Source organism: Pan troglodytes, chromosome 2, assembly GCF_028858775.2.
Source record: "Pan troglodytes isolate AG18354 chromosome 2, NHGRI_mPanTro3-v2.0_pri, whole genome shotgun sequence".
NCBI lineage: Eukaryota > Metazoa > Chordata > Mammalia > Primates > Hominidae > Pan > Pan troglodytes.
The window spans coordinates 149,753,952-149,898,130 of NC_086015.1; the positions used below are offsets into that span (position 1 = coordinate 149,753,952).

A 144,179-nucleotide genomic window follows, 5' to 3' on the forward strand; every position below is an offset into this window, starting at 1 on the left:
GAAGACAAAGGAAGAGCAAAGATACATTTTACATGGTGGTAGGCAAGATACCTTGTGCAGGGGAACTTTTGTTTATAAAACCATCAGATCTCATGAGACTTATTCACTACTATGAGAACAATATGGGGGAAACCACCCTTGTGATTCAATTATCTCCACCTGGCCCCACCCTTGACACCTGGAGATTAGTACAATTCAAGATGAGATTTGGGTGGGAATACAGCCAAACCATATCATTCCACCCCCGCCCTTCCAACATCTCATGTTCTCACATTTCAAAACCAATCATGCTTCCCAACAGTCACCCAACTTCTTGACTCATTACAGCATTAACTCAAAAGTCCACAGTCCAGAGTCTCATCTGAGACAAGGCAGATGTCTCAGAGCCTGCCCTCTGCCTATGAGCCTGTAAAATCAAAAGCAAATTAGCTACTTCCTAGATACAATGGGGGTACAGGCATTGGGTAAATACATGCATTTCAAATGGCAGAAATTGGCCAAAATGAAGAGGTTACAGGCCCCACACAAATCTGAAATCCAGTGAGGCAGTAAAATCTGAAAGCTCTAAAATGATCCCCTTTGACTCCATGTCTCACATCCAGGTTATAGTGATGCAAGAGGTGGGTTCCTACGGTCTTGGGAACTCTGCCCTTGTGGTTTTGCAGGGTAAAGCCCGCCTCCCAGCTGCTTTCCTGGGCTGGCTTTGACTGACTGCAACTTTTCCAGGTGTATGGTGCAATGTGTCAGTGGATCTACCGTTCTGGGGTCTGGAGGACAGTGGCCCTCTTCTCACAGCTCCACTAGGCAGTGCCCCAGTGGGGATGCTGTGTGGGGCTCCCACCCCACATTTCCCTTCCACATTGCCCTAGCAGTGAGGGCTCCACTCTCGCAGCTAACTTCCACCTCAACACCCAGGCATTTATATACATCCTCTGAAATCTAAATGGAGGTTCCCAAACCTCAATTCTTGATTTCCATGTACCTGCAGGCCCAACACTGCGTGTAAGCCACCAAGACTTGGGGCTTGCACCCTTTGAAGCAACGGCCTGAGCTGTACGTTGGCCCCTTTTAGCCACAGCTGGGATGCAGGGAACCAAGTCCTGAGACTGCATAAAGCAGCAAGGCCCTGGCCCGGCCTATGGAAACCATTTCTTCATCCTAGGTCTCCCAGTTTGTAATGGGAAGGGCTGCCGTGAAGGCCTTTGTACTGCCCTGTAGACATTTTTCCCATTGTCTTGGTGATTAACATTTGGCTGCTTGTTATGTATGAGAATTTCTGCAGCTGGCTTGAATTTCTCCTCAGAAAATGGGTTTTCTATCACATTGTCAGGCTGCAAATGTTCTGAACTTTCATGATCTGCTTCTTTTTTAAACATAAGTTTCAATTCCAAACCGTATCTTTGTGAGTGCATAAAACCAAACGCTTTTAACAGTACGCAAGTCACCTCTTTAACACTTTGCTGCTTATAAATTTCTTCTACCAGATGGCCTAAATCATTTCTCTCAAGTTCAAAGTTCCACAGATCTCTAGGGCGGGGGCAAGATGCCACCTGTCTCTTTGCTAAAACATAGAGAGTCACCTTTGCTCCAGTTCCAACAAGTTTCTCATTTCCTTCTGAGGCCACATCAGCCTGGACCTTATTGCCCATATCACTATCATCATTTTGGTCAAAGCCATTCAACAAGTCTCTAGGAGGTTCCAAACTTTCCCACATTTTCGTGTCTTCTTTGGAGTCCTCCAAACTGTTCCAATCCTTGCCTGTTAACCAGTTCCAAAGTCACTTCCACATTTTTGGGTATTTTTACAGCAGCACCCCACTACCCTGTACCAATTTACTTATCAGTCTATTCTGATGCTGCTAATAAAGACATACCTTAGACTGGTATAAAGGAAATTTATAAAGGAAAGAGGTTTAATGGACTCACTGTTCCACATGACTGGGGAGGCCTCACAATCATGGCAGAAGATTAAAGAAGAGCAAAGGGACGTCTTACATGGTGGCAAGAAAGAGAGCTTGTGCAGGGGTACTTCTATTTATAAAATCATCAAATTTCATGAGACTTATTCACTACCAGAAGAACAGTATGAGGGAAACTGACCCCATTTTTCAATTATCTCCACCTGGCCCCACCCTTGACACATGAAAATTATTACAATTCAAGGTAAAATTTGGGTGGGGATACAGCCAAACCATTTCAATTATTGACACATGCAGTGCCATAGCTACCCCTATGTTATGGACATACACTTCTGTCAATTTATCTCGGTAAATGTTTGGCTTTCTAGGCAGTTGCCTGAGCTTGTAGTTACATAAAACTCCTGTTTGTTTGTGTGTTCATTTTACATGGAAGGTTGTAATGGATGATTGACATACTCTCCATTTTGAAATTTCAATGATGAATATTAGTCAAGTCTTAGATATTACAAGTATCTGCTTAAATTTTTCATCTGGTATACAATAAGACAATTGATGTTTATGGAAATTAATTATATCCAAAGCACAGTGTTCTTGACACCATGGGGAACAGACACAAAAACGGTTCTGAGTCAAATCCTGCCCAGAACGAGCTCACAGTCTAATAAAGAAAGTGCATCAGAGACAGAAAGTAAATAGCTGTAATACACAGTAGAATATGGTAATTTCATAATAAACTTACCATTACTTTTTTTTTTTTGCATGAAGTGAATGGAGAAAGTAACACACATTGGACAAAAATTAGAGAACAATTTTGAGGCAGAAACTGTGTTGACATTAAAAGATAAAGTAAATCAGGCATGGTGGCTCATGCCTGTTCAGCACTTTGCGAGGCTTTCTGAGAATCGGTTGAGGACAGGAGTTTGAGACCAGCCTGAGCAAGATACTGAGATCCCATTTCTACAAAAAAAAAAAAAAAAAAAAAAAAAAAAAAAAATTAGCAGGGTATACTGGCATGTGTCTATGGTCTCAGCTATTCAAGGAGGATGAGGTGGGAAGATTTCTTAAGCCCAGAATTCAGGGCTGCAATAAGCTGTAATCACACAACTGCCCTCCAGCATGGGTGACAGTGAGACCCTGCCTCAAAAATAAAAACAAAAACTAAATATGAAGAGCATTTGGACAGGTAGAAAAATAGAAAAAAAATGTACTAAGGGAGAGGGAAAAGCATAAATGAATGCAGGAAAATCAGAGTGCCTCAAGCATAGTTAAATTTGAATAAAGTTAGTCAGGCTAAGATTTAAAATTAAGATGTAATTCTTTTTGCTTCAGAATTGAATTTGAAAGGTGTTATACTCATATTTCAACTTTTCAACATTGAGGTTTCACTGCCTCCCTCTCTTGTAGGCTAATACATGTGCAGGTTTGTTTTTGTTTTCTTGTTCTTGTAATTGTGCATAAATGTGTGAAGGGCAGGAATTAAAATCTGCATGCTGTGTGGTGATTTTTGATAATTCCTCAGCCCTCACAGCTGTTCAATTTGCAGTTTGAATAACCGAAACATTCCATCTTGCAAAGATATTTACATTTTGGTATTCTGTGGAAGCCACAACCAGGCATAAATACAGTGAGTGATGTGCCTATATAAATGTCTGTTGCATCCATAAATGCACATGGTGGACCCTATTTTGTGAGAACAAAGGGATAGAATTAAAAGTTGAATATCAAAGGTTGAAATATGTTTTACCTCCTACAATGAAAAAGAATCATAAGTCATAGCAAAGAGTTTACTTTAAGAGTGAGTCACTGTAAATCTTTTTATAATTATTGAATGCATGTTTTAAAAAAACCATTCTACTTTACTTATGGAATTTATTTTTGCAAAATCCATGTTATTTATAATACAAAGCAATACAATAATGTTTTTGTACATTCATCTCATGGAAAAGTTGAATAGTTCATTCATAGTGGTTATTAAAGACTGTGGGTAAGAAGGAGATAACATTAATTTCCTATAGCTGGAAATGTTTTATAATATATATATATTTGATAGAATTTTTATTTGTTTCAGAAAAGTAATACTAATATCTAGGAAAACAGCTAGCAGTTTGTCAATTACTTGTGACAGTTTGTGAATCATTCATGTGGATTATACATTTACAATTTTTCTTTTCTTTCTTTTATAGTGTTATGAAATCAAACAAAAAATTAAGCTTCTGTTTTATTTTATTTTACCAATATACAAATCTGGCTCCTAATTCTTGTGCCAAAGTGCACAGTGACTGGTGCATTTATTAAGTATATGTAAGCAAAACAGCAACTGATTACACATTTGTTTATGTGAAATCTACATGTTTTGACTACTTTTTTTTGTTTTGGTTAGTGATGTCTTCATTGCTGATATTTACCTTCTTTTGAGAATTAAAAGACATAATATTTAAAATGTGTGGATTATGCTTCTTATTAGAACTTATGTTAAAATATTTCCTGGAAAGGGAGTGAAAACTCTTAATTCAAATAGAAAATGAAAATTTTCTTTGGATTATTATACTAAATCATAGACGTTCCAGGAACGTAGTAATGTGTTTATATTGCACGTGTAATTTACATTTCCTTTTATTTATTTTTCAGACCCTCTTGTTCTTCCTTAATGGATATACTAATTTTTCAAATTCCTCAAAGTACAGTAGAATTTTGTTTTTAAAGTTTTTTTTATGTTTTTTGATTTACATTTGTTTCTTCATTGGTCAGCTATTTTTTGGTTGTCTTGGTTTTCTATGCTTCATATATGTAGTGGTTCTTAGTTCACTTATATTTAAGAATGGAAGACCGGTGACTCTTGTTATTTTTCTCTGTCGTATATGTCCATTTTTCTACTAGGTCTCTCCCACTAGTAGGACTAGGATTGGGAACCAAGGTAGAGACAGTGCTTATCACAATTAGGGTGAGCAGATGAGGAGATCACTCTTTGGATGCTAAAATGAGGAGAGTGCCATCCTTTGGCATGGGAAGCCATTCCAGAAACTTCAAAACCTTAGTTCTCCCTGTGCAATTAATTAAGATTCAATAAGAGTACTAATTTGGATTCCTGAAAGTATAATGCTGGGATGCTTAGGCTTAGTGTTCATTGAGATAAGGAAGAGACTAGCAGTGAGGTTCGTGTGGGACACCTGACTAGCATATTTCATTAGACAGACTTTCAATTAACTCTGTTTTGAGTTGTTCTTCGTACTCCCACCTTGCCTGGTATTGCTGTCTTTGAGCCAGGTAGCTCCCTGGGATAAGGACTTTTCTCCATCATAGACTGTTCACATGTGCACATTTAATCTGAATGATAGGCTCACATATTCCTCCATCTATCAGTGTTGCAATATGACTTGGAACTTCAGCCTAGAATTTATGAATATCTTTTTAAAAATATTCTGTGCTTGCTTTGGCAGCACATATACCAAAATTGGAACGATACAGAGAAGATTAGCATGACCCCTGCACAAGGATGACATGCAAATTTGTGAGGTAAGTTTGAGAGGTTGTTTTTTCTATCAGCATTTGCATTTGCTATAATTGTATTGTGGACTTAGGAGAGAGGAGAGACAAGTTATTTTCAGTGCGCCATTTTGAACTTTAAAAGGCACTTTCAGACACTTGGTTTTAAAAGATCAATCCAGGCCGGGGGCGGTGGCTTACGCCTGTAATCCTAGCACTTTGGGAGGCCTAGGAGGTCGGGAGATGGAGACCATCCTGGCCAACATGGTGAAACCCCATCTCTACTAAAATACAAAAAAAAAAAAAAAAAAAAAAAAAACCCACAAAACAACAACAACAACAACAACAAAAAAAACAAAACTGTAGTCCCAGCAACTTGGGAGGCTGAGGCAGGAGAATCACTTGAACCCAGGAGGTGGAGGTTGCAGTGAGCTGAAATCACACCACTGCACTCCAGCCTGGCGACTCAGGAGACTCCATCTCAAAAAAAAAAAGAAAAAAAAAAGATTAATCTAGCAATTATATGGAGAATGGACTGTAAGATGGAGAGGCTAGTGTCAGGGAGAATAAACAGGCTTAGGAATAAGATAGTGACAGTTGTGAACACTCAAGAAGAAATAATTTCTTCCCTTAGAATGACAGATACAATTTTAATGTAAATACAATATGTCAATATCCAGACTACATTCTGTTCAAAATTATTTTCTAATTCTATAATTAGGTTCTACATAATTAAAATTTTAACTGCCAACTTTAATAGATAAATTATATTTTCTAAAATCTAATATGGAACCATGACATCTGGCTTTGCATGCAACCCATATAGAAGAATTTACTGAAAGTTAGAAGCTCTAATTCTTTATCTAATTCTTCATTTTTCTTTGTGTTTTTTCTATAACTCCAGAAAAATTATATCTGAGCTTAATCTTTTAACTCATGATCAGCATAATGTTCAGGCTTTTGATTCTGGAATAAGTACCTCACTCTTACCAGAATAACAGGTTTATTAAGCTGTTTTTATATTATTATTCTCTGGGCTTTGCTTATATTTCCAGTAATTCCTCTGCAGCAAAATAAAATAGTCCCTGCTTCATTAGGACCTGGCAGTGCTACCCTCTGCCAGATCATCGTGGTTGTTACTACCTTTTTATGTTAATTCCAAGTTATTTTTGTTACATTTTTAAAAGTCAGCCATTTTATCTGCTTTCTTGCTTTTCATTTTGCCCAGATGCATTAAATTAGGACCCTCAACAAAATAAATTTAAAATGCCTTCTCCAAGGCCTAACATTCTAAGATCTAAATCCAAAGAAAATAACTAAATCCTATCTTTTTGTTAACTCGCTGTAGCATTTAGCCTGGTTAATCACTGCCCACTTTATAGAAATCTCTCCTCTCTTAATTTCTAAAGCATCAGACTTTTGTTTTTCCTGCTCTTCTCCAGGCAATTTTGCTCTGTCCCTTGTGGACTCTTCTATTCTTTAAAGTATGGTGTCCCAAGGCTTTCTTCGACTTTTGACACTTATCTTTTCCTGCTATATAGCTTCAAGGTTTTATGTCATGCACTCACAGTTTAACTTTCTAAGTTCAAAACTTTAAGCTAGAGCATTCTCCTGGCACGTACTTGCAAGTTTTCTGGACTTTGATGTTCCACAAGCACCTCAAGACCAATACATTAAGAAATGAATTCCACCTTCTCAACTTCTCTTCTTACTGCACTTATGTGCTGTAAAATGAAATAGTAATGAAAGTATTATAGTATGCATTGATGGTAAATTAGGTACCAAGTAATTTCAGAGTATATATTTTGATGAAAGGACACATACATCCTTATAAATTACACACCTACAACGTACCCATAAAAAATAACAATTTAAAAAACTTTTAAAAAAGGATGAATATATCTTTCTCACCTTGAGTACTCATGTTGGATTGATGCCGTATCAAATCAAGTCACCACTGAATTTTGTGAAATAAAATACTAACAGTTGAGATTCAAATATGTTGGGTAGTGTGATAAATCCCAGGAAAAGTTATACATCTTTATGAGTTAGACATTCTGACAAATACATCAATGAAAAAATGAAATAGATATGTATCAGAGATGGGTTCATTTAGAAACAGGTGAAAAGAAAGGTTGACAGTAGTCATGTAGAAAAGAAAGACATTATTTTAACAAATTTTATTCTTAACTTTTTTCCTATGAATTCAAATGTTACAAGTTTTTCCTTATGAGGAAAATCTGGATAATTGTTTTTAAAAATAGTTGTACTTTAACAATTGTGTGTGTATGAGCCGTGTGTGCTTATATGTATTTTTATAGCTATATATTAAATGGGTTTATTGTTCAAAAAATTAAAAACACAGAATTATTTAAAGTAGTATTTAATTCCCCCTGTTATGCCTGACCCTACATTGAAATAATTACTGTCAATATTTTGGTATGTATTCTAGATTTTTAAATTTTAGAATGCCCTATTTAGTGTACATGTAATTATTTTTGTTTATTAACATTTTAAATGAATTATTTCATTTCATTCAATTTCATTTCAGAGTTCACGTGCTATGAAAAGGGTTTGTTTTTCCTTTACCAACAATATTACAGATACTTTTTATCCCTGCTTCCTTCCCTTCCACCCCCATCTGCTTGGCTACCAATCTATCTCATTTTTAAGAAGAGATAATTCCATTCTATGTTTGAACAATAATTTATTAGCTAAGTCACCATTGGTGAACATTAGTATGTCTTCATTTATTTTACTGAGAATGTTAAAACAATGTTGCAGCAAGCACCCTGACACATCTTTGGAAGCTTTTGTGATTACTTAGCAAATCTATAGGCAAAGTTGCTTACTCGACTAAAATATACATTTAAAATAAATGCACTTGAAGCAAACTTTCTCTCCTGATTAGTTATATCAATTTACCTTACTGCCAAGAGTGTATACTTTCTTGAATCTTTGATAACAATGGATAATTCAGATTTTTGAATCTTCTATTCTGATTCATTTCTTTAATAGAGAATTTGAACATAATTTTATTTTTACTGGCTGTTAATACTTTCTTTTAGTGATTTTTATGTTCCTGTGCTTTTCCTGTTTTCTTTCAGTGTATTTGTCTCATATATTTGCAGAAGCTCTTTCCTCATTATGGATAAACACTGTGTCTTCTTTTATATTGTAAGCTTTTTTTCAATTGTCTTAGTTTTCATTTGCCTTAGTTGTTTTCTAATTTATTGCATAAGAAGAAAATGTTGAATTTTATTTCTCTATTTTTATATCTAGATTTATATTTGTGTGTGGCCTAAAATCATATTTTAATTTTTCTAAATGGTCATATTAGATAACAATATTTTCAGCTTCATGTTACAGTGTACCTGAACACTTGTGACTTAAGCAATAACACCTTTAATGGTCTCAGCTAAGAATTTTGGAGGTAGGTAGTCCAGGACAGGGAAAACAATCTCATCGTATCTTCAAAGACCTGTGTTCCTTCTGTGTTTTTTAGTTTACACTTTTAGAGTATTGGCTTGTTGACTTATTCACACAAGATCAATGCTCTATATTCAGGTATCACATTGTGTTCCCTGGAGGAAGAAGTAATCAGAAAAATAGAGCCAGCAACATCTTCCTCTTTTTACAGAAAAGTAAACGCTTTACTGAAAGTCCTAATAGAGTTATGGTTATGTTTCATTGACAATACCTGACTACATGGGGCCCCTAGATACAAGGAAGCTGAGAAAGTAATAGTTGTAGGGCAGTAGAGTAGACCTATAATCTGGCTATCATGCTTTTAAACATATATCAAAAACATCTTACATGGCTTTTAGATGATTGCGTACCTATGCTTCTGCTGTAGCAAATAAGGAACATAACATTTTCATATTCCTTTCTCTCTTTCTTTCTCTCTCTATCACACACACAGACTGCCCATTTAGCCTCTGAGATTGATATGGACAAAAGGGAGTTTGGAAATGCACTAGCTAAACAAAAGTGGCTCCATATTGGCTAAGGTTTTCCTTACCAGAGTTTATTGAATGATTATTCAATGAATAAATAGTCATTTATTTATTGACTTATTCCTTTGAAAAACATCCTTTTATCATAAATTAATTTTCCATATAGAGTAAGCATCATTATATTTCTGGACTATGTACGCCTTTTTTTTTTTTTTTTTAATTTATACTAAGAACCAAACTGTCTTAGTTCCTGTAGTTCTTATTTATACTGAGACGCTGTGAGAGCCAGTAACTGTGTTTCTGGGACTTGGCTGCCAAAAATCAGGAAGACACATATTCCTATTGATGATTGCATGTCTATTTCTCCCAGCTGTGTTTTGTAGGCCAGAATAACCTCGCTCATTAAGGTTGTCTGACTAAGTCAAATTTATGAACAGCCCTTGGGAAGAACTTATTTTCCACAAAAAATATGCGTTGTTCTGAATTTGATCACAATCATACGGGTTTCCCAGAGTTAGATCTAGGAGCTTAATACTTCTCTCAAATCTTTACAATATTTCTGTTGATCAAAAAAGTTATCTCATGGTTTTGAGAGGTGAGCTACTAATTTGAAATACCTTAGAGTAGATCTATATCCTGGCTGGCATTCTTTTAAATGTATATCTTAAAAAAATCAATATGGCTTTTAGGTGATTTGCATACCTGTGCTTCTGCTGTAGCAATTAGGAAATTTAACCTTTTCCACTTCTCTCTCTCTCTCTCTTTCTCTCTCCCTCTCTCACACACACGCACATTATATGTACTTATTTTTTAATTTTACAAGAATTGAATCATAGTTCTGCACACATGCAAAGTAAATGCTTTTCCTTTACCAACTACATAATAATTTCCATCCTGTCTATCTCTCTATGTATTTTATCATCTAAAAATCTCATTCTAAGAAAACAGAACCCCATTCTATATGTGAACCCTAATTTATTAAACAATTTACCATGTTGAGCATTTTATATATTTATGTATAGTCTTTTTGCATATACTCTTGTATAGTAAAAAGACTTGTGGGCACAAAGTAAAACAAAGTAATTTAATTTTTATATTTCTCATTTTGTAAGTCTTCAATATATGGAGGTTGCACCTGGTCATCTCTGATGTTATGTACGGTTGAAACCCTCTGTTTTCTTGTGAGGTCCAGTGCAGGCCACTCATATGTGTGGAAGTGCTTTGAAATACTCTAAATAATTCTAAAAAATAAGATGATATCATTATTAGTATTGCTTAAAGATAATAGGCTAGAGATCTATAATGGGATTCCAGAGGGACATTACAGTACTATAATATAAAGGCTCAGGTTAAAATAAAGTCTATATAAGTAAGCCAGACACTGATTACTGTAGCTTTTGAAAGCCAAATTTTGGATCCGGACTTAAAAATAAAAGTTATACTATTTTGTCAGCATTAGAAAGGAAGTTGTTTATGACGCTGGTTGTACATTAGAATTACTAGTCTGTTTTTTAAAAAAAGAATTAAGTGACTTAAAAGATACTCTTAGGGATTTTGACTTAATTGGTACAGAATGAGGTCTGGGTATGGATATTTTTTAAAAATAGCTATGTTATTTAAACATTTAGCCTGGGTTAAAAGTCAACATAGGATAAGTTGATTTTTCTACATTTATATTGCTTTTTCCTGCTTCTGACCCCTGACCTTAACTCTAGATAGAATATTATGGTTTTATGTTCTTATCATCTTGTTATCTTAAAAGCCTATTTAAAATGGTGGGGCATTTGTATCCATTCTTAGACCTACTCACACTTGCTCAATGACCTTGAGTCACCAAACCGGGACTTGACTCCATGGATGTGTCTTGGTTTGGCCTATAAATTTCCTCTGAAGGCGATCAGGATGCAACCTACAAATGACCAAAAATGAGTGGATTTTCTGTATAACTTTAAATAATTTTAGATTTTGTGTACTGATGGTTTAGCTCTTAAATGACAAATAGAAAATCAGAGTTGGGACTCTACTTTCAATTATATGCTTGATTTTATGGTGCTTTTATTTAACTGTTTGATAAGCCAGTGTTACTCAGTTTCCTTAGAAAAATAGGAATATATGCATTCACTAAATTGATGGAAACTGTCCATCAATTCAGTCTGCTCATTAAAAATAGTAATTACTAAACTTTCATCATGTGCATAATACATTAACAAATATAGTGTTTCTCAGTTTATTAAAAACATAACATCAAATTTTACCCTTCTACACACAAAATTGATGTGTTTTATTTCCCAGATTACAGAAAGAACAAAATGAATACTCAATAGAAATTTGCATTTTCAAGATTCTGCTGGTGTAGCTAAGCAATGCCATCATAATGTGAAGTGTTGCTGCCATCTGCAGCATGAAAGACTTATTAAACATATATATTACCTAGGCATATGTAACTGGATTTTATAAAGTAACAACTGTTTAATTCTCTATTAGTCTTTCTATGTATTTTCTACAGCTAGCTTTCAATGTAATTAAAAATATGGTATAGTTTAAAACATTCAATGTACTTAAGAATATAATATAGGTGCCAAAATGAATACTGATATTTTATTTTATTTTATTATTTGGTTAAGCTAAAATTAATATTGAAGAGGCAATGAAATGGTAGACCAAAACTGCTTTTATGATTTATTGATATTGGAAAATATTTTCCAAATCTTTTATGTTTAATAAAGTTTTTTTATTAATTACTCCAATATAATGTAAACTTTTTCTCGAAGGTATTTTTTCAGGCTTACATATTGGCTACTTTATCTATTATGTGGAATAATAACCACAAAGATATCCACAGAATAACACCACAGATATACTATCAGTGGATGAAAGATTTAAAGGTGTTTATATGTTACCTTTCTAAATAGAAAGAGCACATAATATTGATGAGAATATTATTAATTCGGGTCTTAAAGGAATAAAAGCATCTCTCCCCTAGTTTTTTGGCTTCCCATTTTATTTTATTTTAAAAGTTATTTCATTGTGCCATTTTCTGCCCACTCATATCCTTCATTCTGGAAGGTCGACAAAAAGCTAACAGTTTTGTAAAATCTGTCAAGTTGCTTAACCTTCCTGAGCATTGATTTTTTTCATCTGTACCTTTGGGCTTATAATGTGTGGCACTGGAATCAGATGAGAAATGTATGTAAGAAGTCTAGCCCAGTGTCTCATAATGCTCATTAATGCTAGGCTTTATATATTTGTGAAACAAATAGTCTTATCGTGTTTTAATTTTTTGGGGGCAAAATATCAAATTTTAATATTTGAAATCTCTTATAGTTCCATTGTAATTGTTTTTTTAAAAACAATATATTTATAATTAAATCAAAAATGCCTTGAAATGCATTTTCAATAATGCTGATAATAATACTTGGCAGACAGTCATAAAATAGAGGCTCAGTCAGCAAAAGCTACTATGGTTTTTTCCATTTCTTTAACAAGATTTTTAATGAAAATTTTTTTCTTTTTAAAATATATTATAGATCCCTTAAATTATTCAATTCAAATTATTTAAATATGTGATGCCTAAATTTAACACCTAGACAGTTAGAATGAACCACAATACATGTCACTAAGTACAATTCCCACCTATTTTTAATGGCAAAAATTTCACAGCATAAGAAATAGACAAAATCCATTTACACTTATTTAGAGAAATTTTATTAAAAAGAATTTTTTCTTCTAAGGTGAGCAAAACACAATGTAAGGAGAAATGATAAAAATCAAAGTGTATAGAAAGGAAAAAATGCTTAATTTGAAAAGTCAAAATATGATAAACAATAATTTCATTTCCCCTTATTTTAGCAATTAAAGAAACAATAATAAAACTTACAAAACAGGAGTAAGAGTAAATTATGAAGTAGTAAACGTTTATGTTATTTCCTCAGTTTGTTTTCATTTCAAAAATAAAATACAACAAATCTAAAAATAATATGTCCATAAACCTCTAATTAAGGCTCAAATGAATTAGAATTTCAGTGTGCAACCTGTCTGGGCTATAACCTGAATTCTTCAGATCATCTATCCAAACCTCTCTTTTGTAGGGAAGTCTGATTTATCTAACAAGTTTTAGCTTCCTTCCTTCCAGATATTATGGCTTCAGAAAGATATTGTTTTGTTCCTCCTTAATACTTGTCAATTCGCTCAGATTCAGTTTCCGAGTTTCAATACAGTTTCTAAACAATTTCGAAAGCCCCTAGAAGATGCTTTGGCCAAATACAGACAAAGTACGTAAATTCAGAAGAAAATATTAGTTGAATCATCATCTAGCACCATCACTTGGAGGATACGTGGGGCACAGCTGCGTGGGACAATGTGGCCTAGCCTAAGAGAGTCTGACCTCATTAAGCACATTCTGATCTTATGCAGCCTCTTCATTCTTCATTCTGTCTACTATATTTCTATTTCTTCCGTGCCTTTGTTTGTGCTGTGCTCTTGGCTTGGAATGTTCTCCCAGCCAAACACTTCCTAGCTTTGACCCCACCTAGCATGGAATACACATATTCAACTCATGGGTTATTTGTTAGCTACTCTCTAGGGGTACTAACTTTCCACCTTAAATGGTATTGAATGCTTCCTTTTTTTGTGCCTTTGTGGTACATTCTTTTTATTGTAGCACTTGTAACACTGAATTGAACCTGTTCTTATGAGTGTCATGGCCATACCTTCAGTTTCTAATGACAAAAATTGGAATGAACTGATTTTATATACTAGAGTTCTTAAAATCCTTTACATTCCATATCTAACGAAATGCCAAGTTTTGTCAATTTCTCTTCCTAACCTTGCCTTGCAAGACTATGTGATTTAGCCCCTGGCTACTTTTCCTACAGCAGTTCATTTCTCCCTCTCTCTTGTTTACTGTACTCCATACTGGCTTCCTGTGCTTCTCAAATTTGCCCAGTTGCTCTTGACTCAGAGCCTTTGAATTTGCTTCTTTTTTTTTTTTTTTTTTTTTTTTTTGAGACGGAGTCTTGCTCTGTCGCCCAGGCTGGAGTGAAGTGGTACGATTTCGGCTCACTGCAATCTCGGCCTCCCGGGTCAAGCAATTCTTCTACCTCAGCCTCCCGAGTAGCTGGGACTACAGGCCACGCTGCCATGCCCAGTTAATTTTTTGTATTTTAGCAGAGATGGAGTTTCACTCTGTTGCCCAGCTGTTCGAGAACTCCTGAGTTCAGGCAAGCCGCCCGCCTTGGCCTCTCAAAGTGCTGAGGTTACAGGCGTGAGCCACAGCGCCTGCCCTGCATTTACTTTTATATCTGCCTGGTACACTCTTTTCCTAAATATTCTTAAGTCATGCTTTCTTCTTTCTGGTCTACGCTAAAATGTAACAGCAGTTCTATTTCTATTTTGTTACCCTGAATTACTTTTTCACGGGTTTGAGGGTGTAAAATTCTCATCCTTCTAGGAAAGAATTGATTGTTCACTCCTTGCATTAACAATCAAACGAGTAACAATCAAAACCAGTATTAAACCTGCTTAATCAATCAATGATTGATTACAAAAGTACACACACTCTGAAAGACAATTGGAAACATCTTCTTTACATGATTTCTGAAAATCAGATAATCAGCAATAGCTTTAGTCCAGTGAATAGATTCCTAAGGGTCAGCCAGTCAGTGAACATATTTACATAGCTAAAGTCAATACTCCAGCATTTAAACTCCACACTTTCCCAAAACCTTATATAATTTACCTTCTTTGCTTATAAATTGTGTCTTGCAAAACCAGTTCTCCCTTGCCTGAACAAGTAATAAGTTCAGCTTATTGTTTTAGATATTGAGTGGTAGATTCCTTGTCAATATTTGTGGTTATCTATGGTAACCTTAACGTGTTGTTATCTGTTGGTTTATTATCAACTCTATTCTATGTAAGCTCCACAAAGGCAGGAACCTTGTTGCTTTTGTTTACTGCTATAACTTAATGCTGACATTGATGCCTAGTGCAGTGTATGCATTCCAGAAATATTTGTTGAAGAGAGTTTAGAGCAGGGACAATGTACCATTGAATATAATATCCCCAGTGCCTAATATGGAGCCTAGTACATAGAAGTGGTTTCAAAAATATTAGCTAAATAAGTGAATGAATAAGAAAAAGTTCAAGAGTGACTATAGTTAATAACAATGTTTTGTATTCTTGAAGATTGCTAGTAGTAGATTTTAAGTGTTCTCAGCACAAAACAAAGTGAGATAATGCCTATGTTAATTAGCTCAAGTTAGCCATTCTACAATGTATAGATATATTTCAGTACATCATGTTGTACATGATAAATATTACACTTTTATTGGTCAATTATACAATAAATAAAAATGAAAAAATGATTAATTGTCCATGTATTATTTAACACATTTTTAGGAACATCCTTGAAGTAAACCAGAAATTATTCAGATCTTAATGGGTCGATCTAGTTCTCTTAAACTCACTTCTCTTTTTAGAAATATTCTAGTTGAAAAGATACCCACTTTCCTTTTTTGACATCTCTTTTTGAAAGACTTAAAGGCATTGCAATTTCAATGACTAAAACTGAACCTATGCTCTTCCCCTAAACCAGATCCTCTTTTAATATTTCCTCTGTCAGTAAATGGCATAGGCCAGAAATCCTTTCTCCCTCACAGAGAGTAGGTAGGAAGAAACTAGTCAGGTAGTCAGTTAGGGTGGGTCCTGGGTTGAATTCTTTCAAACAAAAGAACAGCCTGCAGGCATAAATAAGGGAACTTGCATAGGAGGGCTTGCCTAAGACATGGCCTCACTGCATAGATAAGACAGGCCACACAGCTGACTTGCCCAGACATGTCTGCAATGGAAAATTCCATCCCCTGACACATGTGCAGTAAGGGGAACAAAGCAATATGGAGTAACTCAAGGTAAGGGCCTGCATGCACACTAGGAGGACAGAGTGGAGCTACCAGAAATTTGTACTTTATGCAAATTAGATGCCCAGCCCTCATTGGTTTCTTAAAAAAGCCTCTGTATTCAACTGTAAAATGGCAACCCATTTCTGGGACCCCTCTCTGTGGCAGAGAGCTTTCTCTCTTTCTTTTGCTTATTAAACTGCTGCTCTAACCTCACCCTTGGCATATCGCCTTCTTGATTTTCTCAGCTGTGAGACAAAGAACTTTGGAAAAATTTAGTTTGTAGTTTAAAAGAGAATAGCCCTTACCAGAACAAAACTGTCTCTATAAATCTAATGAAAGGCCACCAGGTTAAAAGGATGAAAGGGGCCTGAACTCTGCTAAGATGTAGGTGTAATTAAATGATTACCAGCCATTATACTGCAGGTCACAAGATTTACAACTTTCCCAATTACTCCTGTAAATACCATTACGATTGTAGAAACTAAGATTGGCTTTTTGAGATGTCTTTTCAGGCTTTTGCATTTCAAATAACCAAATGGTCCTGCCTAGACCAGCAACTCCTCTGTGGCTTCCACCCAGAAGTGGACTCAGTGCATGAAGACCATTTTCCACACCCCTACGTTTGTATCCCCAACCAATCAGCAGCACCCATTCCCTAGCCCCCTGCTTGCCAAATGATTCTTGAAAAACCCTAGCCTTCAAATGTTCAGGGAGGCTGATTTGAGTGCTAATTAAATCCAGCATCACTCCCTCCTTCTCTGACCAAGTCAAATTGCCATATCTTAGCATCTTGTCCCTCTCCATTAAACACTTCTCATATCTGAAACGTAATCTGTGTTCTTGTCATTATTGGATTAGAAGCTATCTCTTCAACTAAACTGTTACCACTGTAAGAGAAGGGTCTACTTATTGGCATGTAAGAGCAAGTAAATAAATATTTATTTAAATGAATGAATGAATGAGAGTTGTGTGAATCTGGTCAAGTTTTTCCCAGTAAACACAGTAAACAGAGTTGGAGTAAACAGAGTTGGAGCCTGTATTCTGGGGTTGTCCTGGGGACAAGAAGCAGTAGTGCACTAGGAAACACTGTTGTACAAGTATCAGTCCTGGTCTAGAGCTGCATGCTTTTCACTAAAAATCATAAGGTCTGGCTAGTCTCTCATGGACTTATGTTTGGTGGAAAAGGGAAAAGTAGAGCATGAAAGAGATAAGAAGATCAATTTTACCTTTAATAAGAAAGGAGAGACAGAATGGGTCTCAGTTTATTGTACTATGCCAACTTGGAAGCAAAGCGCTACATCAGGTTTTTATTTAAATGCAGCCAATTTTTAAATGAGTGATATATTCTAAGAAGGATTTTAATCTTTAGTGAGTCTCCCTTTGGTGTAAGTGTTGAATAGCTCTGTCCAATATTTTAGGGTTCATTTAATATTAAAAAAAGTCTCCAAAGCAGTTTATCATGGTAAAATGCAGCACTTACAAATGATAATTTCTTTTTCCCATTTTTGCCCCATGGTGAAAATCTCAGCTGTTGCTGCTGTGACATCAGTTATAAAAATCTTATATTTTAGAAACCAAAAGTAAAGGACAAGAGAAGATAGGAAAGCAAGATTATCTTTAGGAAGAAAATTTGGGACATGAAGCAGGAGTGCTGGGTGGGAAGGGGGGAAGACAATTTCCCAGGCAGTCATCCTCATACTGACTGATTTTCCTTTGTTATCATTTTGTTACCCTACCAGAAATTTATATAAAGCATGGTGCCTGGCATGTTATTTGTCCTCCATTTTATTAGTTAATGAGCATCAGCTTTAAAAGTGTAATTTACTTTAGCTGATTATAAGAAAACCGTAAATCCCATATATTTGAAATGCAATAGATTGAGAGGAAAGGGAAGGAATGCTAAGCTCTTCTTCATCATCACCAGAGTTCTTCAAGGTAATATGAGAATCTCAAGGAGATCCCCAAAGATCACAGTTTAAGGTTGCAGCACTGGCAAACAGCAAAATTAGATTCCAGGTTATGTCTATTGCATACAAGGTTTTTGTTCCCTTCTATGACTGCATTGCTTCCAGAATGAAGGTGATACCAGTTACACTGAAAAAATAAATGGTATGACTGGGAGAAAGGTCGCATGTGATTTTAAAATATAGTTATTTTTTGGTAGTTAATTCCTAAACTACTCTGCCTCAGGTACAAGATATGTTATGGTCAATTGAGGCAATGTATATTCTTTGCATGCCAAAGGAGGGGGTTATCAGAAAATGTTAAGGTGTAAATAAGGAAAAAGAAACCGAAGAATACTGAACCAGAGTATGGGGGAGAGAAGCTTTTCATTTTTATGTTATACAGCATAAAGCCCTTACTCCAGAGCCTAGAACTAAATTGATATTTGTGTGTTCTCTGGGGAACTTACTACCACCCATAATATTATTTCTAGGAAATGATCATCTCCTAATTTCAAATGACTCTAACTTGACTAACTTAGTAACAGATGTTTAGCATACATTCTCTTTTTCTAAGTGAAGAATCGCCTGGAATTTCTTGAAACACCCTTATACATGCATAAAACTGTAGGTGGTATTTGTGTAAGTCTAAAATAGAGCCTACATGGCTTCATGGTACCTTGCTTAAAAGAAATCTGTTCCATTTGGAAGAAGGAGAGAATAATTATTGTCATTCATAACAAATTTTCCTTTTGTGTAGGTTTTGGAGATATGTTGATAACTAGTGGATAGTAATCAGGAAAACTCCATAAATGTTGAAGTGAAATATATTAATTTAATTGAATGTACTGGACTCTTTTACTTCTGCATTTGACTCATGGATTAAGATTTTATTTATTTGGTTTCCTTTGCTTGTTTTTAAGTCCTTGAGTTGTCTATTTTTCAGAGCCTTAGATCCCTTAATTGATTGAATTTTCACTGCAAATAGATAAAATTCCTGCTAGACAACACTGCAGGTCTTAGAGGTCTATTTATATGCTTATTTAAATCTCTGGCATGAGTAGGTATTTAAAGCATGCTTTGGTTTGTAAATACTAGTTTCTTTATGGAATGTAACTGTGCCTCTTACCACTAGAATGAATTGATACCATCTATCTTCCTCTTCATCTTTAGATATATTATTCACCCAACTTTTAACTTTTCCAGTGTAAAGTAATAATATCTCACTACAATAAGAAAATTAATAAACAAAGTATAAAGGGACTACTTTCGAAAAAATGTTTTAGAAACTCAGTCCTTTTGATTAGTAACCAGCCTTAGTACCAGAAAAACTTCAAAGTGTTCTCTAAACATTGAATTTTCATCAGTGATGCTGTAAGCCTTAGTTCTCATCTTTCATGCTTACCATTGCAATAACTTCAAAAGGATAAAAAGAAAGAATGGTAATCTCTCAAAGCAACCTTGTGCTCAGGCCAGTAATCACGTATTTAGCTATCATGCATTCACAACTAGATAATTGCCTCATTAAACTGTTTTAATAAATATAATAATTAACATTTTTTTTAACAAAAAAGCAAACATTCAAACCATTCAGAAATGAAATCCAGAGCCCAAGGGATTTCTAGAAGAAAATAAAAAAGAATTAGATAGCGTCAAATATAGACATCTTCAAAGGGAAAGAGATCATTTAAACTTGCTTGTTACTTACTGAAATATGTTCTGCATATTTTATTGTTTTCATTATCTTGGTTATTATAATCCAGCCAGTGAATGTTCAAAGAACATAAAATCCTACAAATAAGTAAACTGAATATAAGTGAATTTACAAAAAGACAACAATTAAGATCAAAAGTTTGACATGCAAGCTTTGATTATGTAAAGCAATTATATTTCCAGTGGTGTTCCAGTATTATGATTTATCAGAAGAAGAAAAATTTAAGTCTTAAGCTTTACAACATTTTATTTTCATGTTGAATTTTCAGAGTATAAGTAACTTAGAAACCCTATCTGAATCTGCATGGTATTGTCAAAGTGTTCCAGTATTATATGATTTATCTGGAGAAGAAAAATTTTGAAATTTTAAGCTTCGTGACTTTTTATTTTCATGTTGAGTTTTCAGAGTATAAGTAACTTGGAAACTTTATCTAAATCTGCATAGTATTGTCAAAGTTTTGGGTGATAAACCCTTTGCAGAATTAGACTGTATGCATTCTGGGTCAGTGTAGGAAGTTATAATGGATACAAATATTTGAACAAAAATTAGATATATTACCAGAGATAATGTGGTCAGCAATAGGTGGTTATTTGAGGGAGTACTGAAAACTACACCAGAGAGAACTCAAAGAGTGAGTGGTGAGTTGGAGGAGTGGTGGGTTGTGAAGTCGTATCTTGGAACCAGAAGAGACCAAAAATTAGATTTCATTTGTGAATTTAGATTTGTATTTAAATCAGGAAATAACCTTATACCAGCAGCTTTCTAAAGCTTTCACCTGAATAAAATAGAAACAGCAATTAAAAATTAAAAACATAATTCTTTCTATAAAATTATGTATAAGGAAAGTAATTTATCTTGGTAATACATGTAAGAAATAGTTTTATAAGCTATATTGGCTGGCAAAAAAAGGCAAATGTTTTACAATATGATGGTAAAAAGAAAAAAAGAGAAATGAAGGGGAGTCATTAACTATTCTCAGTGAACATTTCTCCCTTAAATGCTGGAGTTTAAAAGTTATCCTTTTAGATGATTAGGGTATTATCTAGATCAGTGCTTCTTAAATTTATAGTGCATAGAGGAAGCACCTGAGCATCTTGTTCAAGTGCAGGTCCTGATGCATCTGGGGTGGGATCTGAGATTCTTTGCTTTGAGCAAGCTTCTAGGTGGTGCAGATGCTTGCACTTTGCCCCACACTTTGAGTATGACCTAGATCAACCTTTATGGAACCTACATCTCATCAATCTCTCAAAGCATATGGACTAAGAAATACATGCTTTTTCAAGAAGAACATATGTTTAGAGGGTTTCTGAAACAATAAGAAAAACTGATAAGGTTTAAAATACAGAGAACTGTAGTTCCAATTTTGGCAGTACATTTTAACTATCAGCTTGTTATGTAAAATAGGTGAGTAGGGCAGATTAAAAAGGATCTATTTCTAAATATTAACGTTAAGTGTGGGGCTTAATCAGAAAGGCCTAATGAAGATCTTGGGGAAAGGGTGTGTATGTGGAGGGGTTGGTGTTGAAGTCAGAATGATCAAAGATGGGAACAGTAAGCAAAGGAAGGGTGACAAGTTAAAAGCACTGTCCAGTGGATAGAGGAGAATAGGGAAGAGATGACATTAGGCAACAGGCAAGGTGGACTAAGCTGGTTAGATTTGCAGATGAAAATGGGAGTTGAGAGTAAGTGACAACTTAGTAAGTTTAAAAACCTAGCACTCTATAGATATTACTTCCATCTTCTACCAATAATAGGAGACTGGTAAGTTAAAATAATTCCTCTGAAATCCTGGAGAAATAATCCTAATATACATACTTGTATATGTATATGTATATGTATATATGCATATATATATACATATATATCTATGTATTAAATTCTGAGTTTCAGTGAAGTCATCAGGGAATAATTTTTAGTTCATATATTTTCCAAATATCATTAGAAGAGACTCAGTAAATAGGGCATTAATGTAAACCATCAGATTTAGCATTCTGAAACCCCACAAAACAATAAAACATGAGAAGGAATTTAAGCTTTATAAAAATTTCATGATTACCAAAAGAGCATAACCTGAATCTAACCATGACACAAACTGAAATTAGGCCACAGTTTACAAAATAATTGGCTTATGCACTTAAAAAATGCCAATGTCGGCTGGGCAAGGTGGCTCACACCTGTAATCCCAGCACTTTGGGAGGCCAAGGCGGGTGGATCACGAGGTCAGAAGATCGAGACCATCCTGGCTAACACAGTGAAACCCCATCTCTACTAAAAATACAAAAAAATTAGCCGGGTATGGTGGCACATGCCTGTAATCCCAGCTACTCGGGAGGCTGAGGCAGGAGAATCGCTTGAACCTGGGAGGCAGAGGTTGTGGTGAGCCAAGATTGAGCCACTGCACTCCAGCCTGGGTGACAGAGTGAGACTCTATCTCAAAAAATAAAACAAAAAATAAAACAAAAACAAAAATGCCAATGTCATGAGACTCAGGAAAATGCACATGCGTGTGCACATGTTCATGCACACACATATACACACACACACACCCCTTAGGAACTGTTCCAGGTGAAAGGAAACAAATGAGATGTGACAAAATGGACATACTTCATGATCTTGGATTTTCTATTGTTAGAAAGGACATCATTATGCAAATCAGTGCAAAGCGAATAAAGTCTGTAGATTAGATAATAGCATTGAATCAGTGTTTAGTGCCTGACTTTGACAATAGTACTGTGATGTGTAAAAAAATTCCTTGTTTTTAGGAAATGCACACTAATATAATTAGGGGAAAAGGCATCATGTCTGCAACCTACTCTCAACTCTTATGCTGTTTGTTTTAATCACTTATGTGTGTGCCTGTGTATACACATCTTTTTCATGTATTTATAGAAAATACATGTGTTTATATATCAACAAATAAAAACTCCATAAGTTTTTATGGCTGCATTGAAAATGGTAGGAAATTAGGTAAATATTAGAGGGAAAACTAAGAACAGGATATAGGTCAAGCATTTTGATACAGGTATTATTTGACTTCTGTTCTTCTATCACCAATCTCCATATACCAAAGAAGAAAAGGTTTTCAATATAATTGTAAGTTGGAAAGTAATAACAAGAACATAGTATCTTAGAAATAATGGCAACTGGTACCTATTAACTCATCAAATCATTTCATGTGTCTATGTTCATACTGAGAAGGCAACATTCTTAATATCATCTAGCTCACTATTATGCAATGAACCAGTCTGGAACTTTATCCAGGATAAATCATGTGATATTTATGTTTGCATATTTTTTAGTTCAAGTGAAAATAAGCCAAAAATCTAAATTGAATGTAAAAGCAAGGGGAAACTAGGTTTTAAGGAAATGATGAATAGGATGTGATAATACTTCAATCTTTGAGAAAGGGGATATGAGATCACTGAAGAGGGGCTGCTAACAGAAATGCAGGGTTCTAAATTCTAATTTTTGAAGAACGTTGGTCCTAAGCTATCCTTCTATGAATAAAATATACTCTTTGGGGGTAAAAACTGTGTAAATGGGTTAGGCTATATTGTAATTAACAAGCAAGAGGGAGAATAATAAATCACTCATGCTCTCAAAGCCCATACTTACAAAGAGAAAACAGGCACCGATCATTGCTGCTTTGACTGTTACATCTAGATCTGCAGGAACATGAATTCCGAAATTGTCAGCATTTGTGAAGACATCATTTACAAATCCTGACCAGTACTTTGAAATCTTCCCAATTGTAAGCTTTTCATTAATGGTTTTCACCTTTAGAAAGAAAATAAGGAGTATTAAATTTGAAAGTGAAAAAAGTTGGTTTTATACTTCTGAGGGTGTTTACTTCATGAGAGATTTGAATTATTTTATTTGTCATCTTCAAAATGACAATTCCATGTTACTCATTCCATCATATAAGCATAGGTTTGTAAATTTAGCTTTTCAGTTTACTTTTTAGAAACTTTGCTTTTTTGACAGTTTTCTAGTCCATCATAATTCTTTTTCTTTTTTGTATGCAGATGGAGAATATCAGGATAAATAATTAAGGCTCAGCCACCACAAGATGGCAGCAGGTACATAGTTCAATTGTATGATCTAAGCATGAAGGCGATTTCTTTACTTGAGGTCCAGATTTTAAACCTGAATTCTCCATCTTAAAAATGTAAAAGAAGATATGTTTGAAAAAATATTTTAGAAGGAATTAAATTAATTTCTAGGCATAATTTGTAAACTTTCAAATTTCAGTTGCTAAAATTTTATAATTATTAAAACATTTAAATATTATTGGCCATTGTTAAATCACATTTTTATATTATACTCAGACATTTATTAGGTCAATACTTTCTAACAAATCCTAAATCCTATTTTTACATTAAAAAAATCCTCCTGGTTAATGTACCATATAGGAAGTTAAGACCAACTAGACATCAATCAGTCCTTCTCAGCTAGAAGGAGTTCACAAATCAACTTTATCAGCTATTTGTTTGTTTATTCTGCTTCCCATCCTGATGCTGAAAGTAATTCAAGAGAAACTATCACTTTTTTCAGGGTAGTAAAAGATAGAGAATAGAAAGGGTTACTTAGGACATTTCTATAGCATGAATGCTAAAACTCTTATGTTTAAAATCCTCCTCAATCGTATTACTCGTAGGAAAGTCATGCCAAATCCTTTGGGGATAGGGTGAAGTTGGAACAGCTCAGTTTGCAAAATTTGCATTGTATTCTATGTGCATAGTGTTTCCTGAAGTCCTGAGAACTAAATGCCCTTGCTGAGATATATATGTATGAATGGATGAAAAATAAATATACGCTTTCAATTAGGCTGTCTCCTCTACCTAAGATGTATGTCCAGGACAACCTGTTAAGATATTTATATTGCTACAGATCAAATTTACAACTTTCTATTTTTTAAAGATTCAATTTATACAAATACGAGAATAAGTTTTTATTTTTTATTTTTTATTTTTATTTTTTTTACAAAACTAACTTAGCAAGTCTTAGAAACACAGCTTTTGAGTTAATGCTGTTTTAATGTAACGTGCTGCTGAAATGAGATCTAAACTGGATATGTGATCTCAAGGGCCATAGGAAAGAAGGTACATAATTTAGGTGATTCTAAACTATATATATTGGCTTTATGCCATGTGTCCTGTGATTCTACATAAATAAAACATACTGAAACAAGAATGAAGTGCTAATTTTCAAAATCAGGAAATATTGGTTATCTTAAAAAGGCAAAGCTATGTGTCCAAAAATTTTTGATGTTCAAAGTCTTGGACACATTAAAATAGCAACACATTTACTATTCTAATCAAAGAGATATAGTAGCTTTGTCCATGAAACACATAGAATTATATTTAGCTAAACATGCTTTTATTATAGTAAAATTTATTAAAATTATTTTGGATAATACTTACACTGGTCTATGACAGATATGATGGCCAAGGTGATAAATTTTGTAATATTATTTTAAAAAAATCCTTGGACTTTATATCTCTGGATTTACATATTCCTATTCTTAGCATGTACAATATGGGCTGATTACATTATATTACAAATATGTCATTTTCTGAACTTATTTTAAATGAAATTAATTTGAACATAAAAAAAATTGAATTATGTTGCAAAAAAAATCAGGACCTAAATGAAAACTTCTTTCATTTTGTCAATTGTACCTCAAAATCCACATCGCCAAAACAGCCACATGTCACACAAGGACCAACAATTTTCAAAATATCTTCTTTGTTTGCATTTTGGATTGTGAATTTAGGCAGAAAGGGGTCCCACTTCTGCGTAACGTAACCAACTATAGTACCAGGAGGGGCTTGGATTTCTAACTGTAAGAAGAGATAATGATAAAATAAGATTTTCTTAGGTTATCATATTTTAATTTTACTATAATGTCAATTTACCTGTAAACAATATACTGTTATAAAATTATTTCGATATTCTACAAATCATTCTAAATACCTGCTTCTAAGGATACAGATTTTATAAAATATTTTACAGACAACAAAGAAATTCACTGTATAAACATACGTTTAGCACTGTGCACTAAAAGTCTATGTCTTATTTCCCTAAAGAGAATCTACCCCACGACTATCTTCTGACCCTAGGACAGTGGCTTCTTTGCCATGTTATCCCAAGTACAACCATTGGTCAACCACTGAAGCTGTTCCTATGTGGTTACTCATATCTACTCCTTTTAATTGTAGCCACAACACACATCTATTTTAAGTCTCCTTTATCAATTATTGAGTATTCATATTTTTTTCTCTCAGATTATAAGCTCCCAGATTATCTATATTTAATTAAAAACAAATGCTTCTTGCAGAGTTATAGTCATTAAACACCAGTCTGATTGCTGGTTCGTGGCTTCCAAAGTGTTCGAGACTAGTAGTTGGATTTTTGCATTATCCGGCATTACTTTAGCATTTGACTCCATTACCTTTACATATTTATGTAACCCAATCAAATATTTTGTAAAATAAATTGGGGGTGGGTACAAATTTTTTAAATGTTTGCTTTTAAACCAAGACATCGCCATCATCTGATCTCATTTTGACTTTTCTTATTAAGTTCATAGTCTTATGCATATGTCTATAATGTTCTTGGATAGATAAAAGTGATTTCAACTAGACTGCTTAGAATTAATATAGATTTGCTCTGGGATCACTTTTAAAGTTATTAATTTGCTATTGATCAAAATTTTTTAAAAGTTACTAATAGGTATCAAGATATATATTATGTTTAATTTATGACCCTGGACTACCATTAAAGAAAAAGTTAATTATCAAAAATTTTTAAATGAGCATATTTCTGTGATCATAATGACTACACTCTCTTGGGGCATATTAATATTAAATATCCTCAGTAGACGGATGGAAATTCTTGGGCTCCATGCACGAGCACTTCAATCATTTTATCACTTAGTCAGATGCTTACCTAAAAATAGTTGGAGAATTAGCTTTGATATATGTTATTAGAAACTTCCCTAAATAACCATCTTCCATATTAATATTTTCCCATCACCCTAAGGCCAGTACTTATCCACAGGTTCTAACAGAGAAGGTTGGGCTTAAATTAGGACACCTGGCTCAAGTCCCATCTATAATATTTCCTGATTTCTTGAATGTATAGTCATAGGTAGCCACCTCCACTCTCCTTCCTTGACTGCCAAATGTAGAGAGTAATTATTTCTAGCTCCTAGAGATCTCATGATTCTATTCTTGCTCATGAGTAGAATATCATGGTATCAAAGCTAGTAAAGTAAGTAAAAGTTCTGTGTCAATTTAACTGCATAAGTCAATGAAAGTTATTATTACAGGTGTACTAAATAATAATGTAAATCTATTATATATTAAAATAAAATAATTGAATTATTCCCTGTAGAACAATAACATTGTCTTGCCAAACCTTGGGCTTTGTCATAAATGGGTAAATGCATTGTGAGATTCCATACTAAATAATAATACCTATCCAAGAGGATACCTTAGAGGAGTTTAATATCACTTAGCATTTCCTGGACTTTGCTCCAGTTGGAGAAGACAAAGGGTGTATATGCCCAATGGTGGAACCTGTAGACATTACGATTACATGACTACTATAGAGATTCCAGAGGTCTATCTTATTTACATGATGCATGAGCTGTCTTCAACAGTTTATATCATGAAAGCCACCATAAGAAAAAAGTTTAGTGAATTACCAAGTCCTGAAGCTGATCTGATCCTAAAGGAGCAACATACTATTAATAATTAAAACAACTGGCAGGTTAATTGCCTCATTGCTCCAGATGAATTCCTTTTAAAGAAACAAATGCTAATCTTAAAAATCAAAAAAGACAACCAGAGCCAGTAACTAACCTCTTGTAGGTAGCAAGGGCACCAGCAGCTGTTACATCTCAAGGGCCTGTTCACTGTAATGACCTCTCGACCTGAGTTATCTGTGATCCTCAGGGTGCAAGATCGCAGAGAGGAACAGAAAGTACGATTGAAGCAGATGCTTTCCTCCACTGCAAAGTAAATTCTTTGTCCCAAACTGTTTTTAATCTCATATTTGTTGGAGGTCTCAGTACCAAGTATCACTAATGGAACAACAACAAAAAATTATAAAAACATTTTTTTCCTTAGTATTGATAACTTTAAATAAAGGGGAGATGTTATTAAAAGAATACAGTGTCTGATCAATTATTAAATATATGGTATCTTCTTCACACAAATTTATTTCTATGCTCTAAATTTTTAGGACTTAGCCATGGAAATAAAAGTAAATGGTGAGAATAAAGCTATATAATTAATTAATGTTTATTCCAGATATATGACCTACTTGAGAACATGTAGTGTACCTTTTCACTAAAGGACAAATGCTTTAAAGAATAATTTATAGCTCAAAAATAATTATATTATTGTTATAGAACTATTGGGACAACTCATGGTGATAATAGTGATTTTGTCTAAAATATTTGTCTGGTAATATATCTAAAGGTGTATGCTATCCTGCTATTTCAATTTTTATATATATTTAGGCATAATATAGAGCACTAAACCCAGAAAATACTCAAGTAATTTGAATCCAGTTAGTCATGCTTGTAAATTTGTAGATTCTTAAATAATTTGCCTATTTGGTAAATCACTCATTTAGTCAAAACCTTGACTTCCATTTTTGAAATTATTAGGAAACTTAAATGATTAGCATCCACGGAAATGATCAAATACCTTTTACTATTTTAAAGTATATGTAATGTCAGAATTTGAATGGCAATATCACCAAAGATTCAGAGTTTTATGCTTCTATTTTATCTAAATAAGACTAATAATTTTACTTTCAGCTTTTAATTGAAAAAAGACCTAGTCCTCTTTTTGATCTAATTCTATTCTACACATTTAACTTTCTCATTTATAACATATTTAGATGCAAAGAAACTTCTGAAAACTAAAATGTTTTCAATAGTTTTAATAAATATGTAATATATATAATGCACTTACTTCCAAGCAGCTCCACCTGCTGGTGTATAATTATCAGGTCTAACTGTAAAGGATGACATAAAAGGAAATAAAAAGTATTAACATCACACCGAAAACCTTTGGAGATACTACTATTATCCTATTTACTATATTACATAAAATTAGTGATTTTCATGCTTTCTATTAGGAAAACAGTTGAAAATATCTCACATTTTACAATGCAAAAGAACGTAATTTTTTTTTTAATTTAAAGAAAAATTTAGAAGAACCGTGAAAATTCCAAGGCAGCATTGAGCAAGAATAAGAATAGCAACGGGGCTGGGCGCAGTGGCTCATGCCTATAAATCCAGTACTTCTGGAGGTCAAGGTAGGCAGATTGCTTGAGCCCAGGAGTTCGAGACCAGTCTGTGCAAAATGGCAAACCCCTGTCTTTACAAAAATTAGCTGGCTGTAGTGGCGTGCGCCTCTAGTCCCAGCTACACAGGAGAGAGGTGGAGGTGGGAGGATAGCTTGATCCTGGGAGGTCGAGGTTGTGGTGCACAGTACACTCCAGCCTAGTCCCCAGAGGGAGACTCTGTCTCAATTAAAAAAAAGAAAAAGAAAGAAAAAGGAGGCTGAGACAGAACTAACTCTGTGTTAACTCCGCAATAATGAGAAAATTAGAGTAGATCTTGAAAACAAGAGTTTGTGAAGATTTTTAAACAATCTCTGAATTATAATGTTTAAGATGTTTTACAACTCAATTTTTTTAGAAGACATGAAACAACACAATAATGATTTGAATGCCTGGCCTCTCCTCTTAACCTCTGCCTACATCTACTATCACTCTGTCAAACTGCAACTCATATCTTTCAGTGATGGAATATATTTGTTAAACCTGAAAGGTTATTGTATACATTTTTCTCTCATTCACACTTTCCTTTGGACTAAAAATAAAAATGAGTTCCTGTGGATGCCAACAAAATACCAATTTAAGTCAAATAAATGTTATGGCACTAAATACATTACAAGATTTGACTTATATAATTAAAAATAAAGTTAATTTACAGAGATAAAGTATCCACAGATAATTGAGAAATGATGATTAAATTAAAAAATCTGTAATGCAAATTGCTTTTTAAAGGAAATATGAAAGTTATGTTCTTATAAAGAAATTTATTTGTGTTTATTTTATTTTTATTTTTTGAGACAGAGTTCAGCTTTGTGGCCCAGGCTGGAGTGCAGTGGCACCATCTTGGCTCACTGCAACCTCCACCTCCTAGGTTCAAGCAATTCTCGTGCCTCAGCCACCTGAGCAGTTGGGATTACAGGTGCACGCCACCATGCTCGGCTAATTTTCGTATTTTTAGTAGACACACAGGGTTTTGCCATGTTGGCCATGCTGGTCTCAAATTCCTGGCCTCAAGTGATCCACCCACCTCAGCCTCCCAAAATGCTGGCATTACAGGTATGAGCCACTGTGCCTGGCCTATTTGTGTTTATTTTCAATCTGATATTCAGTACTTGAAGATCCAGTAATGCAAAAGCATGAACACTAAATATGCTGCTGATCATTGTATTTTCTAACGCTTCATTTTTCCTTTCACCTTAAAATTTTCTTCACCATATTCTCCCTTCGCATTAATAAACTCACCAGTAACTATTAAACTAACTAGTCATTACTAAAATTTGGTATTGATTGGACATCACAATCTCAGAACATTTGAAGCTACATGATTTCCCTCATTCTCCTTGTATGTCCTAAGGTGAAGGTAAAACTAATATCATTTTCTCTATTTAAACCTTATTATTGATAAAATAACATGTGTGCCCTCTTTTTTAAGATTCACAAAAATATTTTTCCAAAAATAATTTATGATCTAAGATATTCTAAAACCTAAATTAACAATAATGAGAAAGCTTTTATTAGAAAAAAAATACTAGACCAAGTCTTTAGTAGTGTACTGCATTAGTTCTGTTATCTTCTGAGGAAAACGGAGTGGTAAGCCTCAACAAGGATATACGTTATTATTTAGTAGTTGATCTAAGCAAAAGTAGCTTAGAAATGGAGATCTGTGTGATCAAGAATAAAGTGGGAGTTTAGGTACTTTGAATACTGTTGTCATGAATCAAGTTCTAGTATTGAAATTTAGAAACTATTAATTGAAGTCCACCTGACAATGAAAAAGTAGTACCTCTCTAATATCCAACAATAACAGTTTTTTTTAATTGAATAACTACCATAAGGTAGTCACTGTGCTAGATGTTTAGACAGCATCTGATTTAATCCTCACAAAAACTCAGAGAGATAAATATCATTAATTTTAAATGTGAGGAAACAAGCCCACAGAGATTAAGTAATTTGCCCACCATCACAGAACTCGTAAATGGACATCAATTCTGACATGCATTCTATTCTGTTTCTTTACTGACATCACTACGCTAAATTTAAGGGAAATAAGTCTTAAGTGACGATATGAAACTTGAGTACCTTTCCTATTTTCTTTACTCTTATACCCTCCCCATCCTCTGTAATAACATTTGATTTGCTCTCTCTGTGAAAAAATCTCCTGGATTTAAGGGAGTTGTTTGTTTTAGGTTGTTCTTGTAGTTTTCCTTAAATAGCACATAGCCACTTACAAACTATGGCCCAAAGGGGCATTTTCCATTCTTTTTCTATTCATTGATAGACTAGCAATTTTGGAAACTTTAAACAGATTGAATTATACATTTAGGTGTCATGGCAAGTAAAACTTAACTCCTTAAGTATGAAAGCTGTAGAAATGAAAATACAATGAGAGGATTAGATGTATGGCTTAATAATTAATTAAAAAAAAATCAAGTTGACAGGTATCAGTGATTCCATTTGATATATGTATTTCAAAATAAATTGGATATTTACATGTTTTGTAGACTTTAACTCATTACTCTTATGTATAGGTGACTAAATTATAATAATTATTCTTTGACACTATACAGTAAAATGTTATTGACTGTATGAACATGTAAATCTAATTTGGAAAGAATTTATTGATTTTACTCTTAGATTTAATGTACATTATATAGCTAAACACTCATATATGTATACTTTCAAATTGTTCATGGAAACAAGATTCTCAATAGTAATTGGATGGACTTGATTAAAAGAGAATAGATGTTAAAATATTTTATTTAAATTTTTAAATTTAGAACATATTAATTGTATATTTCCTGTTTATTCATTGATTAATGTACTATTTCCAAATGTTCATTATTTTGTTTGATTTTTGTGGCTTTTAGGGAAAAGTTGGCGTCTAAAAATTCATTTTATATTGTGTCTCTTCCAGACTCATGGCATAACAGTTTGGAAGTGCTCATTCATCCTTTTATATGTGCACTGCTTTAAAGTAAAGTAAATAAATGTTCTTTTAGTATAAAGTGAGGAAATTACCTTTCCCTTTAGAAGTAGAATATTCAACAATTGGTGGCATATTTTTCTTTTCTTGGAACGATTAACAAAGGTATATTTTTGGAAAATTTATTCCATTTTAGAACCAAAGCCAATGGGCTCATATCTCTACTTATTGAACACAACAAAAATGTATTCATGTCAAGCATCTGGCTCCGGGTGTGTCATCATTCATGAATGGAAGAAGAATATGTGATGACCATATGTGATCATCAAACCTCAGCCCTCTGGCACTGGTATATCACTTTTATACTTGGCAAAACCTTGTCTGACAACATTCCCAAACAGCTTGCAGCAGTTAATCAACTCTAGTCAGCTATTACAGCTGATCCTTTCTGCAGATGGAAGATGGTAGGTTTGCGTTTCCAGCTCTTTTACATATCTCCCTGAGCTCTCCAGTCTCTAAAGTACATTTGTCTGCCAGTGGGTTTCTGGAGAAGGCATCTGCAATTATAAACATTTTCCCAGGAACATATGCTGCATGCAGCTTAAACCCTATCAGGCATAACAGAAATCTCTTGTACCTTAAGGGAATTAACACAGAGATTTGATTTTGATAAAGGAGATAGACTTTATAGTTTGAAAGAATGCCAAACAAGCTGAAAATTGCAGCAGATGTGCTGACATCTCAATATTAGTGTAATTGTACTTCTAATCCTTTTTAGGATAAAATACAAAAGCAACAATAATATACATACATGAATAGCAATAGCTGAATTTTATATGCCATAAAATTCAGATAGTGATATTTTGATTGATTTATTATAAGGCTTGAATCCTGCCTACTCTACAATGACTAGAACAGTGACTATACCCAATAGCAATATGCTCTTTTAAGCAAATTGGCCTGGAGATGCAGTGGTATCAGCAGACAATGTTCACTTTATAACCGCTTTCTCTTGGATTTGTGTCCTCCTTTTGAGATTCAGTTGAAGACATTGAACTCAGCTCATTGTTGAAGTCTCTCTAGTACTTTGATCCTTAACAACCTCTCTCTCCTCTATACACCTGCACAAATTACAATAGTGTGTTTATCAGTCATTTGTACACAGGCTTGCACATTGCATTAACTTTTTTTTTTTTTGTCTTGCCAATTAGGTTGCAGAACTTTTGGGTAAGAGGGGCTAGGTTTCGTGCTTTTTATATGTCTCTAGTATAGCAAGCACTCGACAAATATTCTTTAAATAAATAGCTGTAGATGACTAGGTATGTTAGAAAATTTCTTTTCTTTTCTTTTTTTTTTTTTTCCAAGGCAAGTCTCACTCTGTCACCCAGTCTGGAGTGCAATGGTGAGATCACAGCTCATTGTAGCCTTGACCTTCCTGGGCTCAGGTGATCCTCCCACCTCAGCATCCCGAGTAGCTAGGACCACAGGCAAATGTCACCATGCCCTGATAATTTTTATAGAGACAGGGTTTTATCATGTTGCGCAGCCTGGTCTGGAACTCCTGGCTTATCCACATGCCATGGGCTCCCAAAATGCTGGGATTACAGGCGTGAGCCACCGTGCCTGGCATATTAGACAATTTCTTGAGCAAAAATTTACTGACACCTTGAACAATGAACAAGTGGATAAATATGCTAAACAGCTCCATCAAAAATATTTAGTCTCATCATTCTGTCAAATAAATAAGGAAGATAAAAGTAGTAATAAGATACACTTTTAAAAATAGTAGAAATAAATAAAGTTAATATTTTATAATTTTATGATTTATAATGCTTTTTTCATTTCAATAAATTATTGGTTAAATTCTTTCAACCTTGATTGAAAAGCCAGAAAGAAAGTTTGTATTAATTTTAAGGGTAGAACATATCTGTAGTAATAGAAAGATAAAAACACCTGGCTTAAATATTCTAGACCGGGAGGGAGACTGACTGTTGGCAGGAAACTGCTTGGCAGAGGGAGACTCAGCTGCCATGCTTGGTTCCCTGGATTGGAAGAGGCAGGAAGGCTTTGGTCTGGGTCTGGAGCTCCAGGAAGAAAACCAGTCAGATCTCTTCTTTGGTTCTGGGCATCTGCAAGAGAATGGAAATCCCAATCCATATTTAAATTTAGGCCATTTTATTCAGTCCTTCTTAAAGTATTTGTTACTTCTTGATTGATAGGATAGTTTATCTCCTGCCTCTCATTTTAATGCCCTTTTCCTTCTTTTCACTACTCACTGCCATTATTACTTGTCCCCTAAGTTAGAAAAAAAGAAACGCAGAAGACTGCTGGTAGTAGTTGTGAGAAAAAGTTGAATTTAGCCAAAATAAAAGACTTTAGAAAAAAATATGCATATGTGTATATGTATCTGTATATATATAATTACTTGCATATATATACTTACTGCATATATATTTATATGCATACATAAATTATATATTATATACATATATGAACCAAAATGTGGAGAGTAATTATCGGTTACTTTATACGTATATAAATTATATATTATATAACTATATATAGGTATATACATATAAATCGATGTTACTTGAATAGATATGCAGTAATATATGTCTATATATTTATAGATATACTTATTTTTATATATTTATATTTGTATAAGTCTATATTTATATAACCAATAATAGTTTGAAGCTATGCATCCTTTTGTAGCTCACCCAATATTACAAAATATAAAAGATATCATTATCAAAGAATTCTATAAAGTTTGACTAAAATTTTTAGAGAAGACATCTGTTTTCTATATTATTGCCAGGTAAATATGTTACCATTTTAATCATCTTTTATTTTGAAATTTGGGGGTTTGTTATTTACTTTGCATTACTCTGTGTAATTTTATGTATAACCCCTAATAAGGTGATATATGCAAAAGTTGTTTTGTTTAAAAATATAAATGATAGCCTTTCTACTATTTTTTTCTTCTCACATAACTACCACTTGGATAGCTCTCTCATTAGATATCATTTTTTTTTCAAAGAATATCAGTGTTTTTACTTCTCATGTTTAGTAATCGACAAAGTGTTAGAGCTTTCACAAGTGCATTCAGTTAGTTTATCCACATTATGCTGTTTTAGATTGGGTATAGATGTGAAGCAAGGTTTGTGGCAGGTATTTTCAAAGATGAGAAGGGCCATTATGAAGACAAGTAAATCAGATTGTCCTAAAGACATATAAAAGAGAAGGGCAAGGAAATTGCTTCTGCATTGACAACAAGTAGGAAATTTATAACAGCTACACAAAGATTTGAATAAGTATTCTCATTACTCATATACCAAAATTGAAGCGGAATCCATATGATTAGCAGCAAATTACAATGTTCTCACTTCAGCAATGACTCTCAAATTCGTGAATGTTTGTGTGTGGGGCTGGGGGGGAGGTGAAGAAATATCTTTATCTTTTAAATCTGTGAAAAATAAATTCTAAAAATGAATTGGGTTTCCTTTGGTGATAGTAAATTTCTCATCATTAAGAAAACTCAAGCATATTCTGCATTCATTCATTCATTTATTTATTCATGAAGTAAATTCATTCATTTATTTATTTAACCTTAAGGTTGTAAGAATAAACTGAGTTTATTATTATTAGTGTAGGGCTATTAAGTTTGTACTGGTCTGTGATATTTAGAATGTAGACATGCTTTATGGTTAGGACCAAATGGAATAACTTGTCAAATGGCCCCACTAAAATACAGCTTCCTACTGATAATACTATAGCAGTTTGGTTTCCGCAAGTACCCCCATCCTGAACTTCTCACACATCTGGGTCAGATACAAAGGATATAGGCTTTAGACCTCCCCCTGCTCTTGAGAATGGCTTCTCAATAAGATCCTAGGAAGTAAACCCAGAGAAAGGCTATGTAACACTATGTCAGATTTGGGAGAAGAGCTAATGGCCATTAATATAACAATAACGATGCAAAAATATTAAAAGGCAATAAACATTATTTCTTTAGCATTAGTGCAAAATGTACCATTGTCACTTTCAGAAAAACATAGAGGCAAAATTATGATCTAGGGAAAACTAGTTCACAATGATAAAATCCAGAATAGTGGTCCATCTTGGGAAAGGGAGGATGCATGGCTATTGGCTAGAAAGAGAACATTATAGAATCTAGAAATGTCTATATCTTGATCTTGGTGGTTGTCATGAATGGGTCCTTATTTTAAAAATCATGGAGCCTAGGTTTTGTGCTCTCTGTACTTCACTGCACATATTATCTCTCAATTAAAAACCATGTGTAGGGATTAATTTCCAACAATAGCTGGTATAAGATTTTTAGATTCTCTCTCATTGTAAACTTAATTGTTAAAGGGATTCACAAATTACCCCAATTTTATCTTGTAAATTATGTTTGCTGTAACAAAATGCAGTAGGTTATGGAGGGTTTGGCAAGTAGCTGTACATTCTTACCGAGGCCTAGAGGGCCTTAGACTTCACAGCAGGTCCAGAAGCATTAATGTACTTGGAGCTCAGAGGATATTGTGTCCAAAGTCTTTATTTAGGAGTAGAGTGTGAATGAGTCTCTGCCTGAGACTGTTGAGAGACATCACTATTCTGAGATCACTAGCTGCTTCTTCTGGGATTTTAGTTCACATTGAAGCAACCTTTGGAGACAGCTCTTGCTCAGTTTAGATCACCCTGTTTGAGAGCAACTTGCTCTTAAATTGTGTTAATTTCTACTAACCCAGGATGCTCCAGATCACACAAATGTCTCTTCAGTTCTAATGGCACCCGGTATTTAGACTGTCTTTTGCTTTAGTAGTGCTGATTGATCTGCCTATGAAATGTGTGAAATGTACAATTAGTCTGCATTCCCTGGGAAAATGCTAATTGCCAATATAGTTACTGGACAAGAAAACATGATGTTATAAATAATGTCTTTATATACAGTTGAAGAAAACTATCCACAAAAATGTTTTACTTAGATAATGGTGATAATTTGACTTGCCCTCTTAAACAAGATATCTAATTCACAAGAAAGCTTCGTTATCACTTATATTCTCCTAGGTAGTATGAAGTCTCTAATAGGTGTTTTATCCTTCCATGCATTAAATATTTTGAGCCAGTTGCAGAAGGAGGGTCAGTTTTCCACCCGAAGTTTTGCTTCTAAGTTTAGACTTGGGTCTTTATCATTATGGAATATCACTGCTTCCTGTTAGATTAATCATATTTTGACATAATATTACTTTCCAGTCACAAGTTTCTTCAAAGACTCAGACAACCAGATGAAGAAGGAACTCCTTTGAATTTCGTACTGGCTTTGAATTTCTATCTACTCTTTTAAAAATGTATAACTAGCTTATAAATATTTTATACACTCTGCAACTCTTTACCTTACAGTCTACAGTATTGCTGTAACTCTTATTTTATAAAGTGATGAAGTATTTTGGACTAAATGGTAGTATCAGCCTTAAATGAAAGGAAATATTTGTCAAGGTTTTTTGTTTATTTGTCTTCAGATAGAAAAAAATGACACATACATTAAATTCATGATTTTGCGATATCACATCTATGTTTTACAATTTGTGTGAGCTTTCTCAGTGATTCTGAGGGACTGAGGGACTGGTCTACATTAAAGATTGATAAAAAATGGAAAGATTATCTCATTTGTTCCATATTAAATAGTGACCAAAAGTGTGTTTTGATAAACGAAGCAAGTAAGCATACACATTTGTTTGAATGGATCACTAATTTAGGATATTACAAATTGATGGGCCCTATTATCCTATTTGTAATTAATTTAAAAGGTTTTCACCAATTATACTAATTATAATTCTTCATGCTAAAACTTTTCATTATAGCCTAGGCTTTAATGGTTCATTCTGACAATGAAATGAAAGCACATTATAATTTTATTTCTTACACAGTTTCACAGGTGTTTTTAGTGAGATTGCAACTTACTTTAAAAACAACTACATCTCTTGTCTTTTTAGACCTTCTTTAAAGTAAGATAATGTAATTATATTTTTGCAGTTTTAGGAATTTGAGAAAAAACTCATCAGTCCTACTCCCCAAAAGTCTGCTAAGTGATCTGTGTGCTTAAAGTAGATATTTTCTGTTTGTTTTCTATCTTTAATTTACCATAAGGAAATTTCAAGATATTTTTGCTTTATAATTCAGAAATGCTTATTTCTAGCCCATCACATTTAAGAATCAATAATAACACGTCAGATTCTTTATAATAAATGGCTATATCACATAATTTGAATAACAAATGGGAAATTAAAACTCAGAGAGTGTAACTGGATTGTCTGTAACTCAAAGGCTGAATGCTTGATGGGATGGATATCCCATTCCCCTTTATGTCCTTAATTCACATTGCCTGCTTGTATGAAGACATCTCATGTATCCCATAAGTATATATACCTACTATGTACCCACATAAATTTTTAAAATTTTAATTAAAAAAATTATTAAATTGCACTTTAACACTTTCTAACTTATGTGTGAAAAGTTTTCTTCAAATCCTTTTAAACTTAAAATATCACCCTGTCCTTGTGTTTAACATTGAAGATTCCCATTCTAAACTTTGCTATGCAGCTTTTCTTATTAATTCACTATGTTTGTATTCATGATAACTAAAACATCGTTTACATCTGAACTTTTACAGTCTGTCAGATAAAGTGTTTTTACATGTAACTCAACATGCTCCTGGGAGTTAAGATTTTAAAATCACAATGTTCAAAAGTGACAAATGACAGCTTTTAAAGTACCAATCTAACTGGTTGTAACACATCCACAATTGTATATTTTTAGTCTTAATATAAGAAAAAATTCTTAGTTGGTTATATTTACTCTTACCTTTAGAGGCCATGAAGATGTCTGAGTCACTTCTTCAAAGGTTGCCAGGTTGGAAAACAAAGGCTTTTCTTGTTGCAGCAAGGAGAGAAAACGCAGCATGCACAAAACTTCAGAACGTGTTTGTCTGCCTCTTGTCAGCTTACATATAACAGAGGAAGGGAGTCCCTTGCTGTTTCTAGACTTCTGGACTTTATCAGTTTGGACAACAGAGTGAGATGAAACTGTCACAAAAGTAAACGCTGTTCAGAAACCATCATATAACTTTGGTGGCTGAAGGAACAATTTAAAAATAATAAAAACCAGAAAGGAAAGCACACAACACTCATTTTAAGAGTCTTTTTTTTTTTAACCAAGTTGTTTTTGTATTTCTTAGAATATACACATTTGCATTCAGTCTTATATCAGAAATATCCTGTATTTCTCAATTTCTAGAAGTCTCCTTTCCAGATTCTGTGATAAAACATCCTATTGTATAAATTTTTGACAGTTCTAAATACAATTCTTTACACGTTGAAAATGTTTGAACATTATTATTGTTATTTTTCTGTTGGATTTATCTCCATCTCTTCAACTCAAAACAAATAAGAAGAGGATATATTCCCTACTATTATATAAATAAATCTTAATTTTCATTTTTAATTGAATTTGATTAATCAGAGGCATTGGAATATACAAACCTTCAATAGCCTTGCAAAGCTAATCAAAATTTACAGGTGATATTTAACTGCATTGAATTCTAAGGAAAGAAAACAAGTGCTGTAACCTTGACTGGACAGCTCCTATTTCTAAATGCAGCTGCCCAGGTGACCATGGAGATTTTGCTCACCAAGTCAATTGCCCTACATGGTATGATTCACAAAGGTTGAACGTGCAGGATATATTGCATTATCAGCAACACTGTCTTTTTCTAAAAATAGTTAAGAGGCTTCAGGAGGTATACCTGGTGATGAAAAATTATAAAGTCAACCTAACAGTTTGCAGACTGCCAAAAGTTTGAGTTTTCCTTATTTGACAAAGAGGAGTGGTTTTGTTGTTGTAGTTTTCTTAGTGTTTGGAGTTGAAAAAAGCTACCATTATTTAAGTTGTTGTTTTGCAGAAAAGATGTGTGAATATGATTAATATTTTTAACTTAAACTGTATGTTTCCTAAGTTTTTTTCTAATGTTTGTCATGAGCATTTAGAAAAACTTTAATACAAAAAATTAAGTTATTAACACTATCAAATAAGATTAAAAAAATTTTTTTTATTATACTCTAAGTTCTAGGGTACATATGCACAACATGTAGGTTTGTTACATATGTATACATCTGCCATGTTGGTGTGCTGCACCTATTAACTCATCATTTACATTAGGTATATCTCCTAATGCTATCCCTCCCCTCTCCCCCAACCCCACAACAGGCCCCGGTGTGTGATGTTCCCCCTCCTGTGTCCATGTGTTCTCATTGTTCAATTCCCACCTGTGAGTGAGAACATGCAATGTTTGGTTTTTTGTCCTTGCGATAGTTTGCTGAGAATGATGGTTTCCAGCTTCATCCATGTCCCTACAAAGGACATGAACTCATCATTTTTTATGGCTGCATAGTATTCCATGGTGTATATGTGCCACATTTTCTTAATCCAGTCTATCATTGTTGGACATTTGGGTTGGTTCCAAGTCTTTGTATTGTGAGTAGTGCACAATAAACATACGTGTGCATGTGTCTTTGCTCAGCAAAAGAAACTACCAACAGAGTGAACAGGCAACCTACAGAATGGGAGAAAATTTTTGCACTCTACTCATCTGACAAAGGGCTAATGTCCAGAATCTACGAAGAACTCAAACAAATTTACAAGAAAAAAACAAACAACCCCATCAAAAAGTGGGCAAAGGATATGAACAGACACTTCTCAAAAGAAGACATTTACGCAGCCAACAGACACATGAAAAAATGCTCATCATCACTGGTCATCAGAGAAATGCAAATCAAAACCACAATGAGATATCATCTCACACCAGTTAGAATGGCGATCATTAAAAAGTCAGGAAACAACAGGTGCTGGAGAGGATGTGGAGAAATAGGAACACTTTTACACTGTTGGTGGGACTGTAAACTAGTTCAACCATTGTGGAAGACACTGTGGCAATTCCTCAGGGATCTAGAACTAGAAATACCATTTGACCCAGCCATCCCATTACTGGGTATATACCCAAAGGAATATAAATCATGCTGCTATCAAACAAGATGTTTTGAAATGGGGTCAGAATTCACCAGTTAATTTTGACTGCCCTACACAGCACAAATTTTGGAATAAAAATAAAAATCTTAGTGAATTAAACATATTTGTGAACTCTCCAAGGACAACCATATATGACTTGGGCTTATGATGACATGGGCATATGACTGACTGATGGGATCTTTTAATATTTAATCTGCAGTGGAGGCTTTTCAGATCATCGAACCTGGTAATGCTACTGGTGAGGTATGGTCAATGCCTTTTTCTTCCCTTATGCACTCTCCCTGTCTTGCCAAAGACAATACCAATATTTTTTTTCTTTTTAAAGGCTCAGTGTTTGCCAACCTGAGATCTCCCTTTCCTTCATTCCTTTGTTTTTCTCAGCTTTTCTCAAGGAGAGGCTCACAAACTCTGTTTAATAGGACTCTCACATGTTTCAAGTGTCCTAACACTGTGTGTTCACGCAGCTGGGAGATGCTGCTCCACAAGCTGGCCTCTCTCCTGTTGCTATTGCTGCTGCCATTCAACTTCACCTTCATAGTACTCAGTGCTCTTCTCCTAACACCTGCTGCCTTCCCAGAAGAACCAGGGCAACCATTTATTACTCAAGATGGTCACACCATCCTCTTGGCTCTGTGCCATGAAGCCCTTGACCTTTTCAAGAAGCATCAGTTTCACTTTGCCACCAGCCTGCAGTTTTTATGGCCCCCTCACTTGATTCCAACCCAAGGTGGGCATGTCTAACACAGTACTCAAGGTTTGAGATCACATCGAGGGCATTGCTGTAAGAAACAGGAAACTTGAACATGAATATCAGAAACCATAGGGTGAATGGGCTTTGCCTCTTCCCAGGAAACTCTCTATTCGTCATCCCTCTCTCCTGAGCCACTGGTCTGCTGCTCTGCTGCATGGGCTTGCTCATTTACTCAGGATGATCTGCCTTTCTGGTCCTGTCCCTCCTGAAACAAGAGGAGCCTCATATATCCCCCCTTTTCTTCCGTTCCAGCCAAAAGGAAATGGAAACAAACTGCACCATAATTGCTGCACAATTACCTTCTGCCCATAGACTATTTTCAGGACATATCACAGGTGTTTCTAAAGAGTTGTCCATTCAATATTACAGTGATGTTCATAACTTTACTCTTTATTTAGTGGCTAGTATTTGACTTACATTTTAATGTCTGAAAGACGCATCAAAATGCTTTCTCTCAGTACAAGGTGAGAGAAATGTCAATTAAATCTATATAGTGACAGAACAGAAATGTCACCTGTTATAAATCAAAGCAAAGACTAATATTCTCTAGAATGGAAAATGGAATAAGACATAATCTTACAGTTCTGGGGCAAAACCAAGGACTGGGATGAACTGGCTTCAGAAATACTTTACTGGACTTATGGTTATTCTTCCTCTGGCTTTACTATAAAATGTATGTATCTTAAAAATTATATACATACATACATACATATACAAACATATACATACATACATATATATGCAAATATATGGAGTGAGAGATAATTACTTGTTTTTTGAGTTATATAAATATTATTTTAGGTATAATTCTAAAACAAATTTTATTCTCTTAAGATTATATTTTTTAAAAATTCATGATAATACATAAAATTACATTTATTTTAAATCACTGCATATGTTATTTCATTTTATAAATATAATGAACATAATTTGTGGCCATTGCCCTTTTAATGGACATTTAAATTGTTTCTATTATGTAAAGCAATTTTCCTTATGCACACTTGTAGCAGTCTTTTGAAGGCATATATTCAGAAATAAAATTTCTGGTTTATGGGGTAGGAAGATCTTCATTTTTACCAGCTAGCACTGAATTGATCTTAAAGTACTTGTGCCAATTTACATTCCAAACATTAGTGGATAAGAGTTCCTACTGCCACATATCCTTTCCAATACTGGGTTGGTCAGTGTAGTAGAGGATTAACTAGGGATCTTTCATTTACAAGAAGGCAGCATTCAGAGGTCTTGATTACATTATAATCTGGGTAACAAACACTTTTAAAAAAAATCTTTTCTTATATTGCATCGTATAAGAATAATAGCACATTTTGTGAATAATTGGTTATAAAAGTGACCATAGAGGTGGGGAATGGTGTGTAAATGGTTTATACGTTAGTGATAAATAGCTCCTTTCATTCAGTGATGCTGCTGGCATGATCTGCTAAAATATGAATCCACATAAGAATTCAACCGTGCAGCACCTAAGGCATGCATTTCTACACTTAAGTCTTATTGTCCCTGGATTTATAATTTTCCATAGTAAAAAATTCACCGTGGAGCAAGACACTGTATGTGTAAATAAAAAATAATAGAAATAAAACAAATATGGGAATAAATATTATAAATAGTTTTTCCAGAGTCATGTGATTTAAAACTACCATCTTAAATATGAAACACCCAGTTTCTTAATGCAAACTGGCTGTTTCTTTTCTGGGAATGTGTTTTTCTATTAGCCAGTTATTCACCTTTTGTAAACCTCCTATCAATGTGCAATTTTTAGTATCTGATTTAAACCTGCCCTTTTTATGGAGTGCCTCATTCATTTATTCATTCAGCAAACATTTACTAACTTTTTACTATGTACATGACATTGTGGAGCATACCGATGTTTAATGATGTGAACTCCACTCTGGGGAATATGTAGTTTAGTGGAGTATCATAATACAAGCATGCAATATTGCAATTTTTTAATTTTTTTAAATTGTAAGTTAATTACTACCTCCAGAAAATAAAATGATATAACTCATCCTCTCTTAAAAGCAAATGAAATTAGTATGAATAATGTATCATTCACATGAGAAATTCATTATTTCACACATACATGTCAGATTTTTCCTTAATCTGTTACTTTAAAACAGGAAAGTAATAACTATTAAGATATTCTTTCTTACATAATGAGGATAATAAACTGGATCACCCTTCTTAGCTTCTAATAAGAGATAATTTTTTAATCCCCTCTTTTTCTGCCTACCTAAAATTATATTGATCTAATATCCATTCTTTAGAATGAAAGAAAAAGAATCCTGGATACATGGTAGAATCTGTCCGAAACTAAGAAGAAAAAGATAATTCTGGAGCAGATATATCTAGGTCTCCATGTACCAAGATGACATGGAAAAAAACTAATTTGGAGTCCTGTGCACAGACACAACATGGGACAAATGGTATTTCATTATCAGTAGATTGTAAAGCCCAAGGTAGAAGCAAAAGTTTCATCTATAGAAGTTCTTTTTAAATGTTCAGCCTTATACATTTTCTTTGAGCAAGACTCGTGTCTTTGTCTTCTGGCATTTGCATGATTTGTTATGTACAATATGAACTTTTAATAGTTCATAATGGTACTTTCCTCTAAAGAGTCTAAAAACAACAGCAAGTATTCTGAGAGGTTCTTGCATGTAAACATTCTAGGCTATATTACAAGAAAACGAGATGGAAATTGCAAGCAGAAAATGGCCCTCTACAGAGATATGAAATAGCAACGACTATTTATCTAGATATTGTTCAGAGTATACGTTTATGTATGTGTCTGAGAGAGAGAGATGAAGGGAGGGAGGAAGGGGAGAAGAGAAGAATTTGGAGCTATACTAAGTAGATGGAGGGAAGAATTAAGAAGACATTAACAATTTTCAGAGACCCCAATTCTTTCCACCAAGAATTGCTTTACTATTTTTAAAACCTCTTTATTTCTACCATTATTTAAATGATATTTACCTTTGCCTTCGTTCTTGTGCTTTGCTCAATGTGGTCACTTTGTCTTCCCAACATCTGTCTGCATCTTCAGATATCACCAATATACTGCAACATGCCCTTTGGTAGCTGCAGCCGACAGCCCAGCAGTGCTCTGCATACAACTGCCTTCATTGACAGCAGCCATATCATGCACGGCCAGTGCAGCTGCAATTCAGTGCCAGCAAGGGTGTATAAATTGTTTCTGCAGCACATTTTCTTTGCATTTCCAGCAATGAAAATAAGCTTCTCTGAGCTTGGGTCCCCCAAGAGCAAAGTTTTCTAGAAATCGAGATAATTATTATGTTAAATATACATTAAATATATAGGCAAAACACATTAGAGTTAATTTATGCTTAATAGTGTATGTTTAGTGTTTACTTCTGGTGTTATTTATAGGCTAAATCACTGAGAAAATGTTCCTGCATTTGAAAGCATGCTTTGCTAAGCAGTGGCTAGAAGTGTGGGATGTGTCCTATATACCACGTAGAACCTTGCCTCCCTGAATGAAAGGTTAAAGTTTGGTGGAAAAAGGTCTGTTTGTGCTATTTGTGAATTTTTTTCCCCTTGTTATTGCCTAATGGAGAGAAGCTGCTAATGCAGGTCTTGGCCCATTATCTGCTTTCCTGAAATGCTCATTGAAAGAATGATGGAATAAATGTCACTCTAAGCATCTGACTTGAGTCTTCCTCCTTAACAATTCTGATACAAATATATATATATGTGTGTATATATATGTGTGTGTGTATATATATATATATATTTTTTATATACATATATTCATATATATATATATATTTTGAGACAGGGTCTCACTCTGTCACTTAGGCTTGAGTGCAGTGGTATGATCAAAACTCACTGCAACCTCACCTTCCTGGAGTGACTCTCCCACCTCAGCCTTCTGAGTAGCTGGAACTGCGAGTGCACACCACCACTCCCAGGTAATTTTTTTTTTTGAGATGGGGTTTCACTATATTTCTCAGGCTGGTCTCAAACTCTTGGGCTCAAGTAATCCTCCAGCCTCAGCCTCCCAATGTGCTGGGATTACAGCATGAGTCACCATGCCCTGACCTTGAACTTTGAAAAATAGATAAAAACTATGGTCTTGCTCCTGACTTCAAATTATAGTCATGATTTTATATATATATATTTTATATGTATGCACTACTGCATTTTTGGTATGACTAAAAATATAGACTGCTATAAATTTTGGAAAACATGTTATTAAGATATTCTTTGCAGAATTAAATAATGATCAAATGGACATGGCAAAAATTTAGGCTTTGAGATTTTTAGCTTACCTCAGATTCATATTCCTACTTACCTTATTTATACACATGATTTATATGAAATTTTTGACCAGGCACTTTGACCCATAGCTCTTAAGAGGTATCCATCAAATGTCAATTCAAAAATATTTATTGAGTCTTTTGGAAGTACCACCTACTGTACTATGTTTTGAGGCTAAGAAGATCAAATAAAAAATGCAATGAGTAGTCCAGTGAGAAGCAGCTATACAAACAAATTATGATACAAAGCAGAACATGTAAAAAGTCCTATAATTAAATTATGTATGATATAAAGAAGAGGATAACACTCTCTCTGGTATTGGGGCTTTCAAGACTTCTTACGGGACAAGATATCTTACCTCGATTCTGAATAGTACGAGTATTGTGCCAAGTAGAGTAATAAAACACGAGCACTCCAGGCTGAATGAATGGCATCGATAATAAATATAGACATGAAACTGCAGTGGGTTTATTGTACAAATTAAGCAAATTCTTAAAAAGATGCATGTAAAAAGATGCATGTAAATCAATTAAAAATATATTAAATACTCAACTAAATTACTGTTGCCTACCTTATTTGTAAAATAATTCATAAATTCCTATTTCACTTTCTGTGAACACTGTTCAAATTCTGTTTTGTTTCAAGTGAAGTACATTCTTGTATAGTTTTTTTTAACTGCTTTCATGATGCCTTTCTCAATTTACTAAATAGATTCCAGTGAATTGCTGTCAGTAGAAATATACTGTAAGCAATGTAGGCAATTTAATATTTTCTAGAAATCACATTGAAAATAAAAAGAAATAGGTTAAATTAATTTAAATAATATATTTTATTTAACCAACTATTTAAAAAATACTTTTATTTCATCATGTGGCCATCAGCACATTTGAAGTGTTCAGTAGCCACATGTGACTATTGGCTACTGTATTGAACACGAAAATCCTGGTGTATTGATCCAGCAGCAAAAGACTTGGCTGGTGACAGATTACATGTTGTTTAGTAACCTTATGAGTTTGTTTAAATATAAGTGTTTGAAAATAATTTTGAACTTCAATTTTTAATTTATATTTTAAAAATAAAAGTAACACATTGATATGAAAAACTAACTTTAATTATACTGTAAAATGAGAAATAAAAATTAAAAATATTATCTCTCCCCCTGCCACCAGTTCTTTTCCCCCAAAATAATTAATTATTGTATATCTATTTTGGGTCAAAAATGTGCTTATAATTATATATGGAATATATATATATATTATAATTTCTATGCATATGAAATATTATACAAATTTGTCTGTACACTGCCCAATTCAATAGTAGAGATAAATTAAATAAGATACTATTAAATACTTACTGGAGAGGCAAAAATTAAGAGGACAGACAATACAAAGTGTTAGAAGAACATAAAGCAATATCAGCTCTTATATACTCCTGGCAACTGAGTGTATTTCTACAATAGTTTGGCAATATTTAGTATATCTGAAGAGATACATACTCTGTGTCATAGCAATTCCACTTCTACGTGTATAGGCTTAAAAACTTGCATAGTTTTACCATGAACACTACATAAAATTATTTATAGAAGTATTGGTCATTATTATTTTTTTTTTTCAGATTCTAACAAGAATACTTTTATTATACACGTATCATACACACAATTATTTGGGGAACATTTACTGGCAGAGAGTTCAATTCCAAATCTCCATTTCACCCACACACACTGTACTGCACACTCACCTTAGGGTTCAGCCCAACAGGAACGAGACAAAGTTATTGCTTTCTGAACAGAGAGTTTCAATTAAATAGAATCTTCCAAGCCAAGAACAGAGCCCAGCATCCTCTTAATTCTTAATACCCTGTATATATATGAATAAAACCTTATGATGTGTTATAGATTACCCCATCACGATTAAAAGTTAATATTAAAATTGGATCCCATGTCTCAAAAAAGTCGTAAGAAGTGCACCAGTATTTACAGACCCCATTAAATTACGCATAAATAAAATCTGTACACTCAACGCACTGTTTCTTAAAATACAGAACCTCCACGGGGACTTGGGGGTGATAAGCAGCAACAAATTGCTTCGTGCCTACCCTTTTCAAGTTTACTCGAAACATCTGAAATAAATATGCAAATAAAGCTTCAGTACCTTAAAGGAACATGTCATTTCAAAGAGTCTCCCATTTGAAGAGTTAACTTTCAAAGTTAAAAAAAAAAAAAGGAGAAAAAAATCAATCAGCAGGCTTCGTTTCTACAAGTTTCCTAAAACCAGAAGGCCCCCTTTGAACACGGGGTTTAGAGTGTGTCAGATACCACTTATTAACTAGTTGCTAAGCAGATAGAACCTTTGCCTCCTACCAGAGGACTTGATCTCCGAAGAAGCTAGATACACACTTCTCTTTTTTCAAGGTAAATATTTAGCGGACACAAAAAACAGCCATTACCTTAACACTGAAAAAAAAGGTATTGTTGATCTGTTGATCTAGAGCACATCAATTTGACATTTCAGTGGCTAAGTGTGTGGGTCTGTTGGCCCAGGGAATGTATTTAAAAGATTCTAAAACTTGTAGCAACACTTTCAGAGAAGGAAAGAATGGGGTTCAAAAAAAAAAAAAGCTTAATGAATAAAGAGCCAGTACTTGTCACCTTCTGATAATAGGTCCAAAGTTAGGAGATAGCTCAGCGCTAGAGAAACAACTAAGGAATCCAGGGGCGGGTGATGCAGAACCAGTGAAGGCCCTTTAAATAGTAAGGTAGGTAACAAACTCTTCCCCCAGGCCAGGAGGGGTTCCCAGTCTGTGCGGTGGAGAAGGATTTTTGCAGTCCTGTTCCTTCCCTACTCTCCGAACCTTTCTTCGTCCCAATTTTATTTCCTGTGCTTCTCCATTTTCTCCAGGGTTTTGTTAGAATCAGCTGGACTCTGGTCTCCAGGGTTCATGTAGGATTTGTCTATGACAATCAGGGCTTCTTTGATGTAGTTCTGCAGGGCAGACACCGCGGCACAGATGGCCTGGCTGCCAAACCCGTGGGTAATCAGGCTGAAATGAGACAAGCAGTTCTGTATGTTCGTCTCCAAGACTGGGGCGAGCCTGCTGGTCCCATGGGGTGTCCGGTCTTGGCTGAGAAGTTCTGTGAATTCTTTACACAGTTGCTGGGCCGCCAATAGCATGTTCTTCCTAGCTGCCATCTCATTTCGTCCTCCAAGATGAGGTCTGGTTAAGTATTCTGCCACTGGTTTACCAGGAAATTCGGCTTCACAGATATAGGCAAAGTCCCTAGCCAAATGAACAGCTTCACCTTCTACTAAGGATGTCAGGAGAGTCACATGAGCGGCTTTCCGTCTCCCAGCCGGAAGATTCAACCCAACCTTGTCCAACTTCTCCCGCAAGGACCGGCCTCCATTTTTCGATTTGGCTCTTCTCAGAACACCTCCCAGTAACGAGGCATTTAAGCATTCAGGTGGGGACAGTCGCCTCTGTACTTCAGCCACTGTCACTTTGTATTTAGACGTAGAGCTGAGGAGCGACAATCTTCCAGGGACTGAGCGGAAGACCTCAGTGGGGTTCATTACGGCCCCCACCAGCTCCTTCTGACAGGGGAGGTTCAGAGAGTTCTTGGTCATGGAAATGGGACCTTTGCGAATGACTGTCTGATCGTGCAGCAACAGGTGCTGGTCGTCGACATTCTGCACCTCGTCCATCTAGTGAGGCATGTCGTGGAGCCCCAGGTTCTCGGCCAGGCCCGCGGCATCCAGGGCGTGTGCGTGTGGCAGCAGCAGGTCGGAGCGGCGGTGGGCATCCCTGCCGGCGCTCACCGCGCCCGCCTCCAGCCCGGAGAGGTGGGGCAGCAGGCCGGCCGGGCGCCCGTGGTGCGAGGGCAGCCCCGCTCCCTCCTGGCTCTGGCGGCCGGGCCAGGCCTGCTGCTGGCTGCCTGTGGGCGCCGGCTGGTGCAGGGGGTTGATGGCGGCGGCGTACGCTTCCCCCAGATGCGAGTAGGGGTCGGCCGACTGGGAGTAGGCCAGCTGCTGGTAGGGAGGGGGAAAGTAGGGTGGCGGCTGATACTCGGCGACTCCAGTGTGGGAGAGGGGTGGCGCGGGGCTGTAGAGGTGCTGCCCGGCGGAGGAGAGGTGGGGGACTCGCGGATTCCCATTGCTGCTCCCGTTGTGGCGATCCCGTAGGAACTGGAAGCTCATGGTGCCAGCTCTCCAACTCTCTGTGAGTTGAGGAGTTTAAGAGTAGGAGAGATGTAGAAAAAGAGTTCCCCGAGGGCCGAGTCGTGTGCCGAAGTATTGGTCATTATTACCTCAAATAGAAAACAACCAAAATGTCCATTTACCAAACATGAGATAGTTGCATACCTATATGCAACTATGCTACGTGCATATAACATGGATATTATAGTCATGGTGTCAAGTGTAAAAAGCAATTCACAGAAAACTGCTTATAAGTATGATTAAATTTTTATATAACTTGAAATGGCCTAAATCAATGGCATGCCTGTATACTAAAACTATACTTTAAAAAATAAAACAGGCATATGACTAATACAAATATCAGACTGATATTTAGTTACCTTAGTGGGGAGAGAATGATATATGAACAGGGTAGGGACCTACAATTACATTCTTAGTTCCTGGAATATTCCAATTCTTAACTGGTGTGGTTTGTAGATTGGTGTTCCCACTTTGGAGTGTAATCTGGCAGTATTTGTGTGTATACAGAGGGTACATACCTCAGTGAAATTCTTCCATGGGCTCATAGAGGACACTCATGATAGCTAGAGATAATGAGAAGTTGTAGGCAACTCAGGTGTTCATAACAAAAAAAAATTGATAAAAGTAAAATGTGATGGAGGCCCACTGTAGAATAGCATACAAATATTAGAAATAATGAAGTAGATGTGCATACAATTACCTAAGTAGATATTGACAAAAGTGTTTAGTAAAAAAGTAAGAATACAACAAAGTTCATTCTGTTGCTGGTATCTGACATTCCTTTTTACTTCTTAATGATTTGAGATCCTGGCTTTCTGTCACCATTTGCAACACAAGAATACCTTGTTTTACTGTTGTTTGTAGATACAGTGGTTTTTTGTTTGTTTTTGTTTTTTGTTTTTCACAAATTAAAGGTTTGTAACCCTGCATCTGGAGCAAGCTCATCAGTGCCATTTTTCTAATAGCATGTGTTCACTTCGTATCCCTTTTTGGAAATTTTGGCAACATTGCAATGTTGCAAACATTTTCATTACTATGGTATCTTTTTTGACAATATGTGATCAGTGATCATTGATGTGACTATTGTAATTGTTTTTGTTGAAACACACGAACCATCAACTTATAAAATGGCAAACAATAAATGTGTGTATTCTGACTGCTCCACCGACTGAATGTTCTCCCATCTCTCTCCGCATCCTCAGGCCTTCCTATTCTCGGGGACACAAGCTGAAAACAGGCCAATTAATAACTCTATAATGACCTCTAAGTGTTCAAGTGAAAGTAAGAGTCACATGTCTCTCACGTTCAATCAAACTCAGAGATGATTAAGTATACTGAACAAGGCATGTCAAAAGCCATGATAGGTCGAATGCTAGCACCGGTTAGCCAAGTTGTGAATGCCAAGAAAAATTCTTGAAGAAAATTAAGTGAAACAGCATTATTGCTGATATGGAGAAAGTTTTAGTGGTCTGAATAGATCAAATCAGCCACAATATTTCTTTAAATCCAAGCCTAATCCAGTACAAGGTCCTAACTCTTCAATCCTGCAAAGGGTGAGAGATAAGGAAGCTGTAAATAAAAAGTTTGAAGCTAGCAGAAGTTGGTTGATGATGTTTAATGAAAATAGCCATCTCCATAGTTTAATGAAAATAGCCATCTCCATAACATAAGAGTGCAAGGTGAAGCAACAAGTGCTGCTGTAGAAGCTGCAGCAAGTTTTCCCAAAGATGTAGATAAAATAATAGATGAAGGTGGCTACATCAAAAAATAGATTTTCATTGTATATGAAACAGCTTTTGACTGGAAGAAGATACTAGATAGAAATTTCATACCTAAAGAGGAGAAGTCAATTCTTAGCTTCTGATCTGGGCAAAGTAAATTGAAAGCCTTTTGGAAAAGGTTCACTATTCTATAATAGATGCTGTTGAGAGCATGATTTATGGGAGAAGGTCAAAATATCAACATTAGCAGTTGAAATAAAGAACTCTCAGGGATAACTTGGAGGGGTTCAAAACTTTGGTGGAGGAAGTGATTACCAATTCTCTTGTGGTGGAAATAACAAGAGAACTAGAATTAGAAGTGAAGACTGAAGATGGGACTGAATTGCTCCAATCTCACAATAAAATCTGATGAATGAGGAGTTGCTTCTTATGGATAAGCAAAGGAAGAGGTTTTTTGAGATGCAATTTACTCCTGGTGAAGATGCTGTGAACATTGTTGAAAAGACATAAACATTTAGAATGTTACATAAAAGTTGGTTGATAAAGCAGCTGGGATTGAGAAGATTGACTTCACTTTTGAAAATTCTACCATGGGTAAAATGCTATCAAACAATATTGCATGCTACAGATAACTCTTTTGAAAAAGGAAGAGTCAATTGATGTGGCAACATTTATTGTTGCATTATTTTAAGAAATTGCTACAGTCACCCCAACTTTCAGCAAACAGCACCCTGACCAGTTAGCAGCCATCAACATCAAGGCAAGAACCTCCACCAGCAAAAAGGTTTTGACTGGCCAAATGCTCAGATGATTGTTGGTATTATTTAGCAATAAAATATTTTTAAGTTATGTACATTGTTTTCTAGACATAATGCTATTACATACTTTATAGACTATAGTGTAAACATGACTTTTATATGCATTGAGAAACCAACATTATTTGTGTGATTTGCTTTATTGCAGTGGTCTAGAGCTGAACCAGTGATACCTCTAAGGTAGGCCTGTATCACCCTTATCTTAATTGTTAGAAAACTCCATGTACATACAAATGATTCCAACATTTTCATGTCCTCTTACTTTTCTCCAATGATCTTGTCTCTTCTTCTACCTCCGCCTGTTTTAAACAAACATAATTTTATAGCTATAACTTAGATTTGTTGTGACTTGTAAATGCAGTCCTAGCATAATATCAAATTCATGTATCCTATTGCCCTATTTTCTTCCTCTACTTCTGGCCCACTCCCTCTGGTACTCCCACTGAAATAAGCTTTTGATGCACCAAGGTCTTTGATCTCACTTATCTTTTGCCTCCTTGATGTCCTCATCCTCTTTGTCACCCAGCCTAAATTCCAGAAAGAATTTTTATAATTTCACTCCTGAATATAAGCATATCTTGTTAGATAGTACTTACTTGATCAAAGAAAAAAATAAAAATCCTGGTTTATTCTGACTTTTCTCCTTTTCCAATCTTGTGCCTAAACACATATAAAGCAAGCAAAAGAATACTTATTGGTCTCACTTCCATATTTGTAAACCTGAAAATCAAGTGGGCCCTCAATACTCAAGATGTCCATGTCACCCAGTCTCCTAGATGACTATTTCAAACTTCTTTCACAAGAACCCAAAACCTCCTATCCTACGCTTGTTCTCAACTGGTGACTTTACATACATTGAGAAATGGAAGCTATCAGAAGATGACTTTAAAAAACTCCCCCCACCATATCTCCCCACCAGTGTCCAAGTCCACCCACATGTAATCCGCTTTCCCCCGTGTTTCCCAGGATGATACAGCAGCCTCCTCCCTCCACGTGTGCGCTAGGTCTCATTCTCTCCTTTACACTCAAGGACAGTGCACCAGCAGTTCTCTCTTCTCTCTTACTTCATCAAGTTTTCACTTTCCACATGATCATGTCCATAGTAGGTGTACATATTTATCGGGTACATGAGATGTTTGGATACAGGCATGAAATGTGAAATAATCACATCATGGAGAATGGGGTGTCTATTCCCTGAGGCATTTATCCTTTGAGTTACAATCCAATTACACTCTTTAAGTTATTTTAAAATGTACAATTACCTTATTATTGATTATAGTCACCCTGCTGTGCTATCAAATTAGCAGGTACTACTCATTTTTTTCTATTTTTTGTACCCATTAGCCATATCCACCTCTCTCCCTTCTTAAATATGTTTTTTCTTGACTGACTCCCCCTACTTGTTGCTGTCCCTTTCTTTGCTCCACTTTGCAGCAAAACTCTTCAGAAGAGTTTTGTACTTGCAGCCCCTGATTTCTTTCCTCCCATGCTCCCTCAACCCACTCCACTCAAGCTTCTGCCTTCACTATTCCACAAATTGCATTTGTTAAAGTTAATAATAATCTCCCTGTCCTTGAGTCCAATGATTAATTTTTGTGTCTCCTCTTGTTTGACCTACTGACAACACCTGACACAGTTGATCACAACCTCCTTCTTGACACACTTTCCTCAATAGGCTTTTAGTATGCCATATTTTGTTGGTTTTACTGATCATTCTTTCTCAGTCTGTTTTGCTGGCAACGCCTCTTCTTTCAGACATCTATTTTGTAGTGCCTCAGTCTTCTTCCTTAATCCCTTTATTTATATATTCACTTCCTGGGTTATCTGGTCTAGTCTCGTGGCTTTAAATAAACTATACATGTTGACTGTTCCAATTTATATCTCTAGCTCAGGCTTCTGTTTTGCATTCTTTACTTGTATAATAACACTTCAAACTCAACAGGATGAAAACTGAACTCCTAATCTGCTTTACCCACCCAGTCCATGCCAACTGTATCTCTCCAGTTAGGCCAAATCTTGTGGCCATTAGTGACTCCCCTCTTTATCTCATACCTTATATTTTTACTTCTCTGCAGAGTTCATAGAAAAAAAATCATATACCGTATATTTTACATACAGAATCCCTTGGCTCTTCCTTCAAAATACATAAAGACTCCAACCAGTTCTCAGCACTCTACGACTTCCATCTTAGTCCAGTCATAATATTTTGTTGCCTGTGTTATTGCAGTCATCTCATAAACAAACTTCTCATTTCTGCCCCGTTCCCTACAGTTAATTCTCCAGATGACAAGAAAATAGTTGAAACACACAACATAAAACAATCTTAAAGCTATTTCAAGATACACACCAATACATGCATCAAGTACATTAGTGTAAAGCAATACCTAAATAAGAGATGGTTTTGATAATGTTGAATTAAACAGGTTTGTGATTAACTCAATTTCTAGATCATATGCCCCCCAAAATTTTAAATGTAAAATAAATATAGCTGATCTTTAAAAAAACATCCAATCTGGTAATATACATATTCCAGTAGATAAGTATATAATATGTATATTACTTTTATATTTATTTCAATTTCTGATTTATTTGGGCTTATTTCTACCATCTTATTTTATATGTTGCATATTATTTTCCTGATTCATTTAAAAAAGTCACATTGTCTCCTTTTGAATTGATAAAATTTTATTAATTCTTCCTCCTTATTTTCGTTTTCTTTCTTGGCTTGGAAGCTAAAGGTTTTATTTGTATTCTTTTAGAGCCTCAACCTTACAAACTGATCATGCATATATAATAAAGTCAAAAGTTGTTTTCCACAATCATATTTCTTAACAACATTTAAGTCTAAGTCTTACATATAGAATTTTTAGAGTTTATCATTAGCCTTTTAAGCACAACATTACCATATCATTGGTGGTTATATTTGTCATGATGCTGTGTTTTCATGAAGGGTTCATGGGTTCATATTTTCTTAATTCAGGTGTATCTGAAAATTTCTGTTGCCTTTATACTTGCTTGGCAGATTGGTTGAGTATAGCATTCTTTGTTTACATTTCATGTCCTGTTACACTGTAGACTGTTCTATAGTCTCTGAATATTTATGTGGATGTCTGAAGACAATATGCATTCTCCACCTCATAAATGTCTTGCTTTTACTGCTTACATGACTGAAGAAGTCTATCTTTACCCTTGAATCTCAAGAGGTGGACTACTATATGTTAGATTTTTTTCTTAAGAAATTTTTTTGTCCCATTGATTGTGTTTTCTACTTAGCATACAAGGTTATTCTGGATTTTAGGTTTTACTTTTATTCCCTGCTCTGTGTCTATAGTTTTGTTTTGTTTTGTTTTGTTTTTTTCTAGTTACTTTAATCACTTGGTCTTGTTTCTCTGCATTCACTTTATGGCCGCAAGGCTGTGTTATCTGTTCTACTTATGTTATTTAATATTATCTAGGTTACTTACTTTACCTGTTATTTTCCAATTATTTTTTAGTTCTTTAATACTATTATTTCCCCTTCAGTTTTGCTCTTAGCTCTGTATTTTCACTTTAATCTGCTATTTTATTATTGTAAACTTAGTATACTGATACCTTGAATGTGTTTTCTGTAAGTTCTTTGCCAAGAAACAGTGCAGTATTTTTCTTTATTTTATTAGGTAATATTTTTCTTCTAGAGTTGATTTTTTATTTCATTTTTGTAGTCCATTATTCCTTCCTATCTCCTTGGTCATTCATCTTCCTCTTTCCTTCCTCTCTTTCTTTTATCTGTTTCTTTCTTTCTTTTTTATTCCTTCCTTTTATAATGGTATATTTGCAGTATTGACATGCTGCTTTCTTTTTTCTATATCATGGTCTTCTAATTGTTATGATGCAGTGTGGGTAAATTTTTCAACCTAATTTAAAATTCACAGAGCTTCAGTTTAACACTGTTATTTCACATTGCATTACTTTTATGTAGCCTAAGACCACGAAGTTTCAAGAGGAGAATTCAACCTAGGTTCTGTGATATTTTATATAAAGGATGTGTTTTCTGTGCTCCTTTTTCCATTTTTTTTGTGAAATATATTGTATAAAGTTTCAATATACTAAGTTGGCTGTGCAGCTGCTTCTGTTCTGTGGTGGGTGCTCTTGCATTCAAAATAAAGTGGACCCTAGAGCCCACCTTGCTCCTGAGGTGGTTAGCCTAGGTAATTCTCTCATCACTTCTTCCAGTAGCCATTTCCACACTCTCTCCTCACACTGGAATGAAACACAAGTAGAAACTGCTGCTTTTGATCACAAAATTTCAAGAATGACTGATCTATTGACTATGAGGTTAGAATTTGAGGGTTTAAGGCACCGCATAGTAGAGGGGACTGAGGTTGGTGTTACAATCCCAGCTAAATCAATGGCCTTTAGTGCACTCATCTCACCTTCTTCCCCTCTCTCAGAGGATTTGCATTTTTTTTTTTTAATGCTTAGTCTTCAATTGCTTTGCTTTTCCAAGTTAACTCTGGGAAAGATTGTTCAATCCTTCTTCTTCTTCTTCTTTTTCTTTTGAACATTCTTCCTTCTGAGAAAAAGCCCTGAAGATTGTTGAATATTTTTCCTGAGTCTTCTGAGGCTTGGGGGACTAAAGTATATAGAGCTTTGTCCACAATTTTTACCTGGACTGTCTACGCATCTCTTCAAGTTTATGTTTCAAGTTGAAAGAAAATGTTTTAAAATCATGGGATTCAAGGCATGCAGGACATTATTAAAATCATGCAGAATAGTGTTTCCTAATCAGTAGCTTAGGTAGTTTTTCAGTTTTTGTGTTATTTTTGATAGTACGTACTGCTAGTTACTTGGTGAGAAGAAAAGCAATTTGCAACTAAAATGATGTACCTAAATTATGCAACTAGCTACAGAGATACACCCAACTCTAGTTTTCTAAATGCTCTTCTTACTATGCTTTCTATTACAACATAGTTTTTTGTCTATTAAACTCCATAAAATAATACAGAGATTTAAAAAAATACGTGTTTTAGTCTGGGTTCATTCACAAGGTAAGTTAAGTAATAGATTTTTAAGCTAATATTTAAAGTAGATTATAAACAGTCTAATATACTTTAGCTAGTTAATCAGGAGCAGGAATTTTTGTTTGCAGATTCATACTGTTAAAAATGGAGATATTCTATCCAATATTTTAATGAAGAAGCAAAAGTTTCATTAATTTTCAAAGGTCTGTCATGTGTCCAACCATCAATATGCTATTATTACTTCCAATGTCTCATTCCTCATGAGAAAAATATATTTTCTTTTTTAATCCTCTGTCACTTTCCAAATCATCATTTTTGAGAATCTACCAATCAAAGGAAATTGTGATTCTTTGAGTCTCTCAGTGTACTCTTTGTAACCATGGAAACCAAGCCAAACTGTTACCAAGGTTACCCTTCTGAAGCCGTGATTTCATTCTCATTATCAGTTTTTCCTAGGATTAATAAATTCATTGAAAGTTTAACATAAATAATGCTATATTTGTGTATATTGATGACTATATGATTATTTTTAATTATCTTCCATTTAAAATTATATATAACTAGATTTGCAGTTCAAGGTGGAGAAACAAGCACACTCATGATTTTGAGCAATTGATTATCTGAAAACAGAATTAATTTGACCTTAATGCTGAGAATATTTTCCCTTTAGTGGCTCATATTTAGTAGCTTAAGGTTACTTGTACTTTTTTCTTTCATGCAACTTTGTTCTGAAGTATTGCATGCCATTATATTATAAATACTATTATTGGTCTTCACTTTTTGTAATCCACCTATGAATAAAACCCAAAGGTCTTGGTTATACATAAATAATAGAAGATAAATTATATAAACCTTGAAAACATAACAGCAGTTGTGTATGTGTACACACACACACACACACACATTTATATATATGGAGAAAGAAAGCGTGATTTTCTTAGGTAGCTAATCTATATTGAGAATAAATAGATACTGTTAAATTGATAAATCAGGAATTTGAAGCATTATGTTAGGTTAATCTTATAAGTGTTTCTATGTATTTATAATATTTAGAGAGTTGAATATTTTTAGAGTATTTTAAGATTATTTTCTGACATCTATCCCAAGAAAAATGAGTAAATTGTTAAAAAATACAATGGAACCAGAGTTTGGAGAATGGAATATAAAACTCATATTTTAAAACTTTTATATGGTTTGATATCATGTTTTGAGCACTAGGAACTTTAAACAAATTTAAAATCAAAATATTTCTTTTTTTTTTTGCAATTATCATTTATTAGTTGTGTAATCACAGATAGGCAACTTTAACTTTTTGAAAGCATATACTTTTAGGTTAATTAAATGAAAGAATGAACATGGAAGTAGTTTAAAAACAATAAAGCATTAATAAATGCAAAGTGGGAAAAACACAACGAGTGACACTTTGTTAAAAAAATCAAAATATTTGTTGTTCTGCGATCTGTAGTGGCATTTCTCACAGAAAAAGGGAGTGTCTAGGAATTTTTATTTCTCTCCTAATTGAAGATGAACATAAGCGTATCTGCTAGATTTTCTACTATACATTTATTTATTTATTTATTTATTTTAAAACGTAGTCTCGCTTTGTCGCCCAGGCTGGAGTGCAGTGGCGCCATCTCGGCTCACTGCAAGCTCCCCCTCCCGGGTTCCCGCCATTCTCCTGCCTCAGCCTCCGGAGTAGCTGGGACTACAGGCGCCCGCCCCCCACGCCCGGCTAATTTTTTGTACTTTTTTTAGTAGAGACGGGGTTTCACTGCGTTAACCAGGGTGGTCTTGATCTCCTTACCTCGTGATCCGACCGCCTCGGCTTCCCAAAGTGCTGAGATTATAGGCGTGAGCCACCACGCCCGGCCTCTATACTTCTTTTCAGATTGCCCCCTTGCTTCCTTTTTCCTATTAGAGAGATGCAGAGGCATATATCAGTGGAACTGAGATTCTGAATGTGGAGCATGAGCACAAGGAAGGGCTAGTCATGCAATGCCTGAGTGTGCATGAGGAAGGGACCTCCTACAGTCAGGGTACCAATAGAAACTCGATGACACCTTCAAAACGGAAGAAGATCCAGAATGCTCATTTGCAAAGGCATTATTTATAAATCTGTGAGTGTGGGACAGAAGACAAATACCCCTTAGTCTATTAGTCAGTCCTAAAGAGAAATATATGAATTAAAACAAGAATCCAGAAGAATAGAGTCATGGAGGTTGGCTGTCTTGAGAGGGATTGAGACAGGGAAATAGCTACTCTGACCTCACTCTCTTCCCACCTTCCCAATCTCCCGGCTCTTCACTGACTAAATGCCAACAAGAAGACAGAGGACATGGAAATTTTGTTTTGTAGGAGAAAGAAGTCAACTTCCCTGGGCAGAGAGCAGGGTGGGGATGGGTGGAGATGGACAGAGAGTGGGTGTCTGGGGCTAAAATAAAGATCTATCATGGAATCCCTACATTGAGACCCTTTTCTGGTTTTGTTAGAACTGAGATGTTACTTTTGTCTGTCATAAAAATCACTGGAATCAATGATTTTTGCCCTGTGTGCAATTGAGTGGCCTTCTCATAGATAATATGACGTTGTATACTGCACAACCTACAAAGCCACGCCTCATATGTGAGCAAAAATTCAGAATTAGGAACCTAGCATGACTCCATGAGTGATGTCTTTTGCTTAAAATGCCCCCTCTAACCAGTAAAATGGAGCTACTGTGATTTTAAAATTTATTACATCACCAGGGTCACACTGATAGAATTCAGAAGTGGGAAACCAGTCCCATCAAAGTGTAGCAGGTCCTAAAAGCCATTATTGGGAAATTCCTTCAAATTCATTCCATTTTCTACAGCCCTTGTTTAGAATATGTATACCCATGGTTTGGGAAACACAACAAAATAATTCTTATTAGAGAATAATGACTTTAAATAATATTTTTTTCTTAAAAAATAAGCCTAGGGTGTATCTCTACATCCCTTGTTTCATGTGAGAAAGGGAATACTTGAAGAAGGAAAACGGAAGGAAGAAAATTCACATACGCTTCACATATTTTGCATCAGATGCTACAATAAGGGATTGTGTGCACACACACACACACACACACACACAGACACACACACAGATTTAATTACAGCGAATTGATATGGTGAGTAATTTTCTCTTAATTTCACAAATGCTGTGTATGTTTTCTACAAAATTTGGTTCCAGCCATGTTTGTTGATTGTTTTTCAGTTGAAGGTGATTATGAGCCATAAAATAACCCAAGTTAGAAAAGGAAAGAAAGGTGATAAAGTAACAAACCAGATCAATGAATTTTAAAATGTGTCTTGAGAAAACCTCAGGTCTCAAGAAGAGGTCTCTTGGACAGCTGTGTGTATGAGGGTCAGTACAAGATTGGGGGCTTCGGTGAGGCTGAGCAGGTGGGATTCTAGATTCCCATTTCCTCTTTTTTAATCAGGAAGTTTTGATTTTATCTCAAAATTTTCTTTAAAACAATTGGCCTAGAAAGTCTAAAAATTTTGTGATCAATTACTTCATGTTCACTCAAAATTCCTCTAATATACCAGTGGAATAAAGCTTTCAAATATTACACTTAAGTAGAAATAAAGTAATATTCAGGTTGCTATTCACAAAAAACTCAGTATTACCTATTTTGCTCCACAAACAAAGGTCCATTAAGTCATTGAAAGCCAGATAGTTTATTAAACAAATATGCGATCCCACATGAGCAGTTCCTTCAGAAAGTGAAAGTGAGAAAAGGAGTACCATGTGACCTCTCAGGCTAAAGATTATTTTCACGTTCTTGTTTAAAATCTGGCATTTATCTGTTTTAGGGAGTTCTCTTATTGTCTTCTTACATTTATCAAGATAATATTCAATTAGTAAGCAAGCATAATTTGTCCATTTACTGTATAAATATTGCATTTTCATGTTGATACTGAATCTAGAAGCAATCTATAATTTTGTCCAGGCAGGCGGAGGTATGAAACCTGCCTATCAAGTAACACAGAATGCCTTAAGTGGCTCTGCCACCAAGATATCTTGATAAAAGAGTGAGGGAATTATAGTCCCTCTGTTGTGCTATCACACACCAGGTCTTATTCTTTCTATTTTTTTTGTACACATATAGAGTGTACAAAAGAGTATAATTGGATTGTTTGTAACACAAAGGAGGTAATGGATATTGCATCGCATGCCTGTATCAAATATCTTATATAACTCATAAATATATAAGCCTACTATGTACCCACAAAAATTAAAAACAAAAATTTAAAAATAAAAGAGAAATAAGACATCAAAAAATTTTTAAAAAAAGAGTGAGAGGAAAATAATTCAAGATAGATTTATCTTTCATTTATAACTGAAATAGGATTTCCAAAGCAGGAGACCATAGGGAATCTCACAGAAGCCCACCACACTCCTCCTCCTTATTGGCATGCTAGAGGAAAGCAAAGGGTCCGATGATCTTCCAGTTTAAATCAATGAAGAAAAACAAACTATGTCTGAGAGTTTTCCATTTTAAAAATTATTATATGTAGGAAAAAAGGAATACATAAATTTTCATCTAATTCATTTGGACTGTTTCAATTTATTTACATTTGGATATATTAGTGTACAAAAGAACTCAAGAAGAAAACCCATTGTTTAGTCAAGTAAAACAAACAAACAAAACAATGGCAAGGAAGAAATGTGAAGATTATAGTAGGATCTGGCTAGGATTTGGTTGCAAGTATTTGTAGATAAGGAAATTGAAGCAAGGGCTTACACATCATCTCTATTTAATTTTTCCCTTATATTTTACCTTCTTTATAACCAAGAAGAATCTGAGAAATGTTACATTAGCTTTGGAAGTGGTTCCACAGAAGACTAATTAAAATAGAAGAAGTAGATAGTGCTACGGAGTTTTAAGGGAGGTCCAGGGCTTATCTGCTTTATCTCATTAACCTCAGACACATTTTATAAGTAATTTGGACAGATAAACATAGAGGAAGGGTGGTTCCATAAACTATTTCTAGTAATTCATTGTAATGTTTTCTTGACCTCCCGTTCCTGGCACAAAGATCATAAATCTGTGTGGAATTCTTTGCTCAGGATTTACATATTATATGGCAGAAAATGTGAAGGAATATTTTCCTATTTTGCAGCTCTGCAATGTCAAACCCTTTGTTTCTTTCATTTGAGTAGAAGCTTCCTAAAACGTGTCAATATTTGCCTTGTCAACTTTCTCTCCCCACCCACCACCCACCATTCTCTACTGACACAAGTGCAATCTGCTACCGCTCGCTATTTCAAAGGCCTATCGCATCTCTGAAACTGCTGTTTCCAAGGTAACATATGGCCCTCCGGTTGCCAAACCTAAATATGCTTTGAAATCCTTACTCACTTGACCTCTCTTGGCATTGACGGTTAACAACTCCCTTGTTTCAAAACACTTTCCCTCTTTGACTTATTTGATAGTGTTTCCCCCTAGTTTTGCTTTTATGACACTGAGGGCTTTCTTGTTTTTACCTAACTTTTAATTTTGGTGTTATCTGTGCTTCATCCTTGATCCTCTTTTTTAATTTTCTCATTCTATACCCTATCCCTGAAAAATTGTATCTACATGCTGGCTCTAATCTCTGTCAACTCAAAAATCTATAATATTACCTCATACGTCTCTTCTGGTCTTCAGATTTCTATAAAAATTTTTATAAAATGTAAAAATAATTATCCATATTGATTATTCAAAAAACTCGGATGGTCTATAAATCGTACACAAACATACACACACACACACACACCCCATCACCACCACCAATTCCATTGTTAATCGGATTTTTAACAATAATACATCTCTGTTATAGCCTTTCTATGGACCTGTCATGGTCCTGGACAAAGTACTTAGAATCAAATGAAATACACACATGACCTTTTAGGAGCTCTAAGTCCAGAGACCCTCAGCTGTCTCTTAGATCTATTTCTCAGAGGCTACCAGGCCAACTTGTCCTTCCCCATCAAAGCTTTTGTTATGCTATGCTATATCCAACTATTTCCTTATGTTAGTTTCTGTCAAAAGGACAGAAATTTCCCCTATCTTGTTTCTTTCATTCTAACTCAATAAAGGTTTTTGAATGAATTTTCCCAAGTGCCACATACTCACTGTCTTAGTGTGTTTGGGCTGCTAAAACAAATACCATAAACTCGGAAGCTGATAAACAACAAAAATTTATTTCTCACAGTTCTGGAGGCTGAGATATCCAAGATCAGGGCACTGGAAGATTTGATGTCTGGACACTAATCCCATCCATGAGACCTTCATCCTCATGACCTAATCATCTCCCAGAGATCCTTCCTCCAAATACCATCATCTTGGGGGTTAGGATGTTAATATATGAATTTGGAAGACAGAGGACTCAAACATTCAGATCATAGCACCCGTGTGACTATTATATACACTTGATGTAAAAGGAAAATTCTTGCTATCCCTCAATGAAATGAGTTTTATATTTATACTTTGGCAATTGTTCTCTGAGCAGGCCAAGAACATTCTATTTAGCCATTCATAGTATGTGCTTGATATTTATGAACCAAATAGAGGGACTCATGTAATGCAGGTGACTTGATAAACATGTGGCCTATATGACCACAGACTTTTAAATGTAGCTTCAGATGTTAAAGAACTACTAACTTCGGAAATCATCTGGAATTTGTGTGTGTGTGTGTGTGTGTGTGTGTGTGTGTGTGTGTGATTCTAGCTAGGATATAAAAGAAATGATATAGATTTTATTGAATCCTTTTATTTAAAAATTCTTACCATGTATTTTTATTGACCTTAGTATTACAATGAAAAGCCTTGTTTATTGATATTAGCCTATGCATCATAGTGAAAATATTGATCATAAGATTTTTAATTATGCTAAAGTAAGGATATTTTGTGAAAACTCTGAAATTATATAGAAATATTGGTGTATGTATATAATTTTATTTTTGGTGAATGCTCAGTAGCTTTTATCAGATTCTCAAAGGGGTCTGTGTTTCCCAAATGTTAAGAACTAAAGCCACAATACGCTTTTGCTCTGTATTATATTTTACAATTATTACTGAGAAAGAAGAATTTTCAGAGAAAATGCCAAATGAATAAGCCAAAATATCTTTTTTGTTCTTTAAATTTACACTACACAGAAACGCAAGCTCTCTTGATGTTGACCCTACAAGGGCATTTCTATTTGTATCTGAATAGATTTATATCCAAATTTGGAGAGAAGCCCATGTTCCATTACCATGCAAACCACAACATGCTTGAGATTGCTAATTAGGGTACAAATTGTGGTGGTATTTCTGGTGACCTGGACATGTGTTCAATAGAAACAGAAATGAGCCCCTCAACTCATTTCACATAGGCCAGAAAACATCTGCCAGATGGTTATAGCTTTCAGTAACTATTAAACAGGATCACATTTGAACAAATGACTTAGATATATAGTGTTTGAGAGCTTACTCTAAAATTTCTAACATATCCACAGAGATTAGTCTTAATGAAAAACTACATTAATCTACCTCGTACATTGTAACTAGCCTAAAATGAATAATTCCTTCTCATTTTAGCCAAAATCAAACTAAAAATGCCTTTATACATTTTTGTATAATGCTGACAAAACATCTGGGAGATTTATTGATGTAAGGGTATCTATTAGGACATCAAAATTAATTTCAATTCCCTGAGGTATCTCATTTTAATTAACAAATCCGTGATCCTGTTCTATTAATTAGCATGTTGAAGGAATAAGTTTGAGATGAATTTAATTCTAACAAAGCATTTATCTTCTATAATAATAAAAAGGACATTAACAATCTCAGTCTAATTTGTTTTATACTTTTAATAACAGTCTTGAAATTCCATTCAGAAAAGCAATATAAGTAATATCTATTATTTTTAATTTAAAGCTTTATTTTGGGTGTGCATACTTTTTAAAACCATCATTATTAGGGGCACCATAGTTCTAACATTATACATTTTAAATATTACTAATGTGAACACAAGTTCATTAAGCATGTTATATTATTAAATTCTCAATTGTGTATAACCTATATATTTATTTCACTCTGAGATAGTTTTTTTTTTTGATGTGCCACTGAGTATGACAGAAAACAGGTAGAATCTATGAATAATTCCCTGGTCTGACCAAACATTTAATTTCTGCATACTTATATATTTTATCCTAGATTACTGTTATTGGTATGTCCTTGTATTTGTCTTAAATACAGCTAAAACATTTTAGGCAGTAACATAATAACAAATTAAATTAATAGTGCATCTGATAGCATATTGAAAGTTCTAATATAATGGAAAATATTGAACACTTTCAAATAACTTTGTCTTATGTCAAGCCACAAACAATGGCTTCAGATGGTATTAGAGTATTAGAGGAACTGGGTTATATAAACCTAAATGGCATAATTCTGAAACTACTCATTGAACTTTTCCATTCTCATATCTGTTTTGTTGCCAGTATGATGCCTTTAAATAAAAAGGCATCATAGAGTTGCTCTCAAAAAAAACCTCTGATATTCAATTAATATACAATACAAAAAATCAAGATTTTTATATGGTTTCAATTTTTGACTCTGTCATAGTTATAACCTATACTGTATGTTGTCACAGTTAAAGAGACTGATAACAAATATTTTAGGTTTTGTGGGCCAGCCAAGAGGCAAAATCAAGAATGTTTTATGGGTCTTTTTGTAACAAATGGGAAAATAGGTTTCTACAAATCTTATTTATGAAATTATAAAACATAAAAATTGGAGATAATTTTGGGGAATCCAAGGCTACTAATTAGGAAGATGGGATTATCTTTTAGAAATAGTATGTCATTTAATTGGGGTTCAAAATTAGAGTTTTCTATGATCAAATTAAATTGCAAGTGTTCAACTGTTAATGCTGATCTGTAATGAGATTTTCTATATTTAATCTTTGAAAATATCTTCACACAGACAGGTACTGCCAAATACTGATATTAACTCAACAGCATATAGAAAGCACTTAAAGAATTATGATATATTCTTCTCTAGATACTGCCTTTTAGTATGTCACCGCATTTCAGATTATTTACTTAAAATTGAAGGTTAGATAGAACCTCCTTCCATTTTAAAATATGGAAATATCCCTTGAACTTAGAATGCAAGTCAGGATATTCAGCTTTTATTTCTTATCCAAATTCATGAAATTAATGATGATTGTATCCACGAGAGCCAATGAGGATCACTGTTGACACTATTGGTAGTGGCTTACCTAATATAAAACCTTTTATTCTCGTTGTGTTTATTGACAGTAAGTCACTGAGTTAGTTCGGGTCCTCTAAGAAGCAGACACTGAGATAGAATTTGACATGCAAGAAATGTATTGGGGAAAATATTTGTAAGGGACAAGTGTAAAAGAGCTGGAGGAGATGGGGAATTCTTTGGACAATACACAATGCTGTTCTGACCCACATGAATAAAAGAAGAAATGAGTGTCTGCAGTGTAGTTTGTAAAAAGTTTTGGTCAAGCCAATGGGGAGCCCTTGAGCCAAAGCCACCCATCAGAGGCATTTCTGCTGTGCTCAAGTGTGGCCTCAGCATAATAATGTTGGCAGATTTGGGTGCAACAGTTATGGCTGTCAGTCAGTTACAGTCCCTTTAGCAAGAGGTCTGAGTGGTACATTTTCATGGCTGCCATAGTCCACCATTTCCTCCAAATAGATTTACTTCTCTGCCCTGGTTTGGGAGAAGTTGCATCTTTGTTTCCAGGGGTCTTTCCTCCTACAGCCCCAGTCACTGCAGGGGATCTTGGGTTGCAATTGGTGCTTACTCGTTTCCATCTACAAAATCCATTCTAAATCCCTGTGCTCAGCTATCACATCAGTAAATATTGATTGATTCCCTGGTGGTGTGATTCAAACTTTCATTCCTGAGGATCTGAATGCTTGATGAATATACCCTACTCAGGCCTGGGTTGCTGCATGTTCAATGGGCAAGGGAGTACCAGGAGGTGCTCATGTGAATAATTTGAGTTCCATGTGTTTCTCCTTGTCCCCATTGCAGAACAAACAAACTAATAAACAAACACACCCCTATCTTCACCTGTTGCTCAGGGTCAATTATTTTTGTTAGTATGTTGATTACTATTCTCGTTATTTAGTCCCTGGATATAAGGAGCCTTGGAAGACATGGTGTTCTGGGGCAGTTGTAGCTTATAATTTAATGAGACCCTTGCTGTTTTACTAGGTAAGAGGATACTCTTTTTGGATTTCATGACCCCCATTCCTGTACAGCCCAGTATTGTAGAGATGAGCAACACAAAATCCCCCAGTGAGTAATTGGGAGCGATGATAAGTAGGGTCACTGTTGTGTATGTCCTTTAGTTCTTGAATCCATGTATTTTTACTATTGAGGACAAAATACCATACCAAGTTCTCTGTTTTAATTCATATAAAACATACCAAAGAATGACATCTCATCTTTTCAGAGAATTACCTTTGGGCTGGTACCAAATCTCTGCCTTTAAAAAGTTGTTCCAGCCTTTGATAAAACCAGCTGCTTCTGGATGTTAGGTGTGTGATTTAACCTGTAGATTCCATGGTCATAGGCTCACTCTTATACCTCTGCTCTGTAGAACCCCTGCTCAGATGCTATGCTATGTGAAATTCTTGCTATGTGAAATTCTTGCTTTTAGATTAGAAATTCCATAAATTCTTATAAAGTGACTGATTGAAACTGTGTGGGTAAAAATGGCAAAATCAAACCTAGAACAGGCATATATCCCTCTAAGAGAAATGTACTGATGACCTTTCCAGTATGGGAGGGGCCAAGTGGTTGGTTGCTCTCCCCAACTAATAAGGACATATTGATGTCAAGAACTGTGAAGGATCTGACATTTTACCTAATTTGTCAGTAATTAATTTGTCTGCCATCGTTTCATTGATTTTGGAAGAAAAAATGAGACTCTTGGATAGGTGACAATGTGCCAGTTAATATTTAAAGGAATAGCATTAGTCAGAGGATCATTTTTAAAAAATTAATATTATTTTCAACTGACAAATCATAATTGTATTACATTTATGGAGTACCATGTGATGTTTTGATACATGTATACAATGTGGAATGATTAAACTGAACTAATTAACATATCCATCGTCTCATTTAAGATTTCTTGTGTTGATATATTTGAAATTTACTCTCTTAGCTATTTTGAAATATACAATATTTTACTTCTGAGTATAGATACCCAACTGTGCAATAAATCTCAAAACTTATCCCTCCAGTGTAGCAGAAATATTGCACCCTTTGACCAACAACTCCCCATTCCCTTGTTCACCACCTGAACCCCCAGCCTCCGGTAAATCTCGTCTTCTAAAAGTAATCATCATTTTTGTTCTGGTTTCCCCAGCTCCAATTCCCAAAGAGGTTTGTGAAAAGGAATACATATGCAGTAAGCTAAACTAAGGGGCAATTTTAGGGAACACAGATATTTTATATGACAAGTAAGTTGCACTTTTTCCCTAGAGGGAGGAGTAATTATTTTACTAGTGAACAAACCTGCCCTTTCCTCCAATGAAAGACAAGATCTGTCTTTCAAGGTTATTTGCTATAAAAACACCCTTGAAAAGATGGTTCTGAAGAAAACCAGAGCCACTGCAGACATGCAGACATGTGAGAGACACATGGAGAATTGTTTTTCAACAATCAGGTGCACAATTGGTCTCTGTTGTTGAATGAGTTACACATTCAGAAACAGGAATAGCTTTGCAGAACTTGATAAGTGGACGTCCGTGCTCATGGGTCCCTATGTAGTGTCCGTCTTTGCTATTATGACTATTACTTTAATGTACCCTCTGTGACAGATCTGGGGTTGTTGATGATGACATACGCTAATGTCAATTAGTCAAGTAATTTTGACTACTTGTTTTTCCAGTCCCTTTCCATGGTGTATGATTTGTGGTGGGCATTAAAGTTGACACAAAAATATACATACTTTCTGCCCACTCCATATAGCCAGACATGTAACTCTGCCCCATAACTTTTTGTTTCAGTCCTTTCCTTCTAGTTCCTTGACCAGAAGCCCAGGCCACTGGCTACTGCCAAGGAATCTGTGTATATTCTCTCCACCAGAAGTGGACTCTGTGTCACTTCTTCACAAAATAGATGAACAGGAATACTGCTTGCAGCTCAGCATGTTGGAAAGTTTTCCATCTGTGATATCTTCAAGGCTGCACCTGAATACGACTGCAATGTAGTACATGTTCATTTTATGTTGATATCCTAAGCTAACCCATTAATAAACCAAATCCCAGCTTTTTTCTCCTCCTTCAGCTGGTCATATGCCACCACGGTGTGCAGCCATAGTGTACTTATGGAGATATACACAGATATTGTGGACAATGAAATTAGCCACAGTAGCTACTGAAGATTAGTAGGAAGATAAATAAAAGACTTGGGTCTCAGCCAAATCATATCAGAGATTCTGAAAAACTAAATAATTTTTAGCGGTCTAATTGACCACAAAATGATTTTAGATATATATCTTTGTATACATATAGAAATTACTCTGCATATTTCTTAAACAGCTTATAACTTATATAGAACTTTTGATATGCTCTAAATATATTAGATAAATATATGTATTTGGATTAGGCAATATATTATAATATCAAAGTTTATTTTGAGCTTTTATTCTTGGAAACCTATTTTGAAGTATCTTACAAACTTTGTGTATATCAATCTGCTCTCCTAGGAAATGATTTCAAATTGTAGGCTTCAGGATAAGCAAATAACATACTTCAAAAATAAAAATTATCTTCCTACCAGACAACTGCTTTTGCAATTCGTGCAATAGCCACCTTTCTGGTCCTCTTTTCTTCAGTTCACACAGACCTAGGCAAAATTACACCATGTCAGTTTTCTGCTTGGAACTCTTCAATGGCTTATGGATGCCCTTGGACCATCATTCTCAGCAAACTATCGCAAGGACAAAAAACCAAACACCACATGTTCCCACTCATAGGTGGGAATTGAGCAATGAGAACACATGGACACAGGACAGGGAACATCACACACTGGGGACTGTTGTGGGGTGGGGTGAGGGGGGAGGGATAGCATTAGGAGATATACCTAATGCTAAAAGACAAGTTACTGGGTGCAGCACACCAACATGCACATGTATACATATGTAACAAACCTGCACGTTGCGCACATGTAACCTAAAACTTAAAGTACAATAAATAAAAAAAAAGACGTGGAAAAAAAAATGTCAAAACTTTTTACTGACCTTCTAAGCCTTATAAGTTTTGTTCCATTCTTAGCTCCCAGGCTCATCTTCCTCCCTTCTCCAAGTTTCTGTCTTAACTCCAACAACTATTGGTAATGGCAAAAACTGGAAATAACCAAATATACATCAACAAGGAATAATTTGAATTAATTATGGTATATCCACACAATGGAGTTCTATGGAAAACTTCACCACTTTGTCTGTATGTGTGTGTGTATATATATAATATTTGTATATATAATATGCTATATATAATATATGTATATATAACATGCTGTATATAATATATTATATATAATATGCTATATATAATATATGCATATATTATATACTTATATATACTATATATTATATCAAGTACATATATGTATATTACATATGTATATATAACATACTATATATTTATATTATATATACATATATTATATATGTACATACAACATACTATATATGTATATATATCATATATATGTATATATCATATATCATATATTATATATGTATATATCATATACAATATATTTATATATTCTACATATAATATACTATATATGTATAAATTGTATATTATATATACATATATAACATACTATATATGTATAAATTGTATATTATATATACATATATAACATACTATATATGTATAAATTGTATATTATGTATACATAACATACTATATATGTATAAATTGTATATTATATATACATATAATATACTATATATGTATAAATTGTATATTATATATACATATAATATACTATATATGTATAAATTGTATATTATATATACATATAATATACTATATATGTATAAATTGTATATTATATATACATATAATATACTATATATGTATAAATTGTATATTATATACATATAATATACTATATATGTATAAATTGTATATTATATATACATATAATATACTATATATGTATAAATTGTATATTATATATATAAAATATACCATATATGTATAAATTGTATATTATATGTACATATAATATACCATATATGTATAAATTGTATATTATATGTACATATAATATACTATATATGTATAAATTGTATATTATATATACATATAATATACTATATATGTATAAATTGTATATTATATATACATATATAATATATATTTAATAATATATACATATTTAATTATATATACATATATAATATACAATATATGAATATATTATATATACACATATAATATACAATATATGAATATATTATATATACACATATAATATACAATATATGAATATATTATATATACACACATATGGATATGCATTATGTGTGTAAATATTATATGTCATATATATTATGGGTGTGTATTCAAATGCAACCACAAAATAATAGTTACCTATAGGAGAAGAGGAAACAGAGTGCAGGAGCAGGACAGAAGGGACAGGATATCAGCTAGATGTCATTGAATATATTTTGTTTTGTAGATTTGGCTTTTCAACCATCTACTTGTTTCCATGACTGTAACACTAATTTAAATTTAAAAGATTCAATGCTGAAAAGCCAAACTCAAAATACAATTAGTCTAACTAAATATTATTGGTTGCATAACCACACAGAAAATAGAAAAGTTACTCTATTCCTGACGACTTAGACTCTCCTTGAATTCATTTATTTTATAATAGGTCAAACTTCTTTTTGCTTTCTGCTGGATCCTTTTTGCAAACATTTCATGTCCCGCTACTTGGGGACCTCCCTGGGTCAATGTGGCTTATAAGGAGTATACATACACATGCTTGCCCATCTCACACCCATCATTCATATATCAAGATGCCTCCTGTTGCATTTTTAATTTTCACACATTTCCAGTTGAGAATCAGGCACTGACTCTAGCAACCCATGAACTCCCAAAATCTGAGATCAAGTTTTCCAAGTGATAGGGTTGAAGCTCTCCTGTTGTTTTGAGGTGACTAGGAAGCACATTTCCCCCCTTTCTATAGAGCTGGAAAATAGCAGGGGTCTCTGACAATTCTCTCCAAAAACCTGTTCTCTCAAAGTCATCCAAGAATCACTCTCCCCTCTGCCTCTTATACAGCCTTGTGGTAGGTGGTGGACTAAGGTGTCTGACTATTTTAGGGTCATCATTTAGCAAGTCCAACACAGCTTCTCTGATCTCTCTTTTAAACATGGGAAGAAGTATCCTCTTTTGTTCTCAGCTTTGGAGTTTCAACTGATAGTAAAGGTGCAGGAATTGCAGGCCTGATGGTTGAACAGCTCTGGACAAATTTCGACAGCCATCACAGCAGACTAGACCACAGACCTTTGGTAAACTACCAGACTGCCAGCATTTGACCACTCAGCCACCTTTAAGAATAAGCATCCAAAAGAGTACTTCATGCATTTGAATGGTGATAAAGCCAGATGTTCTCCTTATGTAAAAGAACCAATGAAAGGTAATACAGATTTGAGCAGAATGACATGGAGACTTTCCTTATTGTACGTGAAACACACATCCTAGTGTTAACAGAGTAGAGAGAGATGGAAAATGCCTGATCGTCAATTTAACTACTGATGGGAAATACATAATGTCTATAACTTAAAAAAGTCAAGACTTTATATACCCTTGTGGTATGTATGAAAAAGCACATAAATTAAAAATGCAAAGTAAATTACAACAAAATGGTAAAAAATTAAAAATCACTCTCACTGGGGATTAGAAAATAGGAGTTCTTTGATAATTCAGCAGAGTAAGTAATTTAATTTGTAGAATAAGCATCCTTCTCTTTTTAAAATAATTTGTATAGCATTTTTTTCTTTTGTGAAGTGATCAGCATCATCTTGATCTTAAATTTGCATAATGAGATAAATCTAAAACAACTGAAAAAATGTAATTAGAATATGAATCTGCTCTAAGTGTAATCATGACTGTGATAAGTAAATATTTGACTTAAAAACTTTAGTTAACTATTTTTGAGGCAAATATTATGTGAAGAAATAGTAGATGCAATGGAAGAATAAAAAAAATTAAAACAGCATGACCAGTGTTCATTACATGCAAATGTCTGAACCTGTTGGACCTCAAACCCTGTATACAATGCCCCTCAAAATGCATGTTTACCTCAAGTGGGCTCTTTATTATCTTTAAATGCACTGTTAGAAACTAGCCTTATTCAACACAGTCTAGGGTGAGGCACAAGAAAGTTTAACTAGAATAGGTAATTGATTTTATGTCTAAATTATCAGAAAGTACATAATGTATGTATACGCTATGTATCAAAAAATACATAGTGTACACATATACCAGAGCTAAGAATATTTGCTACTTTGAAAGTGAAATATTTTCTTCATGTTCATTTTTTCAAAGGGATGTGGATTTTAGCTATGTCTATATTATAAAAAGGTATGCTCAGGAGTTGAAGGTAACTTTTTGTTGCAGAAAAAAACAAACCCTCAAAAGACTTCAAAGGGAAGTCTTTTTAAAACGAAACAAAAACATGTTGACTCAGAGTTGGGATGGTAAATATTAGGTATGAATGTTAAGTAATTTAGGTTGGATGGTGTATTTATTCAGTGAGGGAGTTGAGATTGTGGTTGACTTCCCAACATCTGTGCATTCCTCACATACATGTAGGTGTCATGCGACTTACCAAATTGTCCCCAAATCCAAGAGGAGATACTTGAGGGTTCCCAGGAAATCCTGAAATTCCTGCTCCTCTTGTCAGTTTTCAGAAACTTAGGTATATGGCAGCCAGTGCATTGCATTCCCCTGGTGACATTACTGGGCATATAACCAAATTGGCCAAGTTAGTCCAATAGAATGAAATTTTGGTGTGTTGTTAGGGCAGAGGTGTTTTCTTTCTCTTGAACTAGTTAGGAACAAGAAAATATGTGGCTTTGGTTGGTGCTGGTAACTATCTTAAAGGCATGTGGCTTGAAACTGCCTTAAACTGAAGCTGCTAATGGCAGAATTGTGACACCAAAAGAGCTGGTACTTAATGACAGAGTAGAACAGACAGATTATTCAACCCTAGACTATCTAATATATAGGCCCCAAATTTCCTTTTTGTTTAGGCCATTTTGAACTGACTTATGTGTAAAATGTAGCTGAAATTATCCTAACAGATCTATAATTAGGGCAAAAGTTTGGATCCCTGATATGTAAGTGTCCAAGAACAGGTAGCTAATATTTATTACACTAAAATAAATACTTAAATTATTTTTTACTTACTTTTTTTGCTTTTTCTTTAGATACACTAATAAAGCATTTAGTTAAGTGCCTAGCACAATGTAAATGTGTGTTTAATAAAAAGTATCTATACAATTAAAAACAGAAACTATAAATATTCATAATTTTAAAATTAAGAGGAGAAATTTTCAGAACAGAGCCACCTAGTGGGAAGAAGAATGTGCTATGAGGACAAAAACATTTGTTTTGATATTTCAGAGAAGTTCTGTGGAATAAAATTAAAGATGCAAGTAATAACTATTTTTATAAGATATAAATAGTATAAAATACTTTGCTAGTAACTTGTCATTAACATTTCATCTTTTACAGTTAAATGGTAAATGAAATAATTTAATCCATAATTATTTCTATACCCATATATATTATTAGTAAAGGATGAGAATACCCATGTTTGTGTGTATGAGCTTCTTATTGCCAAGAAACAAAATTCCCCTGTACAAAATTTTTACAATCCTTTTCCCCTCTTCTCTCTACAACAAGTCAGCAGGACACAACTTACTCCTTGGCTTTTTTACATCTCAGTCGTCCTGCGTGTAAATTACGGTTACTAATGATTCCTCAGATCACTGATCTACGGAACAACACTGATCAAGCATCCTAAAATTCTTGGTTAGCTGTAAATTAAAAGAAAATTTCTAATGACACGTTTTTTTCTTATGAAATAAATGTATTTTTAGAAATATTCTGTAACATCAGTGAAACAAGAAAATATATCTTTATTTTGTAAATATATATAGCAGTATTCTATCAAGTTTGAATTTCTGTACTATAACGGCTTCATCTGCTTTGGGGGTGCACAGGTTTTGGGATCTTGAGTACAAGTGGAATCAGTGTACAAAAATGTTTATGAATAACTCAGTATATTTTCTTTCATCTTTGCTCTGTAATATCAAATATATATATTTATACACACACACAAACACACACATCTATATATATGACTATGATGTTCACAGTAACCTGTTACTTGTTTTCCTTGAAATGCATATTTATTATTACGTCCTCTTGAACGTTAGTCATGCAAACTGTAATGTAGTCCTAATTTTATGTATTTGTGTGTGTGTGTGTGTGTGTGTATGTATTTGTGTGTGTGTGTGTGTGTTTGTGTGTGTGTGTGTGTATTTTATACTCATTGCTTTCCAACTGATTTCTGAATGATGGAACATGTTTTTTTTTTAGCCAAAATATTGCTATTGGTTAGTTTTTGAAATGTGGTGTGCAGCTTTCTCTTTCAGTAGTGGTGGGTTTGTAAAAAGAACTTAGAATTTGTCTTGAATGAATTTCCTCATGATGCAGGGTACCCATATGTGAGAGGGCTGAGACCTTGCCCTCTGATCGCAGAATGATACAATGACATAAGTTAATTTCTAAGAAGATAGCATCTTTGATCTGGATTGTATGCTAATATGTAGAGAAGTTATCACCCTTATCACCTTATAAGTCAGTGAATGAATAAATAGTGCATATATGAGAATACTTCAGAACATGAGTTAACTTTCACTACATATAAAGTTACAGATATAACATGAAGGTATTACATGGTAGAAAAATAGTCACTTGCTTTTATCTTTATCACAGTAATTAATCAAATATTACCTCTTGGTTCTTTCAAATGTTGTGGACCCAATTGTTTAATTGTCATCAATATCATAGACAATTGAAGATTCTCTTAGAAAGCCACTTTGGGCCCAGCTGTCAGGAGAATGAGAATGTCTTATTTCCCCACTCTAGGCATTTCCATTAAAGGATAATCAGATTCCCACAAACTCTAGGGCTATTTGCCATTTGGATGGCAGGAACAGCTGTGGAGTCCAAAAGGTGTGTGTCGGGTTCTCCTACTAGGAAGGGGTTTGGGGTACTGGTTGAGGGAGAGGCCTTAGGTTTGGAATAGATTAGGGAGATAGCTCAGGTCTGCAACATAGTATTCAATAATACATTAACTGTTCTGAGGGGGAGGGTCATCATATTCCTCACATATTGAAAATTTAAATTTAACAGAATGTTTTAAAAGGTTGAAATAATGTATGCATTGCATGTAGAGTAGATTATATGTGAAAATTAACATAGCCACCAAATAAAATTGTAAAGGGCATATTGATTCATACTAAAATGGAGATAGTTGGTAGGGGTTTAGGTAATATTTACTTCAGAAGATAGACCTTTATTTACTTCATATTTTAAGCACTTTCTTTAACTCAAGGAGATTCTCACTCTCAAATGCTGGTTTATCTGCATCTACATGGTGAAATATTGCCATCATGTGGCTAGTCCGTCTATCACACCTGCTTTCCTCTGGGAGAGATTGTATTTCGGGGTATTTTTATATGGTGCTTGAATGTTTGGGTTATGTTACATGGTACCCATTTTATATGGGCATGTATGGTGTCTGTTGGGGTAATTATTTTCATAAGATAGAAAATATTTAAGCATATTAATTCAAAATACACATTAAATTAAATTTTCTGTTACTGTCACTCAATTGGGTTTTACTTTGTATCTTCTGGAGCTCTTAGAAATTTTCCTTTTCAGTGGGCAAATTATTCAAGTTGTAAATCTTAAACTCTTTGGAGGTGCCCTCTTAAGAACCCAGTTTCTTTTTTTTTTAATGTTTGTGTCTACTCTGAAAGTCACCACTAGTTACCAAAATTTCCATTTATTTGTATACAATTTGGAAACTATTTCTGACGCATACCCCATTATAAACAATAGGGGGCGATATGATGTCATGTTTTTGGTTTCTCTATGAAAGTATTTTTCATAGTATAAGTCCTGTTTATTTTTTTCTTGATAACAATGCTTCCCTAAAATGAAAAGCATATTTGTTTTATTATGACAGTACTGGCAATAAATATCACCCTCATTATACATACTTGGGAGATGTAATTTCTTAGAGAAAAAATTCTATGCCAGTTTATTAGTATTTCAATACATGTATGTATTTCTAAATTGATATAAATATCCAATAAACTTATATTTAATCCAGAGATAATAGTTTCCAAATATATGTTGGCTTGGTTTCTCATTAAATTCAGAAATTTTACCTTTTCAAGTGCTTTTCATTAATCTTTTTCATTATATATTACCATGAATGCAAAAATGTAGAGTTATACTTCAATTTTAGGTTAAAATCATGAAACTATGTACCTGGCCTTTTAAAAGTTTGAAATCTTCAGACAACAAGGATACAAAGTATTAAAACAAAAATTTTTTCAAAGTTACATGATTTTCTTAAATCAACTAAGAAGTTCTTTCAATGTAGGGTATTTGGATATTTTATATTTTCAAAGTTTATATGGGATTTAAGGTTCAGAAAGAATATAGGATAAAATAGTAATTTGTAAGTTAAATATTTAAGTTCAAAATTGACAGTTTGGGATAGAAAAATATATGTATTTCAATGGGAAGCATGTTTCCCCTGTTTCTTCAAGTAGATACAAGTAAACTAAGGATAATACAACTCCCATGTAAGATTATAATTTCTGTCTCCCTCTCAAATAGAATCACAGTTGTCAGTGCTTTTAAATTTTTGTTAAAATTGTATATATACACACATAATGTATATATATATGCACACGTAACTATTACATTATTGTACTCTCTTTATCTCTTCATAAAAAATAAAACATTAAATAATATTCTAAAGTCAACTTTTAATTTTTTTCCAGTTCGCAGTTCCCTTATCAGATAAAGTTAATCTTTATTATGAATTTGTTATATATGCTAACTTTTTAATGATTTAAGTAAAAGTGACTATAATATATTTTTCAAACATGTTTTTTGGCATTAGAAGCCCTAATTTTACACCAAAAAAAGGAATTTTTAAAAATACTTTATATCCATTTTTTAAAAAATTCAGGTTGGTTGCCCGAAATTAGCCATAATGAGAGAATTTACACCATGAAAATTAGCAAACTGTACACATCTTGGCTCTTTTTCCTTTTTCTGGAGAGCTCGCGTATTTCTTAGCTGGAGCAACTATTGGCATTTTGGTTAGAAAATGTCTTCTTGGGCCGGGCGCTGTGGCTCACACCTGTAATTCCAGCATTTGGGAGGCAGAGGTGGGCAGATCACAAGGTCAAGAGATCAAGACCATCCTGGCCAACATGGTGAAACCCTGTCTCTACAAAAATTAGCCAGGCGTGGTGGCATGTGCTTGCAGTCCCAGCTACTCAGGAGGCTGAAGCAGGAGAATAGTTTGAACCCATGAGGCAGAGGTTGCAGTGAGCGGAGATCGTGCAACTGCACTCCAGCACTCCAGCCTGGCGACAGAGCAAGACTCCACCTAAAAAAAAAAAAAAAAAAAAAAAAAGGTTTTCCTGTCCTTGACAGGATATTTAGCATCTCTGTTCCTTGCCCATTAAATGACAATAGCAAACTCAAGTCAGCAAGTCAGTAAAAATGCCCCCGCAGGTTTCTAAATGTTCCCTGGAAGAATATCACCCCTTCCAAATGACACCCAGTCCTGCAGGGTTGACTAAGCAACATGTGGCAGTGCAGTAATGAAAACTCTCAGGCCGGGTCAGAACTTAGACACTAAGTTGAAAACTAAATTGAGACAAACTGATAAGATTTAAATTATAGTCTGTATTGCTTAACTTGTTGGTCATATGGTTGGTCTTACTGATATGATCAGAATGTTCAAAGACAGAAAACAGGGAAACCATTTAGGAAGCCATAGTGTGTTGTCTTGTGAACTAATGGCGTTTATTTTTCTTCCGATAACATTACATTTCAAGTGCCTTCTAGACTCCAGAGTTGTGCTGCCCAATATTGTGGCCACTAGTCACATATGACATTAAACAGTTGAAATAAGGTGCAATTGAGGAACAGAATTTCTAATTGAATTATGATGTGACGAAAGTGTATATACACTGAATTTTGAAAACTTACTTTAAATATAAAGAAAATGCAAAATATCTCATTTATTAATAATTATCTATATTAAAAAGATTGAAAAGATACTATTTTGGATATATTGGGTTACATAAAATATATACATATATATATATATATATATATTTTTTTTTTTTTTCTTTTCGAGACGGAGTCTCGCTCTGTCGCCCAGGCTAGAGTGCAGTGGCACAATCTCAGCTCACTGCCAGCTCCCCTTCCCTGGTTCACGCCATTCTCCTGCCTAAGCCTCCCGAGTAGCTGGGACTACAGGTGCCCGCCACCACGCCCAGCTAATTTTTTGTATTTTTAGTAGAGATGGGGTTTCACCGTGTTAGCCAGGATGATCTCCTTCTCCTGACCTTGTGATCTGCCCGCCTCGGCCTCCCAAAGTGCTGGGATTACAGGCGTGAGCCAACGCGCCCGGCCAAAATATATTTTATTTAATTTATTGATTTTACCTAACTCTTCTTGCCTTTTTAACGTGGCTACTAAAATATTTAAAATTACGTATGCAGCTCACATTATATTTCTACTAGACAGTGCTGCTTTAGAAGGAATCACGTATTTTTCTTTCTGAGCCCCTTGCAGTTCTGGTGGTGTTGATTCCATTCCAACTCTGGAGGTAGGCAGTGATTTAGGCCTGGCCAATGGAAAGACTGTGTCTTTCTAGGGAAAGTTATGTGACTCAATTTCAACCAAAGCCAGCTTGGAGTAGGCTTTAAGTAGATATTATATTGTAGCAGCATAACGGATTATAACTGAAGTCAGAGAGACATTGTTTGTAATTCCATCTCAGCCACTAATTAGTACAAATTACTTAAGGTCTTTGAACCACAGTCTTCATCTGACAAATTGGGATGCAAAATATTTGTTTTATTTGGTTGTTATGGGGATTAAATCAGATACTGTATGCAAAGCATTTACGAGTACTCCCGACACTGTGTTCAATATATAGCAGAGTTTAAACATCATTATGACATTAGCAACCATTTGTTTTTTTTTTTTTAAGGCAGACATTGAAAGTGAAATTCAAATGAGATTGAAAATGTCCTACATCCTAAATCTCAGGTACTCTTCTCTGAAATATTATACAAAAGCATTTTAATATCAATCAAAGGAGCATCATTTTAAACAACAATTTTGTAGGGTTTATTATTGTTTTACCAAATTAATAAGCTAAAACAGCTTGAATTTTCTAGTGTTTTTGAAATTATTTTTCTCCTATGTAAAAGTTAATGTAGTAATTTTAGTGAAAACATAAACCTAAAGGGATAAGCCTCTTAAAATATAATAATGCATTGTTAGATTTTTGTGTACTTGTCATAATTCTGGGTGTTCTTTCCTGCATACTTATTAAGAAATCTGGGAAGTATAAATAATATTGACTTATTGATGCCATCTGATCATTAACTGATTGGAATGAATGATAAATAGGAGTTTTATTAGCATGTGATATTGAATTTGTTTTGAAATTTAGTCTCTTCTAATGATATGCTAAGTTCAAATCCTTAATAACCTGGTTGTTGGCATTCTTAGGCCAGGCATAGTGGCTCATGCCTGTAATCCTAGCACTTTGGGAGGCCTAGGTGGGAAGACCACTCGAGGTCAGGAGTTTGAGACTAGCCTGGCTGACATGGCGAAACTCCATATCTACCAAAAATACACAAATTAGCCAGGTGTGGTGGTGGGCACCTGTAATTCCAGCTACTCAGGAGGCTGAGGCAGGAGAATTGAATGAACCCAGAAGGCGGAGGTTGCAGTGAGCCAAGATGACATCGCTGCACTCTAGCCTGGGCAACAGAGTAAGACTCTGTCTCATAAAACAAAACAAAACAAAATAATAAAAAAATTTTTAAAAAGTTAAAAAAAGTGACTCTTCTTAGTTTTCCATGTGACCTTCAATTTAGTCTTTATTTAACCTTGGCAAATGAATGCTAGTGTATAATTAGTAAAATTAGAAATTAAGATTTATATTTAGGATCTAAACTAGAAATACATTGCTAGCCATTAATATACATGTCAGTGTTACTGAAAACAGTTTTATATAACCACCCACCCACCCAACTTTGCTCCTTTTGTAAAAGTGACCCGTAAATTCATGGTTCAGGCACCATATGCAACTGTTGCTGAGTATCTGAGTCAAGTAAAAAACATTTATCTTTTTGATCACATGCCTTCTGTTATATGTAAACTTTTACAAGGTTTCATTTTTTTTTTGGCAAGTCATAATTTGTTTTATATAATCTAAGTTTCAATGAAATCTCCATCCCTCAATGATCTTAACAAATTTCCATTTTTAAAGGTTACCTCTAGATTTTTAAAATCTGTGTTTTAAGTTACAACGGTAACAGACAAAATATTTAATGACTGTGTTTACACTTTTACTTCTGTCCTCTGATCTACTTATGATACTGAAAGATTATGCAGAATGTTTGATATTATCTACATTCCATGTTGACAAAATGCAAGGGTGCAACAGAGTCGATTATTGGGAAGAAATTTTTAAAAATTATTTAATAAGTTAGCTGGAATAAGATAAGCTTTCTTATTATGATAGAATTTTTTCAAATTTTTAAAACATGATTTTAAAAATGAACTGCTTGTAATGTACCAGTTATATTCAACTCAGACACAAACAACCGAACATGTACAGATAGCTCAGTGCTCTTGACACCAACAAAAACATTGCCTAATGCAAGAAAGAAAGACAGGTCCTTCTAATTGTATAACAGTGGAAGGATACTTGCATAATTACAGGGCTACAGTAACAGCTGTGTACAACGTCCACTATCCTGCACTGCAGGCGGTAATTTACCCATGTACTTCCCATTCATATGAATGGAAAACAGTCGGGGGTGCCTCTTTTGAATCCTGTGTGTATAGCAGACATTTTAAGCAACTATCATTGAAGATTTCTTGTTTTAATATTGCATAAAAATATGGCTTTTTAAAAATACTGGACTTTCCTATCCAACAGAGCTTTTAAGTGCTATGCTTAAAGTATTTGTCACTTTGCTTTTCATCTGAAATTATTACTTTATTATTTTCATATTCTAAGGCACATGTGAAGGGTAACAGCAACAAAATCTTCTTGGTTGAGATGTAGGTCTAATGAAAATATTTGATTAAACCTTGTCTTCCCGTTAACATTTCTAAATGTAGTAAGTACAGTAGCATTAAAAAAGCTAGATGTCAAATACACTTTTAGATCAGTTGCATATTGTAAAATTGACTTCAGTAGTCATTTTACTTGAAAATATTTTCAAAATGTTTTTAGTATCTATTTACTTACATAGAAGTTTCTGCCTTTCTAATCTCAACCTGAGAAAAGATTTGAGGACTAGGAAATAAACAAAATGGCTTCTGCACAACTGAAACTTCTGGCTTAAATCTTCAGAGCAAAAAACCATACATTGTCTTCAGGAGAGATCCTTAGCTTTTGGTCAGAAGCCACTTTCTCTTACTTAGCACACAATTATTATTAACAAATAAACAAAGTAAGAGATTTATTTCTTAACATGGAGGCAATTAGAAACAGCAAAGGAGTGAAGACTGGATAGGAAAAAAGGTTTATTTCTGTCTCCTACCAACTCAACTCACATTTCAACTGCCTTCTACAGGTGACCCAAGTCTCCAGCATTGGGATCAATCACCTCATCATCTGGTATCCAGAACACTTTTAAAAAACAAATGTACATCATGTTCAGTTTTGGTACTGGGGATATTTAAAAATTGGTATGAATGTTGGTCAAGTGTAGGAGCAAAGGCTTGGAACTCCTCACCTGTGCTGGTTACTACCTCATTAAGTTGCTGGATTCTGGGGGAATTCCAGAGCATCCCAGCACCTTGGCTGCTGGGGTAACAGGGAAGCACTCAGAGAACAAAGGCAGTAGTTATTTGCCAAGCAATATGGAAATACGTGGTATTTCAACAACCAGTAAGTAAGTATGGGTGAAGATCTATTTCTTAATCATTTTAACATCCCCAACTGACAGAAGACCAGACAAGTTGTTGGAAACTGAATAAGTAGTCTTTGGAACATTAGATTACAAATAGCATTTACTAAGAATCTGTTCTTGCAGTGAAACAGAGATCCTAAAGAAATGAAGAAAGCTGATAAAAGTAAAATTCATTATGTTAAGAGATGTGGAGTCCTGTAATGAATTAAATTAAAAAGGGCCATTTTGGTTTCAGATTTTATTTTTTTTTCTCTTTGGAAAAAGCTCATGTTTTCTTTTAGTCAACCTTTCATTTACCTCTCGTCTACTTGCCAGTTGGTGTCCTATTTGGTGAAAGAGATACATGAAAGTTTGTGGAAGAAACTAAGATTTGAGTGAGAAAACACTTCCAATTATGACAAAGTCCATAGAATACCAAAGATTGTTTTCTTACTTTAATTTATAATTTATAATCAATACAGAAAGTAATCTCCAAAAACAATCATGTGTCACTTAATGACAAGGATACATTCTGTGAAATGTGTCCTTAGGTGACTTCACCCTTGTGCAAAAATCATACAGGGTACCCACATAAACCAAGATGGTATAGCCTACTACACACTTAAGCTATAGTATAGCTTATTGCGTCTAGGCTAAAAACCTGTATAGCATGTTACTGTGCCGAATACTGTAGATGACTATAATACAATGGTAGGTATTTGTGTCTACACATATCTAAAGATAGAAAAGGTACAGTAAAAATATAGTACTTTAATCTTATTGGCCCACTGTCTCAAATGTGGTTGGTTATATATAACTGGCCACATGTAATATGCAATAGGGATTATTTCGCATACATTTTCAAGAAGCTGTATCATACCATGAGGCATGTTTTAGACTACTTAGAATTGAGGGTGAGATAAATATACTGAATGTTTATATTTAATTGTAATCATGGTAGGTAAGTTGCCTTTTATGTACATTACATTAAGTTAATGAAGCTGGTGAGCAGTACTTGAACAAATCATCAGATTCACTCCAATTTCTTATAAAATGTAGAGCCCATTAATGTAGATTTCTATTTTGTTTTCCTTAAATAAAGAGCAAACAAAGCTTACTTCTACTATCAGCCCAATTTGTTTCTCCATCATGTACATGGTCGTCTTGAAGTCTCAAACTATAGTAAACATGCAATTTGGCATTTTATTGTTTTCATATCTAATCTAATTTGGTGTGCGTGTGGATTGACTTTATGCAGTAAACAGAATAGCATAAATACAATTCAATCAAATGTATGTCAGCTAAACACAAAAAAGTCAAAATAAAATAAAGTTAATATGCTATTTCATAATGGTAGTAGCTATTCTATAACTATGAAAAACTAGTGTTTTATATTGAATGTCTTTAAGTAACTACTCAGAAACATATATTCTGGGCTCGGCACGGTGGCTCACACCTGTAATCCCAACACTTTGGGAGGCCAAGGCAGGTGGATCACGTGAGATCAGGTGTTCGAGACCAGCCTGGCCAATGTGGTGAAACCTCATCTCTACTGAAAATACAGAAAAAAATAACTGTGTGTGGTGACACATGCGTGTAATAACAGCTACTTGGGAGGTTGAAGCAGGGGAATCAGTTTACTCCCCGGGAGGTGGAGGTTACAATGAGCCGAGATTGCGCCACTGCTCTCCAACCTGGGTGACAAAGTGAGACTTCATCTCAAAAAAAAAAAAAAAAAAGAAAAGAAAAAAAAAGGAAAAGAAAAAGAAAGAAAGAAAAGAAACATATATTCTGGCCATTATATTTTCCCATGTTAAATAGGCTATGAATAAGACCAACATTTCCAGCATTATATTAAGACATTTATTTGTAGAGAGCGGCATAATGGACAGAAAAGCTAAAAGACATAACCTGGGTCTAGAATTTGTTGTTATTAACTATTAAAGAATTCCCATAGTTGGTTTAGAGTACCCTTTATTTTTTAACATTCTTTTCTCTTTCTCTTCCTTTCTGTACTTTGTGATTTGAGTCAAAAGGTGAAAACAAGTACTTTATGGTGTGTATTTTAATCATTGCACTATGCATTGCATGCTTTTTTGTAAGAGGCCAGAGGCTGAGCAGCCCATTTATGTCCAAGTCATGGGAGTGTGGGAATTAGGATTCCTGTGTGTCTCTGTGTCTATGTGTTTGTGAAGAAATATAATTAGAATAGAAATAGAATAATATTGCCGGACATCTTCTGTTTCTATATCTGTAAAATTAAAATAATAATTTATAAGTTTTATTAAGAAAGAGAGAATAAGTATAAAAGAAATCTGGCACTTGGAATTTTAGCTATTATTATTAAAGACTTTTTAAATAGTATTTGAATCAAAATGTACACATATCTCTCATTCCCAGTCTACCGACCTACTTGCTCTTTAGAAAATGACCATTGATTTTTTGAACTCTGGAAGCTATAGCTGTATCTGGTCAAGAAAATCTCTTGGATTGGCAGGCTATTGAGTTAGCTGCCAGAAAACAGCCGTGAGAGGGTCAATTCTGATTAGAACTGACATCTAAGACTTTTTAAAATGAGTTCTTTCCCAGCTTGCTCATGTACTCCACTTTATTGTTTATAGAATTGCAAACCCTGTTACTTAAAATAGCAAAGACACTACATTTACTTTCTGCTGACAATTAATGCAATTAAGAATAATTAAAAGTTCAGGCACTACTAATTTCCTCAGAAAGTGTCTTGGAAACTAATACAGCTAAGAGGATTTAAAATGATGCTAATTCCACATGGTCTGGGGACTGGTGCCCCATCCTTAAATTGTTTCTCTTCCAGAATAAGTACAGAAGTTGAGAGTGCCGAGAAATGAAAGTTCATGGTGCAATATTTTACAAAAGTATTGCCCTGGTGGGGACTGGGAGTGAGAATTCTTGGTTCTTGACTACAGTAGTTCCCAAAGCACTGATTTAAGGGAAATCTCTGTGCATAAGCAGGTAACAATTGATGTGGTCTGACCTCTTAAGACATGTTGCCACCAGATCTGTCCCCAAGCACCTGTTAGGAAATCTGATTTTATAATTAGAATTTTATTTCTTAGGGTTGTAGGCTTGAAAATAGTGTTTCAGATCCTTTTATGATAGTGCAAATATTTCCGTAAATAGAGGTAGGAGCCACCATTTACTGAACGACTATTATCTGAGTTGCTTGTGCATTTATTACTATTATTTTGCATAATGCTGGCCTAATGCCCTAAAAGAGTTTAGTTACCATGGAGGCCAATTTGGAAGTGTGTTGAGCAATGTTAGCAAAGAATAGAAAGATCCTGAATGTGTGTGTGTGTTTGGTGGGGGTGGGGTATTAGAGAATTCCAAATCAAAATTAAAGTAGCTTCCCGATTTGCCCTGTATGCTATTTGCCACTTTGAGTTCACATGGTATATCACATCTTTGGGTATATTCTTGCTAATCCACAAGCCCAGTGGAAAAGGCAAGAAAGGAGATGAAGTGTGTATCTAAATCCAGTGCATATGCAGGACAGTTGAACCTTCTTCCCCACTGATCTTCACCAGTCATTCATTCTGTGAAGCTTTGTATCCTCCTTTATTCTATGACATTCTTATTTCCTTCATGTTTTAGGGTGTGAACTCTATGTGGAAATGTACTGAGCTATCAGAATAGCAAAAGGAGTCATGTATTCTGAAGTGGCTATTTTAGTTCAAATGTTACATATTTCCTACTTTCTCTTGAGAATTGTTTTGCTGTTTCAGGCAGAATTTCAAAATGAATAGAGAAAACAAACAAAGCTTCAAGATTCTCTAAGCAAGGATTTCTCCTAATAGGATTTTAAAATATTTTACAGTTTCTTCTCATCTATTTTATACACTTAGACTTTCTAGCTAGGTCATATTATTCTTTTACATTTTATTGCCATTGACTTACAATGATAATATTCACTATTATGTTGGCTTTGCCAGGAATATTTCAGTAATTTAATATTGAATGTTAATAGAATCTCTGGTACAAATATCAAGGCGTCTGACCTTAAGGATGAGAATTAAAGTTACCTGGTTGGAAGTATTGACATCTATGCTCTGTGAGGGTCTTATGTACACTGTATTACTGAGGTGTTCAGTAGCTAGCTTAGACTGAGTGTCATATTCTCCCTACAATAACTGAATGTTCTGCTTCTTCTCCTTTAATTGACAAATAATTACACTTAATTCACACATTTATTAGTACACTGAAGGTTTGCTTTGGAAGAAATATATGTTATAACGATACTAAATCACTGAATTGAATAAGGAGTAACAGCTTTTTAAAAACAGCTTTCCCACTTTGGGAGGCCGAGGTGGGCAGCTTGCCTGAGCTCAGGAGTTCGAGACCAGCCTGGGAAACACGGTGAAACCCTGTCTCTACTAAAATACAAAAAAATTAGCTGGGCTTGGCGGCATGAGCCTATAGTTCCAGCTCCTGGGGATGCTGAGGCAGGAGAATTGCTTGAACCCTGGAGGTGGAAGTTGCAGTGAGCCAAGATCGGGCCACTGCACTCCTCTCTAGCCCAGGCGACAGAGCGAGACACTGTCTTAAAAAACAAAAACAAAAAAACATGCCAACAAAAAAACAGCTTTCTTACAAAAGTAATTTGGATTCGGTACTTACATTTGTGCTCATGCATTTTGCGCTCATTCCAGTGTAGAAATAGAGATAAGTGCTCTTTGTGATATAGCCTTTTGGTCACAGACATAAGGACTGAAGCCATAAACAACTTATAAATTAGAGAAATGAAAACTGTATGCACTAAGTTGAAATTGAATTTTCTCTAATTAAAATGTTAATAAGATTTAATGACTTGGAGTCCCCTAAGACCTAAAGGAGCCCATAATTAAAATAAAGTGATTTTTAAAAAATTGTGATAAATATTAAAATATCCAAAAATGTTTTGCTGTAAATTCTTAAACTTAGGCCGTATTTCCTTTACTGCTCTTGCTTTTCTTTTCTCTAAGTATTTTTTTCTTTTTTAGATATATGTGTATAAGATTGTTGACTCTTTACTATGCCGATACTAGGTTAAACTAAAATAATGCACATTCTCATTTAATTCTCACAATAGTCCTCTGTGGTAACAGCTTTTCTTCTCATGTTACTGGATAAAGAATTTCAAGCATGATATTCTGATTTACCTACACAAATAAGGAAAAAAAATTCCAACTTTCATATTTAAATTTATTATTTACTTATTACCTATCTGACACTACATTCAGCATCAGATAAGTGAATGTCTTGTGTGTGGTTAGTTGTAGTGAGCACAGAGCCCACCCATATTCCCAGCTTCCCTGTGGTTAGGTGTGGCCAGATGACTGTCCTGGATGAGGGAATGTGAGAGGATTAATGATGTGTCTGTTCTGAGTGGTGGCTTTTAACAATGGATGTGCCTACTTCGTGTTCTTTTCCACTTTTGCCAAAAGAGTGAAGATTACAACAAGGCCTTTCAAGATACTGGAGCCACAGGACAGAGGGAGACTTTTGTTTTGCCTAATTCACCCATGGAGAAAATCTGCCAGTGGTTCAGGAACTCCGGCAGGGGATGACTACATGATTTAGGAGTACACTTCTATTGCAATTTAGCTATTGCTTAATTTTAGATTTATTTGTGAAAGCACCTAATACCATATTAATGCAAGCTTGTTTTTATGTTTTCCTTGTTTTCTTTCCCCAAATTGCATAATGTATTCTATGAGAGACACCTGATTCTTTTCCTGCTGATGTAAATTAGAAGCTATAGTTTTCTATTTGCTATTACAGTAAATGTTGATCTTATTATCTTCCATCCAATAAACTTTCTGCAATTTCTGGCACATGCCTGTTATACTGATTATGAAATAAAAGTAATTGGTGGTTATCACTATGTTAAAAAAAAGAGAGATGAAAAGCTTCGTGAAAAGGGTGTTGATGGCCTTTTCAGTACTCACCATTAAAAATGCAAAATAAAGATTCAGACCAAGAAATATATATTATAAAATTACTGTATGTATATGTTATTAGTCTACTACTTGGTCATTTAGAGAAAATGTGGCTATTTTCAAGAATTCCATGGATGTGAAAAGGACACTGCTTATGAGTGGGGGAAAACTGTGGGTTAACTCCTTAAGTGAGACTAGTTGTATAACCTTGACCAAGTCACTCATTTCAGTGGAACTTGGCCTCACCTCATATTCATAACAACAATTTCTAATATTTACAGAGTCTTTTCTCTGTATCAAAAAATGGCCTAGGTTTTTTCCACATATTAATTCATTTAATCCCCACAATATTATGGGACAGTACTATTTTGCCCCATTTTATAGAACAATAAGTTAAAGTATCTTGACTAAAGTCATTCAGCTAACTGGTAGCAAAGTTAAGCTTGAACTGCCAGTCTGGCTCCGGAGTAAGTACTATTAACCAGTTTCCTAATGATTCTCAAACTACAGAGTGCACCAGAATCACCTGGAGAGCTTGTTAAAATACAAATTGGTGTGTCTCAAACCCAGAGTTTCTGACGCACTAGGTCGGGGGTGGTGCCTGAGAATTTGCATTTCTAACCAGTTTCCGAGTGTTGCTGATGCCACTGGTTCAGGGACCACCTGGTGAGAAGCACTATGGTATACTATACTGCCTTTCTTCTCCAGGATTTTGATTATGTATAATTTCTTTTACATGTGTGTTCATTCAAATTAATTAAATTACATTTTAAGAAACTGTTTTAAGTACTCAGCTTTTATATTTCAAAAATACAGCATAAGGTCTATCAAAATGAATTCTTCTTGCCTTTTTCTTTAGATTATTTAAGCACTTTAAATGAATAATAAATGAAAGAATTGTCTTATTTGAGCTAAAAGGTACGATAACAATGAAAATCATTTTCTTAGCTATTTGATTACCATTATTTAATTTATACTAGCACTTTCACATTTTATGTTCCTCCTTAGAAACGCTTTAATTCCCAGTTTATATGCTAATTTATGTGGTCAAATTTTAATCCTTGCTATGTTTTTCCATTTTCAAAAGTTTCCTTGAAGTCACTTTTCCCCCCATAGCACATTTTCCACAATTACCTGATAAGTTCTATTTATAGTCTCTAAATTTTTAAACATTGTGTTTAATCTTCCTTGTATATCCTTTATAAAATCAAAGATATATATTTTGGACACTTTGAAAGAAGACAGAAAATGGAGATAAAAAACAACATTAGAATAGTATAAGAAAATTATGAAAATATAAATTAATGAAAGAACCTATAAAGAAAAAAGCAAAAATACAAATGTATATATTTAAGTAATTCTGAATTATGTATAATTTTTATTTATATAAAATATATATTTGTGTATATCTATAAAATGACTGCCTAGATATGCAGTGATTTAGTATACAGTGTGTTTTCATGTATTCAGGAGCTGTCATATAAATAGTAGAACATAAGAGTATTTTTCATAGATTCCGCTGTAAATTTAGTTTATGTTTAAGTGAGAAACTTTGATCCAGATAGCCTCAAAATATAAGTAAAATACATAACTTTCAATCAAAATGTATGAAATGGAAACAATAAAGAGCATGTTGGTTTTGCTGATGTTAAGGGTTTTTGTCTGTCTTCAGATTTGAGTAGGAATATCTCCCTCAGGATCATTTGCCTTCTAAAGCATCTAGGGGTTTGGAATCATGACCAGGGAGAGAGATTCCGAAATGCGAGAAGATACTGTAAGAAAAAAAAAAAAAAAAAAAGGAAAGAAGCAAAAAGTAAAATAAGTGAAGGGAACATGTCCTAATTAAAAACACTTTTCTATCTTTTAGAAGCCCCAAAATGCACACAGATGAAAGCAGCACTGCTTGTTTTATTAGTTGCCTAACCAATCAATACCATCCTGGAAGCAACAACTGTATAAACACAAAGCCTCCAGCAAATGCTTTGTAGAGCCACCTGCACTCTGATCTAAAATGAACCGGAGTGACATTTCAAACATTCTCATGAGAAGTTTTCTACTTTCTCAGGATACAACATTCCACATTGTCCATAAGACTATTGGAATATGTTCAGCAGCATTTTCATTCCAGTATGCACAGTACAATGTTTTCAAATCGTAGAAGATATGTTTGTCCTTGATGTTGAGCACATAAAGCTGATATTTTGCTGTTACTATTTCAAAAAGATTATTAAAGTAGTTACAACCTGTTTCTGTTAAGTACTATTGCATGTATTCCTGATTCATATTTTTTTATTTGTTTTTCTTTCCATGTTAGAGCTGCGACTAACAGAGTTGTGTTTTCTTTAAAAATTTATCTTCTTTTGTACCACCAGGGTTATGTAAAATAGGTCTTTGTATAAACCTAAACCAAAATGTACTTAAAATATTTAGTTAAATTTGTAAATATGATTTTTCCTTTACAATAAAACAAAGACATTATTTATTCATTACTGCAAAATAGCTTAGTCTGGAAATTTTAGTTAGCATTGATTTATAAGTAGTTTTTAAAATAAAAATAGGTAACCATAAATGTCAGTTTATGCTAAATATTGTGGTAAAATTTTGTTCATTTACTTAGTTGATATTTATCAACTAAGTGTGGTAAATACTCTCAATATTTCATGAGAAAAGTAGAAGTTAGAAAAACGAAGCGACTTTTCCTAAACAACCAGTAGGTGTTTAAGCATAAACTTGAACACAATTGTAACTCCAAAGCTTAAGTCCAAAGAGGAATTCTTTTACCTCATTGCTATTCTCAATAGCAACACACTGAAAATTGAGTTGATTACCTATTTACTGTGTTTTGGCCCTTTTGTGTATAAGAATTATGTGGTAATTTGTAGAAATAAAAAGTTCACAGTCATTAATGAAAATAAAATCCACAAGAGAATTCTATGGTGATAATTGCATATGTTTAAATTTTTCCTGGGAAGGCAAGTTGAGGGGATGGCAGAGGGAATATGGGGATGGTTAATGGGTACAAAAAAATAATAGAAAGAATGAATAACACATACTATTGTGATACTATTTGATCACACAACCAAATGACTATAGTCAATGTTTAGTTGTACATTTAAAAATAACTGAAAAAAGTTAAGATGATAAATATTATGTTATGTATATCTCACTACCATTAAAAATAAAAATAACAACAATCAACATTTTTCATCCTTATGCATAGACTTTCATATGAGGCGTCTAAGATTTTGTCGAATATAAAAGAAAATAAGCCTATCAGCTTAACAATACATTTTAGTTGTAATTTTAATATTATTAACTATAATTTTACTTGTATATTAGTTAAGTAGTTATATATTAATAAAATAGGTTATTTATCTGTACTTCATGGATGCCAGATATTAATTCATTGATTACTAATACATTAGTAATCAATTCATTAACTCATTGACATTAATCAATTTATAGGTTTAGGAAACATGATAAACATGATGGATGTAGAACTTTCTTGTAGAGTTTATACTCTAGCAAAGGATATATACATGAAAGAAACAAATTATAGAAATAATTATTTAACTATAATTTTGATAAATGTCAGCAAGTGGAAGTGCAGGGTGCTTAGAGAACACTGAATCTCACACATGCTTTTGGGTGGAGGTGAGATTTGGAAAACTTTCCTAAGGGAATAATAGTAAGCTAATATATGAATGATAAGGAGAAGTTAGTTGGTAAAGGGTGAAGAATAAAGGAGATCAGAAAAAATTATTTTATTCGAATTCTCTTCAGAAGCATATACATTTATTGTTAGCATCGTTGAAGGACCAGATTTTTAGGGAGAGACACGAAGCATATAAAATTTTGGAAAGGAGACTCTTTAATAAAAAGAGTGCAGTTTGTACTTGGTTCAAGATGGCTGGCTAAAGACAAGGATGCTAGTTCTCCTCAAAAGTAGCCAAAATGACAGATAATTATTAACTCAAATAGAATATTAAAGAGAAAATACTAGAACTCCACAGAGAAATCATGGGAAAAAACTGCAGCACAGAATAAAAGAGGAGGCAAGAGAGCAACTCTACTGGCAAAGATCACCTAGGAGCCTCAAGGGAGTTGGTATTGCACGGAAAGGGTAAGTGGGAGTATTTTGGTTGCCCTCATCTCTACTGCAGACTGCTGGTACCCAAACTGTGGGGGAGCCTCTCTGCCCTTGCATTCCTGGACTCTAGTGTGAGTGGTGACTTGGGGATTTCTTGAGGGTATTACACCTGACTGTGGACCCTTGCCAGGTTGCTCACCCTCCTTTCAGACTCGAGCAGCTGCAGCAGGACATCATTTTGGGGGCATGAGAATTGAGAGAGTATGTCCCACCCAGGGAACCTCAGATGTTGTGTCTCCATATCCAAAAAGATCTCACGAACATTTCTTACTGTCTGCTCTGAGGCAAGCATTGGCACAGTGCTGGTTGGAGCCAAGGGAGCTGCAGGGTTCCCAGTAATGTAGCCTTCTGGGAGTGCTACTCCTACTGGAAGGGAAAGTGCAGAGCACCAAGAAGGTAGCCCATGGAACAAAAGACACCAAAGGGCACACTTTCCAGTGCATTAGAGCTCCCTGCTTGGGGTTGTGAGGGGACAGATTAGCTTCCAGCAGGGGCACAATATCTGTGCTTAGCTCTGCTAGAGAGGCATGAAATTATATTTTATTGACCAAAGGACCTCTGTGCTAGATCCCAAACATAGAGACAGGGACTTTTCTTCCCACTCCACCCACTGATGCAGACACAGCCAGTTACTGCTCCCATGGGAAACTGGCACAGGTGAGCCACAGTACAGCCTATCTGAGGCTGTGAGGGACAACTGCCTTCCCACTGGCAGTGTAGACTCCCATGGAGTTTGTGTGAAAAGCAAGCCTGCCACCCCGCTATCCCTGCCCTCTGCCCCTCTCTGCATACAGCTGCAGTGTTTCGGCAGTAGAAAGCCACAGAGCTATGTGTTTTGCGGGGGCTTTGGAGGAGGATCCCCCACTGCAGACACAAAGAGATAGCATGGAAGCTTGTTGAGCTGCCCGGCTGGCTGGCTGCTACAGCTCTTGGCTACATTGTAGCCTGAAAATAAATAGCAGTTGTGAATAAACTGAATAACCTGAGTGCCACACAGGGCATGACAGGGAAAGAGATCACATTCCACCTGCTGAGACAGGGCTTGTGAAACAGCCCTTCCTCTCAATATAGAGACCTCTGTGCATTTCACCAGGGCCCTGATGACTCCTCTGCCACCCCATTAATGCTGACCATTATGAGGAGGGCCTGGAGTATGGGCTTGTACTGTCCAGCTCAGCTCAGCTTTGTCTCCCACCTCCATTTGATCATGGAGCCCAGACTGCTACGTATTCCATAGCCCAGACCATTTCTTGAGGCACTGAAGAGCTTAGCTCCTGGTAAACAAAGATCAAGCATAAACCTACTGATACCACCACAGCCGGCTCTTACCTGCAAGTGCTGCCTCCGGGCCTGGAGGTGGAACTGCACTTCCCAAGGCAAAATTTACTGTCACAAGGACACAGCACTTGGGAATGAGACCTCTGCCACCCCAGCTACACAGGGGGCCATGAGCCTGTTCAACACACCCAGTGTACCACTACTACTGGCATTTGAGAAAATTACCACACTAAAGCTATCTATAACCAAGGAATTAATATAGTCTTCACTAATGAAAGCACCCAGAAGCAAAGCCAAACAATTCTACTCAACATATATTATAGTGACATCCTAAATAATTTTAAAAGTCCCATCTAAATGAAAGCAAATTCAAAAATAAGAAGTGACAGTTCCTCTAGTTGAGAAGGAATCAGCATAACAATTCTGGAAGTATGGAAAAATAGAGTTCTAAGACACCTCCAAAGGATCACACTAACTCTCCAGCTATGAATCCTAAAATTTGCGAAATGCCAGAAATCAAAACATTGATTTAAATAAAGCTCAATAAGATCTAAGACAAATTTGCAAACCAAAGAAATAAGAAAAGAAATAACATAGAAATAAGAAAATCAACTTAGGATATAAATTATAAATTTACCAAACAGATCAATTTAAAAACAAATAGAGCTTCTGGAAATAAAAAAATGTATTGAAGGAATTATAAAATCCAGTTGAAAACTTCAGCAATAGACTAGACAAAGCAGAAGAAAAAAGTCTCAGAACTTGAAGACAGGTCTTTTGAATTAATTCAGTCAGAAAAAAAAAGAAAAAGAACTAAAAGAATAAACAAAGCCTTCAAGAAGTATGGAATTACCTAAAACAACTGAACCTACAAATCATAGATATTCTGAAGGAGAACAAGCAAAAAGTTTGAAAAACCTGCTTAAGAAAATAATTGAGGGAAACTTCCCTAATCTAGCAAGGTATTTAGATATCCATGTACAAGAGGTTCAACAAGCACCAGGATAATCATTGCAAGGAGGCCTTTACCACAACATAGAGTCATCACACTGTCTAAGGTGAACATGAAAGAAAAAATTCTAAAATCATCAAGAGAAAGGTGTGTAGAAACCTGTAAAGAAAACTTCATCAGACTAACAGTGGACTTCTCAGCAGAAACCTTCCAGAACAGAGGAGATTAGGATTCTATTTCCAAAGTGCTTAGAGCACAAAATCAATCACAAATTGTATGTCCTGCTGGAATAAGCTTCATAAATAGAGGAGAAAGAAAGTTTTTTCCAGACAAGCAAACACTGAGGGAATTCTTTACCATTAAACCAGCCCTACAAAAATTCTCAAAGGAGTTCTAAACATGGAAACAAAAGGTTGGTACTAGCCATCATAAAAACACATGAAAACATAAAACTTGCAGGTCTTAAAAAACAATTACACAAGTGGGGGAAAAAAAAGAAATCAAATAGCAACATGACAGAACTTCACCAAACCACGAAGACAAACAGACTGAGGGGAAAAAAAGAAAAAAGAAAATAAATTCGCTGAGCAACTAGATAACAATTAACGTTATGAGGGGAACAAAACCTTATATATCAATATTAACCTTGAACATAAATTGATTAAAAGCTTCAATTAAAATATACAGATTGACAAAATAAATTTAAAAAAATATGAACCAACTGTTTCCTACTTAGGAGAAACTCACTTTACCGGTAAAGACACATGTAGATTGAAGGTAAAGGGCTGATAAATGATATTACACACACACACACACACACACAAAAACAGAAATCAATAGCCATCATGAATAGCTACGCTTATGTCAGGTAAAACAGGCCTTGACTCAACAATAGTATAAAACGGCAATGAAGATTATTGTATAACAATAATGGGATCAATTCAGCAAGATTAACAATCCTAAATGTATATGCTCAAAACAGCAAATAAACCAGATTCACAAAATAAGTATTACTATACCTAAAAACAGAGATAGTAATACAATAATAATGGAGGATGTCAACACTCCACTGACAGCACTAGACAGATAACTGAGACAGAAAATCAACAAAGAAACACTGGAATTAAACTGGACTCTAGAACAAATGGACTTACCAGAGATTTACAGAAAATTCTACCAACAACTGCAGAATTTGCATTTTCTTCATCACTGCATGGAACATTTTCAAAATAGACCACGTTAGGCCCCAAAATAAGTATGGTAATTAAAAAAAAATAAATTGTACCGAGTATCTTCTAAGACCACAAGGAATAAGACTAGAAATCAACTCCAGGAGGAATTCTTAAAACTATACAGATATATGGAAATTGAAAAATTAACTCTTTTTTTTTTTTTTGAGACAGAGTCTTTCTCTGTCATCCAGGGTGGAGTGCACTGGCACGACCCCGGCTCACTGCAACCTCTGCCTCCCAGGTTCAAGGATTCTTCTGATTCAATCTCCCAAGTCGCTGGGATTACAGGTGCCCACCACCACACCTGGCAAATTTTTGTATTTTTAGTGGAGACGGGGTTTCACCATGTTGGCCAGGCTGGTCTTGAACTCCTGATTTCAAGTAATCCACCCGCCTCAGCCTCCCAAAGTTCTGGGATTACAGGCATGAGCCACCGCACCCGGCCTTTAAGAAGAAACTCCTGAATGATCACTGAGTCAATGATGAAATTAAGACAGAAATTTTAAAAAATTTTAAAACAAATGAATATGTAAATGCAGCATGCCAAATCCCTTGGTCTACAATAAAAGTAGTGCTCAATGGTACGCTTATAGCATTAGAATGTTTGTATCAAAAGAATAGAAAGATCACAAATTAATCTCATCATTTACCTCCAGGTACTAACAAAAAAAACCCAAAAACAAAAAAACAAACAACCAACAACAACCAGAAAAAAAAAACAAACCCAAAGCTAGCAGAAGAAAAGAAATAACAAAATCAATCAGAGCAGAACTAAATGAAATTGAGAATCTAAGAATACAAAGAATCAACAAAATGAAAAGTTGTCCCTTGAAAAGATGAGCAAAATTGATAGACTGCTGGCTACAGTAAACAAGAAAAAAGAAAGAAGGTACAAAAAAAGAAAGAAGAAACAAAAAAAGAGAGACTGCTATGAATAACCAAATGCCCCCAATCTAGAAAATCTATAAGAAATGGATTAATTCCTAGAAACATACAACCCCCCACATTTGAACTAGAAACAATTTAAATCCTGAAGAGTAATAGCAACTAGTGAGATTACATCACAGAGATAAAATATATCTCCCAAAACAACAAAAAAAATATCCCAGGACCAGATGGATTCTACCAAATCTGCAAAGAAGAACTGGTACCATTCCTCCCACAACTTTTCTAAAAAAATCCAGGTGAAGGGAATCCTCCCTAATTATTTCTACAAAGACAGTCACCCCAATACCAAAGCCAGGCATTGACATAACAAAAAAAAAAAAAAAGAGAGAGAGAGAGAGAGAAACAACTATAAACCAATACTTCTGATAAACTAAGATGCAAAAATCCTCAACAAAATACTAGAAAACCAAATCCAATACCACATTAAAGGATAATTCACCTCAATCAAGTGGGCTTCATTCTAGGGATGCAAAGATGGTTCAACATATGTAAATCAATCCATGTAATTCCACATAAATACAATTAAAAACCATATGATCATCTTAATTAATGAAGAAAAAACATTTGATAAAATTTAGTATCCTGTCATGATAAAAACATTCAACAAACTAGGTATAAAAGGAAAATATCTCAAAATAATAAGAGACGTCTGTGACAAACCCACAGCAAACATCATACTGAATGGGCAAAAGCTGGGTGCATTCCCCTTAAAAACTGGATCAAGACAAAGAAATGGAAGAACCTTCCAGGCTGGCAGATCAGAACTGATATTATTAAGATCACCATACTAGCACAAACAATCTACAGTTTCAACGTAATTCCTATCAAAATACCAACATTATTTTTCACAGAATTTGACAAATAATCCTAAAATTCACATGGAACCAAAAAAGAGCCCAAATAGCCAAAGCATTCCTAAGCAGAAAGAACAATGGTGGAGGCATCACATTATCTGACCTCAAAGTATACTACCAGGTAATAGTAACCCAAATAGCATAGTACTGTATAAAAATAGACACATAGATCAATGGAACAGAACCCAGAAGTAAAGGCATACACCTATCACCAACTAAAATTTGACAACATTGACAAAAATACTGGGAAAAGGACAGCCTTTTCAATAAATGATGCTGGGAAAATTGAATTGCCATATGCAGAAGAGTGAAATTGGATCCCTATCTCACCCTATATACAAAAATGAACTCCAGAAGGATTATAGACTTAAATGTAAGACATGAAACTATAAAAATACAGGAAGAAAACATCAGAAAACTTTCCTGGACATTTGCCTAGGCAAAGAATTTATGATAAAGACTCCAAAAGCAAATGCAGCAAAAATGAAAATAGACAAATGGCATTTGATTAAACTGAAAAGCTTCTGCATAGCAAAAGAAATAATTAACAAGTGAATAGACAACATGCAGAATGGAAGAAAATATTTAAATACTATGCATCTGACAAAGGATTAATATCCAGAATCTATAAGGAGCTCAAATAACTCAACATGAAAAAACAACCCAAAAGAAATTATTATATCAAAAATATAATTCTACTTGCATATTTATCACATCACTGTTCACAACAGCAACGATATGAAATCAACTTAAATCTTCATCAATAGATACCTGGAAAAAGCAAATTTGGCATATATATATATACAATTGAATGCTACTCAGCCATAAAAATTAATGAAATCCTGTGTTTTGCAACAACATGGATGGAACTGGAGGCCATTATCTTAAGTGAAACGGCTCAGAAACAGAAAGTCAAATAGCACATGTTGCTGCTTATAAGTAAGAGGTAAATAAGGTACACGAATGGAAATAGAGTGTGGAACAATAGACATTGGAGATTTGGAAGGATGAGAGGAGATTAGGAGGGGATGAGAAATAGTATGTACCATGCACATTATTCAGATGATGACTACCCTAAAATCTCAGACTTTTACCATTATGCAATATATCCATGTAACAAAACTGCACTTGTACTCCTTAAATCTACACAAATTTTTAAAAAAGAAAAAAAGTAAAAAAAAAGTCTTACTTTTAGTTTTCAAAACCTGAAGGCCTTATGAACATACTGCAAAACTTAAGCTTCATAACCTTTTTGGTAAGTTTGCTTCAGGTGATCCTGTTTGTTTCATGGGTGAGGAAACTTAAGACAGTGCAAACGATGAAATCAATATTCAAATATGGGTCTTTCTGATTGCAAAATCAATGTTTCCAACAACTCTGTTATACCTTGTCAAGGCAGTTCATTAGCAAAATCAGAAATCATGTAACAAGCTTAGGCTTGGCACTGGTTAATCACGCTTCATTTATTCCTATGTTCACCTTAACACAATTCAAACAACTGAAATATGTGTGTTAAACTCAATGGCTTTTTAAAAATATATGCTATAAGATACAGCAAAGGTCACCAAAGAGTTAATGAGAAGCAGAAAAAATGGAGCTTAGAGTGAAGGGATCCGTGAAGCAAGGGGTTGTGGATTCAAGGAGGGTCTAGGGAAAGGAATTCTGCTGGATGAACATGGCCTAGGGCAGCAGGAATTCTTCAAATTCACAGAAACCAAGAAACACCTTCCTGCATTTTTAACAACACTGGTAAGTGGATCAAACAAAAATAGCTAGGAAATTTTGCTATCCATCTTTTTTTGAGAAACTGGTGATGAACAGGAAGACAGGTCATGAGCCTGTGTTATTATATTCCCCGTTATTAATTCACCCTGAAAGGACTAAATAGTAATTACCCCCACACATTTGTATGTATACTTAGTGATATACTCCATTTGCAAAGAGGAACTTCAAGAAATTCCCATATACATGAAAATACAATGTACTTTTCACTTCTTCCATGTAGTCCCTAATTTTCCTTACCTGTCTGCCCATGGCTGAAATTTCTTTAACTGGTGTCAAGTGTTTTATTCAACTAACTAAGAGACATGTCTTAAAATGTAAATGCTAGAATGCTAGCTCTTAAAAATATTTTAAGTGAAACTCATTTACCGTAATAAAAAATAATCATTCCTTTCTAGATTAAATTGATCCAGAAAGCTCCTGCAAGAAAAAGGACCAAAGTTAGCTGATCCTGAAGCTTGAGACAAGATAGGGACTCAGAAAGATGAGTGTAATGTAAACATATCTTGCATTCCACAACTCACAACTGTAGTTGGAGTTTTCATGTTAACTTACACATGTGTGTATACAAATAATCTGTACAGAAAGATATTATTGACAAGCTTGAAAATAGATGTGCATTGTTAGGTTGAAATGCTTTTGAGTCTCACTCATGAATATAGCTAGGCTGCTTCAAGTTTACTTATGGAGTTCTTCCATTCTGCCCACCCGCTACCGTTTTTAAAGCAGTCAACTGTGTTTAGAGGAACATTTATTCCCAAAGGATATATTTGAAAAATAACAATCTTTGGATTCAGGATGACTAACAAATTCAATATAGAATAAATAAATAATGGACCCACACTTAGACAAGTGCTAGTAAATTTACAGAATGTCAAGGAAATAAGATTATCAAAAATACCAGACAAAAAAAGAAAAATCACCTTCCTCAAATCAGTTGCAATGAAGAATGATTTACCAATAACAACACTGGAAGCTAGAAGACAGAAGAATAATATCTTCAAGAAGATGAGAGAAAATAACTTTAAGCCTAGATTTCCAGCAAAAGTATCTTTCAAGAATATGAACAAAATCAAGATAGTTTTAGAAAAATAAGAACTGAATTTACTACCAATAGAGTCTGTCTTTAAAAATATTAAAAGACATTTCTAGGAAGAAGAGACTGAGTTTAGATGCAAAAAAAAAGAAGTAGTGAGCAAAGATAATTAATATTGACTGAGAAAATCATAATAATGACTTTTTAAATATAGTGTGTATTTATAACACATAGTTAAAATTCTGATTCTAACAAATTGTTCACTCCCACTGGGACTTTCAGTCCATTCACCCTGACACTTTCCTATTTCCCTCTTCTTCTTACTTTCACAGATTAAGCATTATATACACCCCCACTATATACACAAGACTATATAACCCCGTGTATATACCCTTCTCTATTTTGCCTTTACTGACTTGGCTTTTCATGGCAGAGCCAGCATATAGTCTTGCTTACCACCGATCCATATCTGCATCTCTATAGCTGAATTGCAGGAGTAAGACAAACTACTATGCTGCTTAATTTTGCTTTCAAATTAATGACACCAAAATTTAAGTGATACTTCAATATTGCCTGGCAATAACACTCTATTTCTACAGACTATTCTTTCTACCACTGTCTTAGCTGACCATTGCTTACTTTTCTCTCTCTTCATACCTTTATCACCTCCTGCATAGCCTCTTTCTCTGTTGTTGACATTGCATTCTATTTCACTGGGAAAGCCAATGTATTTTAAAGAATTCTTTTACATGCATCTGTTATTCTTAAACTGCCTTTCACTTATTACCATCCATAACTATCCACATTCCTACCTAAAACCGCTCTCTTCTCTTCTGTTTATGATCCTTTCTCACCTCCACCAAAACATCTATGTCTTCAACCAGTTTTTTTTCTCTTTCTCCTATACAGTTAATTTTTTCCTTTTTAACTGTATTGTCCCAATGGCAAAGAAACATCCTATTTCCTCCACAAATAAAACAAAAACAAAATCAGAACAAACAACAAAACCAAATCTTGCTTCCATTTCCCTATGAGTTACCACTTAATTTATTTGCTTCCATTCACAACCAGTTTCTTTAAAGAGTTTTCTATATTTATGTCTCCAGTTCTTGCTTATATTTTCTTGATTTTAAAACAGAAAAATGGACATATCATAAGTGTATAGCTTGAGGATTTTTTACAAATTGAACACACGCATGAAAATAGTACTCAGAACATAACATTACCAGCATCCCAAATACCTCTCTTTTATCTGGTTCCAAGAACAACTGCCTCACATCGTCAATTTTTCTGAGTCCTAACACCACAGATTGCTGGTGTGTGTTTGTGTTATTTTTTTATTTTTTATTTTTTTACATAAAAGGAGTCATATAGTATGTACTCCTTTTGTATGCATTCCTTGAATCAACATTATGTTACTGAGTTACACATTTTATTTTATAAAATAGTATATCCATTTCCTTTTAAACACACTCTTTGTCAGGCTTTTTTTCCCATCCCTCCACCAGTACTACTATTATCAAGTCAAAATAATCCCACATTGCTCAACTCACTAACCCAATATGATCCTACTGGACCTACTTGATCTCTTGTTTATTTACTTTTTAAATACACAATCTTTAATTTGCTATCAGAGCACTTCCATCTTGTAGTTTTCTATTTTTCTCATTTAGTCTTCTCTGTCTCTTTTGCTAGTTCCTTTTCTTCTGTCCAACTGCCTCTTCAAGTTAAGGTGTTCCAGTTTTTTGCCATTTTTTTTTCTAACAAAAAAATTTTGAGAAACTTTTTAGTGGGTTTTATGGTTCTAAGTAACATTGCAATGATTATCACTCCAATATTTATATCTCAGGCCCAGATTTCTTTTTTGAAATCAAGATTTGTATATGCAATTATGTATTCAACAGCTTTTCTTGAATTTATGTCTTCTCAACAGACATAAATTCAACAGCTACAAAATGAAGTTCCTAATCGTACTCCTCAAAACCTGCTTCACTTAAAGCATATTCCATCTCAGTTGACATCAACTTCATTCTTCTAAGTGCTCAAAGTCAAATACTTGAAATTATCCTTGAATTCTCGTTTTCCCTCACACAGCATCCAATTTATCAGCAAATTCACTTTCTCTTGAAAGCATATTCAGAATCAGACCTCTGATGTAGGAGCCAGCATCATTCAGTGCTGACATTACTGCCACAGCCTCCTTTCTCATCACCATCATTCCATCCTTCATCTATCCTCCCATCTATTTTCAAAAGAGCCGTCATTGTAAAATGTGTATTTTTAAAGAATAATTTTACTTTAGATTCAGGGGACACATGTGCAGGTTTGTCACATGGCATGGGTGTATTGTGTGAGGCTGAGGTTTGGGGTATGAATGAATACCCCAAGATAGTGAGCATAGTACCCAATAGGTAGTTTTCAGGATTTGGCCACCTCCCTCTCTCCTTTTGGAGTTGCCAGTGTCTATTGTTCACCTCTTTACAATCATATGTATTCAATTCTTAGCTCTCACTTATAAGTGAGATCATGCAGTATTTGGTTTTCTGTTCCTGTGATGTTTTGCTTAGGATGACGGCCGTCACACACGTGCATGTTTCTGCAAAAGGACGTAATTTTGTTCTCTTTTATGGCTGTGCAGTACTCCATGGTGTCTATGTACCACATTTTTTTTAATCCACCATTGATGGGCACCTAGGTTGATTCTATATCTTTGATATCGTGAATAGTGCTGTAATGAACACACTAGTGCATGTGTCTTTTTGGTATTACAATTTATTTTCTTTGGACATATACCCAGTAACAGGATTTCTGAATCAAATTGTAGTTTAACTCTCAGTTCTTTGATGAATATCCAGACTGCTTTCCACAGTTGCTGAAATAATTTACATTCCCATCAAAAGTGTGCAAGTGTTCATTTTTCTCCACAGTCTCACCAGCATCTGTTATTTTTTTACTTCTTAACAAGGCCATTCTGACTGGTGCTAGAGAATATCTCATTGTGGTTTTGATTTGTATTTCTCTGATAACTAGTGATACTGGTCATTTTTTCATTTTTTTTTGGTCCACTTGTGTGTCTTCTTTTGACTTTGTTAGGAGGTGTCTTTTGCCCACTTTTTAATGGGGTTATTTGTTTTTTGTTTGTTGAATTAAGTTTCTTACAGATTCTGGATATTATACCTTTGTTAGACACATAGTTTGTGAATATTTTCTCCTAGTCTGTTGGTTGCCTGTTTACTCTATTGATAGTTTCTTTTGCTGTGTGGAAGCTCTTTAGGCCCCACTTGTCAAATTTTGCTTTTGTTGCAGGCTTAGTCATAAACTCCTTCCTAAGGTCAATGTCCAGAGGGGGGTTCCAAGGTTTTCTTCTAGGATTCATCTAACTTGATGTCTTACATTTAAATCCTGAATCCATTTTGAGTTAATTTCTGTGTATAGTGAAAGGTAGGGATCCAATTTCACTCTTCTGCATATGACTAGCCAGCTTTCTCAGCACCATTTATTGAATGTGGAATCCTTTCCCCATTGCTTATTTTTGTTGACTCTGTCAAAGATCAGGTGGCTGCAGGTGTGCTGCTTTATTTCTGGGTTCTCTATTCTGTTCCATTGCTCTGTGTGTCTGGTTTTTTTTTTTTTTTTTCAACACTACCATGCTGTTTTGGTTATTGTAGCCTGATAGCATTGTTTGAAGTTGGGTAATGTGACACCTATGGCTTTGTTCTTTTTGTTTAGGACTGCGTTGGCATTTGTGCTTTCTTTTGTTTCTGTATGTATTTTAAAATACCTTTTTCTAATTCTGTGAAAAAATGACATTGGTAGTTTGATAGGAATAGCAATGAATCTGTAAATTGTTTTGGACAGTATGGTCATTTTCATGATATGAATTCAACCAATCCATGAGCATCAGATATTTTTCTATTTGTTTGTGACATCTGTGATTTCTTTCAGCATTGTTTTCTAATTCTCCTTGTAGAGATTCTTCACCTCCTTAGTATTCTTAGGTACCTTTTTTTTTTGGTATGTGTGGCTATTGTAAATCGGGTTTTGCACTTGATTTGGCCCTCAGCCTGGACATTGTTGGTGTATAGAAATGTTACTGATTTGGGGACATTGATTTTGTATACCAAAACTTTACTAAAGTTGTTTCACAGTTTCAGGAGCCTTTTGCTAGCATCATTAAGGTTTTTTAGGTATAGAATTATATCATTAGCAAAGATAAATAATTTCACCTATTATTTTTCTACTTGGATGCACTTTATGTCTTTCTTTAGCCTGATTGCTCTAGAATAGTTAAGTCATCTTGTCAAATTGAACACTTTATCATTATGTAATGTCTTTCTTTGTTCTTTTTTATTGTTGTTGGTTTACAGTTTGTTTTATCTGATATAAAATACTGATCTCTGCTCTTTTTTGCCTTCCATTTGTGTGGTAGATCTTTCTCAAATGTATTCTTTTGAGCCTGTGGATGTCATTATGTGTGAGATGGGTCTCTTGAAGACAGTAGATAGATGGATCTTGTTTACTCATTCAAACTTGCCACTCAGTTCCTTTGAAATGGACCCTTTGGACCATTTGGATTCATGGTTAATGTTGATATGTGAGATCTTTATTCTATCATGAAATTGTTAGCTGACTGCTTTGTAGTTTCTATTGTGTGGTTGTTTTATACTTTTGGTGAGCTATGTATTTAAGTGGGTTTTATAATAGCAGGTATCATTCTTTTGTTTCCATGTTGGATTTCCTTAAGGATCTCTGGTAAGGCTAGTCTAATGATAATGAATTCTCTTAGCACTTGCTTTTCTTGAGAAAAACTTTATATCTTCTTGGCTTATGCAACTTGATTTAGAAAGATATGAAATTCTTGGCTGGAATTTCTTTTCTTAAAAACACTGAAAATAGGACCCCACTCTCTCTTGGCTTGTAAGGTTTCTGCTAAGAAGTCCAATGTTAGTCTGATGGGATTCCCTTTTAGTGTCTTTCAGGTCTTCTCTGCATTTCTTATATCTGAATATCTACCTCACCAGAAAGATAAGCCAAATATTATTAAATTGTTTCCTCAAATGTGTTTCCAGGTTGACTATTTTTTCTCCTTCTCTCTCAGTAATGTCAGTAATTTGTAGGTTAGGTCACATGACCTATAATCCCATATTTTTTGAAGCCTTTGTTCATTTTAAAGATTCTTTTTTCTTTTTTTTTTTTCTGATTGAGTTAGTAAAAAGACCACTCTTCAAACTCTGAAATTCTTTCTTCTCCTCTGTGTAGTCTTTCAAGTGTATTTTGAATTTCCTTAAGTTAATTTTTCAGTTCCAGAAGCAGTGATTGATTTCAAGATGTTTATTTCTTCCTTCATTTACTGGATTCCTTTAGATGTTTCTTTGTGTTGATTTGCACCTTGTATTGAATCTTGTCAAACTTCCTTGAAATTCATGTTTTGATTTCTTTATCTGTCATTCCTGAGTTTCCATTTTAGTTAGAAACCCTTGCTGGAAAGCTAATGTGATCCTTTGGTGTCATTACATTCAGATTTTTCATGGTGTCAGAATCCTTGCACTGCTTCTTTCTCATCTGGAGATGCTGACACAACTAATTTTTGTAATTTTTTCCATGTAGATAGGATTGTTTTTTCTTTCTTTTTTCCCCCTATATTATTATTATTATTTCCTTCCCTTTCCCCCACCGTTAGAGGGCGTGACAGTAGGGAATGTTGACTAGGGTCTTTTTGGCTTTGCTTCTATAACCCTATGTTCTTCTGTCGGCAGGTTTTATATTAGGGTGTGCAGTTAAATGTACAAGCCTGTAGATTACACTCATGGGTAAAACCCAGCTGCGGCCAACACAGTTGGGTGTATTTGTGATCCTTGTTTATAGGGAGAAGCTCTCTTTTCCCTCAAGCAATGGGCTGCTCCATAGAGTGCAGAATGGTCTGAGCTCCCTGTTCAACTTTGGCAGGATATGGGAGCAAGATGGATGGGGCCAGGACAGGCAGGCCCTCCTTCAGGTCCCCTAGTGAAAGGCACAAGCACCAATGCTGAGAAAGAATCCACTGGGTGGCCACAAAGTGGCCAGGGGCTGGCATGTGTAGACATGGAGCTGGGAAACCTCTTTGGCCCCAAGTTTTTTGCATGAGGGTGGGGGGTTCTCTAAACTTTTAATCCAGGAGACTGGGTACTCCAGACATCTGTAGATCTGCCCGGGCATGGAGTGAAGAAGGCCCCACTGCATCACAGTCTCTGCATGGGAAGGCTGGGGTTGCTCAGGCTGCAATCCAGCTAAGCAGGTGCTTTGAATGCCTGGAGATCTACCTGGTGTGGAGGAAAGAGGGCCCCACTCATCATTATCTATGTGCAAAAAGGAGGGGTGGCTCAGGCTGCTGAACCAGGCGAGTGAGTGCACTGAATGCCTGGAGTTCTGTCTGGGAACGAAGCAAAGAGGGCTACAGCACACCAAAATCCCAGGGGAGCAGGCTAGGGCACCAAGCAATGATGCTTGCAGACTAGTTCCAAGTCACAAAACTGGCACTGTCTGCAAGTCTCATCACCCATGATAAACCATGGCTGTAGCAGCTCTCCTCCTGCCCCAGCACGACAATGGGGGAGAACACCTACTGCACCTACTGTTGAGCTGCTTTCCACAATTCTATCCGTGTAGGCCCCTATCCCACTCTAGAGCGGGAACTCCAGTCTCTGCCCTGACATAAAAATGCCTGTATGGCCATGCTGCTGTGTCACCAAAGATTGACTGACTTTGTACTTGCATGGATTAAAAATGGCATCCTACTCTTGGTCCCAAGTCTGTGAAAATGCCTGCAGTTTTTGCCAGTGTCTTTCCCTTTCTACGTCTCAAAGCCTCCCCAAAAGTTAGCTCCAGGGCTTGGGAGAAACAAAGTAGTCTCTCTTCTCTCTTGGCCTGGTTTGCTCAGATCCCCAGTGTGAAGGAGGGTCAGAGAGGGAAGTTTTCTGCCCCACTCATGTACTGGGACTTCCCTCACTTTTATCAGTCAGATGCCATAATGAGGGCCATTTGCCCACATTCTTTCTCTTCCCTGGGTTCTGGGATGTCCATCACAATTTTTGTGGATTTCCATTTTCCTTCTTGAATTAAAGTTCACAGAGTTGATCTTCATGTATATTTTTCTTCTTGAATTAAAGCTCACAGAGTTGATATTATGTAAAATATATTTTGCTATTTCCAAGTGGCTGAGGCACACTAAAAGCCTGTAATCTGACATCCTTGGGGGAAGAAACTAAAAACGAAAATGTGTATTTTTAAGTGAGTTTTTTATTGTTTTTTGACTTATGACACAGATTTGTGTACTTTATAAAAAGTAAACTTATCTCTGTAACATTCCTAGAAAAGACGTAGATTCATGCGAGACTCCTCCATTTTACTGCATTTACTAGTAGTTTGTTTATCCTTATTGCAGAATACTATTCCATTATATAAACATATCTAGTTTATTTATCAGTTCTGCTATCAACAAACGTGATTGTTCTTTTTGCCGTTTGACTATGATGAGGAGTTCCAGCTATGAACATTCTTGTACTTTTTTTGTACAAACAAATATATTTTTCTCATGGGTATATAACTAGAAATAAAATTGCTAAATTACTAGATCATAGGTTATCTGTATGTTCAACTTTAATACATAATACATAATATTAAATATTTTTAAATTGTTCTATCAATTTACATTCCTATCAGAATATGAAAAAGTTCAAATATTGTTTCATACTCTCTGGCCAATATTAATGATTGTTAGATTTTTTTTTCGTTTCAGCCATCCCAAAGTTTTACCTTTTATTCCTCTACTGATATGTTTACTAGTCATGTAATTATTCACTGCTATAAAATGCTGGTTCAAATATTTGGCCTCTTTTTTTGTTATGTTGTCTTTCTCTTATGAATTCATAGGATTTTTGTGTATTCTGGATAAGTGTTCATATCATATATAAGTTTAAAAATTTTTATTCTATTTGGAGAATTACCTTTTTTACACTCAATCATAGTTATGATAAACAAGTTTCAATTTTAATGCAGTCTAGTTTATCCCTTTTTTCCAATAAACTTGCATTTATTAATCTTATTTGTGCTCTGTTTAAAAAATCTTTTTCCATCCAGTAGTCACGAAGGTTTTCTAGATTTTCTCCAAGAAGATTTTTATGTTTAGAAACCACCTGGATTCAATTTACATGTATGATGTGAATTACAGGTCAAGATTCTTTTTTTCTCATGCAAATAACCAATGACTCTTTTTCTCAATGTACTTCAGTAATATCTTTCTCATAATTTAAATAATGTATATTTGTGTACATCTTTCTCATAATTCACATAATGTACTGTTTCTGGATTCTATTTTATTTTAATGTTTGTTGTTGTCGTTGTTGTTGTTTTGTTTTGTTTTTGAGACAGGTTCTCACCCTGTCTCTCAGTCTAAAGTACAGTGGCACAGTTTCGGCTTACTGAAGCCTTGACCTCCTGGGCTCATGCAATGCTCCCACCTCTGCCTCCCAAGTAGCTGGGGCTACAGGTGTATGTCACCACACCCAGCTAATTAAAAAATTTTTTTTTGTAGAGATGAGTTCTCACCATGTCGCCCAGGCTGGTCTTGAACTCCTGGACTCAATCAATCCTCCTGCCTTGGCCTCCCAAATTGCTGTGATTATAGACAGGAGTCATCACACCTGGCCTACATTAATGATTAATTTTTAAAATCTTTTTGCAAATACAAAGCTACCTTAATTAATGTAGATATAATAAGTCTTTATTTTTGGAAGTGTTAGTTTCTGTTTCCTTTTTATCTTCAAGATTATCCTGGCTTTTTTGGCTTTTTCAGTTCTCAGAAGTATTTTATATATACACACACACACCCTCATGGGGTTTTGTTTGACATTTCTGTAAATATTTCATATATACTTGAAAAAATGTATATTTCTGTTGTTACTGTCACATAGGTCAATTTGGTTAATATCATTCAAATATTCTATAACTGCTTGTTCTATCAGGGGCTATCAGGTATTATAAAATATAATTATAGTCTCCTCTACTTCTGTTTTTAATTTTGTTAGTTTTTGCTTCACATGTTTTAAGGCCACGCTATTATGTGTATGCAGATTTAGAATTTTTTACCTTTCTGTTGAATTGATTCTTATGATTATAAAATGTCCCCTTTATTCTCCAATAATACACTTTGTCTTAAAGTCTTTTTCTGATATTTTATATATTTTAATGTTATTATATTTGGTTACTGTCTACATAGTATATATTTTTATATTCTTTATTGTCATTAGTTATGTGATTTTATGCAAAAGATATACCTCATAAGCAATATATGTGTGTTTCTGTACATATGTTTGGTTGTATATATATATTGTATATACATATACATAATACACATAAATACACACACACACACACACACACATATATATTTTTTTACTACTCTGATAACCATAGACTTTTGTTGGGGTACCTCTTCCACTCACATTTTAGGTAATTTTTAATATATTTGGCTTTAAATCTACCATGTAACTATTTGTGTTTTTTGTCCATTGTTATGTTTGTTCTTTGTTGTTTTCTCTCTTTTCTTGTCTCATTTTTGATAAAGCATGTTAAAAAAATTATTTTATTTCTTATTAGCTTGTTAATAACTCTATTATTTTATTTTCTCTTTTTAATTATTTTAGAGCACCGTTCAATACAGTAACTGCTAGCCACATGGAGCTATTTAAATTAAACTTAAATAAAGGTAAAAATTCAGTTTCTTAGTCACACTGGCCACATTTCAAGTGCTCAATAGCCACATGTGGCTAAGGGTTATTGTTTAGAAGGGAGTGGATTATGGAATATGTCCATTATTGCAAAAATTCTATTTAATAGTGCCACCCTAAGGATTACAACATGTGTTTTTGATCCATTACAGTTTACTTTCAATTAGTATTCTTTCTATTTCTTGGACAATGCAAGATCAGCACAACTTCATTTAATTCCTTCTTGCTTTTTGAAAGGCTCATGAAATTTAATCATTTAAATATTTTGTCCCCATGAGGCATTATTTTTATATTTAAACAACCAACGCTAATTCAGAGTTCCTTAAATATTTATCCTTTTTGGTAGTCTTCATTTCTCCATGCATAATTGTGTTTCTTTTTGTGATAATTTTTTACCTATCTGTAGTATTCCCTTTCATATTTCTTTTATTGAAGGACTGCTGGTGATGACCTTTTTCAGTTTATTTTTGCTTGAAAATATCTTTATGTTAAGTTTATTTTCGAGTGTTGGTGAGGTAAAAATTCTAAGTTGGCTATTATTTTCTTACTGTACTTTAATAATATTGCAACATTGTCACATAAATTCTTATCTTCTGCACTCACAAATCCACCCAGATTCAACAGAGGGACTATGGACTGCGCTTCTGAATGAAAAGAATGTCAAAATTATATTGGAAGAAGGGCATGTGAAATAGAATAGGTTGGAGCCATTTTTAGAAAATGTAATCTGCCTCAGTACCCTCATGTTATTATTTAAATTCAGTTAGTATCTGTGGTGATTTCTCTCTCTTTCAAAATTCCAGATATAGGTAAACTCATGTCATGGGGGTTTGTTGTACAGATGATTTCATCTCCCAGGTATTAAGTCCAGTACCCAGTAGTTAGTTATCTTTTCTGCTCCTCTCTCTGCTCCCAGACTCCACCCTCATGTAGACCCCAGGGTCTGTTGTTCCTTTCCTTGTGTTCATGAGTTTTTATCATTTAGCTCTCACTTATAAGCGAGAACATTTAATATTTAGTTTTCTGTCCCTGTGTTAGTTTGCTAAGGATAGCAAACCTTCACATGTAACCCTGAACCTAAAGTAAAAGTAAAGAAAATTAGAAAGCTTTTTAAGATGAGAACATTGATGCCTAAAGAAACTAAGCAATTTGCCCAGACAGTATGCGATAGAGCTGGGATTCGAACCCAGGTTGACAAACCATAAAGCAAATACAACTTTACAGTATTGTATCTTAAGAATTGTCATTACAAATAAAATCTATAAAATATTTATTCTCACCAAAAATTCCAGATATTAGTAATTTGTACTATCTATATGTTTTGGCTCCATATTCCCAGAGGTTTATTCATTTCATTATTTTTTTCAAATAAAGAGCTTTTGATTTTTTAATCTTTCTCATTGTGTTTCCTTCAATATCTGATTTATGTGTATTATTTATTTCCCTCACTGTTCTTTTTTTCCCCATATAATTCAGACTGGGTAATTTCTGCTGACCTCTCTGCACACTCATTTATGCTTTCCCTAGCCACACTTGCCTTGTGGCCATACTTCATAGATGTCAGATATTTTCCCATTTAGGGCTTTGCACAGATTTTTCCCTCCAAAATATTAACATAGTGTATTAGTCCATTTTCACATTGCTATAAAGAAATATCCAAGACTGGGTAATTTACAAAAAAGAGCTTTAATGAAGTCACAGTTCCACATGGCTGGGGAGGCCTTGGGAAACTTACAATCATTGCAGAAGGGGAAGCAGGCACATCTTACACGGTGGCAGGAGAGAGGGAAAGTGTGAAGGAGGAACTGTCAAACTCCTATAAAACCATCAGATCTTGTGAGAACTCACTATCATGAGAATTGCGTGGAGGAAACCACCCCCATAATTCGATCACCTCCCACCAGGTATTTCCCTTGACATGTGGGGTTTATGGGGATAATAATTAGAGATGATATTTGGGTGGGGACACAGAATCAAAACATGTCGCATAGCTTAACCTTCTCATCTCAAATATTTGCTCAAATGTCACTTTCTCAAAGAAGACTCTACTGACAACCCTTAAACATAGTCATCTCTGATTAGCCTAAAAAAAGAGCAATCTGCCCTCAGTCCCTGTGTTCTCATTCTTCTTTGTTCTATCTTTAATTTTTCTCATAAAATTTATTATTTTCTGTAATGTCATAATATTTGCTTTTTTATTTTTAGTGCTTCCTTCATGATGATTCTTTTTTGCAGTCTAAACTCCTTGAGTAAGGGGCACTTAGTATGTTTTAGTCACTCATGTAGCCCAAGTGCCTAGAACATTGCCATCTCAAAGTAAGTGCTTGTTGAGTCCTTGTTGAATAAATGAATAATTTCCTCTTGTATCTTCCTGAAACTAACATTTTCACATTGAAAATATATTCTCCCTACTGTTATCACCAAAAAAGATCTTGGAGTTGTTGGGTCAGGGAGATGTACAATACATGGAGTCCTGATGTAATTGCATAATAACACCATACAGTGACTTTACAGACTGGTCAAGGCTGGAATTTGGAATTTCCTCCTCCTCTGAGCCTCTGTAGCATTTAACTCTGAAATTTTTATAGTTTTTATTGCATAATATTTATAGCAATTACAGTTTTGTCAGGACTAGAGGCTTATATAAATTTTTCAAAAGTCTCTCAGTGTGCGTCACTGAAATGAATGGCTTTTAAGAGCTCATACAGGATCTGGTTGGCATCTCAAATCCCTCTGGATAATTCCCATAGACCACCTCAGCCAGCAGGAGTGATGTTGGTGATTCTCAAAAAGTTTATCTGGAAGCTGCTTTGAAACTCATATGTGCTGAAATATCTGCCGAAATATCTGCCTACAGCTGCATCCAACAATAATGGATTCTTATTTTCTTCCTCTTTCTAAATCAGAAAATTTATTTGGAAATAAACTTTCCGTCTGTGGAGTTTCTCTGCATTTATGGATTTAAGTGTATATACATAATTGTAGTAATTATTATTCCCTCACATATCTCAAATTAGTTTTCTATCTTTCCAATTGTTGATAATTTTCTATTTATACTTTTTCATTAAACTAATTAATAATTATGAATTTTAAAATTTATTCTGCTTTTATGTCTGAATCTTGGCTAGAGTCCAAATTGGGTAATAATCAGACTACCAAAAATTCCCTCTGCAGTTTGAATGAGAAGTGTTGTTCTCTATTTTGTCTGCTAAAGTTCTTTTCTTGGGGTTGCTGGGTGAAAGTGACGATTCTATCATATATGAAAGGTGACATTTCATTTGTATTTATTCAATGTAATCCATTCACTGTTGTAAAAATGAGAACTGCTTCTTGCTACCACATAACAGAAGGATGCAGATTATTTCATTGCCATTAGCAGTGCAAGTTAATAATGTTATTGCCATTGAGTCTTACGCCTAAAAGTGGGGCACAGGTCGGAAAAGAGGAAATAAGTTGGTATGTGGAAAAGAAATGGCATTCTTTGCTGCCATTTTTTCCCATTGAAGATAGTAATCTATCTCTCTAGTGAAGTGGGTTAACTGATGTATTTGAATTTTACTTTTGCTTAATCCTACATGAGGGAGACATTAAAATAGCAGTGAGTACTTTTAATCTACTCACAGTCTTTCTAACATGTAACATTGGAAGCTGTATCACTACAGGCAATTACAAAAAAAAAAAGCTTCTAACTGCCCAATTCTAAAGATATGAATGTCATTTCTGTTACTTTGCCAGAATAATGACTCCAATTCAGAACACTGTGGTATTCTTTTGACATCACTAAGCCTAGAGGATTTTTTAAAAGTAAGGTTTATTGAGGTATGATTTACATATAATATAATTCACCCATTTTAGTATACACTTTAATGAGTTTTGACAAATGCACATAGTTACGTAATTATCACTAAAATTAAGAATAAAGAATAGCTCCATTATACCAAAAAATTTCTTGCACGTCTTTGTGGTCACCCTTTTCTTCGATCCTCAGCTCCTGTGAAACATTGATCTGGCTTTCTTTTCCCTATAGCTTGCCTTTTAGGTAATATAATATAAATGAAATCATACAGTATGTAGCCTTTTGAGTTGGGCTTCTTTCATTTAACATAATACATTTGATGTCCATCTGTGTTGTTGGGGTATTAGCAGTTTGTTCTATTTAGCTTCCAGTTTAAATGACAGAATCAGCAAGTGTTGCTTGTTCAAACTCAGATAAAGCTGGTTTATAAGTAGAAAATACACAGATACCTACTCTTAAATCCTTGAGCATAAGATCTGTTTCACTGGGAGCTCACAGAAGAATAAAACTTTAGAAAAAGCAATGCAATTAAATTAGTTACATAAACTAAATTTAAAAACTATAAATATATTCATTTTATCTTTTCAGGTGAAAATAATGCCTTTAAAAGTTTAGGCTAGTGAATATACAATCTATAAAAAGCATCTGAGTCTGTCAGGAATTGTTTTATTTCCTGCATACCTTCAGGAAAAGTTCGGTTTAAGTGATTGAAAATTAAACATATACCAGAGTAATTATTGCTCTACTAAATTTCAAAGAAATTGATTGTTCACCATTCTTTACAAAGTGGTACCCTAATTTCATTCCTTAATCCCATATCATCTGGTTGTAAGAGTGTACAATGCCAGTCACGTGATAATATCTAATTAAACTTATATACGACCATAACTTTTAGTATAACAAACAGGCATTAAAGTTTTAATTGTAATACCATATATGTATCATTTTTCCAGTTGTGTTTTGTTGGTTGATCCCATCAAGTATGTGATATGAAGTATATTTCATCCCTAATAATTTCAATGAGGTTCTAATACATTGATCAGATTTTTAAATATATTATATTTAAACCAAAAAGGCACATTATCTTACATTTTAATGGAATTTTAGAATTTTTATGCTGTGTTGTGGGATTATAGGATTATAAGGTATTTTCTTTTCTCCTCAAAAACAAGACCTTACCGTTTAATTGAAGAGCTCAAACAGCTCAAGTAGAGAAAAATAGTATATTTGAAAAAGAAATCTATATAAAAGAATTTTCTTACCATGATGAGATAGACTAAAAAACAAAAACCCTTTGAGTGTCTCATCCCACTGTAGTAGCAAACCATTTTGCAACGCATCTTTTCCTTTTTTGTTCTCTTGCTGACAGCCCTTGTGTATTTTATTTGTATGCAAGTGAATGGCAGTTTATTGTGTCCCAGAGGATAGGGTATTAATGATCATTTGCTTCCTGCTGTGGGGCCTGTCATAATTTTGTAGTCAGAAGAGTGACAGAAGTAACGGCCAATCAGTATGCTAATACTGCTTGAGAATGGGTAGTTAGTCCATTTTAACCAAGGTTTTTCTGCCAAATCCTTAGGTAATTTTCATTAAAAAATGCAATTTTTGATAGCACTGCAAATTGCTAGATGGAACCAGTTGAAGAAACCACATATTTCTTTTGTGTGGCAGTCGGACTTCTATCTCAGCAGGTGTCTTCTAGGGAAGAAAGAAAGACTTCTAATCTGAAAGCCCATTTTGGTCAGCAAGAATCAATGACTAAAACATTCAGCAATTTGTTATATCAATATCTTAACAGAGAGAATTCTATGCAGCACACAAAAATTAAATCTAGTCTCTGACAAGTAAATAGGACGTAGAATCTTTAAAAATGATAGTTGAAAGCCAAATGTAAAAAATCCTGCAGATTTATACAATGTGATATCATTCATTTTCTTCTTTACTATTCTATTTGTTTCTTCCATTTTATGTCATTTTTTTTTTTAAGGAAAGGATATGCTTAAAAACAATAACATTCAATGCTAGTCTATAAATATTCAAAAATTTTATTGGCAATTTTATAATATACAGCCTATAGTGAGTGTACTCTTGACTAGGAAAAAAAAGAGTTTCTTAAAATGATTTGTGAGTGTTTGCACAGCACGTGAACACATGATTACAGAGGGGATTAGTGGATTAAGGTATCGACAGTTGGCAGCCTTAAGGCTACAGATAAAAAGAACTCCACTATCTCTCCATAAAATAACATTTTATTTTTACCCACATGCAAACAATGCCAGCTATGTAAACTATAAACAGAATTATTTTGAGAATACTATTGTCACTTAAATATGTTCATCATAGAAAGCAAAACAATAATAAAAACAACAAAAACTTCACATATGTATATAACTGCATGAAATACAAGGTAATATCATTTACCATTACAAATATGTTTGAGGAGCTCTGATTAACCATTGAGTCTGGAGAAATAGTTCTTTTCTACATATTAAGATTTGAGCTGATTTCAAAATGTAAACTTCTTAGGTTGTAGTGATAATCAATGCCATTGTCAGAAAAATATTCAATATATTTTAATAATAATTAAATAGATAACTATATCAAACGCAATTTTACTTTTTGGAAAATAGAGAAACAAACCTTGTTTGCTGCCTGCTGTTTTTTTATATATGCAAATCTTTATACATCACAGAACAACCTAGCTGCCTTCTACAATCTCATAAACATTTTTACTATTTTATGAGATGTTTGTAATAAATGTGATTGATGATACTTTTTTACAACTGCCTATTAGAAATACCATTTTGTGATTAAATACTTAGGGGCAACTCAATTCCAAGTCAGGAGATTACAAGTTAAGAATTGACATGAATGCCAAACTACATGTTTATCTACTATTTATTTTAAATAGTATTTTTTCCAGTTTACAGAGATTTTGCATTTCGATTAATTGCACACATATCTAAAAATACTGCTATTGTGGCTTGGCTCCGGGAAACAGCCTGAAGCTGCAAACGCACATATAGTCACAAGAGTGAGTAGCTATAATTGTATTGGAGTGCATCCAAGAAATCAGCTATTCTGTTTATACTTACTGCCGCTTCAAATTTATGTATATCTCAAGCAAACATACTGTAAATTGACTTTAATACTAAAATTGTTGACCTTGACAATGAAGTTTATTGACCATTTTTCATGTTGCTGCTATCTTCCAAAAATTGAAAATTAAGGTAAATATTGATGATAGATAATTAAGTATAATTTGAAATTATAGTTTCCTCCTTAAGGTTTAAAAAGCCTATTGGCTTAATGTAGTAAAATACAATGCATAAAAATATAAAAATGAAATATTAATACTAAGGTCATTTAAAATGGGAGTGGTCTACTGTGAACTACAATTAGAACAGACTGCTCAGGTATCATTTGCTTTAGCCTGGAAATAGAGTTGCCTTATGTCCAATAATCCAATCTAGTATGAATGAAGGCAAATTTTCAATGGCTCTAATTTTAGGTGTTGGAGAAACAGATGCTGTATTTATTCAGATATTTGCTGAAGTCTAATTTACATTTGGGTCTGCAAGCTATTTTAGTTTTCTCTTTTATTCAAATTACCTTAAAAAAGAGACATGTTGATCTTAAGCCATATTAAAACCCATAGCACTATTGAGACAAAACTTAAGGAGTATGTTTTTTTTTTCTGTGTATGTAATGTGGAAAGCTTTGACATATTATGCGTCATGGCTTCTTGATTTTATTCTTCTGGAATTTGCTCTTTAAGTCTTCCGATTGTGTTTTCCTGGAATCATCCTCCCTGGCGTATAACCTTCGGATTTTCTTTCAGGTCACACTTCTGTGGAATTTCATACATTGGTGAAGTAAGTCAGGTCCAGGAATACCCTCCTTCTCAGGTTTGTGTTGCAACCCAGAAATCAAACTGGGAGCTTAAGCAAAGGAGGCATAGGGGAAGAAACAGGTCAGATGATAGTCTATGAAGAAGAACTTCTGGTGGCTGATTCTGATTTGTCCTTTTTCAGTAGGTATGGCCACTGGATTTGTAGTCCAAAGATAGGCATTAAAACATTTTATTTCTCCATGGATCCAGCTGAATAGAAGATATTACATATTTCACATTAAATATCTTGCCATTTCTTTTTCAAATAACAGAAGATCATACCCATTCTTTCTGCATTTACAAAGAGACCCTTTTACGTGCTACCATGGAAAAAGAGCTACCAGTTAGTTAATAAGTCTTTTGCTCACCATAATCATGTATTCAAGATAATATAGTACTAAAGGGGATCAATTCTTGTGGGATGTGAAGTCCATTCTGCCATTAACCAGCTGAGTGACTAGGGAAGTTAGCCTCTTTGGGCATCAATACCTTCATCTATAATTTAATACAATAGTACAACTTACATTATTTGCTGGTTTTAAAGATTAAAGTAGCAATGCATATCTAGCACTTACAAGCTACTTCCTATATACTATGTACTATGTATGTAATTGCTATTATTAATACTATAACCTATTTATTTGGTCACTCATTCTGTCACTATATCTACACAACTTTCTACCATCTTACTCATGCACTCATTCTGGCACTAACCAAAGCTCTATGGGGAAAGAATTCTGCAATGTGTATACAGTAGGGTTTATGTTACTGAGGAATTAATTGTCTGTCAGAATAATTAATATGAATATCAATCTAAAACACATAATTAAAAGTGGTAGGTACATAAACAATGCTGTGGGTGTTCAGAGCAATAAAAATAAGCAGAATATAGTTTTTAAATTCATAATGTTAGGCACTGTGATAGATACTTTACAAATGTTATTTCATTCAACTCTTGCTTGAGAAGATAATTTTGTGCAGTAAATGATTAGTGAGATAAGTAATAAAGGGCTGGTTGTATTTGAATTTAAGGAGAAGTGAGAAAATTGCTCCATTCAGAGAGGAGCAATTACACTAAAGCACATAGTCTGGGATGGGGAAAAACTAAACAGCTCTGTTTGGTGAGAACACAGGACTCAAGGAAAGAAACAGCTGATGCATCATCACCTAAGGAAAGTCCAGAATAATAGAAAGAGGTGTATTAGTCAATTTTCATGCTGCTGATAAGGATATACCAGAGACTGGGAAATTTACAAAACAGAGAGGTTTAATTGGACTTACAGTTCCACGTGGCAGGGGAAGGTCTTACAATCATGGCAGAGGGTGAAAGGCACTTCTTACATCGTGGAAGCAAGAGAGAATGAGCAAGAAGCAAAAGCAGAAACCCCTGATGAACCCATCAGATCTCATGAGACTTATTCACTATCATGAGAATAACATGGGAAAGATGAGCCCCCATGATTCAATTACCTCCCCCTGGGTCCCTCCCACAACACGTGGGAATTCTGGGAGATACAATTCAAGTTAAGATTTGAATGGGGACACACCCAAACCATATCATTCCACCCCTGGCCCCTCCAAATCTCATGTCCTCACCTTTCAAAACCAATCATACCTTCCCAACAGTCCCCCAAAGTCTTAACTCGTTTCAGCATTAACCCAAACATCCATAGTACAAAGTCTCATCTGAGACAAGGCAAATCCCTTTCACCTATGAGCCTGTCAAATCAAAAGCAAGATAGTTACTTCCTAGATACAATGGGGTACAGGCGTTGGGTAAATACAGCCATTCCAAATGGGAGAAATTGACAAAAATAAAGGGGTTACAGGGCCCATGCAAGTCTGAAATCCAGCAGGGCAGTCACATTTTAAAGCTCCAAAATGATCTCCTTTGACTCCAGGTCTCATATTCGAGTCACACTGATGCTAGAGGTGTGTTCCTATGGTCTTGTGCAACTTCCCCTCTGTGGCTTTGCAGGGTACAGGCTCCCTCCAGGCTGCTTTTACAGGCTGGCATTGAGCGTCTGCAGCTTTTCCAGGTGCATGGTGCAAGCTGTTGGTGGCTCTGCCATTCTGGAGTCTGGAGGAAAGTGGCCCTCTTCTCACAGCTCCACTAGGCAGTGCCCCAGTAGAGACTCTGGGTGGGAGCTCTGAACTCCCCTTTCCCTTCTGCACTGCCCTAGCAGAGATTCTTCATGAGGACCCCACCTCTGCAGCAAACTTGCCTGGGCATCCAGGCATTTCCATACATCTGAAATATAAGTAGAGGTTCCCAAACCTCAATTCTTGACTTCTGTGCACCTGCAGGCTCAACACCACCTGGAAGCTGCCAAGTTTTGGGGCTTCCACCCTCTGAAACCACAGCCCAAGCTCTATGTTGGCCCCTTTCAGCCACAGCTGGAGTAGCTGGGACAATAGGGCACCACGGGACCCTGTGCCCGGCCTACAAAACCACTTTTTCCTCTTGGGCCTTAGGGCCTGTGATGGGGAGGGGCTGCCTTGAAGGTCTCTGACATGGCCTGGAGACATTTTCCCCATGGTCTTTGGAATTAACATTAGGTTCCTTGCTACGTATGCAAATTTCTGCAGCTGCCTTGAATTTCTCCCCAGAAAATGGGTTTTTCTTTTCTGTTGCATCATCAGGCTGCAAATTTTCTGAACTTTTTTGCTCTGTTTCCATTTTAAATTGGAGTGCTTTTAACAGCATCCAAGTCACCTTTTGAATCCTTTGCTGCTTTGAAATTTCTTCCTCCAGATACGCTAAATCATCTCTCTCAATTTCAAAGTTTCAAAATTTCAAAGTTCGAAATTTCAAATCTCTAGGGCAGGGGCAAAATGCCACCAGTCTCTTTGCTAAAACATAGTAAAAGTCAACTTTGTTCCACTTCCCAACAGGTTCCTTATCTCCATCTGAGAACACTTCAGCATGGACCTTATTGTTCATATCACTATCAGCATTTTTGTCAAAGCCATTCAACAAGTCTCTAGGAGGTTCCAAACTTTCCCACATTTTCTTGTCTTCTTCTGAGCCCTGCAAACTGTTCCAACCTCTGCCTGTTACCCAGTTCCAAAGTTGCTTTCACATTTTTGGATATATTTTCAGCAACACCCCACGCTACTGATACCAATTTACTGTATTAGTCCATTTTCATGCTGCTGATAAAGACATACCAGAGGCTGGGAAGAAGAAGAGGTTTAATTGGACTTACAGTTCCACGTTGGCTGGGGAAGGTCTCACAATCATGACAGAGAGCGAAAGGCACTTCTTACATGGTGGCGGCAAGAGAGAATGAGCAAGAAGCAAAAGTGGAAACCCCTGATAAACCCATCAGATCTTTTGAGGCTTATTCACTATCACGAGAATAGCACAGGAAAGACCAGGCCCCATGATTCAATTACCTCCCCCTGGGTCCTTCCCACAACATGTGGGAATTCTGGGAGACACAATTTAAGTTGACATTTGAATGGAGACATAGCCAAACTGTATAAGGAGGCATATCAACATATCTGTAATTTTTATTGGATTAACATACCAGAAAATATGACCATTTACAGACATCTGAAGGATAATGATATAGTCTATATAATGCATTTGATTATAAATATTTTCTGCCAAGCTAGATGGTGAAAAAGCAGTTAATAACTTTATCACTTTTATATCATCTGACTTTCTATTTGATTATTTATTTTTGAGATGGAGTCTCGCACTGTTGCCCAGGCTGGAGTGCAATGGCGCGATCTCGGCTCACTGCAACCTCTACCTCACAGGTTCAAATGATTCTCCTGCCTCACTCTCCTGAGCAGCTGAGATTATAGGTGTCTGACACCACACCCAGCTAATTTTTGTATTTTTAGAAGAGACGGGGTTTCATTATGTTGGTCAGGCTGGTCTTGAACTCCTGACCTTGTGATCCACCCACCTCAGCCTCCCAAAGTGCTGGTATTACAGGTATGAGCCACCGTACCTGGCCCTGATTTTTAAACTTTTTAAAAACGTGTTTATTGGTTCTTTTTGTGAGACAATTTCTTCTATGTAGCTCAAATTTCTGCATGATCTGGTTCTCCCAGGCAAAGTACTAAATAGTAAAGGTTAGACATGTCTTTCTTCCCAGAGACAGTTAGGGTAGTAAAGATAGACATCTCCTTCCCTTCTCCAGAGAATTTGCTTACAATCCAAGTAAATAAATATAAGAACTTTCTCTTTCTCCAGAGAGGAGGATGGACACATCACCAGCAGCCCTATATAAGATCAGTTTCCCAACTTAAGGACTCCTCCTCTTTAATGCTCTCCATTCTGTGTGTAAGTACCATCTGGCTCCGAACACATCATCCTGTTGAGACTGGATTTCGGTAATAGACATAAAATGTTACTCTGACTGCTACTTTTGAAAAAGGTTTTATGTTGTTTAATTGATAAACAATAATCATATATTCATGGTATACAATGCAATGTTTCAATACATGTATACATTGTGGAATGATTAAATCAGACTAACATATCTATCACCTTAAACACTTATCATTTGTATGTGATGAGAGCATTAAAATGCATTCTTTAGCTATTTTGAATATGCAACTTATTATTACCTATAGTCAGCATGCTGTGCAATAAATCACTAGAGCCTATTCCTCCTGATTAATTGAAACTTTGTACCTTTTGACCAACATCTCTCCTTCCTTATCCACTCCCTATTCCTAGCCTCTGGTAGCCACAATTTTGCTCTCTACTTCTATGAGTTCAATTTTTTTTTTAAGATTGCACATTGGAGTGAAAGTTGTTTCTCTATTTGTCTCTCTATACTTGGCTTATTTCATTTGTCTTTCTATACCTGGCTTATTTGATTTGTCTCTCTATACCTGGCTTATTTCATTTAGCATAGTGTTCTCCAGATTCATCTATGCTGCTGCAGATGACAGAATGTCTTGCTTTTAAATGGCTTAATAAAATTGCATATATACCACATTTTAAAATTCATTCATCTATTGATGAGCATTTTGGTTGTTTCTATCTCTTTATTATTGTGTATAACACGGCAATAAACATGGGAATGCAAATATCAGTCAATGTACTGGTTTCAGTTCCTTTGGCTATATATCCCAGAACTGAGATTGTTGTACCATATAGTAATTCTATTTTCAATTTTTTGAATAACTTCTATGCTACTTTCTGAAATGACAATACTAATTTATAATACTATCAGCAGTATGCAAGGGCTCCCTTCTCTCTGCATCCTTACCATGCTTATCATTCATTTTTTAAATTTATTTTTTAATTGACACATTGTAATTGTATATGTTTAAATGGTACAATTTAATGTTTTGATAAATGTGTGCATGATAGGATGTTCAAATCAGAGTAGCTGGTATATCCACTAGCTTGTGCATTTATCCTTTCTTTGTGGTGAGAACATCTAAGAGACCTCTCTTTTAGCTATTTTAAAGTATACAATATTTTACTGTTAACCGTCCTCACCCTATCATGCAATAGAACATCAGAAGTTATACCTCTTGTCTAATTGTAACTTTGAACCTGTTGAACAACCAACCTCTCTTCATCCTCCCCTCCCCAGACACCAGTATCTCCTGTTCTACACTCTGCTTCTATAAAATCAACTTTTTTTAGATTTCACATATGAAAGAGACAATGTAGTATTTCTCTTTCTGTATCTGGCTTACTTAACAAAATGTCCTCCAGGTTTATCTATTTTTTCTCAATAACAGGATATCATTCATTTTTATGGCCAAGTAATATTCCATTTTGTATATATACAACATTTTCTTTTTCATGTATGCATTGTTGAGGATTTAGGTTGATTCCAAGTCTTGGCTATTGTGGATGGTGTTGCCACGAACATGGAAGTGCAGAAATCTCTTTGACATACTTATTTCACTTCCTGAGGATATATACCCAGTAGTGAGATTGTTGGATCATATGGTAGTTCTATTTGTAATTTTTTTTTAGGAAACTCCATGTTGTTTTCCATAATGGTTGTACTAATTTTCATTCCCACCAAAAGTGTGTAAGGATTTCCTTTTCTTTACATTTTCACTGAAATTTATCTTTTCGTCTTTTTGATAATAGTTATTTTTACTAGAGGGAGGTGGTATCCTATTTTGGTTTTGATTTCCATTTCCCTCAAGATTACTGGTGATGAGCGTTTTCTTAGATGCCTATTCTTTTGAGAAATGTCTATTAAGCTATTTTAATCTGAATCTTCTCTCTTTTTTCTTAGTCTAGGTTTAATAAAAGTTTGTTATTCTTGTTTATTTTTTTAAAAAAACCAACTCTTCATTTTGTTGATATTTTAAATTATTTTTCTAGTCTCTATTTTATATTTGCTCTGAGCTTTATTATTTTCCCCCTTCTGTGAATTTTGGACTGAGTTTGTTCTTGTTTTTTTTTTTATTTCATTTTATTTTATTTCTTCAATGCCTAGTTAGGCTTTGTATTAGATTTTTTTTTTTTTGATGTAGGTGTTTATCACCATATTGTTTTGCTATGTCCCATAGGTTTTAATATGATGTATTTTTATTCTAATTTGTCTGCATAATCTTTTACGTTTCTTTATTGACCCATTGGTCATTTAGGAGCATTTTGTTTAGTTTCCATGTATTTGCAAAGTTTCCAATTTTTTTTGCTGATTTTCTATGTATTTGCATTTTCGATGTATTTGCAAAGTTTCCAGTTTTTCTTGCTGATATCATTGTATTCAGAAAAGACACTTGGCACAATTTCTTTTTATAATATCTTTTTAAATTTGTTAAACTTATTTCTTGGTCTAACATGATTTATCTCGGAAAATGTTTCATGTGCAGTTGAAAAGAGTGTGTATTCTGCAGCTGTTGGACACAACGTTCTGTAAATAGTTATTAAGTCAATGTAGTCTAAGGTGCAGTGTAAGTCTGATGTTTTTTGTATTGTCTGCCTGTTGGCATGACTTTTCTATTGTTGAAAATGGCATGATGAAGTTCTCCCATTATTATGTTGTATTTGACCTCTCTCTAAATATGAAACTATTAAAATAGTTTCTTATTATGCTTGGGTGTTCTGATGTTGGGTGCATATATACTTATTATTATATCCTCTTGTTGAATTGATCAATTTATCATATAATAACACTTTTTGTCACTTTTTTACAGTTTTTGAGTTAAAGTGTATATTATCTGATACAAGTATATGCTATTCCTGCTTGTTTTTTTGTTTCTGCATGCATGGCATATCTTTTTCTATCCTTTTATTTTTAGTCTCTGTTTGTCTTTAATGGTGAGGTGAGTTTCCTGTAGCGAGTATATAGTTGGATATTCTTTATTTGTCCATTCAGCTACTCTATATTTTTAATTGGATAATTTAATCCATTTACATTTAAGGTTATTATTTCTAAGTAAGAATTTGCTTCTGCCATCTTGTTCATTGTTTTCTGGTTGTTTTGTAGATCCTCTGTTCCTTTCTTCCTCTCCTGTTGTTTACCTTTGTGGTTTGGTGGTTTGCTGTGCTGCTAAGCTTTGATTCCTTTCTCTTTCTTGTTTGTATATCTGCTTTAATTTCTTTCTTAGTGGTTGTCATGGGGCTAACATTAAGAAGCTTGTGGTTATAATAGACTATTTTAAGTTGATAGCAACTTAACTTTGATTGCATAAAAATTTTCTAGATTTTTCCTGCCCCACACAATTATATGTTTGTTGTCTGAATTAGCACTTTATCTGGTGTGTGTTCTTTAACTTCTAATTATAGCTGTTGTTCCTTTCAATTGTTGTGACTTTTAACCATGAGAGGATTGAAAAGTTTATAAAGCACAATTATAACACTGAGGTGTTCTGATTTTCATTATAAATTTACATCAACTGGTGAGTTTCATATGTGTATTCATAAGAGTAATTATTGTCCTTTTGTTTCAAGTTGTTGCATTTCCTTAAGTACTTCTTGTCAGGCTAGTCTAATGATGATGAATTTTCTCAGCTTTTTATTGACTGGAAAGTTCTTTATTTCTCTTTTATTTCTGAATAATAGCTTTACTGAATGTAGTATTCTTGTCTAACAGGTTTTTTTCTTTCTTTCAGTACTTTGAATATATAATCTCTTTCTCTCTTGGCCTAGAAAGTTTCTGCTGAGAAATCTGCTTATAGTTTAACTGAGATTTCCTTTTATGCCACTTGACACTTATGTCTTATAGCTTTTAACATTCTCTCTTTGTTTCTTTGACTTTTAAGTTGGATTATTGTGTGCCTTAGAGAGGGTCTTTTTGTATTGAATCTAATTGGGGATTTTTGAACTTCCTAGATCTGGATGTCCATATTTTCTTGACTTGACATTTTCAGCATTATTTTATTAAATATGTTTTCTATGATTTACTCTGTCCTTTCTTCCTCTGACATTCTCATAATGCCATAATTTGTTTTCTTAGTAGTGTTCCATAAGTTTCATAGTCTTTCTTTAAAAAAAGAAGTTTCTTCTTCTTTTTCCCCTCTGACTGGAATATTTCAAAATACCTTCTTGAAGTTCAGAAATTATTTCTTCTGCTTGATCTACTCTGTTTAAGCTATCAATTGTATTTCTTATTTTATTCATTCAACTATTCAGCTCTAAGATTTCTGCTTAGTTCTTTTTAATGATCCTTATCTCTTTGCTGAATTTCTCCTTTAGATCATAATTGTTTTTCTGATTTCAGTAAATTATTCTTCGGTATCTTGTACCTTGCTAAGTTTTGTTAAGATCATTATTTTGAATTCCTCTTCAGGCAATTTGTAATTTCTTTTACTTCTGGGTCTACTATTGGGGAATTATTGTGTTCTTTATGAGGTGTGATGTTTCCTTGGTTCTCATGTTTCTTGTGCTCCTACATGATGTCTGTGCATCTAGTGGAACAATCACCTTTTCCAATGTTATGAAGCAGGTTTTGTAGAGAAAGACTTTCTCCTGGAGAGGATACCTAGGGTGTTGGTTGGGTGTGGTATGTTGGTTTGAGTTTTGAATATACTCAATAGTGTGGTCTCTGTGAAGTATCTTCGGATGCGATTCTTGTTAGCAATGTCTGTCACTGCCTAGTGGCCTAGGCTGTGGGAATTTGTGGTGACAGTGGCATAGCTTTGCTGGAGGTGTAGGCACCAGTCTGGCTGTCAGTCTGGATGTATACATGTGGGGCAGGCCAACTGGCTGTGCAGTTTGGTCTCTGGGAATTTTAGTCACCCATAGGTATGCTGTTCTGCCAGGCATGCGTGCAAACACATACAGCAAGCCAGCCGATTGTGCAATGGGCTCTCAAGACAGTGAGCTTCTGCTAAACTGGCTCTTGGGCCAGGTGCAAGAACATGTGGCTGTGGATGCAGCAGGCCAGCCTGCTATAAGGTGGGTCCTTATTTTTTCATAATAAGCAATCTATCAGGTTTGAGGTAATATTTTATTTTTGTTTTAATTTTCATATCTCTGATGATTGGAGATGTTGAACTTGCACATATATATGTATATATCTGTTGGCCATTCATATGTCTTATTTTGAGAAGTGTCTATTCAAGACCTTGATTTTTTGAATGACGCCCACTCACATTGGTGAGAGTGGATCTTCTTTACTCAGGCTGATGGTTCCAATGCTAATCTTTTTCAGAAATGTACTCTGATACAATCAGAAATAATATTTCACTAGCTATATGGGTGTCTCTTAACTCAATCAAGTTGACACATAAAATTAAACCATCACACCCACCCATTGTCAACTTGACACCTATACAAATTTCCTTAAACCATAGTCAGTTTACAAATAAATATAATAACAAGGTCATAATCTGACCTAACATGACACAACTATCCTGTGCATAACTAAAAACATACCAATCTCTTCCTTAGTAGAGGAGGTAAAGCCCTTGAGTGATGTTTCCTCTTTCCTTGATATCCCATAACTTAAGCACTAAGACATAAAATTAATAATACTTGAGTACCAAAATGAAATCAATGCATTTTATGTTATATGATAAGGGACTAAGAGAAGAAAGAGAAAGAAAAAATTATTTGTTTAATGTGTATATATATATATATGTATATATATATATAGTTCTAACAAAATAAGGAGGAAATACTCATGGCAATTACAGTCCTCCATAGTCATAGCTGGTATTTGTAACTACCTTATTTCTAAGGTGGTTTTGTATTAACTTCCAGGTCATTGGAGTCATTGTTGTGTCTCCTGGGGGAAGCATTCCCACTTTGGAACTAAGACTTTTAGGCCACAAGAACATAAAGTCATGGGAACAGAAAGCAAAAATTTTGCTAGGGAGTCTCAAGGGGTAATAGTGAGTTGTGTCTCTCACATTTTCACCCTTTGATTCCTGGACCTGTGAATCCTGGCTATCAGATAAAAGTACCTTGTATTAAACAGCAATTCAGAGCACATACAGCCTTCTGGAGAACCTTTTCTCAGCCCTGAAAGATGTTGCCACCTAGCTCATGCTATGACTAGGTCTTCAAAGGGCCATTCCACTGTTCTGTCAAGCCAGCTGCTTCAGGATGGTGAAGAACATGATAAAACCAGAGAATTCCATGAGCATATAGGCACACCACTACTCTCCTTTTACTCTGAAGTGAGTTCCTTGATCAGGAGCAAGGCTGTGTGGAATAACTTGATGGGGAATAAGACTTTCTATAAGCCAATGATGGTAGTTTTGGCAGAAACATTTCATGTAGGAAGACAAATCTGTATCCAGATTAAATGTCTATTCCAGTAAGGAGAAAACATTGTTTCTTCCATGATGGAAGTGGTCCAACATAATCAACCTGTCACCAGGTAGCAGGCTGATCATGCCAGGGAATTGTGCCATATTAAGGGCTCAGTGTTGGTTTCTGCTGTTGGAAGATTGGGCGCTCAGCAGCTGTCATAGGCAGGCTGGCTTTAGTGAGTGCAAATCCATGTCACTAAGCCTGTGTATAACCACTATACCTCCCACCATGGACTCTTTGTCCATGAGCTCATTGGGTAATGACAAGGATTCCTGGGAAAACAAGCTACTTAGCATCCACAGAGTAGGTCAACCTATTCATCTGATTATCAAAATACTCCTCTGCTGAGATCACCATTTAACAGGTATTCACATGGGACACAAATATTTTCCAATTTTTTGCCTATTTGAGAGCTATCTCTCAAAAAAACAGTAGTTACCTATAGATGATGGCAAGGCCTTCCTTCAAAATCCTGAAGGTTTGTACTACAATTCGCCTATAGGTGCCTATCAAAGGCCTTAAACATCCATGGAAATTTTAAGCACTAATGGATCTGCTGAATCATATAAGCCCACGTGGGAGAGCAGCTTACACAGCAGCCTGGACCTGTTGCAGAGCCTTCTCTTGTTCTAGGTCCAACACAAAGCTAGTAGCTTTTTAGGTCACTTGGTAAATGGGTCAGAGTGATACAACCAAATGAGGAATATGTTGCCTCTAAAGCTCAATTAGGCCCACCATTGTGCTTCTTTCTTGGTCGTAGGGGGTTCCAGATGCAACAACTTTTCTTTCACCTTAGAAGGAATATCTCAACATGCATAACCTCAGTGAACTCCTATATATTTTACTGAGATAGAAAGCCCCTGTATTTTAGTATGATTTATTTCCTACCCTATGATATACAAATGTCTTACCAGTAATTCTAGTGTAGTTTCTACTCCTCATTCACTAGGTCTGGTCAGCTTAATGTCATCAATGTAATGGACTAGCGTGATATCTTGTGCAAGGGAAAAGTGATCCAGGTCTATGCAGAGTAGATGTTGATATAGGATAGGAGAGTTAATATATCCTTGAGGTGGGAAAATAAAGCGGAATTTCTGGCCTTACCAGCTGAAGGCCAACTATTTCTGGTGGGTCTTATGGACAAGGGTGGAGAAAAAGGTTTATTTGCCAAATTAGTAGCTGCATATCAGGTACCAGGGTATGTGCTCATTTGCTCAAACAATAAAACCACATCGGGTACAGAAGCTGCAACTGGAGTCAACAGTTAGTTAAACTCATGATATTTCACTGCCATTGTCCAAGATCCACCTTTCTCTGCACAAGGTAAATAGAAGAGTTGAATGAGGTTGGGGTGAAAACCCACTCCTGGATCTTTCAAGTCTTTGATGGTGGCACTAATTTCTGTAGTTCCTCAAGAGATATGTGTACTGCTTTTGGCTTACTGTTTTCCTAGGCAGAGGCAGTTCTAATGATTTCCATTTGGCCTTTCCCACCATAGCAGCCCTCAGTCTACAGATCAGCAAATCAGTGTGGGGATTCTGTCAGCTGCTAAGTATGTCTATTCCAACTATGCATCTGGAACTAGGGAAATAACTATAGGGTGGGCTTGGGGACTCTCTAGCCCCACTATATGACAGACCTGAGCTAAAACTACATTGATCATCTGACCTCCATAAGCCCCTACTCTGAATATAGGACCAGAGTGATGGTTTGAGTCTCCTGGAGTCAATGCCAATAGTTCAGGGTCTAGTAGTACTCAGAAGGTCTGATTATTTCTCTCCCTCTAACCCACTTACCCTGGTAAAAAGCTGTAAGATTAATATAAATTTTTGGTAGTTTATCATGTGTCTTACTCAATGTGACCCAGCATCCTCTTCATCAAGACCTTCTAAGTCTGTAAACTGGCTTAAATCTGGTAATTGAATAACGTGCCATGACTCTCTTCTTTTATAATTTGACTTAAGACTTTTGTTAAGCAGATCTGGAACTTTTCTGCTTATACAGATCTAGGCTTCCTGTTTGTTTTACATCTAGAAACATTATGATTAGCTAGCCAATTCCATAAGTAAGCATGAGCCAGACTATCCTGATTGCTGCTTTGACTCTGCTGTTTATTACGGTACCTATGCCCATCTTGTCTTCGTTGGTTGAGTGTTGCCACTCTGAGATCCATCTACCCACAGTGCATATAGGTTTTCCAATTGAATGGCTGCAGTTCCTGCTCTAAGGTCTAGCCTACCAAGAAAAGTGATCACAAAGCTCTTGAAAGATTCTGGGGCTTCTTTCACAAATTTATTGTTTGAAGTATTGGTAAAAAGATGGGTCTTCTGAACACTCCAGTATGGGTAAGTATGTCTTAAATGACAAATTCACTCTAACATTACAATATCCCTAAGGCTTTGAGTCCCTTCTTTTCCATTAAACCAGTGAATCCTGGGCATTTCTAATTTTTTCACATTTTTTTTCATCCACACCTCAACCAAACAACCAAACAAACTGGTTAGAGTCCTTTCTAACTCCCTGTGTGCAGAAATCTCTGCTTAATGGGCCTATATTAATAAATTTTACCTGTTCCAACTTTGTTTCTTCCACCATTATCCCACACCATTAATATTTTTCCCTATAGAAGTTCCTTGTGTTTCTGCTTCTATAAAGTAGAAAATTCAAGTTGTTCTTTTGCGGTGTAGTATACCTCTTCAAGGGTCACACTTTGTGTCTCATCTTTAGGAACAAGCTGAGGCTTGAGTCCCATTATAGGTTTAGAAGCAAAGAAAGATGGTGGGTGAGTCCTGAGGAGAGTCAGCATTATCTTAATACTAACTGCCTCAGGGAAGGCCATTGCCTTTTCCTTAGGCTATGCAGGGCTAATTCCTTCAGATGGCAGTGCGAAGGCAACATCACTATGGGTGGAGAGGTCACTACCTCTAGGGAAAGGGACATCCTGTTTGTCTGCTGGTGTTGGAAAGCCACTTTTGCTAGGGAAAGATAAACCACTTTCATTGGGGATAGATAGGCCATCTTTGCCGGGGTTGGGGAGGCCTCTTCTGGCAAAAAAGACTCATCAGAATTTAGGGGCTTAATGTCCCCATCATCATCACAATCTCCTCATACATTCTCGTCCCAACTTACAGGATCCCATTCCTTCCCAATCAATGCCCTCACTTTAGCAATAAATACCTTGTAATGCTGGGAGTTCAACTTGAATTGTAATTCAGCCAATCACAGGATGATGTCCTGACTTTTATTTTCAGCCATTTCAGCCCTGTGACTCTCCCTCAGGGCATACATACAAACTCTTAGATCATTTATGGGTACTTGAACTGGAATGAAAATCCCTGAGCTCATCCTTGTCTATTAGCACTTTGTCTAGTGACATTAGTGGCAACCAATCAATGTCATTAAATTATTTAGTTTTCCACAAATGTTTGAAAGTATATTCAAAGTTACTTATCTCCTTGCTTCTTGTAAGTGGTTAATTATAAGTATTTAATGCAGATATTTTGTGTGCTTCTATAAATAGTTCATGCCAAGAACTATCAGTGCTCTCTTTACTATTGGAAACAGAGTCATTAGAATCTTTAAATCTAATCAGATTAGAAAGCCATTTTCAGAAGCCCAAAACCAATTCAGAAAAGGTCATCTGTTTTTCTAGAATTGCTCTCATTACCAAAGTCTGCATTAGTCAGGGTTCTCCAGACAAACAGAACCAGTAGGATATATATATATATATATATATATATATATATATATATATACACACACACACACACACAGAGAAATTAATTATGGAAATTGGGTGACATGATTATGAGGGCGAAGAAGTCCCAAGATATGCCATCTTTAAGAGAACTAGGAAAGTCAGTGGTGTAACTGGGTCTGAGTGTGAAATTCCATGAACAAGGAGGCCACTGGTGTAAGTGTTAAGTCCTGGAGTCTGAAGGCTCAAGAATCAAGAGCTCTGATTTCCAAGGGCAGTATAAGATGGATATTTCAATTCAAACACAGAGAGAGAATTCACCATTCCTCCACAGATAGGAAGACGTCCGGTCACATAAATGAGGATGAATATCCTTTAGTCAGTCTACCTATTCAAAGCTAAACTCTTTAGGAACCCTCATAGACATACTCATAAATAATGTTTTACCAGCTATCTGGGCATCCCTCTGCTCTGTCAAGTTGACACATAAAATTAACCATCACAAGAAGAGAGAGTAAAGGGAGATAAAAATAATATGTGTTAAGCCATTCTTACATTGCTATAAAGGAATGCTTGAGACTGGGTCATTTATAAGAAAAAGATTTAATTAGTTCACGGTTCTGCAGGCTGTTCAGGAAGCATGTTGCCAGCATCTGCTCCTGGGGAAGCCTCAAGAAGCTTTCAGTTATGGCAGAAGGCAAAGGGGGAGCAGGCACATCACATGGCAGAAGCAGGAGCAAGAGAGAGAGAAAGTGGTGGGGGAGGTACCACACACTTTTTTAAAAGACCAGCTCTTTTGAGAACTCACTCACTATCAAGAAGACAACACCAAGCCATGAGGTATCTGCCCCCATGATCCAATCACCTCCACCTCCAACATTGAGGATTACAATTGTATATGACATTTAGGTGGAAGCAAATATCCAAACTATATCATAATAATTAATAATTTTAAAAGATACCTTTATTATTATTATATTTTTTTGGGGGGGGGAGAGAGTTTCACACTGTCGCCCAGGCTGGAGTGCGGTGGTGCGATCTCAGCTCACTGCAACCTCTGCCTCTCGGGTTCCAGTGATTCTCCTGCCTCAGCCTCCCAAGTAGCTGGGATTACAGGCGCCCACCACCACGCCTGGCTAAAAATTTTTTTTTTGTATTTTTAGTAGAGGCAGGGTTTCACTATGTTGGTCAGGCTGGTTTCCAACTCCTGACCTCGTGATCCACCCACGTTGGCCCCCAAAGTGCTGAGATTACATGCCTTAGCCACAGCGCCCAGCCTTAAAGATAGCTTTATATATAGTGATTAGGGAGCATGAATAATTAAAATGTTATTGGCGATTATTTTAAGATGGCAGGTATTTAACTGATTTTTACTTTCCTTTTTATATCTTCAAACAGTTTTTGACTTTTTATAATGTGTATATGTTTTTCATAATCAGGAACACTTGCAGCTCTTTTCCTGATGGGAGGAGAAGTACAAGCCTCAGCAAAAAATCGTGTCTTAGAACTCTTGATACCATTGTACTTTAACATCACATAACAAAGACCCTAATATCATTAAACATCACTTATAACTAACCTTCCCCTGTATGTCATTCTGCAGAGGAAGAATCAGCTGCTTATGTTTACATAAGGCTGCCATTCAGTGGGAGTTGTCCTTCTCCTTGTATTTCTCTCTGGCAGTGTAGTAGCAATTAAATGCCTTGTGAGTAAGAAACTGAAAAAAAAATCCTGTTTCTTAGGTTATAGAGCCAAAGTTCCTATCTTGATACAATAAAATTTTAAAGATAAATAGCATATTCTGAGGTCGTCAGCCATTGAGCATCTTCTAATAACATTTTTTCCTTTATCTGCATCTTCTTTTGCACCCTAACACACCCATTACTTCCTTCATCCTTTCTTTGACCATTCTCCAATTAAACTTGAGATAAAGCTAATGAGTCTCTTTAATTAAATCTCTAGTCCAGACCACTCTCCTGAGTTCCAGAACTCTTTTATTCAAAAGTTTTACTCGATATCTATATTAGTCCATTCTCACACTGTTATAAAGAACTGCCCAAGACTGGATAATATATAAAGGAAAGAGGTTTAATTGTGTATTAGTCAGGGTTCTCTAGAATGACAGAATTAATAGAATATATGTATATATGAAAGAAAGTTTATTAAGGAGAATTGACTCACACAATAACAAGGTAAAGTCCCACAATAGGCTGTCTGCAAGTTGAAGAGCAAGAAAGCCAGCGGTGGATCAGTCCGAGTTCCAAAACCTGAAAAGTAGGGAAGCTGACAGTGAAACCTTCAGTCTGTGGCCAAAGGCTGGAGAATCCCTGAGAAACCACTTTTGTAAATCTAAGAATCCAAAAGCTGAAGAACCTGGAGTCTGTTCAAGGGAAGGAAGTATCCAGCATGGCAGAAAGACAAAGGCCAAAAGACTCAGCAAGTGTACTCTTCCATCTTCTCCTGCCTGCTTTATTCTAGCTGTGCTGGCTGCTGATTAGATGATGCCCACCCAGATTGAGGGTGGGTCTGCCTCTCACAGTCCTCTGACTCAAATGTTAATCTCCTTTGGCAACACCCTCACAGACACACCCAGGAACAATACTTTGCATCCTTCAATCCAATCAAGTTGACACTCAATATTAACCATCACAAATTGACTCACTGTTCCACAGGGCTGGGGAGACCTTAGGAAACTTACAATCATGGCAGAAGGGGAAACAAACACTTCCTTCTTCATGTGGTGGCAGGAAGGAGAAGAATGAGCAAAGAGGGACAAGCCCCTTATAAAACCATCAAATCTCATGAGAACTCACTTATTATCTTAAGAACCTCAGCCTGTGGGTAACCACCCCTATGATTCAATTACCTCCCACTGGGTGCCTCCCATGACACATGGGGACTATGGGAATTACAATTCAAGATGAGATTTGGGTGGGGACACAGCCAAACCATATCAATGTCTGTTCTTGGATGCTTCAAAATCCTATACATCAAAAACAAACAAAAAAACCAGGAACAATAAAACAAACAAACAAACAAACACTGATCTCTCATCTTATTACCAGCTCTCAAATATTGTTCTTTAGAATTTCCAGATTCAGTGAAAGGTATCATCAGGTGAACAAGGTAGAAAACTAGGAGTTATTTTTGTATATAGTGGTTGTCATCTCTTCTCACATTCAATCCACTGATTGTTGTTTTGATTTCTTAACCTAAACATCTCTCAAATTAATCTGTTTCTACTTCATCTGTACTGCTAACACAGCATATTAGTCCACATTATCACCATCTCTCACTTGAATATTCTCTGTTCTTTTGTGTGACGGTCAGTCAGGTGTGGACAAAAAGGAAACACAGAAGATGTGCAGGAAAACAAAAGTTTATTATACTTACAGGTTCTAGAAACAGGAGGCACAGCACACTATGCAAGTGAGGCCTCCCACATGGAGAGGCCTCAGTGCAGTTAAGAGGCAGAAAATAGGAGCAAGGAGAAAGCCTAGGCCGAACATTTATTGGGCTTTCTCAGGGAAAGGTGTCAGAACAGGATAGTTTAGGATGGGCTAGTTTGAATTTCAACTGACTCTAAGCTATTGGGAGGATCCCTAGTTGCCTGGTACCTGGCCTGGCAGGATTAAGGCAGAGAAATATTGCCTCCTGAGGTGTATTGGCCAGATAGAGAAGATATGGCCTTGGATTGGTTGGTCTGCATATTAAGGCATGCTCCAAGAGTGGAAAGGTCAGGGAGTCATCTTTCTCCTGGCCCAGTGGCAGAGCATGCCTGGAAAGGAGAGAAAAGACAAAAGAGCCATGAGACCGAGAGCCTACCTATGGGCCATTACTCTTAACCACCATCTACTGGATCACAGCCCAAACTACACCACCAAAAAAATACTCTGCTACTATACACCCCTGTGAAACCAAGGGTAAGAATCTAGCCACAAATAAAGATGCTGTACAGACTCTTGACCTTCTGAAAGTATCCAGAAATAAAGCCAATTGACTATACTCGACTTATTCAACTTACGCTTTCACAATTAAAGGAATACCAGCCCTCCAAGATGAGAAAGAGTCAGTGTAAGAATTCTGGCAATTCAAAAAATCAGAGTGCCCTCTCACCTCCAAACAAGCCCACTTGTTCCCCAGCAATGGTTCTTAGCCAGACTGAAATGACTAAAATGGCAGACATAAAATTTAGAATCTGGATGGCAAAGAAGCTCATTGAGATTCAGGAGAAAGTTGAAACCCAATCCAAGGAATACAAGGGATCTAGTAAAACAACCCAAGAACTGAAAGACAAAACAGCCATTTTAAGAAAGAACATAGCCTTGAAGTTACATGTTATGAAATATATATAATATGTAGCTATATAATATATTAATATATAATATATGATATGTGTATATATATTATATATGAACAAAACTGAACTTCTGGAACTGAAAAAATTCACTACAAGAAGTTTATAATACAATTGGAAATACTAACAGCAGAATAGAGCAAGCTGAGGAAAGAATCGCAGAGCTTGAAGGCTTGAAGACTGTATGAATCAGTTCAGTTAGATAAAAATAAAGAAAAAGAATTAAAAAATAAACAAAATCTTCAAGAAATATGGGATTATGTAAAGAGACCAAACCTACAGCTCACTGGCATTCCTGATAGAGGAGAGAGTAAGCAAGGTGGGAAATACATATGAGAATACAGGCCATTAAAATTTCCCTCATCAAGCTAGAGAGGCAGATGTGCAAATTCAATAAATACAGGGAACCCCTGTGATACTATACTCTGGGGGGTCTCCAACCCCCAGCACTGGTCTGCCGCCCATTGGGAAGGAGGCCACAGAGCAGGAGGCGAGTGGTGGCAAGCTAGCATTACTGCCTTAGCTCCGCCCCTGTCAGATCAGCAGAGGCATTAGATTCTCACAGGAGGGCCAACCCTATTGTGTGCGCATGTGATGGATCTAGGTTGCATGCTCATTATGAGAATCTAATGATAAATGTAATGTGCTTGAATTTTTCCAAGACCATCCCCATCCTTTGGTCTGTGGAAAAATTGTCTTCCACGGAAACAGTCCCTAGTGCCAAAAAGGTTGGGGACCAATGCTATACAAGACGACTTTCCCCAAAGGACACAGCCATCATATTCACCAAGGTCAATGGTGCAGCACCTGCAATTCATTTGTCAGGGCAGTGGTTTCCCCTGGGTAGTGGCCTCAGCAGGGAGATACGCCCCATCCTTCCCAGATTGGCCCTGAGAAGGGAAGGGAAGGGACTCCCACACCAGTCCACAAACCTGCCCTTCTCACTCCTCTCAGTGCTCTGAGAGTGGGGACTCCTCTCCTACATAAGTGCAGACCACAGATCCTAGCTCAGCACTCCCAACCTATGTCCCCAGCCTGGAGGCTCCGGGACTGGCCTGCAGCTTGGGGTTGAGCTCCAGATGCCCTATGGAATTTAAAATGCTCTCAGGTCACCAGGAAAGTATTCAGTTGCCCCAAAGCACCCAGACTGGACAATGGAGGATGCACTGTGCACATATCCCTGCAGGATGGCCAGTCAGGGGACCTGGGAGGGGCTGACTAGGAGGAGGGCCTTCAGAATAAGCATGCCCTTGTCTGATGGGGAAGTCAATCCTGCTCTCTCTTTGCCTGCAGTCAACTGGAGCCAGAACTTCTCAGAGGGAGATGGGGAGCCCTGGTGGATGTGTGCCTATGGCCAACCTCTGCCAGAGCTGCTCCGTGCTTAAAAGTCCCTGGGCTCCAAGTGGGCTGAAGCCCTACCTCTACCTACTCTCCAGGCACATCCTCCTGCCAGCTCAAACACCCATGGAAGAAGTGGGGGCCCTGTAGCTAGGATCCCAGAGGTCTGTAGTGAGAGTGGGCTGTATATCAGTCCCTTCATTCACTCCTTGCCTGGGAGCTGTTGAAGGCCAGGAACTAGCCCTAGCATTCAGGTACCCCAATGTTCCCAGCTTCCTCCCTCTTCAGCCTCAGAGTCTGCATTGCTTCTCCATCCGCTCCAGGGAATTTCTCTCTGAAGATATGCTTAAATTACGTTGGTTTATTGGATATTTTGGTCTCTCTCAGTGGAAGCAGCACTTCCTGGCTATGTCTAGTTGGCCATCTTATCCCCTTCTTTTAATTTTATGATTTTGTGATATTACATTTGAAGATTCTAAATCCAAGTCTCTTTTTTCCTATAAATGTCAGTTATATTTATGTTTTCTATAAATGCAGATTATAAATAGCCTAAATCTTGAAATAGATACAAAAGTTAAGCAAATGTGATATAATATTAGGTTGGTGCAAACATAATTGCGGTTTTTGCCATTAACCTATCTAAATATATAGAAACGAAAAAAATAAATAGAAAATTATATTGAAGAAAGATATGCAAATGCATATAAGGCAGCTTCATAGAAGTTCCTGGGGGAAATTTTGCATTTATATATAAATGCAAATGTCTATATATATTCCACAACATCTAGGATAAGGATTTCCACTTAGTGGAGAGTCAGTCCTATGCAATTAATTGAATGTCTTATCTCAAATAACTTTTGCAAGAAATTAGCATTTAGTATACAAGCACTACATTTTGAGCCAGTTATTTTTTTACCTCTTCAAATAATCAAATGAATGAAATCAAGTAAGGACTCTCATATATGAGGACTATAAATAACATATTACTATAGCAATGCGTATTTTTTCAAGATTATTTAAATGTGAACACATTTGTCCCTATTAAAAAAAGTCAATTTAGACTTAACAAATTAACTTGGGAGAACATCAGATCAAATTTACTAGGTTCATTAAGCTTAGGGAATTAAATTTCAGAAATCTCTATTTTCTAGTAATAGATTCTAAAAGTAATATTTAGCAGCCTGTCAAATATGTGCTTATTTATCATGTAAATTGACATTAGAGATCAGGAAAAGAAGCTAGTATTAGTTTTTCTCTTTCTAGATTCACCATGTGTTTATAATTTAAAATTTTAAGAAAATAGTAATGAGCATGAATCCTCTATAACTTCAACTTTACGAAAATCTAAAACCACGATTTTTTTGCTCTATTACCATTCTAGATTCACCAGCTGTTTCTCGATTGGTTGTATAGCTACTAGATTGCATTACTTACCACAAAATTACAAATATTTGTATAATAACGGTTTTCATATTAAGAACACACAGAATTCTTTGTGAGTTTTTCTTCAGTTTCCTGAATTTTGTGACAGAAGTAATAAATACAGAGGAAGTTATTATTGTTATGTAGTATTTTTAAATTATTATTATGTTTTAGAGTCAGAGTCTTACTGTCACCCAGGATGGAGTATAGTGGCACCACCATAGTTCACTGCAGCCCCAAACTCCTGGGCTCAAGCAGTCCTCCAGCCTCAGCCTTCTGAGTAGCTGGGACAAAAGGCATGTGCCACCATGCCTGGCTAATTTTTTTGTTATTTTGTAGAGACAGGGTCTTGCTTTGGTGCCCAGTCTGGTCTCAAACCCCTGGCTTTAAGTTGTCCTCTCACCTTGGCCTCCCATAGTGCTGGGATTACAAGCCTGAGCCACAGCACCATTTCTAGTAGTATTCTGATGGATTTTAAAGTAACTCTGAGAGTGTAAGAAATTAAAATAGCATGCAAGTGGAAATTATATTTATGTTTAAAAATAAAGAGACACACATAATGAAATCACAAAGGCCTTACTGTCTGTCATAACAACTAAAGGGCACAGATAGATAATGGTACTCAATCACAGTATTTCTATTTTTAGTCATAGCTCTTTCAGTTGTCATTTCCTTTATGGGAAACTATTGACTAGATTGTGAAATGCTAAGACGGGTATGACATTCTTATCTTCCTAAAAAGTAGTTGTTTTGATTTTATCTTGACATTGCCTCCTTTTCACTTACTTTCTCTTTCTTTGATTAGACATTGCCTATATCTAAAATAACTAGAATTTGCTGGCTCCTAAATATAAATATTTTTTATTTGTGATACCTGAATCAATGCATTTCAAATAAAAATCAGTCAGAAGACAACATAATTTTAAAAATGGCACCAGATGTTATAAAGTTCTGGCCAGTTGGACTGTATAAATTGGGGCTTCTAAGTGCAACTCCACCTCAAAATGACAAACAAAACTTGTAGTAATAATTTTTCAATATCCATTTTTATCCAAGGTTTTCTGGTTTTAGAGAGAAGTTGATAATTATTTTTCATCATTCACTCTTTAGATAAAAGCCATGAAATATGGTAGAGTGAACTGGTGTAGAAAGTCTAGGAAATGAACTGCATATGACATGATATAGAATGACAGACTGTTTCAGTATTTCATATATTCATTTGAATAGTAATACTTTACCTTTCCTTAAAATCACTATTTATAAATTACCTTTTCTTCTGGCATGTGACTAAACATTATCAAACTTGAAGGTAGATACATAACTGGACTCGTTGGAAAATGTTCCATTTCAGTGGAAGTGTAGGTTGTCAGTGGGCAGCCATCTCTTTTCTTGCTTCTTAGATGCATGTCCGTGATTGCAATAAGTTTGGCTACCCCCAACCCATGGTAGCTACAAAGGTGTGTTTGTGTGTGTGTGTGTGTGTGTGTGTCGTGTGAGTGTGTTGTGATCAGGGGTTGGGAGTTAGGGAATATGAGCATTGTGGAATCCATGTAAGATAGCATCATATCTTTTTCAGTAAAATGTCATAGAGTATAAAAAATATTCATGATTTAGGTATCATCTAAGTCATTCATGTTGCCTTGTTCCTGTCCTGGCAGTTATCAGAGTATCTTACAACATGCCCTGCATCTAGTTTTTCTCTTAATATATACACGCGTGCCCTCTTGGGAAACAATTTTGTACACACAGGGGGCCAATATAACACTCAAATTATGTCAGGTTTTTTTGTTTTTTTTGTTTTTTGTTTTTTGGAGGTAATGTGGCACAGTGAACAAAGCACAATCTAGACTTAGACTCAAGACACACAACTTCATAGCTGTGTGAATTTAGATTTGTCATTTAGCTCCCCAAGTCAAATTTGCCTCTCTATATAATGGTAATTAGTGGTACTTCTCTTAAGCCGTATATATCTTAGTGGTTATATATGCAGGCACATGCAGAAGATACTGTGGTTTCGATTCCAGACCACCATGATAAAGTGAATGTCACAATAAAGATAGTCACACAAATAGTTAGGTTTCCTGGTGCATATAAAAGTTTTGTTTACACTATACTATAGTCTGTAAGTGTACAATAACATTATGTCTGAAAACAATGTATGTATTTAAAGTAGTTTAGTGCTAAAAAAAAAACCTATCAATTATCTTAGCCTTTAGTGAGTCATAATCACTTTGCTTGTGGAGGATTTTGCCTCAATGTTGATAATTCCTACCTGATCAGGGTGGTAGTTGCTGAAGATTTAAGTGGCTATGGCAATTTCTTAAGACAAGACAGCAATGAATGTTGCTGCATAGATTGTCTTTTCCTTTCAAGAAACTTATCTCTGTAGCATGCAATGTTGTTTGATAGCATTTTGCCTAGAGGAATTCTTTCAAAATTGGAGTCAATTCTTTCAAACCCTATTGCTGCTTTTTCAACTATGTTTATGTAATATTTTGAATGCTTTGTTGTCATTTCAATAACGTTCACAGCATCTTCACTAGGAGTAGATTCCATCTCATGGAATACATTTTATTTGCTCGTTTGTAAGAAGCAACTCCTCATCTGTTTAAGTTTTA

At 35.2% G+C, this 144,179-nt stretch overlaps 2 protein-coding genes and 1 pseudogene across 2 annotated transcripts; 1 reads left to right on the forward strand and 2 right to left on the reverse strand.

Moving 5' to 3' along the window:
* The first annotated feature begins 5,340 nt into the window (after positions 1 to 5,340).
* Positions 5,341 to 5,454, forward strand: LOC112208717 (U6 spliceosomal RNA; annotated as a pseudogene).
* Positions 5,455 to 19,905: 14,451 nt separating this feature from the next.
* PLSCR5 (phospholipid scramblase family member 5) lies at positions 19,906 to 39,275 on the reverse strand. The gene is made up of 7 exons (XM_063806568.1): positions 39,059 to 39,275; positions 34,148 to 34,323; positions 28,902 to 28,944; positions 27,780 to 28,000; positions 25,593 to 25,754; positions 23,527 to 23,688; positions 19,906 to 19,988 (listed from the first exon to the last, which is right to left on the reverse strand). The coding sequence occupies exons 1-7, from the start codon at positions 39,069 to 39,071 to the stop codon at positions 19,950 to 19,952; spliced, it is 816 nt and encodes a 271-aa protein (XP_063662638.1). The 5' UTR covers positions 39,072 to 39,275; the 3' UTR covers positions 19,906 to 19,949.
* Positions 39,276 to 48,848: 9,573 nt separating this feature from the next.
* Positions 48,849 to 50,515, reverse strand: LOC100609433 (transcription factor AP-2 gamma-like). The gene is given in 1 exon segment (XM_054681376.1): positions 48,849 to 50,515. A coding segment is annotated over 1 exon segment (1,326 nt). The 3' UTR covers positions 48,849 to 49,189.
* Between the last annotated feature and the right edge of the window lie 93,664 nt (positions 50,516 to 144,179).

Excerpts from the sequence above, each read along its gene's own strand:
- PLSCR5 (XM_063806568.1), bottom strand. Across the intron at positions 28,001-28,901 it reads GCAGGTGGAGCTGCTTGGAA|TGATACTTGGTACTGAGACC; the intron begins GTAAGTGCATTA and ends TTGTTCCATTAG. Across the intron at positions 25,755-27,779 it reads GCCCTTGCTACCTACAAGAG|TTAGAAATCCAAGCCCCTCC; the intron begins GTTAGTTACTGG and ends CTCTTCTTACAG.